General features: G+C 33.2%; 2 protein-coding genes across 9 annotated transcripts; one reads left to right on the top strand and one right to left on the bottom strand.

Annotated features, from left to right (window-relative positions):
* Positions 1 to 61,024: 61,024 nt before the first annotated feature.
* LOC118205209 (B-cell lymphoma 3 protein homolog) lies at positions 61,025 to 134,001 on the bottom strand. 3 transcript variants are annotated; one of them, XM_085811613.1, is made up of 7 exons: positions 133,853 to 134,001; positions 133,611 to 133,694; positions 132,818 to 132,979; positions 98,237 to 98,431; positions 83,331 to 83,569; positions 74,318 to 77,702; positions 61,025 to 62,854 (listed from the first exon to the last, which is right to left on the bottom strand). In XM_085811613.1, the coding sequence occupies exons 4-6, from the start codon at positions 98,382 to 98,384 to the stop codon at positions 77,592 to 77,594; spliced, it is 498 nt and encodes a 165-aa protein (XP_085667739.1). In that variant the 5' UTR covers positions 98,385 to 98,431; positions 132,818 to 132,979; positions 133,611 to 133,694; positions 133,853 to 134,001; the 3' UTR covers positions 61,025 to 62,854; positions 74,318 to 77,591. The 3 variants fall into 3 exon arrangements, with proteins under 3 accessions (XP_085667739.1, XP_085667740.1, XP_085667738.1); XM_085811614.1 differs by lacking the exon at positions 132,818 to 132,979; XM_085811612.1 differs by lacking the exons at positions 132,818 to 132,979; positions 133,611 to 133,694; positions 133,853 to 134,001 and adding an exon at positions 121,216 to 121,352.
* On the top strand, positions 120,323 to 127,641 carry LOC146998787 (uncharacterized). Of its 6 annotated transcripts, none has more exons than XR_015039706.1 (2): positions 120,323 to 120,410; positions 124,367 to 124,692. XR_015039706.1 is itself a non-coding variant. In XM_085811611.1 (2 exons), exons 1-2 carry the CDS (start codon positions 123,092 to 123,094, stop codon positions 124,371 to 124,373), a joined length of 762 nt encoding a protein of 253 aa, XP_085667737.1. In that variant the 3' UTR covers positions 124,374 to 124,692. The 6 variants fall into 6 exon arrangements, 1 of the variants encoding a protein (XP_085667737.1); XR_015039709.1 differs by lacking the exon at positions 120,323 to 120,410 and adding an exon at positions 120,464 to 120,794; XR_015039705.1 differs by lacking the exon at positions 120,323 to 120,410 and adding an exon at positions 121,312 to 121,450.
* Positions 134,002 to 144,179: the final 10,178 nt, after the last annotated feature.

Raw genomic sequence — 144,179 nt, 5'->3', positions numbered from 1 at the left:
AAAAAAAATTCTTACCTCAACACAACGACAATTTAATATTTCCAGAGGCTTTCGAAATACCTCCAGTACTACTCTTAATATCTTAGCTGTAACTATTCCACTCCATGTCGAATCCATTCAGGAAGCAATTTATTCTACAATATATCAACTTCGCCATAATATTACTTATAAGAAAACCATATACATCACAGAGGATTACGAAATGTGCCCTGCATCTTACAATAGACATCTGCTGCTGTATCACACACAAAAATAAAAACAGCAACAAACACTAAAACTAAAAACAATTCAATTGAAGTATTTAATTATACAATCAAATATTAATATTGACGTCAATCTGCCATCTATGCTATCTCTAACCCACAAAATCAGACTTCTATTGCTTATGACATCAATAACCTCTGTAAAAAAAACAGATAATTTAAAAATTCATATATCATGGATAAGAGGCCATAGTAGAAATGCCGGTAACTTAACATTCGACAAACTTGCAAAGAAGCTGTTCCTAATCAAGAAAGCAATTTTCTATATACGAAATTTCCCAAATCTTATCTTTGACTGCCCATAAAAGAACAAATTACCCAAATATGCCAAGAACAGTGGAATAACGCATCTACAGGTCGACGAAATTACTAGTTCTACCCCTATTGCAATACTGACACCAAGAGTACATAATCCTTTTTAACATGTAATATTACTGGCCATGGGCCACATTGTGTTTATTTTCATCAAACAAACTTAATAGACACTGACTTCTGTATATGCTGCTAGAAAGGAGACAGTGATCACTGTCTTTTCTCATCTCCTCTCAAGAAAACTTTTCATATTCGCGCCCCCAGAAATATTGATATATCATTCAAAAGAACGATCAGCAAACTTCAACATCTTCATTCTAATATGAAACAAATTCACCAAAACTTAACACAATTGGATTAAATCTATGCAGAGTAGTAGAATTTGTAGAATTTTAACATAATTATCGATCTTTGTCACAAATACTTATTTGTACTGATCGTAATAAAAAAAGCCTTGCAAAATCCATAATAAACAGAATGAAATATAAAAATTGAGAAGTCAGAGTACACTAGAACTGAAAAGGTGAGTCATGATATTGATTTGCTGTGTCATGACAAAAATGAGCTATGGATATTGTATGAGTCATGTAAAATATATGAACTTAAACGAGAAACTTTTTATGATCTCTGTAATCATGAACACTATAGTGACTTATGAACTCTGCCTAATGAATACTGAAAACTATTTTTGATCATGAACTCTAAAATACAATTTTATTCTCTTCTACATGTTATACTTCTATTTTATTAATTTTATTATATGATATATCATATATTATCCTATACTTTAGCACTTTATTCAAAATTATAATTTTATTATATGATATATTATGTACTATTCTATACTTTATGTATTAAGCTATATTTTATTTCCCATATTTTAAATATTATTCAGTATTTGTCATGATATATTATGTTTTAGCATTTTATTCCAAATTTGGAAAATTCAAAATTTTGTTATAATGGCACATTATGCGTTAATGTATACTTGATGTATTATTCTACATATATTTTTCTTCTATTTTAAGAATTATTCCAAATTTGCCATATGATATCTCTACATATAATATAAGAGAGAGTCTGTCTGTGTGTTGTGTGTGTTTCTTTCGTTCGCGCTGCGCGTAAGCTAATGGACACAGGGCTACAAAATTTGCTACATAGGTGTATCTAGACAAAAAAATCGCTTCGAGGTGCCAGTGCACCTCGAAGCGATTTTTTCGAAATTCGAATTCGAATTTTTTTTATTTTATGTTTTGTAACGAAATCGCGTCATTTTGAGACATAATGGGCTATAGGAAATCGAGATTTTACTCTACACACTCCATTTTCAAATCGTCATGAAACGTAAGCACTTAGATATTCTTAAGTAAGCCTTCCCCATAGTGAAAGATCGAGCAAGGCTAGAAGCCGAACTGTATAGTTTTTATCAACGGAATATAAAAGAGTTGACGGACTTTATTCTGCGAAAAATTAAGCTGACGGATATGCTGTATGGGAAGAAACCCGACGCGGAGATTATTGAAATAATCTTACCAAGATTGTTACCTGCTGTTCAAGACTACTTCGAAATTAGAAACCCAAGCACATTGCAGGAGCTCTTCGAATTAGCGGTCAAGTTCTAAAATCGCAGAATAGCGGAAAATGCTAGAGGGGCATCGTATTCTCAAAGTATCCGAAAGCAATGTTCAAATGAGCAGACCAGAAATGCAAACCGCTCTTATGAGGGAAAGAGCCATCAAGCTAGCTCATCGAAGCTCGGAGGTCAAGGCCCAAAAAGGAAATTTGAAAACAACCGTCCGCGTATCCAGAAGGCAGAAGTTGAAAGAAAAGCTTTAAACAAACAGAGGGGTTTGTGAAAGCGAGGGTCCAGACCCCGGAAGTTTTGAAAAAACCCTTAAGACACTTAAATACGGTCATCGTAAAGAACTCACAGTTACCAATTATACAAGTCCTTGTTGGCGATGTACCAGTAGAAGCCCTCATCGATACAGGAGCAGAAGGTAATTTTATGAGTGATATTTTTTTAAGAATAACTTTAATAGGTTTTGAATATTTAAAAATAAAAACACAGAAACACAGCGCAAGGACAAACTTGTCTTTGTATTGGAAAGCTATCTTTAAAAATTCAAGTTCAAAACGAAAGCCTTGAAGTATTAATTTTTGTAGTAAAAAATTAATAATTAATTCACTTATTTTAGGTATGGAGTTTTTAAAAGCCGCGAAGGACAAACTGAATTTTCTGGAAAGTTCTATCGTGCTGGAGATGGATCGGAGGGTGGTGGAACCAGTGGAACAACCGCAAGTTGACTTTAGCCATTTGAATGACCATGAAAGTCAAGCCATCCAGCAAGTGGTGAGTACTTTTTCAAACTTGTTTTCAGGACGGCCTGGTAGCTGTCAAATAGTTACGCATGAGATACAGTTAACTGCCGACAAACCCTGTAGGACTAAACCTTACCACTATGATAAACAAAAAGACCAAATCATAGAAGAACATATTCAGGAAATGTTAAAGAACAAAATAATAACGCCCATAAATAGTGAGTACGCGAGTCCAGTCGTACTGTGTAAGAAAACGAACGAGTTTCCTCCTTCGGATAAAAGGGCTTGGAGGTTTGCTATCGATTACAGAAAACTTAATAGTATTACTAAATTCCCAGTTTACCCTTTGCCGGTTATAGAGGAAATTATTAGAAAGATTAAATCTACAAGATACATGACTACTTTGGACTTAACGTCTGGCTACTATCAAATAGCTATGAGACCCGAAGACATACATAAAACCGCGTTTATAACAAAATCGGGCACTTATGCATTTTTACGCATGTCCTTTGGGTGGTGTGGGGCCCCATCAACATTCCAGAGAGCTATGGACATTGTTCTAAAGCCTGTCCTAGGAAAATCGACTTTAATCTATCTAGATGATATAATTATAAAGAGTAGTACGTTGGAACAACATATTAAAGATCTAGAAGAAGTTTTTAAATTATTAAATAAGGCCGGTCTTACAAGTAACACCTCAAAATGCAAGTTCGCAACTAAAGAACTTAAATATCTGGGTTATAAAATTTCGCAAAAGGGTATAGAAACTCAAGATTCAAAAATAAAAGCAATCAAGAATTTCCCACCTCCCAACACCACCAAGAAACTTTCTTCTTTCTTTGGGTTATGTTCTTATTATCGGCCATTCATAAAAGATTTTGCTAATATTGTTGAACCCTTGTTAGTAATTAAAAGAAAGAAAAGTAAATTCATGTGGACAGCAGAAGCAAATACCGCATTCGAAAGGTTAAAAGAAGCGCTTATCAATGCCCCCGTTTTGAAATTCCCGGAGGGGGACGAAAACCTGGAAATTGCAGTAGATGCGTCGGACTATGCTGTGGGTGCGGTTCTTATGCAAAATGGCCATCCTTTGGCATTTTTTAGTAAAACGTTGAATCATACACAAAGGACTTATACAGCTACAGATAGAGAAACATTAGCGGTATTAATGGCTGTACACAAATTTCGAGTTTATTTCGGCAAAGCGCCAGTAACAGTCTTTTTGAATCATGCGGCTGTTGGTAGACTTTACTCGGGGAAAAACCTAACGCCAAGGTTAATAAGATGGGCTTTAAAACTCCAAGAATAAAATCTCATAATCAAATATAACCCGGGTAAGGAAAACAATGTAGCTGACGCACTTTCTCGTATAAAACTGGACGATGAAGGCAATGAACTTAAATGCGCTGTGTTGACTTCAAAAATTTTAGATTCTAGAGATACAATTATTGCTGAATTGAAAGCTGATCCTGAATTTGGAAGTATCTATGCGTATGTTCAAGACCCCGAAAGCTTTGAACACACAGATATCGATGCGATAAGAAATAGAGCAGAAAACTATGAAATAATAGATAATTTATTATTTTATACGAAAACAACAAACGAAAATCTCGAATACAAACCAGTCATCCCAGCCTCGCTTCGATTAAGCATTTTGAAGGAATTACACGACTCGAAAACAACGGGTCATTTAGCGGTCAGAAAGACTTTAAAAAGGTTACGCGAGGCGGTATATTTCCCGCAATTATACAAAATAGTAACTGCGTATGTCAGGTCCTGCAATAAATGTCAGTTAATAAATGATATTAATTACAGCCCGGCCGGTACATTCGCGCTACATTTCCGAATGAAATTTTAGGCATAGATCTTCTTGGTCCTTTCCCCCAGAGTGAGGTAAATAAAAATCGTTTTCTTTCAGTAATTGTAGATCATTTTTCAAAATGGGCAGAAATTCTTCCACTTAAACGCGCGTCAGCCAAAACAGTCGCAGATGCATTCTTACACAGATACATTTTAAAATACGGTGCACCGATAAAAGTACATAGCGATAACGGTAAACAATTCGTTAGCCAAATATTTGAAAACATATGCACTGGACTTGGCATACGCCATATCAAAATGGTTCCGTATAGACCACAGGCAAACATAGGAAAAGGAGTTAATAAAAACATTGTAAAAATAATTCTAAGTTATGTTAGCACACATCACAAGCGCTGGGATGGCTACATAAATGTGTTAGCTTATGCTTTAAGAACGGCAAATCACGATACTACGGGAAAACCCCAGCAGACTTATTTTTAGGACGAAAGTTAATTACGCCATTAGATAAATTATTCTTTGTGCAACAAAGAGAGCAAGAATTTAAACAGAAAGATGTGCAAACACTTATTGACCAGGCGGTTAAAGATCGGATACGGCAAGAAATAGGCAAAAGTTATACTATGATAGAAAACGCCGTGAAGCAGATTTTAAAGTTGGAGATAAAGTGTTGAAGCGGAAATTTGCTGTATCAAGTGCCCCAGACAATTTTACTGCAAATTTAGCTCCAACATTTGAAGGCCGCTATGTAATTCAGGAAATCAAGGCAGTCGTATTGTAACTTAAGAACGAGAGAGGGGAAATCTGTAAAGCAAGTCCCGACCAGGTGAAAAATATTATAATCAAAATGATTTTGAAATCCTTAAAAGTTTCTTGCAGGACTCAAGCGTAAAAGAAGTAGAAGGTCCAGAAGTAACGTCACCCGTTCCACAACTCAAGAAGCAGAGAACTGAAGAGAAACCTAGCCCTTCAATAAGTCATGCGACGGTACCGAAAAGAAGATATGAAAACGTCAGACTCCAGCATTTAAGAAATACAAGAAAGCAAAGCCGCCGCGTAAAGACTCTTTGGTAAAGAGGAAAACACTACTTACAACTTATCGCAGTAGAAATTCTACATCGAGGAGAACGCTTCCAGGGCCAGAGAGTCAGGTGCAAACAAGGCCACCGTTCCCGAGAACGAAAAGACAGCAGGAGGAACGAAAAGACCACCACCAACAGAAGACATCCAAGCACGATTCCAGACCGGAGAACGCCAAGACCAGCCGTCCAGGGGCAAAACGGAAAAGACAGCAACCCGACGACTACCACTCCAAGAGGCCAGCATGCAGAGGGCGAAAAAGAAGAAGCAACGTGGACGACACTCGAAGGACCCTAAGGAGACGACTGACGTCGATGAAATCTATAACTTGGGAGCAGTTCTTCCAGAAAAGGATGTCGGAGTTACAATCATCGAAAACTCAAAGATAAGTTAAAATCTTCTATAATTTTTTTTTCTTTTGTTCCGAAATGTTATGCGTAAATACAAAGTTCTATGTTTTGACGGAAGTCAATGTGTCTCGGTTGAGATTTAGTTTTCTTTTACTTTATTTAGCTAAGGCAAAAGTATTATTTTCTTTCAGAATAAAATCTAGGAACAAGCAGGTTCTGTTGGTCGAAAGACTAATTCTGTTATGTTAAAGCCAAAATTTGGCCGAAGATAAAAATAACTTCGTATACTTGTATTAATAACAACTTTAGTTTCAGTGTCTCCAGCTTGGCGAAGAATGAGTAAAGTAAAAATTTATTTCTCTCTTATTCATTTTATGGTAAATTGTAAAAATCATATCTATTAGGATTTTGTAAATATACGTAAATGCTTGAAAGTTATGTAAAAGTAGAATTTAGTCTAGAAGTATAAAATTTTAGATGCTAAAAGTAAATGCGCAAAAGCAATGAATTCAAATTTAAGTATTAAACTGTAGATAAAATAATGCTTTAGAGCGAAAGCCTGCATGTCTAAAGATAAATGAGGGGAAGTTAGAATGAATGTGTTTTGTAGGGTTCTCCACCTACACTTGAATTTTAAGAATGTTAAAGTAGCTCATCGAGTTGTAGAATGTCGAGTAAGGTGTGCCTATTTGTCGTTGAATTCTAACAAATCATTGTGGTTAACAGAAGTGTTGCAATACTAAAACACGAATATTCCCGTTTGACACCACACATGGTGGAGAGCCAGGGTAAAGTTAAATTCATGTTTGAATACTTGAATGAATGTGAATTAAGCAGTAACTAAGGAAAATAAATCGTTCAAAAACAAAAACTTATTCAGTGTCAAGAAAGTGTAAATTATAATGTATTTAGAAAGATACTGATACTTATTCCTTCCAGATACTGGAAGGAAGAGAACAGATGGATTGCTGAAGTCCAGGAAAGGTTGCTGTAAGAAGAGAGAATTAAATATCTACAGAAATTTGTTCTACATTTTGTGAGATAACAGATTTTTTTTTATGTCAACGAGGCTCTTAAAATTTAGATCAGAATTGTGGAAACTTTCCAATAGGTCGTTTCTAGGACCTGCTTCCACGTTTTCCAAATTCTGGCAGCGGCAAATGTAGGGTTTATATTTATTTTAACTAACATTTATTTTAAGTCTAAACTATCTTTCCTGTGAAGCCTTACTTTCCCCTGGAATTGCCAATGCCAGAGTATGTAAATTTTAGTAGAACGCGCAAAGGATTCAAATTGTCAGCGGAAGTAATCTGAGTCAAATAGAAGGGAAACGAGTTCGAAAGTGTGTTTCTTGCTGCACAATCGTGGAGGTGGCTAGTTAGAAATTGAAGAACCACGCGTTTAGGCCTGTGTGCTTCCCTCGGCAGATTGTTAATTTTTCAACGTAATATTAAGAAGTTTGCTGAATTATCAGCGGTATCTTAGAACGCGGTGATGTTAGTTACGTTTAGAGAGCCTCGTAGTTAGTCACTTGTTATTATATTTTTTTTTAGTTTCTTATTTTTATTTTACCGCCGGGTCGGCGTACATTGCGAGCGTCAAGAGCACGCATTTGTAATTTCTAAAGTTGAATAAAAAGGGATTTAAACCCTTCTCAAGAATTTGTCTACTTTCTAGTTCTTAGCAGTCACCACTATTGTTGCGTGCAGGTTTGAAGCGCGCAACATTACAAGGGATATCATTAATTATACTTTGCATTATCATTAATTATACTTTGCTTTCCAGAATTTTTTTGTTTTTTGTATTCTTTTGTGTTCTTTGTTGCTCATTTCACTGATTTTAAGATACTGAAAAGTTTTGAGTGATTTTTTTAGGAAACAAAGTTCTTAACCTGCTTTATACCATTTGAGTTCTTAAGATTTTGCAAAGGGAAGTTGGTTAATTTATTTATTAGGATCATTAATATTTGTATTAAAGGATATTGCTTATTTCATGGTTAATTTGTTATACGTAATAACTTTTTTTTTATGAAGTTGTTCTGCAGAGTAAAATTCTACGCTGTTTTTAAGTTTAAAGTTTGGTGTTTCTTTCAGCCATTTTTCCGGTACATTTAAAAGCCAGACGAAAGCTGGCAGCTAAGCTGCTAGTATTCTGTACAAGCTTGATATAAAACTTGTTTTATTAGATTTCCCTCCTTCCCCAACAGCACAAAGTTTCGAGATCTGGACTCATCCTGTGAGCTAATAATTGATTTACCCACTACAATATTATTACTATTTTCTAATGAACCTTTTTCTAGATTTCTTCATTTCTTCTATTAACCGTTCTCCCTTTTTGTCCTCCTCACTTAATAACTAACTTCTAAATCACTCTTTAAAGAACTACCAGTAGGATTCTTCATCTTCTGGCCTTCCCTCCGTGCTGTATTCGGTTAGTAATTGGGATGTAAACCTGTGCAATCTTTAATGAAGCTCCAGAACTTTTACCTGTAGATGTCTGTACCTAAATGAAACTGGCTCGTTTTGATGTTATACTAGCGAAACACCAAAAAAAATCTTGATTTAAATGATGATGATTTAAATAATTTAGCTGGAATTTTAAGGATGAGGATTTATACTAACTGCTGATGATTTTTTATTTACGTTATCGTGATTATATGTTATAGTGATGAAGAATGTGATTAAATGAGTATGATGGTAACAAAACTTTAGGTGATATTTCTTTGTATTCAGGTGATTTTATTATTTGACGACTTCAATGATGATGGAGTATATGATATATAGTTTCGATTGATTAGTATGGAATGATGATGTGATTTGTGTGATGGTGGTTTATTTTATTCTGATGATGGTGATAGTGATACGATGGTTTAAAATGAAGATGTGTTTTGTGTGGTGAGGAATATTTAGATGATTTTGATGATGATATAGATTTGGCTAATGACGATTTTATAGCTGATATGATAGTGATTTATAGAATAGTTTAGAGGGTTTCGGCAGTGAAGACGATGGTTATTAATATTTAGGTGCAGCGTCTACCAGTTTCTCCCACCTCAGACAAGATCTCAGTCTGCGTGCTTGTTTCCCTCGTTTTGGAAGCATCTTTGATAAGCTGGGTTGGCGCTTTTTACTTTTTGTACATTTAGAAAACATTATCATATTTATTTTTATAACCATGGGTCCAAAGAAGATGATGTCTATTGAATTAAAGCGTGAAATCATAGAAAACCATGAGCAAGGTGTGCGAGTAATTGACTTGGCGAGGATGTACGGGCGTAGCACATCAATGATATGTACTGAGCTTAAACAAAACGAATGGATAAAGTGTATAACGCCATCTAAGGCCGATAAAATAATGTCTAATCTCTGGACCTCTCTCCGTGAATAGATGGAGAAACTACCAATGGGGTGGGTGAGAGAGAAGCAGCTTCAAGGAGGAACCTTAACATAAAGCACCATATGTGAGAAGGCACGAGCAATTTACGGTTATTTGCTAAAGAAGATCCCACACACTTCTAAAAACGAGGAATCGGAAGACTTGTTTAAAGCCAGTCGGGCTGGCTTGACATCTTTAGGAAAAGGACCGGCATTCACTCCGTCGTCAAACATGGTGAGGCAGCAAGTTCCGATGTGAAGGCAGCTGAGGTTTACATCAAAATGTTTTCCGAACTGATACTAGCCAAAAGATACATCCGCCCAGCAAGTCTTTAACTGTGACGAGACAGTGCTTTTCTGGAAAAGGATGGCGAATAGAACTTACATAACGGCAGAGGAGAAGACGATGCCAGGTCACAAACCAATGAAGGATAGATTAACTCTAGCAATTTGCGCCAATGAGATTGGCGACTGTAAAATCAAGCCTTTGCTAGTATACCATTCAGAAAATCCCAGAGTCTTTAAGTCATATAATATTTCAAAAGAAAATCTGCATGTTATGTGGAGGACAAATCCGAAGGCGTGGGTCACCAGGAAATTCTTTGTGGAGTGGATAAACCTGGTGTTTGGCCCTTCTGTTAAAAAATACCCACAGAAAAACAACCTACCCATGCAAGCCCTTCTCTTTCTCGACAATGCTCCTACTCACCCGCCAAATCTCGAAGATGATTTACTCCAAGAGTTCAAGTTTATAAAAGTTCCCTACCTACCACCCAACACCACTCCTATCCTGCAGACAGTGGATCAGCAGGTGATTTCTAATTTTAAGAAATTGTACACCAAGCACATTTTTTGGGGCTGCTTTGAGGTGACGGAGAACACAAACCTTACCCTTCGAGAGTTCTGGAAAGGCCACTTTAAGATTGTCATATGCCTAGGAATTATTGATCAGGCCTGGCTGGGTGTTACAACGAGGACATTAACCTCTGCATGGAAGAAGCTGTGGCCTGAGGCTGTAGCTGAAAGGGCCTTCGAAGGATTGGAACACAAAGTGGCATAGGTAGAGGAGCTTATTTCTCTGGGAAAATCCATGAGTCTGGAGGTGGATGGGAGAGATGTGAACGAACTCGTCGAACAACAGTCTCAGGAGCTGATAACCGAGGCGTTACACGATCTGTATTTGCAGCAGCATACGGTGGGTTAACGAAAAATTAGTTTTGAAGAGGAGCCAGAAGTGGAGGAGGTTATCCCTACAAGAGATATAAAACAGGTCTTGGGAATGTGGGAGAAAGTTGTGGAGTTCGTGGATAAAAATCACCGTGAAAACGTTGCAACTAGTCGTGCATCCTTGACACGGAGGAAGAAACAAACCTCCTTGGAAAGTCTTTTTAAACGATCTGCGGGTGGAAATAAGCTGATCATGACGAAAAAAGCGAAGACCAGTGACAAAAATTAAGCTCTTCCGTAGGCACTTCACTTTTTCTTTTAATTATGTTTCTATAGAATATGTATTTGTTATTTATAAATAAATGTTTCTTCTTGTTTTTGATTCTTATTTAAAAACACTTAACGAACAACTGAGGTCGTGTTTTGGGATCTGGAACTGATTAATAGCATTTCGATTAATTTCAATGTGGAAAATTGCTTTGAGACACGAGCAATTTGACATACGAGCAAGGTTACGAAACGAATTATACACGTATGTCGAGGTACCACTGTACGTAATTATATAATCGTTAGCAAGCAGATAGTAATAAATAATTTTAAAAGTCTGATGCTATCAATATATAAATTATGTTGACTAGTATAATTAATTTAGACTTATACGCCTACATATAATAAGATGATGTATGTTTCTACAGATACGTATTAATATATACATATATAAGTCTGTGCATATATCTTCGTTTTTCGAGGACTATGGAGAAAATATTTCAGTATAGGCAGCTGTCAATATTCAAACATTACATTTTAAAAGCCATTAAAGTGTAGCCGAAACGCTCAGAAATTCTTAATTCGCTTAGGATTTAGGAAATACATTTTGTAAGACTTCGCAAATTACCTTCAATAAATTTAATGAAACAGGCAAAAGAAATTACAGGGAACAATAAATATAGGAGAAAACAGTTATATCTTTTCGTAATTTGTTTTGCTTTGTTTGATTTCTTTCACTCTTCCTGTATAAATAATTAAAACTTTAAGAATGCAACTGAAGAATGAGAATAAAATTTTCAATTGAAAACGAATGGTGGCAAAAATCCTAGTGCTGCTCTGCTGTACCACGAAATAGACCAGCAATATATTCCGAATTTGGAATAACGAGAAAAAATTTGAAACCTTTGCAGCCAGCGATGCAAAGAGATTGATCTGAGAGGAAGATGACTTAAATGAGGAAACTCGGAGATAATTTAATGAGGTGTCAGGTTACCTCTACTGGGATAATAATAAGAAAAGGTTAAAATACAAAATACTTAAGTAAATTATACAAAAATTGAAGAAATTTAATATATCTGGCATGCGTAAGAAATAGTAATTGATTCAAATATGTAAATGAATCCAAAGCTCTCAAACTTACACTCGTTCAAATACAGATTTTGCTGATTCAGAAAGTACGTTACTTGTATATCTTCTAAAATGCTTTTTCCATCCTTTGTTTGTAGTTATTTGATTTTTCATTTCAGTTTCATTTTTTTCTCCTATTTTGCAATTTTCGCCATTCTTTCGCTCTGTTTTTAAGCCACCTGTTTATTAGTACTATTATTTATATTACAACTTATGTAAAAATTAAGTAAGGAAAAGTAAAAAACTAAAACTTTGCAACTTATTACGCTCTACGTGAGATTCATGGTGGTCGCTTATTGCATACAAATCATGCCAAATGCTTTAACTTTTTCGCATCGAGGGACGACCAAATCTGTTTTCAATAAACATCGAAAACGCCCGTGTTTACGAATTTGTCTTGGAATAGTTTTCCTTTCCCCCTCCGGTTTCATCCATTGTGTGCAGTGTCACCTTAGGGCCGGTTTGCACCTGCGAACGTCAATAGCTTTCCGTTTTTCTCCTTTATATGCTTCAAAAGAATGATTGACATGTCTTCTAACAACTCGCGAAACCAATGAGCCATACACACTAACGTGGAGGGGAAAGAACTAGGTAGAAAATAAACGAGGCATTGCGGCGGTTTGCTGTTGCCTGAATGAACGGGCGTTACGGGCGAAAGAGTTAATTTCTCTGCTTTGCTTTAGGTCTTAACAACGAAAACTACAATTTCGCCCTTTGTAGAAAAACATTCTGTCAGGCAATGAATCTACGGTTAGATTTTTCCCTATGAAACTGAGCCAAAAGTGTTATATAGTATCTAAATATGGAAGTGTTGTACATGTTAAACGTGATCTTCGTTGCATTACTTTCACTCTTTTACACTTGAAATAAAGATATACTGATTATTTTCTAGATTGGAAAACCCTCCTTGTGATCATGAAAAGGAGCAAAAACTGGAAAACGAGAAAGAACTAGAAAAGAAGCGAGAACCGGAAAAGATGCAAGAGCTGAAAAAGAATCAAGAGCTGAATAAAAAGGAAGAACAGGAAAAGAAGGAGAAACTGGAAAAGAAGCAAGAACTGAAAAACAAGAAAAAACTGGAATTGACACAAAAACGAGAAAAGAAGCAAGAACTGAAAAAGAAGCAAAAGCTGGAAAAGATACAAAAACGAGAAAAGAAGCAAGAACCGGAAAAGATACAAGAATTGGAAAACATACAAGAATTGGAAAATAAGCAAGAACTGAAAAAGAAGCAAGAGCAGGAAAAGAAGCAAAAACTTGAAAAGAAGCAAGAACTGAAAATGAAACAAGAGCAGAAAAAGAAGCAAAAACTGGAAAAGAAGGAAGAACTGAAAAACAAACAAAAACTGGAAAAGCAACAGAAACTAGAAAAGAAGCAAGAACTGAAAAAGAAGCACACTCTGGAATGGATTCAAAAACTAGAAAAGAAAGAAGAACTAAAAATTCAGAAACAACTGGAAGAGATACAAAAACAAGTAAACAAAGAAGAACTGAAAAGGCAGAAGAAACTGGAAAAAATGAAAAAACTAAAAAACAAAGAAGAACTGAAAAAGAAGAAGAAACTGGAAAAAATGCAAAAAATAAATGACAAAGAAGAACTGAAAAAGAAGAAGAAACTGGAAAAAATGCAAATACAGGAAACGAAGCAAGAGCCGGAAAAGATGCCAGAACTGGAAAATATAGACGAGTCAGAAATGACGCAGGAAAAGAATACAAATCTGAAAAACAAGCTGGAACCGGAAAAGAACTGTCAAACCCGAAAAGGAAACCGGATGAACTGCGAAAAGAGCCAGAACTGGATAACGACTGTAGAACGATTGATTTAATGACCAAACGAAGCAAGATCCGGAAAAGAAAAATAGAACAAATAAATCATATACCACTGCAAATAATACCACTGCAAACATTAAATATCAACGTCAAAAAAGTAAACACCCTTCTTCAAGGGGGCCTTGCAATACACTGTCATAATCAGGAAGATATAGAAAAAAATCAGTTATAACCTCATTACCAAAACAGTTGCAAAAGATATAGTTAATATAAAATTTCCTGAAGCCAGAATACCAAAATGCACAATTCATAATATTCCAAAAAAATTCAACTCTGATGAACTGATTCAAATTATCGCCCAAGAAACATAATATTTCCGAGCTAAGACCTTTATTTAAACTGAATGATCAAAATAATACTCATAAATGGGTCATAAAATGTCACGGTAAAACTTTCCAAAATTTTATGAGTAAAAAACAAATATATATTGGATGGCGCACCAATAAAATAACCGAGTTTATCGGTGTACGCAGATGGCAAATCTGCCAGGATTTTTCCCATAAGACAAACAAACCAAAATGCTCATTCTTCATCGGAAATTATCATGTTTCTTGCGTTCTTCCCAAACTCCGTACTGCATAAACTGCTGGATTAACAATGAAAAGTATGAAGCAAACTTTGAGTGTAAACATCCAGCTTTAGCTATTTCCTGGTCCACATATCAAACAGAAGTTAGACGAGTAAAATCCAATACATATTATCAACAATAATACAAAATCCTTCAGACTATCTATAGACCATTTCCATCAATAAAAAGAATAATAATGTCATCCGCTTTCTCAAAATATATCTTCAAAGAGAGAAGACCGCCACCGACCAACTAAGTCAGTATCAAGTAGATTCTCTGGCAGATTTTATTATAACACAAGAATCTTATTGCATCACTCTCAAAGTAGGAAGAATTCCAAATAACTGGACAATTATTCAACGTCATGCTTCAAACGGTGTTTTATCTCCTCGTACAACCATATTCATTCCAAACAATAAATGGAATTCTTCAATAATGATTAATACTCGAGATATAATCACAAGTTCAATCAATACTAATGCATCTCAGCTTCTTATTACTAGTATCTATATATCTCCGTCAAATATCCAAATCAAACCTTATCCATACTAAATGAAATCTTACAACAATAATAATAGTCCGCATGTTATTAGTAGAGACTTTAACTCCCATAGTACTTAATGGGGATACTTACAAACCGATCACAGAGGAGAAATACTTGGAGAATTTTTAAATGCAAACAATCTCATTCTACATAATCATTTTACTGACCGACCTACCTTTGATAATACCTACAATAAAGATTGGACTGATCTTCTTATTTCTACAACACATCTTGATAATAAAATTAACAACAGATCAATGCTAGATGAACACTGAATCTGATAACAAATATATCTCTTTTGATATAACTGAATATACGTCTTTTACTGCACTTACAAGATATAAAATCAATAATAACAAAGAAAAGAAATTTCAACAAAATTTCAATTCAATTTCAAATGACTTTCTAAATTCTATTATTCTGTTTAACAAAATATTAACAAAAACAGAACTTATTAATATTATAAAGGAACTTATCAGAAAGTTTCAAGATACCTAAGAACGTACCTTCTTCAAAAGATCATCAATTCCCATTATAAAAATCAACTGGTGACGAAAGAACTCCGCAAAGAAACACACAAAACACGAGCATTACGAAGAAAATTCAAATCATCGCAAACTGATGAAAAACGACTCAACCTACTTCAAAAATACAAAAAACGAAAAGCCTTATATAAAAAGCAAATAATATCTGCAAATCGTTAAGCATGGTGCAACTATTGTTCAAACAACCAGGATACGTATGGCTCATTGTACAAAATTGAAACCAACAAAATCTTCCACCCAACGCAACTTACAGTCACTAATACGGGAAATAATGATAAAAATGTTACGAAGATCACTTTAGAAAACATCCTAGATGTTATTCTACCAAGTATATATGATGATTCAACTGAACAAAGATTAATTCGTTTTAATCTACTTCCACGAAAATGATATCCCATTTACATCCATCGAACTCAATCGAATTATTAAAAAACTCAATAACAAAAATGCTCCTGGACCAGATAGAATCTGCATTCAAATTATACATAAAACTAATCGTAAGCTAATTCTAATCTGCAATAAATGTCTTCAACTTTGTATTTTACAAGACTGCTTAAAAACAGGACAAATCACACTCTTCCTCTAAAAGAAAAAAGCTCCTGATAATCCTAATTCCTATCGGCCAAATAACCTTCTTCAAGCTCTTGGAGAAATTCTTGAACGTTGTATTATAGGAAGACTTGAATACCAATTTCACCATCAAAAATTCATCAAGGAAAATCAGTATGGATTTAGGCAGCAAAAATCTACCATTCATGCAACCAGTGCAGTCCTAAATCAAATCGATGTTAATAAAATCAATAACCTACACTCCGCAATAATCAGCTTAGATCTTAAATCAGCCTTTGATTCATTATGACGGCCTTCAATTAAAGAAGCTCTTAGAAATATTGAATGTAATTATAATATCTATCAAATAATCAATAATTTCCTTGATAATCGCCATAATCTCATTTTATATAATAATACTTTAATCAGAAGAAAACAAGTTCATGCATGTTCACAAGGCGCATGTATGAGCGCTGAATTATGGAATATTACATTTAATAAAATTATAAAAAGTGCCTGGCTTCCTTTTGCTAAAATTACTGCTTTCGCCGATGATGTCGCATTTGTTATCAGTGGAAGGTCCTACTTAATCCTTCGAAGAAATTGTCAAGAAATAATAGCCATATTCCAGCAAGAATGCAAGAAAATTAAACTTGAAATTTAATCCTCCAAATCTAGAATCATGACAAATGATAAACCTGGATAAAATCTTACTAAGCAACTTTCTGTTAAAATAAATGACGAAAAAAATCAAGCATACTAAATCAATCAAATACCTAGGAAATTATAATACATGAAAACAACATCTTATCGAATATCTCAAAGAACTTAAAATTCGTACACATTCTATAAGTCAAAATCTTCGACATGTGCATGGCACAAACTGGGGTTTAAATCGCCAAATTACTATATCGTACAGTAATAACCAAAATGATTACCTACGGCTCTGCCATCTGGGCATTCCCTATAACCACAAGAAAAAAAATTCTTACCTCAACACAACGACAATTTAATATTTCCAGAGGCTTTCGAAATACCTCCAGTACTACTCTTAATATCTTAGCTGTAACTATTCCACTCCATGTCGAATCCATTCAGGAAGCAATTTATTCTACAATATATCAACTTCGCCATAATATTACTTATAAGAAAACCATATACATCACAGAGGATTACGAAATGTGCCCTGCATCTTACAATAGACATCTGCTGCTGTATCACACACAAAAATAAAAACAGCAATAAACACTAAAACTAAAAACAATTCAATTGAAGTATTTAATTATACAATCAAATATTAATATTGACGTCAATCTGCCATCTATGCTATCTCTAACCCACAAAATCAGACTTCTATTGCTTATGACATCAATAACCTCTGTAAAAAAAACAGATAATTTAAAAATTCATATATCATGGATAAGAGGCCATAGTAGAAATGCCGGTAACTTAACATTCGACAAACTTGCAAAGAAGCTGTTCCTAATCAAGAAAGCAATTTTCTATATACGAAATTTCCCAAATCTTATCTTTGACTGCCCATAAAAGAACAAATTACCCAAATATGCCAAGAACAGTGGAATAACGCATCTACAGGTCGACGAAATTACTAGTTCTACCCCTATTGCAATACTGACACCAAGAGTACATAATCCTTTTTAACATGTAATATTACTGGCCATGGGCCACATTGTGTTTATTTTCATCAAACAAACTTAATAGACACTGACTTCTGTATATGCTGCTAGAAAGGAGACAGTGATCACTGTCTTTTCTCATCTCCTCTCAAGAAAACTTTTCATATTCGCGCCCCCAGAAATATTGATATATCATTCAAAAGAACGATCAGCAAACTTCAACATCTTCATTCTAATATGAAACAAATTTACCAAAACTTAACACAATTGGATTAAATCTATGCAGAGTAACTCCATCTACAACAGACGAAATATAACAAAATATTTAATTTTCACCATTGTAGAATTTTAAGATAATTCTCGATCTTTGTCACAAATACTTATTTGTACTGATCGTAATAAAAAAAGCCTTGCAAAATCCATAATAAACAGAATGAAATATAAAAATTGAGTCGTCAGAGTAAACTAGAACTGAAAAGGTGAGCCATGATATTGATTTGCTGTGTCATGACAAAAATGAGCTATGAATATTGTATGAGTCATGTAAAATATATGAACTTAAACGAGAAACTTTTTATGATCTCTGTAATCATGAACACTTTAGTGACTTATGAACTCTGCCTAATGAATACTGAAAACTATTTGTGATCATGAACTCTTAAATACAATTTTATTCTCTTCTACATATTATACTTCTATTTTATTAATTTTATTATATGATGTATCATATATTATTCTATATTTTAGCACGTTATTCAAAATTATAATTTTATTATATGATATATTATGTACTATTCTATACTTTATTCATTAAGCTATATTTTATTTCCCATATTTTAAGTATTATTCAGTATTTGTCATGATATATTCTGTTTAAGCATTTTATTCCAAATTTGGAAAATTCAAAATTTTGTTATAATGGCACATTATGTGTTATTGTATACTTGATGTATTATTCTACATATATTTTTCTTCTATTTTAAGAATTATTCCAAATTTGCCATATGATATCTCTACATATAATAAAAGAAAGCGTTTGTCTGTGTGTTGTGTGTGTTTCTTTCGTTCGCGCTGCGCGTAAGCTAATAGACACACGGCTACAAAATTTGCTACATAGGTGTATCTAGACAAGGGCCAGTGCACCTTGAAGCGATTTTTTCCAAATTCGAATTTGAATTTTTTTTATTTTATGTTTTGTGATGAAATCGCGTCATTTTGAGACATAATGGGCTATAGGAAAGCGAGATTTTACTCTACACACTCCATTTTCAAATCGTCATGAAACGTAAACACTTAGATATTTTACGAAAATTCTGCGCGGAATTTTATGTTTTTTGAGTTGTTTTCATGTTAATTTTTGCTTATTTCACTGTTTGTAAGATACTGAAAAGTTTTGCAAATTTCAACGCAAAATTGGTTAATTTTTTATTAGGATAATAATTATTTGCATTAAGGGGTGTAGGGTTTATATTTATTTTAACTAACATTTATTTTAAGTTTAAAATATCTTTCCTTTCATGCCTTACTTTCCTCTGGAATTGCCAATGCCAGAGTATGTAAATTTTAGTAGAACACGCAAAGGATTTAAATTGTCCGCGGAAGTACTCTGAGTTAAATAGAAGGGAAACGAGTTCGAAGTTTTGCTTTCTTGCTTCACGAGCGTAGAGGTGGCTAGTTAGAAATTGAAGAATCACGCGTTTCGGCCTGTGTGCTTGCCTCGGTAGATTGTTAATTTTTCAACGTAATATTCAGAAGTTTGCTGAATTATCAGCGGTATCTTAGAACGCGGTGAGGTTAGTTACGTTTAGAGAGCCTCGTAGTTAGTCACTTGTTATTATTCTTTTTTCAGTTTCTTATTTTTATTTTACCGCCGGGTCGGCGTAGTTTGTGAGCGTCAAGAGCACGCATTTCTAAAGTTGAATAAAAAGGGATTTAAACCTTTGTCTACTTTCCAGTTCTTAGCAGTCACCACTATTGTTGCGTGCAGGTTGGAAACGCGCAACATAACATTAGCGCCCCAACACTTGTCGAACTGAAATGGCCTAAAATTGGATGGAAGTTGGAACAACAAGAAATGGCAAGCCAATTGGAAGGATTTGGATACCTGGTCCAGACGATAACAGCGTCAATCAAGCCAAACGTCAATTTCGACGGAAAAACTTCGGTGGCGATATTTCTAGAATGCCTCGACAATCACTTCCAGCTCTACCCTGTGCCTGAAAGACAAAACGTTGGCATCGCCACATCTGCACTAAGAGGACAGGCCGCGCTATGGTGGAAGAATATAGGCAAATTTTTATTAGGGGAATTCGGAGGACAGACATATACATTTGAAAATTTCAAAAAATCGTTATTAAAGGCCTTCCCCATAGTGAAAGATCGAGCAAGGCTAGAAGCCGAACTGTATAGTTTTTACCAACGGAATATAGAAGAGTTGATGGACTTTATTCTGCGAAAAATTAAGCTGACGGATATGATGTATGGGAAGAAACCCGACGCGGAGATTATTGAAATAATCTTACCAAGATTGTTACCTGCTGTTCAAGACTACTTCGGAATTAGAAACCCAAGCACATTGCAGGAGCTCTTCGAATTAGCGGTCAAGTTCCAAAATCACAGAATAGCGGAAAAAGCTAGAGGGGCATCGTATTCTCAAAGTATCCGAAGGCAATCTTCAAATGAGCAGACCAGAAATGCAAACCGCTCTTATGGGGGAAAGAGCTATCAAGCTAACTCATCGAAGCTCGAAGGTCAAGGCCCAAAAAGGAAATTTGAAAACAACCGTCCGCGTACCCAGAAGGCAGAAGTTGAAATAAAAGCTTTAAGCGAGTAGAGGGGGGCCTGTGAAAGCGAGGGTCCAGACCCCGGAAGTTTTGAAAAAACCCTCAAGAAGACACTTAAATACGGTCATCGTAAAGAACTCACAATTACCAATTATACAAGTCCTGGTTGGCCATGTACCAGTAGAAGCCCTCATCGATACAGGAGCAGAAGGTAATTTTATGAGTGATATTTTTTTAAGAACTTTAATAGGTTTCGATTATTTAAAAATAAAAACACAGAAATCATAGCAGCGCAAGGACAAACTTGTCATTGTATTGGAAAACTATCTTTAAAAATTCAAGTTCAAAACGAAAGCCTTAAAGTATTAATTTTTGTAGTAAAAAATTTGCAAAGTCCACTTATTTTAGGTATGGAGTTTTTAAAAGCCGCGAAGGCCAAACTGAATTTGCAGGAAAGTTCTATCGTGTTGGAGATGGATCGGAGGGTGGTGGAACCAGTGGAACAACCGCAAGTTGACCTTAGCCATTTGAGTGACCATGAAAGTCAAGCCATCCAGCAAGTGGTGAGTACTTTTTCAAAACTTGTTTTCAGAACGGCCTGGTAGCTGTCAAATATTTACGCATGAGATACAGTTAACTGCCGACAAACCCTGTAGGACTAAACCTTACCGCTATGATAAACAAAAAGACCGAATCATAGAACATATTCAGGAAATGTTAAAGAACAAAATAATAACGCCCATAAATAGTGAGTACGCGAGTCCAGTCGTACTATGTAGGAAAAAGAACGAGTTTCCTCCTTCGGATAAAAGGGCTTGGAGGTTTGCTATCGATTACAGAAAACTTAATAGTATTACTAAATTCCCAGTTTACCCTTTGCCGGTTATAGAGGAAATTATTAGAGAGATTAAATCTACAAGATACATGACTACTTTGGACTTAACGTCTGGCTACTATCAAATAGCTATGAGACCCGAAGACATACATAAAACCACGTTTATAACAAAATCGAGCACTTATGAATTTTTACGCATGCCCTTTGGGTTGTGTGGGGCCCCATCAACATTCCAGAGAGCTATGGACATTGTTCTAAAGCCTGTCCTAGGAAAATCGACTTTAACCCCCCGAGCGTTACGGGTTTTTTCAGAAAACGACGTAAAAATAATCGTGTTTTCTTACCAGGACTGTCGCAAAAGCGGCAAGCATTTTTACTCAAACTGCTTCAAAAGCGGGCCCCCCTTACCATGTGGATATAATTAAGCTAATTCTCCCCTCCGTTGAATTTAGCGAGTGAAATTAGTTTTTCTCCCTATGGTATCTTCGTCACGAGACTTGTTGCTAAAATAGTATTTTATCTCCTGTTTGGCTACTTTATAATTTGCACACTAACACATATGCTATATATTACTCGTACCTTAAATCAAGATGTGTGCCGAATACAGAAAGTTAGTCAATATACATCTGTAAGAGAAACTACGTAAAATGCTTTAAATTTTCAGTTTCTTTAAGGAATTGCTTCGATAATGGTGAAAAATTAATCTTGCATTTTTTTTATCCTTATTTTCTGAGGAAATACTTTTTAATATACAAAGGGAATTTGTGAGAATTTTTTTCTCTCGTGTTCCAATTTTTCGAATACAAATTATTCGCAACTTATTTTAGTATTATGTTTATATTTAATTTTCAAATATTATAAGTTTATTTCAGTTTAAAGTGTTAGATTTAAATGATTCTTTAGATTGCATCATAAATTTATTAGTAGTTAGTTATTTATGACACCGTTTTGACTTGTGAGAAATAAATAAAGTATTGTAATCGCGAAACATTTCGATTTTCATATTTCATAGGAAATTTCCATTTTGAATAGTTCCATCATGACGTTTACACGTACGTATGACGCATAACTTAACATAAAATGTTGAAATTTTAGGTTTGGGACTTATGACTAGTTTTAGCGCGACGTATGTCTGTACGTATGTATGCATGTATATCGCATAACTCAAAAACGGTTAACCGTAGAATGTTGAAAGTTTCTGTATGGGGCATCTGTATAACATCTAATTGTGCACCTCCCTTTTTTATTGCTTTCGGCAGTGCCAAAGGGGCATTTTGAAATGGAAGATCATATCTCATTTTCAAACGAAATAGGTTTAAATGAAGTTTAGCAAAAATTGCGTTTCATTTATTTGTCGTACAAGGAAGTCATGTGGTGTCCGCATCAGATTTTTTGCATTATTAATTATCTCATTGCTGTTACAGGAGGATGTTGTGTGTAAAACGTCCTTTAAAAGGTAGCAAAAACACATAAGTGTTTTAAGTTTAGTTTTATTTATTTGATTGCGGCAAAACAAGTATTCGTAAATAATATCTGCCTAATGAAGGCATGCTTTCGTGGAGAACTGCTTAAGGAAAACTGGTTGGCACTGACGTTAACACATAAGGAAAACCATGAAAGCCTCCATGGAGTCAGCCTGTTCGCCAGAACTAGACACTGGCTCGAAGTACTAGTGTTCAGAGATATTACAGCTGTACTATGTTGGAATTTTAAATCTATATCATCTTTAAGTTATTTAGCAGATACTAATTAACAACAAATTACTAAATTCTCAATGACTTGATTCAAGTAATTTTCTATAAAACTGGGCCTTCTGGTGGCCGATTGGATAAGCCCAAAGAATTTGAGTTTTCGACCTGGGCCAGAATCATGGCAAATGCCTGGCTGCATTTGTGGATTTCTCCATAGGGAGTACAAATGTGAGGTAGGTTTCCTTACAGAATCCTACACGAAAGCATTACGCTCTTTAGGCAGATAACTTTAGTATTTTTGATCGCTTACAGTTAAATCAAATGAGCTTCCGATAAAGTGCGATGTAAAAGTGTAAAGTGTCGACGAAGTACGACAGTCCTCTATATACATATATCGTTCTGAGGAAGTACGATATACATACACAGAGAAAGTATGACATAAAAAAAGGCAGTAAATACATTTGAAGTGTTGAAACTTTTTTCGAAGGAGAATAAAATGGAAACAATATTTTGCTTCTAGACACATTTTCCAAACTGGGATAAATCAGAGTGCAGAATGCACTTAAAACAAATTAGCTTGAATAATTTTATCAAAAAACTTATTCATGAATGAGAAATCATAAACGCAGTTTTTGTTATTTTTTACGTTCTAGAGACATTAGGTATTTTGGAAGCAGAAAAAATTAAAAATAAGCAATGCCGGGAAGCGAACCATGGACCTTTCAATTATGCGCTGAGCGTGCAGACTACCACACCACGAAGGCATACCAAGAAGGTGGGATTTGGCAACTGGGTTTTTAGGTCGCCAAATCCAGGGGGAAGAGAATCATCATCCAACACCCTTTTAGTTCGGGCGCCACTGTAGAGAAATTAGGTAATTTTTGGAAAGCAGGAGTGATGAAAAATATGCAACGCCTTTGCCTTGAATCGAACCCCGGACCTCTCAATTACGCGCTGAGCGTGCAGACGACCACACCACGAAGGCGGGAGAAATACCTTCTAATGTAATGAAATTTATAAGTATTAAAAATTTTAATACAGCTAAATTAAAATTGTATATTAAATTAACTGCGATAATTCGATTCTTCGGTTATCGCCGTTTCAATTATGCAATTTTAATGTAATAACATAATTACAAAATATTTTTGCCGGTTTTTCAGCCACCTTCTAAAAAAGGAGCATATGATATGACGTGATTTTCTTCACTGCTTAGTTGTTTGATATATTGCTCATTAGCTGTTTATTTATCTGATGTCTCACTATATATGTTATTAAATTAAGCAAAACTTTATGTATAATGCAACTTAATATTTGCCTAAGCAGTTCTGTTACAGATCGGACATACGTACATATTATTTGTCTCATCGGTATATCATATACCTGGGAGTCTAAATTCCCTTTTCTCATTATTTAAAATCTGATAAAATTATTACCTTTAAGTTGAGGTAATCTGGAATACCTTGTCACGCAAGGAAATTTCCCTTAAATTGTGCATTTTACATCCATTCGGTCTTTTTTTTTTTTTTTTTTTTTAACTCCAAAAGTACAGGTTGGCTCTGAAGGACTATTAGTTTCGTTTTGGCATTTTGCTAAGAGGCTGAATCACTTTTGAAATCGTTGCCACCATGTATTATCGCCCTGTCTTATATTTAAAGAAATTAAATAATGAAGAATCTCAATAAATGTACGTATGTTTCTCGCATTGTGATAAAACAACGGTACCTAGAGCCACCCAAATTTGAATAACATAATTTTCCATAGAATATGGGCACGTGGAAGCCCTAATTTGAATTTGAAATTTATTTTATTATAGATTTCAGATTTTGTAACCCTTCAACGAATTTTTGATTAAAAAAACGAAACGATTTTAAAGCGAGCAATAGCAACACTGTACAGGGAAAAAAAATTATCTCCAGCGCGAGGCTCTGTATCGGAAATTCTAAAGATATGTAATTTGAGATATTGCTGTTGAACTGAATTTTATAGTTTAAGTTACAATGCAATTTCCTTGTAATTAACTATATAAGAGTTACAATGCAAGTATTTATATACTACGTGCATTACCGAAATGTTAATAGAAACCAAAAAAAAAAAAAATTCTTTGTAGCAAAATTGTTAACGATATTATTTCTCCAAGACATTTACGCAGGTGTGTATTCTTTTCATAAATGATGAAAAATAAGTTAACAGTTTTCCGAGCAGATGTTCCAAATTATACAGCTTTGAAGATTAAGTAATGAAAACATAAACTCTTATTTCTGGTTATGTGCTGAAAAAGATATTACCCTTTTCAAAGAAAACACCTAATAGCGGAATCTTCAAGTTGACTTCAACGTAAATATACCTCCAGGGGGTACTGAACTAAAAGCTTACCTTTGTACATTTTCTACTTTGTATGGGAGACCATTACCTTTGTGCAAGGACAATCTATAATTCTGATCTTTCTCAGTTTGTTCCTTTTGTTAACTATGACGAGAAATGGAGCTGCCGTAAATTCTAAATTTATTGCTTCTTCCAAAGACTCTGATTTCAAGTTGTGTATTTGCCGTCTGTTAGTAATTTAAGCTACCCTGGCTTTAAATTGAGAAACATCCTTTCATCAGTAATTACAGTACATATAAACACAATATCATTATTTAAATTCAGACTTTAAAATCTTCATCTATGTTAAACTATAGAAAGCACACGCAGTTTATTTTGTGAAAATTTATCACATTTTTCGTAGGAATTATTAAAACGGTTTTGTATGTAAACTATATATATATATGTAAACACACAGAACAAAACACTGTGTATACATATGGTGATGTATGTTTGTGAGCATGAGTGCGCGTGTATGTTATATTTCCCTATTATATATCAGTATTTTATTGAAAGTAGTTGTAGACGACATTTAATAAATAAAAACTGAAAAGTATAGTAAATCTCAAAATGCCATTATGAAACTGAATATTACATGAAATCGAAAATTTATGTGAACCAACTATGGAATGAAAATAAATTCTAGTTAGGTTTCACAGCATACAAAATAACACTTTAATCTAACCACTTGAGTAAAACGAATGCCAAGAAAATATCCTGAAAATGTATATCGGTGAAAAAAATCTCCGGAAAATGCCTCACGGAAAATATGCATCTGGTTAAAAATATCGCTAGAATAATAAACAATGTAAATCTTTTTATCAGGTACATATACACATGCACCTTGAAAAATATTTGTAATTTTTATACTTTGTAGAGATATATAGAGGATTCTTTAATATTAAATATATTTTTCATTTATTTATTACAAAATATTCTTTCTTACTAAAAATATGTTTAATGATTACATCGTTTATATATCCTAATTAATTATAAATATTTTTTTAGTTTCTTGTTATTTGTGTTTCGTTTCTGAGAATTGTTAAAATTCAGGCAATATGAATTTTACACAAAAATAAATTCTTTCCTTAGTAACAAGTATAACTTTTGCATTAGAAATTATTCACTATAAATGCAATCTTGCTTTTTCGCCAACAGAATGTTTTGGCTTATTTGACTACATCAAAGCATGCTAGAGCTGTCTGTCTAAGAGGAGGGTCTCTTCGTGGAGGACTTTTTAAATGTTAGGTTATTTAATTACGGCAAAGCCTCGAGGGCTACCTGCCTAAGGGAAAGGATGGCTTCGTGGAGGACTTTCTAAGGGAAACTGGCTCGTATACACGTTACACATGGAGAAAACCACGAAAACAGCCATGCAGCCAGCCCGTTCGCGGGATTCGAACCTCGGACCGAACTACCAGTGTTGTTCAGCGACTTTATCGCTCGGCCGCTGGTGGGCCCCAGGACTTTTTAAAAAAACTGCTTGTATATATGTTATATATGCGGAAAACTATGAAAACGCCCATGCAGCCAGCCCGTTCTCCTAGAATCGAACTTAAGTCAGAACTCGGTATTGTACGACTATTCAGCGACTTTACCGCTCGGCTGACAGTGACACAATGTCTGCTACCTATACATTAATCTACTACAGAGGTATATTTGTTTCCGAGAAAGAGATGCGAAACAGAAAAGAGATGCGAATTTGCCAATTGGTAGTGCTCTATTTAAATGGTCAACGTGTAAGTTAAGTGGGTGGCCAAATCAAGTAAATGTTTTAATGATATATCTAGCATCTAGATATGATTCGAAATTTTTTGAATTGGAAAGGCAACGATAAGTTTACAAACAAACTTAAAAATAATTGAACATAATATTCATTTTCAAATACTATTCTATCTAATTTTCGAAGTTAAAATGCCCAACAATTCATATAATTAATGCTGTCGTGCTAGTACATTTATAAAGACTTACTGGTTTACCTTGCGTCCTGTGGTGGTGCAAGTAGTAGCAGATCCAGCTAGTAAAATTGGAAGATCTGTGGTTCGAATCCCGGTCCTTAAGGGAGGAGAATATAAGGAATGATCTTTTTTTGGGGGGTGTGTGCCCTTGTAAGGTAACTTGACAGGTCGTCTAGATGAATAATTTTGAAGATTCATGATTGTGATCCAAGCCTCATCAGTGGTTAAGATACACCTCTGAATATTGGCAGTTCGACCTGTTTTGGGTTCGATCACAAGCGAACTGACCGGCTTGGTTCTTGTGGTTTTCCCCCTGTATAATATGCTAGTTTCTCTCAGAATGTCCTCCACGAAGGCATCCTTCCTCATAGGCAGGTAGCCCTCGCAGCTTTGCGTTATTTAAATAACTGAATCGATCATGATTTTGATCCTTCCAAGGACGTTTTGAGTTTACCTGTTTCATGGCTTTATTATTATTAATGAATTCCACTCAGGATGTTATCCAAAAATATATTAACAACTCAGATTTTTTGAGAACTTTTTTTTCTATCCAAATACCCAGTAAACACCTTTGTTATGCGTGAAAACTCTTATTCATCAGTTTCGACTGAGGGATGGTAATTGAAAGAAATATGATTATTTTCTATGTGAGCTTTAGTATGGAAGAAGAAAGATACTAGGATGCTGAAACAATGAAATTTTTATTAATTACATAAGAATAAACTGGCGGTTCTAGCTTCATTAATCGTTCATATTATGCTATTTGTAATTATTCAACTTAGAGTGGATTACTTAGTTTTAAAAAACAAGTGATTTATGCATTTACAATTACCAGACAAGGCAAGCATAAAGATAATTAAATGTATTTTAAAAATTGAGTTTGTAATGAAGCTTCGCTATCTAGGAATAAGATATAGCGCTGCAGTTAAGTTATATTCTTTCCTAAAAATATATTTCGTTTGTTTACCTATTAAAAATAACAATCGGCAGCGTGTGTTTTTGAAAATATCCCTAAATGCAACATAAATACAAGGCATATTTCTTTAGGGAATCCTTTACGAAGACATTTTAGCACTTAGGTGGAAAACGTTTTGGTAAATTAAACTCTAAATTTACAAAGGCGATTTTATGAGAAAACAGAAGGAGGACTCTACATTGGACTAATAATTAGCAAGTTGCTCATCTGGAAAAAATAATGGCAATCTTGGATAAAATGAAAATCAGAACTTGGATAAAATGAAAATCAGAATCAAATTCTTCAATAAAGCATCTAACATACTACAAATTAAAAATTTAAAAAAAGCGTTCTTTATTTTGTGAGTTTATTTGTGAAACTATGTGATAAATAATCTTAAACAGCAAAGGGATTAGAATTTTTGTTACTTTGCAAAAAGTACTTAGTAAAAGGATGGATTTCGAATTTGAAATGTTTTTGCTATTTGGTTAGTAAATTAATTAATATAATGTAGTATACTACTTAGTTAACTATGTTTTTATTGGGGGAACCATTTAAGGACATATTATAACGGTGGAAATTACTTTTTTTTCTTTTTGAAGTTCCTCTATACATTATAAAATTAACCAATTGATCAAAATTTGCATTATACAATAAAATAAATACTGTAACACAACAACAACGATAAATAGCCTTCTTATATAACAGCCCCAATTAAAATTGCTAACTAACTAAAAACAACGAACGTGGAGACATTTCTATTATGTAGTAAAGTAAGCTTTAAAATATTTTGGAAGAACTGGTCATAAATTATGTGAAAGAAAGTGAATCCAATTTTCATTTAAAAAAATTTTCTTATAATGTGTCAGCTTATTTTAAGCCATTTTATCTAGTAATAACAACATGATATTGTTTCAGATTAAAAATAATGAATGCAATATCATCCATATTTCGAAATGGGCTTATTTAGTTATGCTGTTATAACTACTAATAACTGTTGATGAAACATTTCCACAGCAACATAATTTTGATCTGCTATGCAAGTTTATTTATGTGTTTATTTTAATAAATATTGAGTCGCCGAATATAAAAGAAAACATTAATAAAATCTTTAAATGTCTTTAAAATCTGTCTTTGAGTCTGAGTTCGAACACAGCATATTTAAAACAAGAGACTATTACAAGACTTTGCTAGGATCCTGCTAGCCGCGCAAGACGCTTTGTTAGAAGGAAACAACTGATTGAAACCATGTGTTCAAATATCACATCTGTCATTTATCTGTCGAAGAAAAGGTAGGACTTTTGTATGAGTATGTTTCAAAGCTTGTTTTTCCGTTCCCTAAGTATGCCAATCCCCAGGGCTGTAATTAGCCTTTTACGACAAATCTGAACTACTGCAGTTCTCCCGAAACGTGAAGAGAATATACTTACGATGACATTACTGAATGATCTGAAAGCCATCTGCTATTCTGAACTATTTTGTACTTTCTTTAAAAATGCAGAAGGTTATAAGTACAGGTTTTTTGCGCATCTACAGTTATTGTTTTCTAATTACTGTCATGTAACATGTCATTACATTACTGTCATGTAATGTAAATAAATATAAATGCAAAAGCATTTAATATTTATTTAGTCTTTCACATAATATGTCAAAACAAATTTCTCTTAAGTCATCTGTTTATGGCTGAAGTTGCTATGTGTATTTCTTTAATTTATGCTATGGAAGTTAAAAATACAGCAATCAATAAAAAATATAAAAATTCTGCACATGTGAAAATAAAATTATGGTAAAATGCTTGAACACCATCTCCAAAACAAGAGACTAAATTAAAAAAAAAAAAAAAATCATGTTTAAGCTAAAATATTAATGTCTTGCAAAATCTTTTCTAACATACGTGACAATTTTCTATAGAGGGACAAGCTTTTTTTTACTGCTTAGACCTAGAGTACTTTTTTTTTACTTCTTACTAAACAATCATAGATCCTTTCCCAAATTTTACTAATCAAGTCTTGCTGGCCTAAGATGTAATACTTTGATAAAGAAATTCTAAAAAGGTTAGTTTTTTTTATTTCAGTAATTCTAAATACTTTTAAAAATTCGTACTACTACAAATTTTATTAAAACTCATACTATGATTCAAAAAGGTGCTTCAGACCGAAGTTTTTAAATTAAAAAGAAACTGTATTTGATATGGTATTGAAGTTAAAATATCATTGCACCTGCTTAGACAATATTCAATCTAAGAATGCTACTATTTTAGAGAATTCTATGCATTTCAAATAAAAAATAGCACAAATAATTATTATATATTCAGATTATACACTACTACTGCGTCATTCGCCAACAACATATATTCAAAAAAAAAAAAAAAAAAACAATAAAAATTAAAAAATTTAAAAAAAAAAAATACGTCCAAAAGGACATTTCTTTAACGTTTTGTGTGCTACCTTTATTTATTAAATACAATGTTCTTTGCACTTACACCATAAAATTCAATTCAATAGCAATGTCGATAATTTTAAAATGAGCATATATTTAGAATTTCCGGTACACAATTCCGCGCGCTAGAGATAAAAAGATTTCCACCCCTGTAGAGTGTTGCTATTGCTTGGTTTGAAATCTTTGAGATTGTTACTCAAAAATTCGTTAAAGTTTCACGAAATATGAAATAGATAATAAAACAAATTCCAAATTTCAAATTTGGTCTTCCACATGCCCATATTCGTAGGAGGATTACGTCATTCAAACTTGGATGGCCTTTTTTCAAACCTTTTTTTTATCACAATGCGAGAAATATACATACATTTACGCAGATTTTCATTATTGAATTACTTCAAATGTAATGCGGGACTAATAACATTTGGTGGCAACAGTCTGAAAAGTGATTCGCCGTTTTTAGTGATTCAACGTAAAATCGCAAAAACGAAAACTGTATTAGTATTTAAAACAATAGTCTCTCACGGACTATTGTTTTAAATACTAATACGTCCCTTTGGACTAATAAATAAAAATATGAAAGCTTTCAGATTTTAAACTACGTCCAAAGGAGTGTTTTTAACGTTTTGTGTGTTACCTCATTAAATATCATGTTCTACGTACTCAAACCATAAAGTTCAGTTCAACAGCAATATCTCAAAATTATTTTAAAATGACCGTATCTTGAGTCTCTCGCGCTGGAGATAAAAATAGGATTTTTTTCGCACGGTGTTGACATTAGTCGCTTTGAAATCGTATAGTATTTTAATCAAAAATTCGTTGAAGAGTTATAAAATATGAAATCGATAATAAAGCAAATTTCAAATTCAAATTAGGGCTTCCACATGCCCATATTGTATGGAAGATTACGTTATTTAAATTTGGATAGCTCTAGGTACCGTTGTTTTATCACAATGCGAGAAACATGCGTACATTCATGCAAATTCTTCAATATTTAATTTCTTTAAGTATAATACAGAGCGATAATATTTAGTGGCAACAATTTGAAAAGTGATCCGCCGTTTATAGTTTTCAATGAAAAATGCCAAAGCGAAATTAAAAGTCCTTCAGGGCAAATTGCCCCTTTGAACTAAAAATAAAGTAAATATAAAAAAAATAAATTTTCGTGCTTCTTTTCTTAATAGTATTTCGTTTTATTTATTTACTGCGGTTTTTTTAACTGAAATTTGTTACTTTTAGAAAAGTTGCGTGTTATATTTCGGACATTCAGTTGTTAGGCTGTAGGTTGGTTATTTTAATAATTTATATAGCAAAATACAGAAATTTTAACACACCTTTGCCTTTCTGCTTGTAGTTATTTTGCGTTGAACAATGTAATTACAATTATGTAAGAAAATCAAACTCATTGAATTTTTTTCTAATAAAAATCGCATTGAAATCAATGTACATAAAAATATTTGGAATATTTGAAATGAATTTGAACAGAACTTCATCAAACCAGTATAAGCCACGAATATTGTTCCAAAATGAATAAATAATTCGCCATTATTATTTTTACTATCAAATTAGATTATGCTTCATAAACCCGTTCAAAATACGCTTATTATAAATTACTGTTGATGGCTAATTTTTATTTGAATTATTGCTTAATTATGTTATTCTTTACATGTAATTATATATAATTCATATTAAATGCAGTAATTAAATGCGCTTCGTTTCGCTCGAATAATTAAAATTTATAACTTATCGGTTTTAATTACGTATCTATATATCCATAAGTAAATTTGTTTAAATATTTCCTAATGCTATTTTTTAATTGAATTCACGAGTATTTTGCATGTTTCTGAACATTCAATTTAAAAAATAAAGGATATTTTATGAAAATGTTATCTGTTTAAAGAGAGTATTGAAAAAACATGCTTACATGCTACTTTTTTATTTCGCAAAGAATGTCCACCTTTGTTTGTTTTTATAAACCACTACATGCTCAAGCGTTTTCTTGGCGATTAAACATATCTGTCTAAAACGAAAAAGAGCAACCCTCTTTGCCTCCTACTGAAAACTGTCATTTAGAGATCTCCAGGGTTCCAGAAATAAGGGGGGCAGGAGACATCTGCACGGCCGCTTTAAGGCGGTCATAACGCTTTCGAGGTCTTCACCACTGACCGCCTAGAACCGTCATTAACGCTTTCGAACACTTTTCCAGTGACCGCCTAGAAGCGTCCGTAACGCTTTCGAGGTAGGCCGTCTTGACCTAAACCCGGTCATAACGCTCAGAGGGTTAAATGGGTAGTTAAACAGTAAAATAGATTCAAAATAGATTTTTTTTCCTGACATCTGTATGGTACGTACATACGTATGTATGTATCTCGCATAACTCAAAAACGATTAGTCCTATAACAATGAAATTTTGTATGTTGGGCAGCTATAACATCTAGTTGTGCACTTCTCTTTTTTATTGCAATCGGCAGTACCAAATATATATATATATATATATATATATATATACTGCCCCTTACCAGCTTAAATGTTTTTACACGGCTTTTATTTTATTTTCTCAATCTTTGGTGGTAGTCATGTATATCCAATTATGAAAGTATTATAAATGATGAAAATATGCATGTTTTGACAATGTCAAATTAAAAGAAAAAAAAATTATTTGGATAAATATTGAAATCTATCTTTCAATGTGTTCTTCAGGTTCCCATGCCTATTTAGGCTAGTTCTGTACTCGTTATGAAAAGAAAAAAAAAAAAAAAGTTACAAGAAGCTTGACATCTGCACAACAAAAATTTCCCGGGATATTCAGTGCTATTTTTCGTCTCATTTTCAACTTGCATGAGGGATCGGTTAATTAGAATAATTCGAGAAAATAAGTTTAAATGAAACGCAGAAAAAATATGTATGATGTAAATAAGTCGTCTTGTGGTGTTCACATCAGTTTTGTTTTATTCTTCTTTTTGTTCATTCCCCAAAGTATTTCGGTTTGGTTTAGATGTATACGGCAAAGCATTCGAGGGCTATCTGCATAAGAGGAGGGATGCCTTCGTAGAGGCCTTTGTAAGGGAAACTGGCTCGTATACATGTTACAAATCGGAAAACAACGAAAGCGCCCATGCAGCCAGCCTCTCCGCAGGGATTCGAACCCCAGACCAAACTACCAGTTTTCAGCGAGTTTACCGCTCAGTTGCTGGTGGGCTCACAAAAATAAACGAGATGTTTTCATTTTTTGGTCAAAAGTTTAACTTATTTTTGGAAAGAATAAATCTTAATTTATTCTTCTTTGGTTATTATTTCAGAAAAAAAAAAATAGTTGTAAAATTTGTAGGGAGGGAACTAAAATGACTACTTCTTGTATCCATAATAATAAAAAAAAATTTTTTTAATCCTTCTGGAGCGTCTAAGTCTTCTTTATTAGGACTACAGCAAAGAGTGGTTAATATCTCTTGAGAAGAGAAATAAGAGGGCAGAGGATTAATATAAAAGTGATAAATAAGTACATAAGTACAATTAAATAATTAAAAATAGAATAAATAAATATAAACAAAAAGATGTCTAACAGCAAATAAACTCATATTAAAATTAATAATCCCAGAATAAGAATAAAATCGAAAGATTAGAATCTTTTTGCTTGTGGAAAAGCAAAAAGTAAAAAGAAAAATTCTTGCATCTGCAAAAAACAGGCTCTGGTCGCTTTTCAAATCAGGCTGCACAAGCTATCGTTTTAGTTTGATTTCCTAGATATCCTTTAGTTTGATTTAGATCCTTTTAGTTTGATATTTCCTTTTAGTTTGATTTAGATCGTTTAGTTTGACTTCTAATCACTTGATGTTATCCACAATCTGGGATTATCATTTTGCATGTTATTTTATTTGCTCTTTTTTTAATATATATTAGACTTTTTTTTAATCTAAATTTATTAGCCCAAAAGAGCTATTAGTCTCGTTTCGGAATTTTTGCTTTGAATCACTTCATTGCGTCGAATCACTTTAGATGACCGTTTCACTTTTCAGATTGTTGCCGCAAAATATGCTATTTCTTTGCATCATTTTTAATATTTAGTTTTCTTAGTAAGATGGCTTGCAAAACATTTTTTTTCTTTTTATTACTAAATTTTCGTATGTTAATTTTTTTTTAATAATTTTTTCGAATTGTGTTGCCACTGTTTTCAAATCGTTGAGTTTGCTAGTCGGAAATGAATTAGAGTTTTACGAAATATGAAAAAAGATAATAATAAAATAAAAAAACAAATTCGAAATTCAAAATTCGTGCTTTCGGGTGCACATGTTCGCGTGAAGGATTACTTTATTCAAAATTTCATAGCTCTGTGTAGCATCGTTTTTTTTCACGATCTATGCAGATTTTTCATTATTTAATTTCTTTAAATATAATGCAGGGAGATAGCATATTTTGTGGCAACAATTTGAAAAGTGATACAGACAGAAAAATGACACAACGCAAATTTTCAATGGCGATGGTAAAACTGAGACTAATAGTCCTTTTGGGCTAAAAAAAAAAAAATCTGAAAGTTTTAAGATTTTAACGGTCAACTAACGGATTTGATAGCGTATCTTAACACTCTCACTGAGTCCTTAGTCTCTATTGCACTCATTCCTGCTAACCCATTTTTGTTTGTATTCTTAGCTTTAATATTAAGTATCGCTTTCATCGCGCATACAGTTCAACAGCAAAATCACAACTTTTTTAAAAGCAGCCTATTTTTTGAATTCCCGATGCAGTTTTAAATGCTGCAATATATTTTTCTATTTTATTCAGTCTTTTCTCATTTCATAATACCAATCCTCAGTTTTCTTAATAAGATGGCTTAGAGAACTTTTCTTTTTTGTTTCTTTTTATTACTAAGTTTTCGTATGTGAATTTTATTTATTAAATATAAACTTTCGCTACATAAAATTCTATTCAGCAGCAAAATGACAAAATATTTGATAATGAAAGAGAAATATCTTATTTTTTTTTCCGAATGGCAACAGTCTCGCGAGTCGGAGATAAAAAATGTTTTATTTGGAATAGTGTTGCCACTGCTCGCTTTTCGATCTTTGAGACTGTTAACTAATAATTAATTAAAGTATTACAAAATATGAAAAAATAATAAAACAAATTCGAAATTAAAATTTGTGCTTTCAGGTGCACATGTTCGCATGAAAATTACATTATTCAAAATTTGACGGTTGTATCTACCATCATTTTTTCACAATACATGCAGATTCTTCATTATTTAATTTCTTTAAAAATAATGCAAGGCGATAACATACTTGGTGGGAACAATTTAAAAATGATTTAGACATTTAAAGTGACAGGACGAAAAATCCTGATATGAGATTAATAGCGCTTTTGGGCTAATAATTAAATGTATGAAAATATATGAGAAGTAATTCGAGCGTGTTTTATTACAGTGCATTAAGAAAAATAGTAGCAAAACATTATTTATAGCTATTTCAAATAAGCAAATATACTGATTTTTGCTTTAATTAACAAAGCTTTTATTTCACAATCAAAAATGGCATTTGCATTTGAATAACTTTCAATCGATTTTACTCTTCTTACTAATTATCAGATGCAAATCGAAAAGTCCTAAAATGCATAGCATTAGATGAGACGGATGCGAGTTTTTAACACGTTTTATCATCAGATCATTACCCCGAATACACACACACACACACACATATATATATATATATATATATATATTATATATTAAGATATTTTATTTATTTTTATGTAAGATTTTTAATTTAGGAATATTTCGTACGAATATAGTTTTATTATTTATAAAATGATGTATGATATATTACACTTTAAAATTATTCCTATATTTAAAATAATTATAAAAACAGATTTCCAGGGACGACATAGCTTGGTCTTAAATGGTAGTGTGGTCAAAGCTGATAATATCTCCTCTACGAGGTACCAGCTTTTGTGTTCGATGGTCGCCTTTATGGGGTTGTCACTGACGTCCTTGAGTGTGACAAGTACGGGGTTCAGGTTCATTTCAATAGAATTTCTCAATAGACCTCACAGGTAGTGGAAGGGGGAAGGAAATATTTCTCTCGTTAACTGAGCTAAATTTCAGACACAAAATGTTTACCTTTGGAAGAGAAAAATGGTACAAAATATAGAAGTTTTGCTCGCCGGTGAAGTGGTTAATTGACAGATGGCTCTTTCGAGCTAAAAAGGGGTAAAGTTGGGCTCTAGCACCTTTCGCTTTGTTGAGAACATTTTCAATGTGAAGGCGCCAGAGTAATTTTGAATCAAGTACAACTCCTAGGTACTTGTAAGAGAGTGACCAGGGAACATAGTCATCAAAGAATTTAATGTTAATGGAAGGGTACGGGAGGGGGCTACGTTTAAGGATCATAGCAGCACATTTAGCAACATTAATTTTTATTTTCCAAGTGATGAGCCAGTGCTCAAGGCTAGAGAGGTATCTCTGAATTGTTTGGACCAAGTTTTCAAGGCGTTTGTGTTGGGCTAGGATGGCCGTATCATCTGCATAAAGTGCAAGAGTGATACTAGGTGATTTTGGTATGTCATTTATGAAAATGTTGAACAAAATTGGGCCTAAAAGTGACCCTTGGGGGACGCCGCTTAGTATAGGACGGGGTGTCGAAATGGAAGAATTAACTCGTACAGAAAAAGATCTATTAGTAAGGTACGAATTAATTATATGAATTAAATGGGCCGAAACGTCAAGTCGTATGAGCTTGATAATAATTCCTATATGCCAAGTCCTATCAAATGCTTTGGCTATGTCAAGAAATAAAGCGCCAGTAAGCATTTTGTTACGAAACCCTTCGTGAATGAACTCCACTGTCCTCAGCAGCTGGTGCGTAGTGCAGTGTTTTGCTCGAAATCCAGATTGTTCATCAATCAGAACGTTGTGATTTCGGAGAAAATCATTCAGGCGTTTAAGTAACACAAATTCGTATATCTTGGATAACGATGATAGGAGGCTGATAGGTCTATAATTTTGAGGATTTGAAAGGCTTTGGCCTGGTTTTGGAATAGGCACAATGAGTGCTTGTTTCCAGCTTTGAGGAAAATAGCAATGCTGTATCATAAAATTTATAAGCATTACTAGGAAAAATAGATAATTGGTGGGTAAATTTTTAATCATACGATTAGAAATAGAGTCCATACCAGGGGTTTTTTGGGTTTGAGCTTGGTAATGTAATCACTTACCTCGCTCATGGATGTATATTGTATTTCTCTCGCGAAAGGCGAGGAGAGGAAGCGTTCAACATCTTGTGGGAAAGAATTTGCGCTGTTCGCAAAAATTCCTTCATTATGTGGTGTAAATTGAGTTTGAAGAGAATCCGCAAGTAATTCGGATTTCTCAGCGTCTGTGTGAGCCACCACTGCGTCCGTAGCTAAGGACGGAATGTTAGATTTGTGTTTGCGTAGGCGGGCTGATGCGCGCCAAAGACTGTTATCATTGGTCGTTAGGGACTGAATGTAATTCGTGTATTGTGATTGGAAGAACTGGTCACATGATGCCTTGATCTCATTTTGGAGAGTACGGAGTTGAATTTTTAGTCCAGGATTCCTATTTCTTTCTCCGTACTTTATTCTTTTTTTAAAATTTGAGTTTAATTTCTTGTGGTAATTTACGAAAATTGGGTCTAAGGGTGGGTTTGGATACTTCCTTATAAGTATCTGTTAGAATGGTCGTTAAGTGATCAACTGCCGAGTCAATATCATGGCTGGATTTAATTTCGAGGGAGGGCAAATTTTTACTTTTAAGTTTAAAACAAAAATTGTCCCAGTTTGTAGAGACGAGTGGCGGAGAATTTTGATTAAAGATAGTACAGTTAAGGTCTATGATCACGGGGTTGTGATCTGAAGATAAACAGTTTTCAACAGTCACGTGATATCCAAAAGGGATGTTTCGAAAGAGTGCTAAATCAATGAATGAAGGGGCACCCCGTGAACCATATCTGGTGGGGGAATCCGGCGCAATAATTTTAATTTGGGCGCACTGAGCCCATTTTAGAAGGCCACGACCAGCAGGGTTTGATCTATAACAACGCCACTGCTGATGGTGACAATTTAAATCACCAGCTATGATAAGATTATTTGAAAAATTGAGCAAATTATTAAAATCTACCACAGGAAAATTACCACCTGGTGGGAGATAGGCAGAGATCATAACTAGGGATGGCGAATTTTGAATAAAAATTTCGATAATCGTTGCTTCAAGTTTGCTCATATTTGGTGTGTCGATTCTGCGATGTGGGATTGAATTTTTTATGTAAATACAAGTGCCACCATGATAAACATCACGTGTATTTGAAGCTTGTCTGTCATTTTTATATAGTGCATAATTTGCAAGCTTGGGAGCTCTCCCTGGCTGGAGTTTGGTCTCTTGGACAAAAATAATATCAAAATCTTTCTCTTCTACATAGTCTCTAAACTCATGGAATTTGGATAGGATGCCATTAGCATTCCAGGTGCATAGTTTTAGGCTTTTCAATCCCTTCAAAGTATTAAATTTTACTGACTGGGGATATCAGAGAATTGGAGAGTAATATAACTCTCAAAGATGTAGTATGCCGCGTCGGCACCAGATGGAGCCACTCTGAGCTGCGGTAAGGCGTTTTTGAATGCCAGAAGTAATTTGCTCTGGTCAATGCCAGGCTGATTTGAAATTTGGATTATAGCCAAAAGGATTTCGGTACAATTTAGAGTCGAATTAGCTCCTAAGGGGACCGATAAATTTGGAAGAATTTGTGGTGCAGCCTGTTGCATACCCGTAAGGGCAGCAGAGTATGAGACTCCAGGGCGAATATTATTTGCACTGGGAGTGTGTGTAGCCGGCAGAATTGGAAATGTATTATGTTGTAAGTTAAATTTGTTAGTGTTGTCAACGGTCTGACTGGGTCTGGTACTTGGCTTTGGAGGTTGTCTGTTTTTGGAGCCGGGAAATTCGGGCAGGAACGCCAGTTTGCAGCATGGTTTCCTGAACAATTTGCACATTTGTTCGGCTCTTCGTAGGGTTTGGTGCAGTCCTTGGCTTGATGCGGCCCAGCACATCTGACGCATCGTCTTGGTAGGGTGCATACTTCAGACGAGTGAAAAAATCCCTGGCAACGCCAGCATTGGGAGGGACCCTTCTGTCCTTTGAAGTGTTCCATGGAGACTTCAGTTCCAAGGAGTTCAGTTATGGAATAGATTTCTTCGGCTTTAAGGCTATTGTAGATTTGCAAATAAAAGAGGGGCATTGGCATCTTAGTTTTCCACTTCTTTAGTTGAGAAATTTTGTGAATTTTGAAACCAAGCACTTCAACCGCAATCTGTACAACGTTGAGAGGTGTATTTGAGGGTAATTCCCTAATGACAACTTTAAGTGGTCTATCTGCTTTGAGTGTATGGGACTTGAATTCAATATTATTGTCTGTGAGGAATCTAACAACTGTTCTATAATCATTTTCATTAGTGGTAGTGAGTTTAAGAAAGTCTATGTTTTGTTTGGAAAGAACAGTTGGTGCGTGTCGGCGTAACTGATTGAGGAGAAAGAACCAATCAGCACGCGGTTTTATGAAAATTGGAGGTGGTGCTTGAATTTTTGGTGCTTGAGTGACAGCCGGTACCTGAGTCGAGTGTTCAGTGTTATCAGAGTTTTGTATGTTTGTGAAAGAATTAGATGTTGTAATGTTTTCATTATTATTAGTGTTGGGTAATGGTTTTTTGGCTATTAGATGTTTAGGAGGAACTGCAAATCCTTCATTGTCTGTGGGTCTAGTGCGTTTTTTAGTTTCAATTTTGGAATATTCTTTTGAAGGATTTTGATTGGCTGAGGATGAGGGTGGATTTGAATTTTGAGTTTTAGTATCAGAATTTTGAATTTTGGGATCAGAATCGGGGGTTTTAGAAGATTTTTTACATTCTTTGAAGAATTCCTCTTCAGTGGCAGGGAGGGTAAATAAATTTATGCCTAATTTAGTGCAGAGGGTATGCAAGGAAAATAAAACTTTCTCACCCTCATCCTGCAACTGCTTGATCATCAGCTCCTTGTTCGGTGTCTCTGTTCTTTGAAGGCGCTGAATATCGAAAAGGAGGTCTGTATGCCGATTTTTTAGAGAGTAGATTTGAATAGCACTCTTTGACAGCTCTAGTGCAGAAGGAGAGGCAGGTGGAGTAGACGCTGTGACTTCCATTTCAGTTTGGATCTGTAGAGGCGGAGGAGAAGTAGAAGGATTGCCTGCTGGCGGCGCCGTATTTTGGATTCCTTTCGTATTGACATTACGGAGCTCAGAGCTCGCACGTCCATCGCTGTTAGCAGCCATCGCTGTCAGAGAGATGATGAATATACTGCCATGTTTTTCTGTCTCCCCCTTTTCGAGTAATCGTTTTTCTTTAGATTTTCCAGGTGGTCCAAATTCCTGTTCGGAGCAGCCCTTGGCTATGCATTGTTTCCCGTTTCTTAGTTGGTTAGCTACGTTTTGGCGAAGACCGTAGGTTTCGTCTCATGCCAGTGTACTTGAAAATAAAACAGATGCTATCTCTCTTTCAAACATTAGATCTTTTTCTCGTGATTTCAGTGTAACTTTTTTTCTCGCTGTCTTATTCAGTTCTTATAATGGCACCTCGTGTCAAAGGTCCCAGTCAAGACGAAATTAATAAGTTTCTAAAGAGATTTAGAAGAGGAAACTTTTGCTGATACAGATTCGGACTTTTCAGATACAGAAGAAATATATTTTAATTAAGCTTTTAATAAAGATAAAGTTACCGATGACTTCAAAAGCAAGGCTAATAATTTTTTTGAATGGAGACAGTGAAATGAGCATGACAAAGCTAACATATTGACATTTAGTGGTAATCCTGGTATAAAGACTGAATTTTCGGAAACTCATCTTGCTACTGATTTTTTAAATTATACTTTTCAGATGAATTGTTTAAAATTTTAATCAGAGAAACGAATCGATATGCTTCTCAAATCTTAGAGTTGCCACCAAATATAAGCGGAAAAAGGAAGCATGAAAGCGACTGAACGCCAGTTACATCAGATAAGATTCAGAAATTTTTTGGATTAGTCTTACTCACAGGGCGTATTGAAAAAGACAGCATTCGAGATTATTGGATGATTTAATGGACATCATCCAATAAAGAGGATACTTTATGAAAAATTTGTCATAATTTTTTTCTTTAATTTTGCTTTGAAAATATTCCTGGCTACTCTTTTTGATCACGGAAAGAAATATAAAATACATATTTCCTACACTGTAAATGTCAACACCTTGTATGGCCTTATTCCTTTGAAAGTATGAAAGATTAATTTATTTAAAATAAATTAGAAAATTTATTATGTAGAATATTATGTATATTCATTTAAAATCAAGGAAAAATTTTTGAATATAACGATGGTTTTGAATGAAATCCGCCTGTGAAAGAAAACTGACGTGGATTCTTTATAAACATTTAAAACTCTTCTGAAAAATATTTTTGATAAATTTATATTTTCTGAAATTTTAAATCATACATCAAAATTCTCTTTAGAAAATATTAAAAAGAAGCCTAAAAGTTTTCTATCTCTACGGACACTACGAAAATGCAAAGATTTAAGAAATTATCTCATCAGACTTCACACTGCAGGTATAAAATGGATTGATTATATAGGTATTCGGAAAATTTTCCCTGCTAACGTAAATAAAATCCAATTTTATAAAACAATTCTCTCAACAGATATACCTCCTTTGCCCGACAGTCCAAAGTAATATTTAATAAATTATAAATAATCAAACACAACTAATAGATCTCTGATTTTCTTTTTTATGTAACAATAACAAAGATATCGAAAAAAAAAAGATTTAAAGCTTTATTATCACCTCAAAAATCAAATAGTAATGAATCAAATTCTAATCATGTAATAGTAATGAGTATTATTATGAATTCATTATTATTATTATTTCATTAACTTATTCATTAGTATTATTTTATTAATGAAAATAGATTATCAAATACTGCATTCGGACTCTCAGGAATATAAAGCTAGTTCATATTTGTCAAGTTCTGTTCTCGTTTGCTAATTTCTAGAAGAAACAAAGACACAAATGATCACCCATATTGATCAGAAATAGTAAATTTATATAAACATCCTATATATTTTGTTCTTTATAAATAAATACACTTTAGCCTAAATTAAATCAAAATAAACCTCGAAAAAGTCGCAAATATAGTAACCTATTCTAGATTATTGTCCAGCGTCTGACAAACATGTAAATTTTACTGCATAGGGACAAATACCCAGCCTAACCATGGAGGTAAGAAAGTACTTCCTACGGCTTTTCTCATTAGGGGACAGTAAAGGAGGGGAAAAAGTGTTTTGGATAGCGCCGTCCTAAAGGTTATATTGTGAGAATTTAAGCCAGGTTTTAGAAGCTTAATAATCTATAAATTAAATTTAGAATGAAAATATTTTTCTGTACTGTTATCTATTTTTAAGCAAATGGAAGAAATATTATTTTCATCTAGCGATAAATCTTGTCCGTTATTAAAAAATCGTTGCTCAGTACAGCAAAATTCAAAAAGCCATTTTATCTGGAGTTCATTGCAACATTTTTCACTAAGCGTTTCTTCGTACCATGAGTGCCATAAATAAAATAGGCTTCTAACATCTTATGATAACGTTCAGTTGCAAAATTCCTGCCTTTAATGTTTATGTACGTTATTATCTTACAGCTCCCAAAAAACATACATATTACTTCATAATAAATATTATAATGTATACTGAAAAACCATCATACCTATTCCTTTTTTTTTTTACATTTCAATGGTAAATTGTAATATACTTTTTTAATAGTTTGATATTTTTTGGCTTATAACATTTTTTCCATAAATAAGTACAAAAACAATCCATGGATCTCATAAAATTCAAATTTTGATTGATTTTGAGTTTCAGTTTTATATATTAGTATTTTATTTGGTCTTAGGAGTAAATAAAAAGTATTTAATTTTATAAATTGGTAAGAGCAGATTGCATTATTGTTTAAAAGAAAAAGGGAGTAAAAGCTTAAATTTTATTGATATTTATTTTAAAAAGTGTTTCAGTTGTTAACTTTTATTTGAAGCATCGGGCGGCAATCTGATGTTTTCGAACTATAAATGCTATATTTCTTTTATTTTCTTGTTCTTTAAAAATCTTGTTATAGATCCAAAGTGTGTAGGATTAACTTCCTTGGCCATACTTTTCGCAAATGTTTAATTTTTAATAATTATTCCCTTCGTCCCTGGTGCAGATGCATAATAAGAACTGCGAAAAATCTCGTTCGCTCTTTTTTTCCCTTCTCGTCTATTTCTTTTCGTAATTAGTTTGAAATATAGTAAATTATTTCCTTCATCAACATCAGATTATAAGTATGCGTTATATTTAATGCAATCATAGTCTGCTCTAAATTTATACCCAACAAATCGCAAATATTATAAAGGACAGTTTGAATATGATAGAACTAAATTTCGTAGTTCTAGACAAATATTTTTACCGTCATTCTACTTAAAATGCTGCATTAGGGAAATTTACAAATTATGGATTTTCGAGAGCGCAAATACCTTTTTCGTACACTAATAAAGCAGTTTCTCTTTCAGATTCCTGAACAGAGAAGAGAGATCTGGAGCACACTCATGAACTGGCAATAAAACATACAAAAGAGTATACTAATTTTTTCTCAGCTATTTGATAAGACAAATGTAATTTTCAAATATCTTTCTGTTATTTTATAAAGTATTTCTCCCGCTTTCCTAGCGTGCCTTCGTGGTGTAGAGTATATAAGGTATTTCCCCCTTCTTAGGGTGCCTTCGTGGTGTAGTCGTTCTGCACGCTGGGCCGGTATTCCAGAGGTCCGTGGTTGGATTCCCGGAGAAGGCATTGCTCATTTTTCCTCTCTACGGGTTTCCCAATTAACCTAATGTCTTTACAGTGGCGCCCGAACTAAAAGGGTGTTGAATGATGATTCTCCTCACCCAGAATTTGGCGATTAGGTCCCCTAAAAAACCCAGCCCCCCTTTAAAGGGGGAGTCTATAAGATATTTCTCCCGCCTTCCTAGCCTGCCTTCGTGGTGCAGTGGTTCTGCACGCTGGCCCGGTATTCCAGAGGGCCGTGGTTCGATTCCCGGTGAAGGCGTTTGCTAATTTTTCATCTTTCCTGATTTCAAAAAAATACCTAATGTCTCTACAATGTAATGTAAAGGATATACATATAATTTAATGTAAGCAGAAGCGCATCAATTTGAAACTTATACAAAATTCATCTTCAGATTGGTAATAATATGAAAGATCTTTCAATTATATTGGACATGAGTTTTTCTCCATGAAACAAGAGTACTTTGCAAGAAAATATTCTTCCTTTTTGAAAAGAAGCTTTTACTGAATCCTGTTGAAAGGTCCATAGCAAATCTTTCAAAATAATGCTGTTCTGAGTTATATTGACTAATTGCCGAAACTGTAATACTTCGCTTGCATAGATACGTATACATATACCATTCTTTTACTCAAATATATTGAATATTGAATTTAACAAATTTTGTGACCTCTAATATAAATGACACATAGATAAGAGTACAGTATAGATAACGTATCACATTATTTTTTAAAAAATCAGTTACAGCTTTCTATTTCATTGTGCTGCCTCACTTCCTTGCCCCGTAAAACATCATAATGATTGGTGATCGTCAAGAATATTTTTTTAATGTTATTTTTATTTTCTAGATCTTCTAATAAATACTTCAAAGGCATGCGTCGGAAATTTAGTTTTAGGTTTAAATTATTGCTAAAACCGAAGTCTACATACCTCTTGACTGAGGTTATCGAGCCACTACTGTAATTAGAGAACCTGGCATGTTGTTCTCTTCCCCAAGGAGTGAAAACATCTTGTTGATGTAGATCTACTTTGCCGTTCGCGAGTTTTACCCAGATTTGAATTTCAAATTTCATGATTCGCTTTTAAATATAGTAATTTTAATTGCTTAAAACACGTTTAATGCAGTGTATTGCATGGAATTTTAAGAACACATCGGTAGTCGGCTTATAATAATCAAAATATGTATAGACAAATACTGTTAAACGAAAACTTCCGCTTTTATATATATTTTGAAAACAACATTATATCTCATATTTTAATGTTACTTCTTGTAAAATAATTATAATGATTCGTCATTCTGTTTTTGAAATACCAAAATTTCTGCTTTGGACGTCTTTGTCAATAAACTACCATATGTCAAACAAAATCTTGCTTTTATGCCATAATCTCAGTGATGCTATTTATGGTGCTAAGTAAATAATGAATGATTTTTAACTGTTTTACGCAAAAAAAGCTAAAGGGCATAGAAGTGTTCTTAGGGAAGCTTTCTCTAAATGTCATTTAGATTATCACTTATCTAATTCTTCTGCGATACATCGTTAAGAACACCATTTCGTCTTAGATGTTACTTGCAAACTGTCACAGTTTACAAATGAATGCTTAAAAGTTACAGTATCCTCATAAAATTGCTAAAATCATTGGTGCAATAGGTAGTATTAGCAATTGTTAATGGAGATATATAATTCATTAGCAATTACATGGCACTTTGGAACGCAAAATACATGTTGTTTTTTTATATCTGTTTTCTTCCTTCTGACGACTTTCTGCTTGCATTATGATGAAATAAATTTTGATTATCATATCCTCTAATCGTCATAAATACAATCTTGGGGCAAAAAGAGATTCCATCGCGGATTAAAAAAGGACAATGGAAAGTGTAAACCAATGACAGTAAATTTAAAAAATTTTGCTTCGTTCTATTAAGAGTTAATTCTTCGGTTATTACAATATTTTCTATAGCTAATTTCCGATTGTTCCCTTCAAAAAGGAGAAAAATAGAAAGCGATTCACGATACTGACCTCACACTACTATATAATTTTATTTAATTTAATTGAAAATATACACTAATATTTACTAATACGTTGGCTATTAGCTATATAAAAATGTACAAAAAGAGTCTGTTTTCTATTTCGATTGCGTATACAGCTCCTTAGAGAATAAATGGTATTTATACGATATATTTCAAAATGTTTTCGAATTAGAAGTACGATTCTGTATGATGCGGGGAGAAAATTAATCAGCGTAAGTAAGGTTTTGTATATATGCCCACGATTTTCTTCATTAAAAGTATAGCTGAAATTTATATTTGAAAATCCAGTTAATGAAATTATACTCGTATATCACTTCATGGTTTATTCTATTAATTCTCAATATCTCTTAAAAATAATACACATTCAATGCATCTTTTGTAACACAAATTATTAAGTGTAGAGGTAACATTATTATTCAAGTCAACAAGCCTTGTTAATGCATAAATAACTTTCGTTACAAATATGACTTGAAATTATATAATTTCTCTCAAAGCTTTAAAAAACACGTAAACAACAATGTATTTCTTTTGGCATTTTTCCCAAGAATAATAAAATACAATATTACTATAAGAAACGTGATAAAATTATCTCTTATGAAAATACGCAATGAATGTTTATACGAGTATAATTTCATTAACTGGATTTTCGAATATAAATTTAAGCTATACTTTTAATGAAGAAAATCGTGGGCATATATATAAAACCTTACTTACGCTGATTAATTTTCTCCACGCATCATACAGAATAATAATGCAATGAATGTTTTTGCAAGTGTACTTATTATTCTGAAGCTTAAAATCAATTTACATACTAACTCAGTGATTTTCACATAAAACTCGTATTAGTCTGCTAGCATCTAGTGCTACAGCTTTCACTTTTCAAATGAAACATGAAAGCAAGAGAGTCAGAATCCCTCTACGCTCACTGTTTGAGATTTTGTGAGGATGTTAAAAAATATTGCACTTTTCTCATGATCGAAGCCTCATCAGTAGACGAAAAGTTAAAGACTGTTGAATTGCTGAATACTGGTAGTTCGATTTACTTTCGGTTGAAACCCAGGCGAATGGCATGCCAGCGTGTTTGTTTTTCCCGTATGTAAGGTTAATTTGTTCTTGTTTCCTACAGAAAGTCCTTTTTTTTTTGAAAGAAAACGTAATTGTCAGTATAAAAATACATGAAAATACTTTAATCTCCTTAATTTATAATTCTGAATTTTGCTTAAATTTAACTTCTTTAAATCTCACATCAAATTAAGTTGATAAAATTTAATGTAACTAATAAAGTAATTATTTATGTATAATTATTCATCAAATCATAGGCTATGCATTTTGTAATAATATTTATTAAAATAAGAAAACTGTAGAGGTATTTTAAAAAATAATTGTAAAAATAATTGTTGCTAATACATAAATGGAGAATAAGAAAGATTTTAAAGGTTTTACTGTTTCAATTCACAATGAAAAAGTACTGAAAAACAGAAATATAAATTGCAATAGAAAAATAGAGAAAAAAAATTTATATTTCCGCGCTTCAGTCATGAAAGGAAGAATAGAAATTGAACTAAATAAAAATGATTTAAATTCAGGTTACGCATGATAAAAATCATAAAGACTCAAGCAGTTAACCAGTTTGGTTGCCAGGACTCGAACTTGTCACAAACTACCAACGTTCAGCAGACTTATTCAATCCACTATAGTGAACTTATTTTATTTTTTATATATTAATTATTAACAGTATTATTAATTATTAACAGTATTATTAATTATTAAAATAATAAAAATATTTGTTCTAAATAAAAGTTAATGATTCTTTCTTGTATGGCATTTTCTTTGGTTAGGAGTTTGGTGTAAATACTTAATGCTATATTCAAACAAGACATTTATTTAGAGCTTAATGTTGCAAAAAATGAATACTGGGAAAATTATCACTAGAAAAAAAATATCTCCCTGATAATGAATCCCATAATATATATTTAATTACTCATTTCCTTTATTAAACACATTATCATAATTATTAAATGCAATCTTTATTTATTACAAAACATTCAGCAATACACTTTCTTTACAATAATACTTTACTTTTCTATACAAAAATACCATATTGAACGATTATATTACTTATGTGAGTTAATAAACAACAACATTGTTTAGTTCATGCATAATAACTTAGATAAAGTGTAATAAAACATTGCATAATGATATTAATTATGTTACATAATTCCTTTGCAGCTTTCAGTTTGTAGAGTCATTCGGTTATTTTTGAAGTAAGAAACATGAAAGATGTGCAATGCCCTAGCCAGGACTTGAACCTGGGCCTCTCTAATACGCGCCGAGTGTGCGAACCATTACAGCACGAAGATATAAAGAAAGGAGGGGAAAAATACCGTATGTAGTCTCCCTTTTAAAGAGCGACTGGGGATTAGGGTACCCCATCGCCATATCAGGATGGTGAAGAATCATCATGCATCCCCCTTTTTAGTTCGAGTGCCACTGAAGAGTCATTAGGTTATTTTTGAAATAAGAAACATGAAAAATGTGCAATGCCCTAGCCAGGCTTGAACCTGGACCTCTCGAATACACGCCCAATGTGCTAACGATTACACCACGAAGGCCTAAAGAAAGGAGTGAGAAAATACCTTATAAGTTATAAAAGTAATGTTTTAATCCTATTTCACGTCCAAGTTTAGTGTTTCAGTGGCAGAAAAGTAAGAATTTATAAACTCAGTCAATTAATAATAAATTTCTAAGCTGCATGAATTTCTAAGTTCTGCAAGAATAGCATTAAAAGTGCAATCCTTAAAAAGAAGAGTGTATTATTTTGGAGCAGATATAGTTTGCATTGAGATTCAAACAACTGTCCTTAAATAATCCTAATCTTTGTTTTCGTTAAATAAGTCATATTTAATACCTATCCTCTTTCAAATCAGCAATCCACATATAATTTTAAAAATGCTTTCCTTTACACTGAATTTTAGACATTTAGTCACAAAGTTAGTGAATATTTAAATTTGTTTAAAAATTCTTTTCTATAAATTGTTCAAATATAAACAAACAAATTAAAAATAATTTTCCAGAAAAAACCATTCCTTCGGAAAAAGATTTGAATTTGAGCCTAAGAGAAGCCTAAAGTTTGAAATATACCTTATTTTTCACTATCAGTTTCTTTAAAAAGCAGTTTTAAAAGTCACATCATATTCCGTTGATTAAACTTGCAGAAATCATAAAACACCATTTTTTTATAATAATTATTCGAATATTATGCTAAACATCTTAAAATATAAAAAGGTAAAAAGGAATATATCTATAAGGAATTATAGAACTGTTAAAAGATAATTATTATTTGCATGCAAATAAAAAATATAGAAAAAGATTAATGTTTTAAAGATTTTTAATTTATGCTAAAAAAATCGGAAAATAATGTAACATTCAAGAGAACTAATAAATAATGCTATTTCAATGTTGTAACAGTGTCACAGAAGGAATGAAACATGTACCAGTTAATACAGATTTTATTAATAAATTATAATGCAATTTAATCGATCTGCAATGAAACAATGACTTCGAAATCTGGGTAACTTGGTTATAAAATGCATAAAAGTTAAAAATGAAAACAGGCAAATTTTAAAAGCAATTTATTCGAAAATGAGATGTTTGTATGAAAGAATATCCTTTTAGTTCTGTTACCGTTTACTCATGAAATGTTGATGAGTATTTGGTAGGCAATTACCCTAGAGCACTCCCAGGGTCCGTCAGAGAGAAGCTATTCATTCGCAAAGTTCTTGACAGTTCGCATCTACTAATGTTTACAGTGCAATCAATCTCTTTTAGGCGGAACAATTGATCTAAAATTCTGGAAGGGATGGGAAATAACAAAAGAACTGCTTGACAATTTTCAGAGGTTTAGGATTATTTTCGCGACATTTTACGGGAAGTTCGGTCCAAAACTAGCGACAGTTTTAAAGGGATTCGCAGACAATTACTCGACAGGCTAAGGGTTAATGGTCTTATTAAGTCTATTTAAATGCTTTTTCGTGTTGGAATCCCAGGTTAAATGAAACCTTTTTCTAAGCCTATTCCGTTGTTTAATTTGTTTTTGATGTGAGGCGGCAATTTGTCAGGGAAGTGAAGAAAGAATCTTACGAGCGGCTTTATTATAAGCTGTATGAAATTTAATGGTCAGCTTGCTAATAGCAAAATTAATATCCTGAGTCGTCTTGAGGCTATTAGTGTCTGGTGGATTTTTGCAGAGCAAGCCATTAAAAGGTTTTCAGGCAGTGGTCTTAAGATAGTCTATATTTTTAGTAGTGTCTGAGGTGGCGATTATAGGATAGTGATCTGAATTTAACGCTTGAAATACTTCCAGATAAATTGGGACAGAAGTAGTGGAAATACCTAAGCCTAAGATGTCTCCTCTTGCTGGATTATCTGGGAGGAATGTGTACTCAGTTTGTGCGTAGAAATAAACAAGGTGTATATTAAGAAATTCGAATGACTTTTCACCATTACAATTAGTTTTTCTGCAAAAACCACTGAGTGGTTTTTTTTTTTTTTTTTTTTTTTTTTTTTTTTGAGATCACCTGCAAGTATTACCTGCTTATCTGTATCCAAAATACTTGCAAGAATGCGCTCTTCCAGGGGATTCTGCCCTACGGTAAAATAATATCATAATATGGTAATAGCACAAAAACAATGACCAGTTCTTGTCCGTTATTCCTATTTTCATTAATCATGCAGGATTGCAGCGAATTTTTAACATAGATGGCGACCGCTGCCACCTCTGTGACTCAGTCTATCACAACGATAACACTTGAAAGTTGGAAATATTCACTCCAGTGCTTGGTGTAGAATGCGTAGTAAACATAAGACTGATATATCGATCTTATGTTTAATTAAAAAATTAGTGAGTTCCTTAAGTTTGTATTGGACGCTGCATGCGTTCCACGTCACTAATTTAATAGTGTTCCTGATGGGTCTGATTCTTCCCATAATCAGTGTTTAGGAGATTGTATTTCTATTGATTGGTTTGTGCCATTATCAGGATATTAAAAATACTAGAAGGCCGGGCGGTCATACGAAATAACCGCTGTTCTGGATATTATAAATTGTAATTAAAATGACTTGTGCAAAGGTGTCTGCTAATTTAAACAGAATTACCCAGGGCAGTCGGCGACGACACCCCTTTGCTTACTGCCCCACGGGGTTTCCCCGATCTACTTGCTTAAATGCTTAAAGCAGAGTGCAATGAAGACAACCAGTGGCGGCACTGGCGGTGCATTTCTTAAGAACCACCGCTAGCTCAATAAATAATAGTAATTTAAATAATAAAATGTTAATTCACATGTCAAAGATCTCTTTGTACAGAACATTTCTTGTGTAGATCTTTCCATCATTTTTAAGTTCGCCTTGCAGAGGACCATCCATTATTTTTAATTTTACGTCCGTTCTTTCATGAACTCTTGAACAGGCAACATAAAGTTTACCGTGTCCAAATGCAGGCTCAGGTAAAAAAAATGCCAACAAGCTTAAGCGTTTGACCCTGAGATTTATCTATGGTCATAGCAAAGGTAAGTTTTACAGGAAATTGTCTACGTCTCAATTGAAACGGCAACCCTGTGCCGTGGCAACTTCGCCCCATTGGCTAGTACAGTTACGCAAACAACCAATAAACTATCGGCGACAAACAGACACTTAAGCCGCATATATATATGGGGTGAAGTAACATCATCTTCTCCGAAACGGCTGGCTCCCGGCCTTAGCGAAGCACACCGTTGGATTCCGCAGGTCCGTGGCACGCCATTTTGACCATTCGCGTCTTCTTGAGGGCTTTAATTAGCCGAGATATTAATTAAAAACTAATTTTCCCCTACGTTTTCCGTACATTTTCCACTTTCGTTTTTGGGTTTTCCTTATTAGAGGGATTTGGCTACGTGCCAAATTCTTTTTTCTCGACTATCTACGGAACGGCGCCGAATTGAAATTTCAGACGCGTATCTTTGGATTCCAAAAAATTCTCCGAATCCATCGATACCGTTCTCATCTTCATACGACTTTAATCGGCAGATATATTAATTAAAAACTGCGAAAACGTTAATTTCCGCGCTCATTTTTCCGAGTGGCAACAATAAATTAACGGCCACACACACTTTAGCCGCTTATATATATAAAGATGTGAATTCAATATCCACTTGGAAATATGCCATGTGATCAATGACACATAAATAAAACCTTTTAGTGTGCGAGGAAAATTTTCTGAGTTTCTAGTTTAATTCATAAAATGATTATTGTACGTACTACTTTTAAAAAGGACGTGTTTAAAAATGTGAACTGCGGTCCTTATCTTTAGAGTTTGTCTAGAACTAATATATGTACTGTAGTGAATAGTGTGTGAAAACTAATGTATGTGTAACAAGGAATATGCGACAACAGTTGGTAAATAACAGGAAACAGCTTTTGAATTCCCACCATATTTTTATTGATCTATTTTTCCCTTCATCATTGCTTTCATTTCACCTTTTAGGTACTCAATATGTCAGGCCTATGATTACAAAAAATTATCACATCACACGTTATTCATGGCTACATCAGTTAAACACGTATTAATTTAAATACCCTTTTTTCACATATTTCAGTGGAGTCAGTGTCATGTGTCAACTAACTATGCTGTGCCTGTAGTTCAAATTTTTCAACTTGCTGCCCTATGGGAAAAAAACTGGTTTTGGAGCTGGGTCGGCTATGTCAGTTTTCCCCGTTAGCTCAGATAATACCCCGTGGGAACAGTTCTTAAAAGATTTTTTAAACCATGTACGCTAACTGGTTTGTCCACTAATGCTTAAACCGCAGAGCTGGCTTCCGCCCCCGATATACTATCTGGGTATACTCATACGGAATTGCATGCCATTCAATTATCATACTGCATAAATCAATTAATAGGGGATTACAACTGAATATCGAAATACTTACAATGTTGTTGCATTACATATGGTGAAGAGATACATGTGCGTAGATTTATATCGAGTTACAAAGTTAATAATAGGCATTCATATGATATTGGTACAATTATATGTATAGAAATTCAAACAAAATATAGAGAAATGCTAGTAATTGCCACCTATGAGGTACAGACAGAACAGTGTAGGAGCTTTACGAGTATACATTAGTTGAGAGTTATGTACTGTGTAGGTCATGTGCTAGTGCACACCTCCATATGAAGATGATGCATTATAATGTAATTACAGTTGACAGTCAGAAGTAAGTAGCCGTGCGGTAGCTGATGTCTCTAATTAGTAAAGTTTGATGAGTCAATGTTGGCCATAGTCACTGAGATACGATGTGACTAGTCAGCAAATGTCTGCCAGTAGATGAATGCTGAATAATGCAGGGCCCAGGAACAGGAGTGCAAATTTGCAGTAAAGACCATAGTGGTCAACTTAAAAGCCCTTAGGGTTCAGTGCAGTACACACACTGGCAGACATTTGCTGGCTGGTCACATCGTATCTCAGTGACTATGGCCAACATTGACTCATCAAACCTTACTAATTAGAGACATAGCCTTGATCTTTAGCTGGTCTCGTCTTAGTCTCTTTGTAGCTTGAAACCTTTCTGTAGTTTGTAGTAGTCTCTTTGTAGTTTACCATTGGTGCCAGTAACTGTCATTAGGCTTTTTGAGCCTGTACTGGGCTCTGAGGGTGCATGAAAAGAATAGATGGTCAGGGTCAGCTACTTCACCATATTCGCAGGTGTCATTATCTACGAATCCAAAGCGAAATTTGTACGTGAGGAATGGGCCATGCCGCAGTTGAAAACTGCATCATAAAATATGTGTGGGACTGTGTATCGGTCTTGACTTTTGGGATAAACTGAAAGATCCGACGACTCGTGGTGCCGTGATCTTATCTTTGTTGCCATGAGACAATAATTGTTCTTGCGTCTGTCTTTTGATGAAAGAGATCGGCTTTAACCCTTTTGCCGTCCTCTCCTGTCCGTGAAAATTTGCTCCCAGCGGCCGTCTGTTTTTCGTAGTGTGTAATGTTTATTTCTCTGTACATCATAACTTTCCATACATGACTTTCGTAGTGGATGAACGTCAATGAATATTAAGTAAAATTATAAGGAAATAAAGCATAATGGGAAAATAATATCTCTGCTTATTTCTAACAGTATGATAATTTGATAACATTTGATCCAAGCGGTCCACTCCCCCCACTTTGTTGTTGTAATCTTTTAGAATTATTATTTTTTTTTTTTTACAGTTCTTTTCCCTGTTCCAACATCAATCATCGTTATTATGGACTGTACTCATCAAACGTATATCCTTCTTGTCTTTCCAATTCACAACCTCATTTTTTTCTCTTTTTGTGCTGAGTAGACGTTTAAGCCATCTCATCTCTCGCTGTCTTGTATCTTATGTAAAATGGCGCGAATATTCATAAAACCTGGGGCAAATTCAATTAGAAATAGAATGCTTGATTAGTGCTACCCTCTAGGAGGTACAGAAAACGGCGCAGCTCCCGTCCTCCTAATCGACTTGATTTAATGACTTTTTAGGGGAGCGCCGAACCATAACCATAAACGAGGACATCCAGCAGCCCAGCCATGTTCCATCCTCTAGGAGGTATTAGATCAAACAAAAATAAAAACTCAAGCAAGTAAACATTTAGAAAGCGTTTTAAACGTTTGAAAGTTTTAAAATGTAGAAGAACGCTTGAGCCGCGTTACGGACGACGAAGTTAATGTGCCTTTTTCATTGACGTCAGTGGAGCAGGCTGCCTCCTTTGACGACTGTGGAAAAGTACAAAGTCGAGCAAATGCAATTAACATTTTCTTCTAATATTTGATCTAAAGAAATGTCCCTATGTTGTTCAAATTCACCCACTTTATTCTGCAAGGTAATTCTTATACTGTGTATATTGTGGTACGTGCATTAAGTGTTGATATCACTAAAACGTGTGCTGAACGAATGTTTTGCACACACTTTTTAAATGTACACATAAATACAATTAAATCATTCGCAGTAAATCAATAATAGAAACTTTTATTCTTTGATGAAACAATTTACTTAACTTGTTAGGTTTTATGCATTTTTATCACACATATATATTTTCATGTCATTTTACATATCTCCTAATTAATATTTCTTTCTTTCACTTTCTCATTTCCTGAAAACTAGTGCTGCTGTTTAGTGTTTCTTATTAAGCTTTAATTAATATATGTTCAGATTTTTTTCCTCAGAAATTTACCTCATGTTATGTTACAAATAGGCATTATTTCAATATGTTTGGAAGATTAATATATTGAATTCGGATCTTCACTTTATTGTAATGTATACACATGATGTCATAAACTATGTCTTCAAAGTTATCCCTACTAATATGATGGTGAAAAACTGCAGTTGCTTATCATACTGTCAAGCTCAATTTTCCATCTGTTAAACTATTAACATGATCCAAGCCAGTCTGATATTTATAAAAAAAACATACTGAGGTAACACAGTTTAATGCATATGTAATTATTTTAGATTTGGATGTAATGTTAATGTTTATGTCAGGACAGTACAGCTATTTTGTAATTGTAAGCCTCTTCTTTTTTTAATTGCAATCTATTGGTGTAAGGAAAATATAAAATAAAATTATGTAAAGTGTCATGCACATATTTCACATAAACAGAATTTACTTTTGCTTTGGATATATTGCTATATTTATGTCAGGACAATCCAGCTATTTTAGATTCATAAGTCACATTTTTTTAGTTGCAATCTACTGGTATGTGGGAAAAGTATAAATAAAAATTATGTAATGAATGGGTGGTCAACGCCATAGATGGCACAATGTTTTTAAATTTTGAGTTATCTATTATATATTAAAGGTTATAAATACTGCATTCATACTTTTTAATACAATAAAATTCTACTGTCTCATGAAATCTCTTAGATAACTGTAAATCAACAATATAAATTCTTTCATGCAGATGTATTATTATTTAATAACTATTTAACAGGAATTAAACAATAATTGAAATTATGAATTCCTTATGTCAACTTTGTCTAAAAATATCATAATGATCATTTCCAGGTTTTTGAGTGCTTTATATTTTTCCTATTATTTGCATAACTTAGCATGCAGTCAAATGCCCACATACAAAACAAACATTCATTGGTTTTCGATACTTTACTAGTGACCAAATAATGCTCCACTTTGTCTTCACATACCTTTTCAAAAAAAAGACATCATTAGAAGTTGCTTTATACTTTCAAATAATCAAAAACAATATTCTTTTTCAGAATTTCAGTTATTAATGTAAATGTTAATACTATTGCATTTTATATTTTCAGAAAATATAGACATACCAATGAAATATTAACCCCTTCTTCTGACAAAAATTTTAAAAAATGCAAAAACAATTTTGTTTTATTATAAAGGAAATTAAAAAAAACATCTCTCCATCTCAAGCTCCCGCTCTCCAAAAACTGAATAAAATCTCCCATGTTATTTCACCATTTGTGATATTTTATACGAAACATTCGGCAGTATTCTGAAGTCCAATTATAAATACTTAAGTTCTGGTAATGAAATTTCCTGTATATCATTACATATTTTGTTCAACGAAATTTCTCTTCAGTACTTTACATGTATAATAAACATTCTCTATTCGTAAAAAGCAAATTTAACTTTACTATATTCTTTTAAAATACTTCATGAGTTAATGTCTGAATAGCTCCGTGTTCTATATTCCTTGATAGCTATAACTTTTAATGGTTTATTTTTAATTTGGAATTGAATATGCATACAAAGTTTATTTTGTTTTATCCAGCAACAAATAAATTAACTTCTACAATATGTTCCACAATACGTTTTCATCTCACATGCAATTGTTTTTGTCACGTGACCAAACAAGTTACGCTATTATATATGAGTCATTCAGCATTTTCTCCACAGGGGTACTGCGAGTACATGTTAGGAACATGCATATCGGATTACGTGGAACTATCCTTGCTTATCTATCATCTTTACCAGACTTCAAGAATTGACAAATATTAATTCCATCTCTCCTACCCAATTTGGATTTCAGAAAAAACATTCTCAAATTCTTGGCATTATCAAATTAGCTTAAGTTTTAATAATAAAGAATGTGTCCTCAACATTCAACAGGCTGCTTCCTCAACATTGAAAAAGGCCTCTGAAAAAGTATGGCATCCTGGAATTATCCACAAAATGATAAATTATAATTTTCTTACTTACGTCATGAAAATCATCAATAGTTCCGTCCAAAGTAGAAAATTTTCGAGTAAAATCAGGAACTCTCTCTCCTCTTAAATCAGTTCAAGCTGGTGTTCCACAAGGCTTTGTTCTTTCAACTATTCTCTGTAATATTTTTATTAATGACATGTCTAATCCTCATCGCACTCTTTTTCTCAAATCTGCAGATTACACAACTCTGTTAGCAGGTCATGCAGGCCAGACACTGCTTTTCAAATTCTTGAGAATGCACATAATGAGGTCGATAACTGGTGCATTAAAATCAACCCTTTTGAATCTGTTGCAATTCTTTTCCACATAAAAAAAAAGCTACAATTTAGAAATCAAAATATCAAAGTGCAGTTCAACAAATCAGTAAAATATCTCGGAGTGTATCTGGACAATAAATTAAAATTCGAGGAGCATGTAAATAACATTTGAATCAAAGCACAGAAAGCTTTCATGGCAGTTTATCCCTTATTAAAAATAAACTCTCACCTAAGCATTGAAAATAAAAGAGTTATTTCTCTATGTACGATGGACCCTGTCATTCTATATGCAGCTCCAGAAAGGGTTGGGACTCCAAACTGAAACCGAAAGAAGTTACAATATAGTAAGTTTCTCCACATCATCTCTGATGCCCCATGGTTTTTACGAAACAGTATCATCCATGCTGACCTTAAGATCACCAACACTGAAGAGGAGCTTTCAAAGTCTTGCGAAAAATAATTTCACAACCGTGCCCACGTCTAACTTACCTGAAACTTTGGAGATTTTAAATTCCGACCAAACAGATATGCAGAAGTACAAACGACCTTGCACTGTACATTGTAACTCAACCTGAAGTCTGAACGACTACCCTGAATTTTCAACTTTCCTCCACACTCTCTTAGCACAACGCAAAGTTCTCACCTCCGATCACATCCAGAATTCAAGGTCCTACTTTTTCTCTGGTTTGCATCACATTTTTACTTATGCATATTTAAACAAGCTTCTTCGTACAACTAATTATCCAAGATTCTTTTATTTCTGCGTTATGTTTTTGTAAAAAATGCAAAGTCTTACTATCGGAGATTTTTTATATCATTGTCAACTGCAATTTTAAATTTAAGCAATGACTACAGTTTATCATCTCATAATGATTTTTATGATTAATCTTCGGCTTTTAGGTGACTTCATTCTTTTTACCCAAAGTACCTCCAGCTCAATTTTTCAAGATGATCTTATTAAAGCCACAAGGCTGATACGCGACACACAACTAAGGTAATGGTAATGGTATCGCTGCTTGCACACTGATGCATAGGTTCAGCATGCCCTCTTTTTTTAGCAATTGTGACTCCAGTATTGTGCTTTATTTTAACTTTGGTTGTCTTTTGGTGATGCAATCTCTAATTAACGTGTAAACTGCATGTTTATTTTCCCTTTTCACATTCGTACCTTTTCTTTTAGCATTTTTTGCTTATTTTTTCATTTATTTTCACAAAATAATTTACAATTTGTGCATACATCTTACATTGCTACAATCAGAAGTCTTTAGATCATATTCTGAAAAAATAAAAAACTGGGGAGAGGGGGGGGAGAATATGTGAGTAAATACAGTATATATATCTTGGCAACTGCCTAAGTCATCTGTGCTTCAATCTGGCCCTGCCTTTCTTATAAAATAAAATTCGCATGTGAGAAATGTGTGTTATTATTTGTTTAAAAGGACATATTGTAAGCTGCTATTGGAAAGAAAAAATAAATATAATTTCAAGTCATTAAATATAGAAGAGAGAAATGTTAGTATGATTGAAAAGGCCTCTGTTTAGTTCATATAAACAACTACTTGTATTTAACCAGTGGAGAGCTATGAAGATTTGAGCAAAGGATTCATACACTATCCTATAAAGACAAAATGTTTTTTTTTTCTAATAGTAATATGTTTTACTTTTTACAGCAACAGAAATGACAAGTCAGTATGCAGGAATAGAAAACATTTAAAAATTAAAACAAATCACAAAATATTAGAGATTATAACTGAAGTTTGATAACAATCATCAGCGCCCAGTCTTAAAAAATCCAACTTACAAGTTGATTAATAAAACATATTTATCATTCAATGCAAAATGCTTGCATAGAGCTGGGTGACTTCTCCAAATAGCAAGAGTTATACACTGCAAGCTCTCATGTTACAAAAACAGTCAATTTTTTGTTGTGCTAAATATAGAGTTAATCTAAATTCAAAGGTCATTTAGCAATTGCTTATTTACTCTCATGAAAAAACAAAAGAAAATGTTATATGCAATAAATCATTTCCGACAAGAGTGACTTAGCTAAGGAATGCTGCCTTTGCAAGGGGATCTCTCAAATTTAATCTTCAAATGTTTGATGTTGCATGACTTCTGTTTTTGTGAAACTTCAGCTGATTTTCATAACACTTCTTTATATTAATCACCATAATACCAAGTACCTCTGACTCCAAGATGATCTCGTTAAAATCGCAAGGCTGAAGCTGGACACACAACTAAGATAATGGTAATGGTATCGCTGCTTGCAAGCTGACGCATAGGTCCAGAATACCCCCCCTCCCCTTTTTTTAATAATTTTGGTATGACTCCAGGATTGCGTTTTATGCTAATTTTGGTTGTCTGTTTGCATTCGGTGATCCAATGTTTACCTCACGTGTTAACTGTATGTTTCCATTCCCCTCTTTACATTTGTACATTTTCTTTTAGTGTCTGCTGCTTATTTTTTTAACACAAGTGCATTATGTCACTTATATCAATGGTCTTATCAATTTCAACAACATTTCTTTTATTTACACAAAATAATTTCTATCTTTGGATACATTTTCCATTGTTACTATCAGTCTTTAAATCATATTCTAAAAAAAAAAAAAAAATGGGGAGCAGGGAAGAATATATAAGTAAATACAGTATACCTTTATGTATCCTGGTAACTACCTAGGTCAACTGTGTTTCAATCTGGCCCTGCTCTTCACATAAAATAAAAAATCAAATGTGAGAAATGTGAGTTACTATTTGTTTAACAGGGCATATTTTAAGCTCCTATTAGAAAGAAAAGATACATTTCAAGTTACTTGTGTTAAATATAAAAGAAAGAAATTTAAAGACCTCTGAAATGAAAAGACCTTTGTTTAATTCATGTCAACAATTACTTCTATCCATCCAGTGGAGAGCTATGAAGATTTGATCAGAGGATTCAGGCATTATCCTATAAAGACAAAATGTCTTTTCTAATAATATATTTTACTTTTCACAGCAACAGAAAAATAAACCAATCAGCATGCAAGAATAGAAAACATTTTAAAATTAAAACAAATCACATAATATTAGAGACTATAAGTTATGTTTGATAATAATCATCAATGCCCAGTCTTAAAAATTTCCAACTTACAAGTTAATTAAAAAAACACTTATATTGATCATTCAATGCAAAATGCTTGCATAGAGCTCGATGAATTCTCCATATAGCAAGTGTATAAACTGCATGCCCTCATGTTCCAAAAACACAGTGGTTTTGGCTGTGAATTTGAGATAAATAGGAATAAGTTTATCAAAAAAAATTTACAAAATAATTCTTTTTATGCACATTTCTCTACCAAATCTTCAAATTATAAACAATGTGGTCCGAATTTCGATTTGGGTAGTAAAGTTGTTTTTTGAGGTTTGCATTTTTAAGAGGTAACACTGTGATAAATCTGAACACTACTGGTATACGTAAAATGACAGTTTCATTGGAATGCACTCTATTGCCTATTTGGGAATAAAAGTTTTCTCTGCAATGCATGTTGACTTACATTTCTTCATTTATTTTCTAAAAGATTTTGAGTTAAAGAAAAAAACAACTTTTTTAAAATTAATTATTTATAACTCACTCATATGAAAAATGTATTACATAACTGTATTCTTAAAGAACAATACATATTTTTCCGATTTTAGCTTACGTCTGCTAAAATCAAACAACAGTTATAAAAGGAGGTGGAAACAAAAAGAATATGTTTGCTTTTTCTGTCTGAAAGAAGAATGCTCAACTACACAGTACACTAATTTCAAATTTATATTAATTTATATTTTATTGGAACTTACTTTCCTGAATACAGGACAGAGAGGAAAAAAAATATTTATTTACATTTACATGTAACCATGCGAATCGCATATAAAATGTGAAACTCTTAATTTACTTCAAATATTCTTTCCATTGAAAACATGTCTTATTATTTTTTAAATGGTTTAAATATGGATTTGCGGCTCTCGAACATTCATGAAATCCACCATGAGGCTGTTGTCGTCATAAAGTTTGGCCACCCAAGGTATATATAGTAAGTTATTTGCACATGCAAGTATGTTAAAGGCACATATTGCTTTCCGCACAGGTACAAAACAACATGAGTGTGTTCGTGCCATTTATACTCAAAAGTCATATTAAATCTTTATCACACATGAACAAGTTGTATGTGATGAATTATTTGCATCATTAAAATAAAATTGTTTACACACACTGGGGGCAACTTACATGAATGCAATGTTTGTAAGTGCATTAAAGAGACAAATACTTATCCAGCAACAATGAGAAATGACATGAATGTGATATTTGTAACTAGATATTCACAGTTAAATGTGTGTTAGAAACACACATATTTTTACCCACACTGGTGAGAAACTATAAACATGTGCTAAATATAGCAGTTCATTTAAATTCAAAGGTTATTTAGCAATACATGTGCTTATTTAATCTCATGAAAAAGTTATATGCAATAAATCATTTTCATGCATGAGCAAATTAGCTAAGGAGTTTATTAAAAAAATGCTGCGTTTGCAAGGAGATATCTCATATTTAATCTTCAAATGTTTCATGCTGCATGACTTCAGTTCTTGTGAAACTTTAGCTGAACCACGCTTCACCATAATGCCATTTCTAATCACCATAATGCCATTTCTTGCAAACTGTAAATACAAATAAGAAAATATCTAGAATTACAAAATAAGCTTACTTTTAAGTTCTGAAATATTATTTGAATTTTCAAAACTGAACACAATGTAAAGCCAACAATAAAGTCGAGAAATTATCCAAATTGGTGTACAAATATTTTTAATTCATTTTTTAAATCTGGAACACAACACAATATAAATCTGATTTAAACTTATCAAAAACACAAAACTGTAATTAAACTTTATTAAGGTTCACTAGAAACTATGAAATTATGCATTGTATGGATATTTACCTAAATGATAAGTGGAATTTGGTTGGAAATTAAGAATACAGATTTGTAAATAGATAAAAAATAACTAGAACAAAAAAAAAAAAAAAAAAGAAGAAGTTGAAAAGAAGTATTTAAAAAAGACTGATGAATAACATTTTGAATAACTCTAGAGTTCCATTTAATTAAATGAAATTTAAAAAAAAAATTGTGTACGTATTTTCATTTAAAATGAAATTACATTGAATTACCTAAACTAATATACCTCATCATATTATTTATTTAAATATGATTTATAATGTAAAATGACACTTTCCTTATAATCAAATAATTATAAATACAGTACAAAGTGTTTAATGCGGGAGTCCATAATCCGGAATGATCTATAATCTGGACCTCAAAGCTACAAACTTTCTGCACATGCTTTGCGTTTATGCATGCGCATAATACGTTTACACATGCACGTTTAATGTATAACGGACAGTATAAGCTAGGCTAAAATGATCTAATTATCTATTTCAGTTAATGTTGCAGATTGTGTTGTTTCTTAATCTTCTAAATGGATCTGGCTTATTATTTTTTGCAGACTATTAGAGCAGTTTTATAAAAAGTAAGCTTGAACTTTCGATTATGTCAAAGAGTTTCCGATTTTGAAGCTGCCAAAGGATCTACAAAGCGAAAGCATGTTTCGATGTCCACCAAACAAAAAATGGATAAAGGCATGAAGAAAGTGACAGAGAGGTTAGTGAAAACGAAAAAATTTCGACTGACAAGTTAGTCGGTATTCTCGGCACAGCAATTACAGGACTTGAACAGCGGAACTTTGCAACTGAACAAGAAATTTTGTCTGTTTATAGAATTAAAGAGAAAGTATTAGCACATAAAACGAAGCAACTTAAACAACTTACATTGAAAGAAATGTTTAATAAAGTAAAGAAATAACTATTAAGGTTTTTTTTTTTTTTTTTTTTTTTTTTTTTTTTTTTTTTAATTTTGATACCCTTTCGATCATAATTGCTTTTTATTTCATAAATTACAGTTTCATATTTTGGTACTTTTCAGTTTCGCTTGCACAAAACTCTCCAAGCAGACTTTGTTGCCAACATCATACAGTACACACATAAAAAATGTTAATTCTAAGAATTTTTTATTTTGAAGGCATAAATATTTTAATATGGTTTAACATTTTGTAAAAATACATTAATTTAAGAATTTACTATGCTTTCATGGTTCTACATCCTGATTTGCCGGTTTAAATCGCGTGACCCCAAGTGTGACCATCTCACGTAAACTGCGCTACAAAAATCTAATTCTCTCAGCAGTTATCTACATTAATTTCAACTTAAATCTTAATTTGGAATACAAGTTTAAATGCAAGAATTATTTCAATTTGTACAAATAGCTTACTCAGAAAATATGTAAACCGCAGTGCTTTACTTCGCTAGTGCATTCTCATTAGAATTTATGAATTTAACAATTGATTTTGCCTTTTCTATATTTTTGCCTTTGGGTGTGCAGTGTGATTGCATTCTAATTGACTTAATTACCATGAATGGTCTTAGGGCATAAAATTTAACTATCTTGTAAAAATTCTACATAATTGTATGCCAGTATTGAAAGAAATAATCAATCGGATAAGAAATGGCTGCGACTTGTTTTGAAAATGAGGCGTAAAAGGTTATCAGCGAAGATATTCCGTTTGGCATCAGTTGTACCATTATTGGCGACTTTATCTATTGCGCCAGCAAAACGGAAACGTACCCCTATTTTTAATTGTATAATTTTTGCATGCCATCTTACCAGATTTAAATTGATGATCTATCATCCGGAAAAACCTCTAGTCCAGAATCGCTGAAGTTCCGACGAGTCCGGATTACGGAATTTGTACTGTATAATAGTAAATAACTATCTAAGATTGATGTTTTAATTTAGATGAAAGGTTAATTTCATATAATATTTTTTATTATTATAATTTATATAGAAAAGGCTAAACATGACTGAATGGAAGCGTAAGAGTAAATAACTATTCCAGATGCTTATTATAATTTATATAAAAATTGCTAAACATAACTGAATGGATGCCTGCATCGCTATTTCGCTACCCAGTTATCGCTAAAGCATAATTTCATCTTGTTGGTTGTTCAAACATAATTTTCTATAATGAATAATGCTTTTTCTTTGAAAAAGTTCTCGGTAAAGTACAGAATCGCCAACTTATTTGTTTGCTGCTTTTTACAAGGGTCAAAACAATTGCATTTTTGTCAATTTTCTTTTACTTTTTAAGTGAAGATAGGTCGATGTGTACATAGATAAAGTCAAGTTTGTGTGCACAGTGCCATTTTTCAGCAATTCTGGGATTTTTGTTTTTAAGTGAAAATAGGTCGCCGTGTACATGGATACTGAGTATGTGCAATTCTTAAAAACGTGTCAAGCAGTGGGTGATTCTGCACTTCACCCAAAATTTTATTGCAGACTTTTCATCATGGGCATTTCCCATATTGTTAAATCCATAGGATATCAAAAAAGGATTTAAAAATTAAACTAGTATTTCAATGGCATCTTAAGAAATACAGAACTATATAAGCTTACGCAATCTGAAATCAGTGCGTACGCTAGATTACGCGAGCTGTTAAATGGGCGCATTTGCGCTGAAATTCTTTAACGGAATTATAATTCAAAACGGAACAATACCAAAAATTCTTTTGTACAGATAGCTCTCCATGTAATAAGATTAGAACTATTTTTGCAACTTTCGGTATAGGTGTCTAATGAAGAGAAAGTAAAGAGAACATAAACATGGGTAAAAGTATATTTACGGGTAACCTCTTGACAAAAACTGCAATTTTTGGCGGTACATGGAGACCAAGTTTGTGCGAATCTTTGACTTGTTATTTTGGCTTTGTGTAGCGCCAAAAATTATTTTAGCACCAAAAATCGCTGCTACACAAAGACAAAATAACAAGTCGAAGAATTGCACGAACTCAGTATCCATGTACATATTAACCTATTTTCACTAAAAAAATATCAGAGAATCTCAAACTTGGCATTGTGTACTCTCTTGGCTTGGCAATAAATGAAACAAAAACTTTATGATAATACATGGGGTACCCTTCAGTCTACACTAACCTAAACATGTTAAGAGACCAACTTTCAGAATCAAAAATAAAAAATTCAAATAATTTTGTTTTCAATGTCCTTAAAAAAATTCTCCAAAAATAAGATATTCATCAAAAATTTCTCACAAAATATGACCATTAAATGATAATGCCAACAAGACTTAATCATTTTGTCACATATTTTAGAAATCGTATGCCTTTAAATCCTGAGTATGTGAGTTAATCGAAAAGACACCCCTACAAACTCTGTGCGAGCAAACAGATGCAAAACTTGTGAATTTTGAAAAGAAAAGAAATCAGAAAAGTGTAAAGTGAATTTTACAGAGAAAACTGATACACATTTAAATATACAGAAACAATTACACAATATACAGTTCTCACGAAAAAATATTAAAGAAGAGAAATGAAACTAATCTTAAAATAATTTCAACAATACTTTTACCTTTGCTCAGTACTTCCAAAACCTCCATACTTTCCGAAGCTCCTAGCAAAAAAGCTACTGCCTATGACATTTATTAAATTTTTTATTTTGTTTAACATGTGTGCTTTATAGCATTTATTATTTTATTTTATTTTTCAGAGACAAACTATTCCTAACTTCTTAAAATGGAAAACAATTTCATCTTATAATATGATAGCAGAAAATACAACTGAATTACTTTAGCTTTCTTTATCTATTACATGAAAAATTATAAAAGTTTTCAAAATAAATACTATCATGCTTCGATTTCTTACATGCAGAGATATGACGCTACACAAATTTCTTCTTATACACACTACACACCTGGTGTCACTGATCTTAATATGTCCAAGATTTGACTGAAAATGTCGGAGATTTCATTTCACTTTTCTAACAATGCAATGGAACGCTTCACTTATTTTGTAAATTTTATACACTGACACATTTGATACTCGAGCCCAACAGGCATGGTCTTTAATACTTGTTCAGGATGAGTGGAAATATCTAATATAGTTTTCATGACAGGTACCAAGAATGGTATTACTATCTGTAATGGCATGGTTGTAATACGTAACTGTGTGAAATTCAGAAACAGTTTAAAGCAAAACACAGGGTTGCCACTCAAACAGGAGAATGAAATTCCCTGACTTTTCCAGGTTTTCCAGGTGTGTTTCAAGAAAATTCCGGTCTATCCGCGTAATGTACGTTGGCTGTGCTAAGAGGTAAATTAATTATGGTATTACTTGTATTGTGTAGCAAATTCACTTAATTATTCAATAAATCCCAGAGGACATTTATTCTTAATTATTCTTGGTATACTTTGTTTGATAATTTTGTTTAGTTTTCCACTTAAGAAACTTAATAAAATTTAAGATATATACATTGGATAACAAATGTATGTTTTATTTAATTATTACTCATGATCATCACCAGTTCAACACGAGGCTAATCCGGTCCTTATAAATCACAACGCAATGCTAAATAGTTAGGCTAGATTTTAGGTAAATTTAATTTGCGTGAGGTATGTTCTTAAAAGGCACCTTAACACTTGAAAACACAAATATAATTATAATAGTTGTTGTTTTCTCCACTGAAGATTGAGATTAGAATCTTCCCAATCTGGAATAAAATAAGGCTTTTTTTGCAGACATTCTGCAGCTAAACGAAAGAAAAAAATCTATTTTAATAAATTGAGGTATTTTATATTTATTTCGCAGCATACATAAGGAAAAAATATGTGCATTAAATTTCGTGATGGTATGTCATCATACTGCTATAATTAATTTCAGGATTATGCCAGAGAAAATTTCCTGAAATTTGGAAATATTATTTACTAATAATAAATAAATTTAGAGGGAAGAAGCAACATTAAATTATATGAATAACATAAAAATAAAGATAATTACTTAAAAATTGAATTAGAATGATCAACGATATTTTAGCGAATATAGTTACATGGCTAGCCTAGATGACTGATTACTATTTTTTTTTTTTTTATTTTACTGCAAAATGGCAAGGTATTTATTAAAAAGACAAAAAAAAGGTTTAAAAAGATTTTGCGGTAAAATTCTAGTATACGGTAAGGCTTTGGCACGATTTTAAAAACTGTCGCCAAGACCAAAATGACCCGTTTACTGCGCATCATGATGTCGCCAAATCCCATTATTATTCTAACCAAAGAACGTCTATGTAAAGAAGAAACGGTTTCATACAAGTAAAATGCTATTACGCCGCTAGAATGCGGAGGGAAAATTTGCCAAGGGATTTGTCGACGGAACCTGGCGGCCAGAATTTTCCTCTCCACGACGTGTACAGGAAATTGAGGAACACGTGTTAAGAAGAAACGCTCTTTGACAAAAAAAACTACGAAAATCCGTTTTTAAATTATTGCGAAAAATCCAAGAAGAAACATTTTATCAAAGGACGTTTCTTCTCGGATTTTTCGCAATAATTTTAAAAACGGATTTTCGTAGTTTTTTTTTTCCTTGAAAATAACTAATCCATGAATTAATTTACTTGCGCCAAAAAATATTTTCTTTTCCTTTAGAGTTTAACCACTTGCGCTAAGACTAAACTTCACGGTTGCGGTGCCGTGCGCTAAGCGGTAAAGTGTCTCATTTACGCCGCTCCGCATCTGCGAGTGCAATCCAGAGCTGTAACTCGAGAAATAAACAATGTCGTTGTTAGGCGACGTGTGCACCATGTTATTTTCATTTTTGCGATAAATGCTTATCGCAAAAATGCATGTGACGTGGTGTTCACGTCGCTCGCGGTTTGAGACAAAAGCATCTTGACGTACGTGTGCGTGGCACGTCTTTTTAGCGCAAGTGGTTAAAGAAATTTTAAACGATATTCATTTTATGAACTCTTGATAACGTGACCTTCGAACTTCGACACCGGTTTCGAGCTTTGGCGACAGATATATCAGACATGCACAGCTGTTTCCCTCTATGATGGAATGGAGCCACGTCTGTTGCAGAGAGGTTTTCCTTCTTTACAATACATATTCTTTGATTCTAACCTCCATGATACCGTATACTAGGATTAAACCCATTTTGTTTTATACGAGAACAGGTACTTTCTTTAGTTCATGCACTGCACATGCTATTCTCGAGAATACTGGAAACCAAAACTTGCGGGAAAGTTGCTTTGCCTTTCTAAAAGACAATCAAATTGGAGCTGCGAAAATTGGCTCTATGCCAGCTACCCGAATGACACTCACGTGATACATAATTCGCCAAAAAAGTTATCTCTTCCGACGTCGGCGCAAAAATTGCTTTTTTTGGCGGGATCGTTGTATGAACTTCCCTGACTTTTCCAGATTTTGACAAAAATACTTAAAATTCCCTGACTTTTCCCTGAATATTTTGGTCAATTTTCGAATTCCCTGACTTTTCCCGGTTCTCCAGGTAGCGTGGCAACCCTGAAAACACAAATAATTTACAGCATATATATTGGATGAAACATTTAGCCACCATTTAGAATTTCAGTTTTTGAAGTTCTTATCCAGACTTCATTATGCAGCAGATATAAACATTGAACACTTATCATGTAAAAATATATTGAATATTTCATCTTGTGGAAAAAAATAAATGGTTTATAATTTATTTTCATCAAATGTGAATTTCTGTTTCTTCTACAGGTTCACTAGTATGCTTTACACTATTCAGATTTTCCTATCTGATTTCTAAGAATTTTGCTATATGAATATTCTGTCAACCTGTGAAAAAATTCTAGACATGACCTCAAATGAGATTTTCTAGCTACAGAGACAAGTGCTTACTGCAAAAGCAAGTAAGAGTTGTTTCTAACATATGTTCAAAACACTGGAGGCCACTCTTCTGCGCAGATAACATATACATTTTTGTCATCGCACTAAATGGCTCATTACACACGTTTATCTCTTATGCTTATATCCATATTTAAATCCTCTTCGTGAAAACGAATGAACATTTATGCACTACATAAGACTTCTCGATACAAGTGACAACAGCGGTAACCCCATTTGGTTACATCATTCAGAAAGCATACAGGAGCTTTGCAGGAGGAAGTCACTAGTGCGGAACGTTCACGATCTGGGCACCACTTTTAGTTCTTTGAGGGAGGAACATAACACTTACCCACTCTCATAAATTCATACCATATCCTGGAGAATAAGCCTTTGACATACAATTGGGGGCATTTCTTTCCTTAAAAGTCTTAACCTCTGTGCAAAGCTTAAGTGCAAGGGAAAGACAGGCCTACATTCAGAAGTTAGAATTGATTTTTAAGGCATCTTTTACGATTAACGGTGCACTCTGGTTGAAATTATAACTTATCACGAAAACTGAGAAGTACCAGAGCCGGGCTCTAGTGCAATTTAAGCTCTGGGGCTCCTGGTTAAAAACCTATCCCAGCAGAACAATTTTTTCGATTTTTCAAATGTTGACGAGCATTGTATGGGAAAGAGTAATTGCAAGTCTGATATAAAGGTGATCATGAGTCGATGTTGACGATAAGAGTTCTAAAAATAAGCACCGAGTAGGCAAGCAAATTCACTTTCGAGAGATAGCTGTAACCGAGTGTGTAGCTGGATGGAGAGCTTGGGGAAAAGTAGCAAACCTGGTGCCATTTATTGGCCATTTCAGGAGGTGTTGAAACTGAGGAGTCAGAGCAGTCATGTGCAAAGGAGGAAGAAGGTGGTAGGTGGGCGAGAGATTCTCAGTGTGCAGGGGGGCTCTTTTCATTGCCATGCAATTTTGAAGGGGAAGCCGAAAGCAAGGGGAGGAGTTAGTCTAAGACATGGGAGTTAATAGAAGTTTAATTAAAATGAAGAAGAGTTGCAGTTAGGAGATATCATCTGAATTAGTTAATTGTTGGGATATTAAGTTAATTAGAATTTGAGTTATTAGCCTGTAAGAGGATTAGGAAGATTATGTAGATTTTTTCAATAACAGTTTGAGCGTTTCTTAATTTGTTTAATTTTTGGTTGATGAGCTTTGTTAGCTTAGATAAGAGAATACTGAAAATTGTTTCAAGTTCTTTTATAGCATTAAAAAATTCTATGAAGGCTGATGAGGAGTTTTTGGAGGTTTTCGGTTTTGACTGAGTTCAAGAGTGGGATAAGGTTGATTTGGAGTTTTTTCTATCTGCTGTGGTCCAGAATTTTGATGTTTATTGAGTAGTACCTCATAGTAGGATTTTTTTTTTTTTTTTTTTTTCTGATTTGCACTAATAGTTTTGGGTTTGGGGAATTTTAAGGAAGCACGATAAGAAGCAGAGTGAGAATTACTGCTGTTTACACAGATGGGATTTTCTAAGAAACCTGCTTTTGGGCATAGTGAAGTTTTGTGTTCTCCTGCACACTTGACACAACATGGGGCTAGGAAACAGTTTTTGGAAGTGATGCCATTTTTGGCACCGTGAAATGAGGTTTTTGTTTATGTACCTTTGAATTTCAACTATGAATAGTGAGAAATGTGTAATGTCATATAGAGAGCCAATATTGGGTGTAGGAAGAAGTTGAACTTGACATAAAGGCATGGGTTGTTGTGTACATAAACATATCATTTGTACTACTTGCTAACCTATGACACTCAAAAATCAGGAGATTTTTTTAAGAAATCGGGAGATTTTTCACAATGTTAAAAAGACTTTTTAAATGAGGAAAATATAGTTTTTAATAATGAATTAACTTTAAATAGTAACTAATTCTTAAATGCAAGCAACACAAAAATACCTTACACATAAAAAACATTTTTATTACTTGCATCGTTTAAGAAAACAAAACAAAACAAAACACAAAAAAAAAACCTTTAATCAGTTTTTGTACAAATGGTATAAACAGTGGCAGATTTTGCTTTCTTTAAGAAAGAAACTTCATAATTTTGTTCATAGCAATTGCCACGTAGGCCTGCTTTCACTAATAAAAGTTTTCTAATGTGTCATCACTAATATTAGATCTACATTTAGTCCTCGTTTTCGCAACAACACTGAAAATCCTCTCACACTCTGCATTACTATGGGGAACTGTCAAGATGGCCAACATAATTCTAGACAGTTCTCTATATTTTAAAATTCCATCAGCATCTTTCAGTTTTCCAATTAAACTCCACTGGGTGTCAATCCTAGCTGATTTTATAACTTCATCCAAGTTTTCTAATTGTAAACTGCTATTATGCAGCTGTTGGACTGTTGGACGCTGCATAATAGCAGTTTCAATTTTTCCTCCTTTGTAGAACTCCTTTCAAGATTATAATAAATATCAACAATGTGTTCATCCACATTTATTGGTAAAGAAGCTACTCCTTTTTCAGCTGCTAAATTTAAGAGGTGACAGGTGCACCTCATAATCTGCAAATCTGAATTTTTCTTTCTGAAGATGCCTGCAACACCAGTCTTCAAGCCTACCGATACTGGTGCATTATCGGCACCTAGTGCTAAGCAATTATCCAGAGGGACTGCATTTTCTTTTAAAGTTTTAATAATTAGCTGTGCTATATTAAAGCCGGTCAAATGTCCTTCCAAAGTGGGGACAGAAAGTAAACTGCACTCAATTTCTGAAGACTCTGGATTAAAAAAAGAAACAACAATTGGATACAGTTTTGAATCGGTATTATTGCTTCCTGTTTTAATGCGATCAATAACTGAAGATTTATTTTTCAAATCCATTTCTTTAACAATTGCACCTCTTTTGGTTCTTGCACTTAAGTATTTCTTAGCGATTTCACTACCAGGAAACATTTTTCTAAATAAAGCTGCAGCGTGATCCGATGCATTCAGTGGCAGGTTGTGCTCCAGTAAAAAGGCAGAGAACAGACATTCTGCATTAATAACTTTTTGGTTTTTTATTTCCGAAGAAAATTTCCCCCCCCCTCCAAAAAAGCTCATGTTGCTCTTGTGTTTTTGTGTATGCACATGTCTGAGACCATCCGCCCTTCCACCACGCAAAATCGAAAAATCGCAACGACAGGCGGTACACATCGCAAATTTATTACATTTCCTTGAGGAAATAATGGAAGGAAAGTCAACTGTGTACGATTTTTGAAACGTAAACGAGTATTTCACCTTTCTCGCAGACATAACAAAAGATGATAATTTCTAAAACTATTTCCCAAAGGCACGTGTACTCACACAACTCAGGACAAAATTACTGAAATTAAAGAGCATCCAAATAACAGCTTGTTTTGTCCTCATTGGCTAATATATGCCAGATGACACGCAGTGGAGCACGATGCCCATTGGAGAACTGGAGAAGGACGTTTCTGGATACGTATATGCTATCACTCACAAAGCAGAAGTTATCTAATTCGCAAGGTTTTGTTTTAGGTATAATCTAGAGAAAATTCATTTGCTTCGGACGTCCAAAATCACTTTTTTTGTTCATATAACAAAGTATTAAGCCAAGTTCCATAAAAATCGTGAGAAATTTTAAGAATAAGAAAAAGTCGGGAGAAATATATTGTAAATCGGGTTGGCGGGAGAGCGGTCGAAAATCGGGAGTCTCCCGCCTAAATCGGGAGAGTTGGCAAGTCTGTACGTTATATCCTTGTTCAGTTAGAATGTCACTAATTTTTGTGGTGTCCATGTCAATAGGTAATCCTTGTATTACGACTTTAATTGTTTTTTTTTGTGTAGTGCATTCATGAGGTAGTGTTTTTAAGATATGTAGTGAGAGTTCTATGATCATCGGAAGTGTTTGAAAAGATTTTAAGAAATTCACCGCTACTTTTGCTGTAAAATTTAGAAGAGGATTCAGGGGCAAGTTGCTTCAGATATACATTTTGTTTGATGTTGCTTGGGAGTTTTACCATAATAGGAGGTACAGAGTTTTTTTTAGTGGAAGAGTAGTTTGATCCTCAGGAGCTTTAGGAAGATTATTTTGAGTATTATCGTTATCCTGATGATATTTTGCATTGTCCGCATTTAAGGTATGAAATTTATTGCTAGTAGTCATGGGATTTTTTTACGTGTTCTTTTTTTCCTATTCAGGCTACTCGAGTGGGTTTAATGAATCCATCATTTTGAGTTGAGTTATTATCAGAAAGATCAGAGTTATCTAATATTTTCCTTTTTAGATGTTGCAAGTTAACATTACTAGCCGATTTAGAGGGAAAGGGTTTAGTACACTGAGAAATTAAAATATCTCGCTTACCTATTAGGTAGTCCTTCTGCAGCATGTCTTCTCGTAACATCTTTGCAAGTGACTTGGTGTATTTATCCAGTTCAGTAACAGGTCTAGTAGTGTCAAGTTGTTTTTTCGTACCCTTGATTGTGTTAATTTTCGATTCCAATACCTAGATTTCCAAATTTAGTTTTTCAATCAACAGAAGGTCCATATTCAATAGCGGTCATTGTATCATCACTGAAGTCATCCATAGCCACACTCCAGTTGGAAAAGCTTTTACCCAGAGGAAGAACACCGTGGTTCGACTTAGGATCATGGCTCGCCATGAGAGCGGCGGAAGAGAGCGTAACCTTCACCCATGGAGGCTTAAGGCAAATGTCCAGAAATTCTCATCCGATTCGCAAGGTTTTGCTTTAGATATAATGTAGAGAAAATTCAATTCATGGAGGTAGGAAAGGAAGGAGGGGCCATCCGGCGCTAGAAGTGAAGCACTGCTTTGAAGCTTGGGTCACCAGATGGTGTTCTTTGTTTACATTCAGAAGCTTGCTTGACACGGTTCTGATAGTATTTCGACAGACGACAGTTCCATACAAATCAAAAAACGGGACAATTCCGCATAAAAGAAACATTCCTAGTATGATGGATAATAACAATTTGTATAGTTTAGCGACATTTAAGCAAAAATCACATCTTGGTTATTTTTCGATAACTAACAACAGCGATTTTGATTATGAATTTGTTTTATAAAATTCTAAGCTGTTGAACTACAAAAATACAAATTTTAGCAAAAATGTTATGCATAAAGAATGAAAAATACCTTATGGTACCTTTAAAATTGTATACGTCTTTCGATACCTTTGATAGAGTATTCGCTACTTTTATTTTATGTTCCAAACGCCAAAATGTTTTAAATAAAATAAATTTTTTTCACATCCATATATTATTGTAACATGTACCTTTTAAATTTTTAGAGAGGCTTTACTGCTGCTCATTTTAAACTCATCGTTTTAATTTTATATATCTTATTTGTAATTCGGCACATAGGTCAGATTAAGTTTTTATTAAATAGAGTAACACATGCAAGGGTTATCTGCCTAAAGAGAGAGATGCCATCGCGGAGGAATTTTGAAGAAAAACTGACCTTTGAGTGGGTATTAAAAATAATGCATATAATTTTCATTCAAATTTATTCATATATATTTTTTATGTAAAACTTTCGGGTGTATGCTAAATTAGTGTAAATTTCTTTACATGAAAAATATAGTGAATGCACAGAAAAAGATTTGCACATGCCGGAAATGAAAAATAGGAAATATGTATGGGTATTTATGCATGTGCTTGCAAAAAGCATGTATCTGCCTTTGACAAAATACATAAATATTCATTAAATTATTTATAAATGTATTTGAAATGAAGAATTTATTCACTTATAAACAACTGTAAAAGTACAGTGAAGAAATCTAATTATTTAATGTATCTAATTTATAATGATTATAAATGTTATATATAATATATAATAATCTTAATATTGAATTGTAAACATAAATTGAAATCCTGTTGACAAATATGTTATAAAACGATTTAAGCAAGAATTGTAAAGCAATCTGTTAAAAGGTATTGTAAAGCAAATGCTATGGGATGCGCACTTAAGAACATAATAAAGAGTTTTGGAATATGTATTGTTGAAATGAAGGGTAAATAAAATCTGATAAGTATAATTAAAAAAATTATTCCCCTTACATTTTATATTAACTCAGTTACAAGTTTTAAATAATACTTAAAAAAAAAAAAAAAAATTATTTTATTCCCTTTCAGAAATGTTCAGAGAAAGTTAAGTACTATTTAAAGTATTTCCCTAATTCCTAATAATTCTATAATTTAAAATGAACCGAATAGAGCATTAATTATAAATTGACTTACAGATTTGGATTTAAAAGATGCCTCAAAAGCCAAAAAATCATGTCATATTTCAGAAAGTATTTTAGGAAAAAGCTCTATAAATAGAAAAGAAATAATGCATAATTTTAATATTAATAATACAATAAACTTTGATCTTAATTTTTGTACCTTAACCGAATAAAATCGAATTACCTTAATTTTTTTTCCTAATGTAATTAACGAAAACTTGAAAAAATATTTCATTCAAATTAAACCATTCTGAGAAAAATGTCCTGTGAAAATGCATTTAATTCCGTTCAGAATGAAATGTTGTTTAAAAATATGTTGTTTTTATATACTTAGGACTCTGAAGTGCTGTAGAAAAAGAAAATATATACATTTATATGTATATTTAAGATGTAATTACAAAATATTTACATCCGAACGCATCAAATCCCATTGAACTCAATGGTAAATGACCCAATGTTTTGGTCACCACGTAGGGATCGCCGGTGCTTCAGAGCAGGGTACGGGAGAAACTTGCTTAGGGCTACTCCATCTTACTTCCTACCTCCATGCTACAAGGAGAGGGGAAGAAAATCTAACAAAGGTCATTTTCAGGACAATTTTAGTTCACTCTAAATGAAAAAAAAAACTGTAAACATGATTAATTTTTACTGCAGTTTTTGACACGTAAATAGAATCGAATGCAAGCCGGGCAGTGAGTTAAATAAAAATGGGTGATTAAAAGCTACCATTCTGCCAAAGAAATGCACGAACTTTGATGCTAAGCTTCACCACGCCTGCCGAAATATCACATATATATATTTAAGAATAATATTAAAACCTTAATGTATGATACAATACTTCAAACAAGCGTTTTAAATACATAAACTATAAACGAAGTCCACGGTCTAAAAGGAACTTATTTAGGTTATCTCCTACACTACGCTTTTTCGCTGCGCTGCCCGCAATCTTTTCATCCCTCAAATATTATTTAAACGTTATTTTAATGACTAAGTACGTAGGCAACGGCAAACTGCTGATGCCTTTAATATTTTGAATGTTCTTCCAAATTGCGTTCAAACATAATTTATTTAGTTGAATGCAATTCTTTGATTTTCTGGACATTGTTTTAAAAACTGAAGCATTGTTTACATTGCCATAGATAATGATGCAATCCTCCCAGCTGTGAGCGTGAAGGTTTGCACAATCTATTAGCAACTCTGCCAGATTTAGATTACCATTCCGACAGGCATAAAACAATGCAACAAATCCCCTGTGATCACGGATGTCGATGTAGTTATTTCCAATCAAGAACATTTTGACCAAATTTTCTTGATTCGAAATTAGCGCCATGTGAAGAGGGGATTGTCCATTTGAGTTGGTTACGTTCACATCCGCTCCTCTCTTCCTAAATTGTTCACATATTTAAAAAAAAAAAAAAAAAAAAAAAAGAGGATTGTTTCGTATAGGAAGCACGTTCCACCGCCATCAACAGAGGGGTCGTTCCGCGACTTGAACACTGGTTCACCTAAAAATTAAAACCAGTTTTAGTATTAAATGCTAACTAAAATACTTTAACAAAAACAAAAGCAATAAAAGAGAAAAAACTATGCGATGAATCATAAAGTTTCATATACTTTTCAGCAAGTATGTCCGTTTTGAAGAAATGTTTTAAATCTAAAAAATCTTTACATAAATAAATACAGTACAAAGTCCGTAATCCGGACTTGTCGGGACTTCAGCGATTACGGATTAGGGGGTTTTCCAGATAATAGATCATCAATTTAAATCTGGTAAGATGGCATGGAGAAATTATACAATTAAAAATATGAAATCGTAATTTATGAAATAAAAAACAATTATGATCTAAAGGGTATCAAAATTTACAAAAAAAGCTTAATATTTATTTGTTTACTTTATTAAACATATCTTTCAATGTAAGTTGTTTAAGATTCTTCCACAAAAAATTCAAAAAGTTCCTTTTTCTTGTGTCATATATAGTAGACTTTCCAATGCCATACTTCTCACATAATTTTGAGACGGATAAGTCTTTATCCATTTTTTGCAGCAATTCCACTTTTTGTTTAATGGACATCGAAACATGTTTTCGCTTTGTAGATCCTCTAGCAGCTCCAGAATTGGAAACTCTTTTTGGCATAATCGAAAGTTCAAGCTTAATTTTTATAAAATTGTTCTAACAGTCTGCAAAAAATAATAAGCCGGATCCAATTAGAAGATTAAAGAACAGCGCAATCTGCAACATTAACTGAAATGCCTTATAATTTTAGCCTAGCTTATATCGTGGGTTATACATTAAACGCGCATGCGTATAAAGTTTGTAGCTTTGAGGTCCGGATTATGGACATCCGGATTACAGACTTTGTACTGTATCATCAAGTATCGTTTGAAATAGTATTTCATATAAGTTGTTATAGTTTATTAAATATTTCTATTCCATATGTACACAGGGGGTCTCAGTACCATGTTTCAGAACTTCTAGGAAAGGTAGAGCCAAAGAACGTCTATTCTTTGCCTCAACGACTCTGAATCATATACCAATGCAGGGTCTGAAATGCTTTTTTGACGCTGTAGATGGCATTCCGGGAAAGTTCCGCAGGAGTTCTTGCAGGGAATCGTCACTTCGCACCAGGACAGATAGTTAGTAGAATGAATAATTATACAAATGGGAAGTTAGCCAATATGCATTTGGTATATGTGCTACAAACTGTAGTGGGCCAGCCACACAGCGCTTGTACGCGGAACGACAGGCTATGAGGTGTACACCTAGAAATAATTCGTTTGCAATGCTGCACAGGAGGTTAGCTGAAACAGGTTCCTTTCTAAGAGCTGTCATGAATCGGGCACGATCAGCATAGACTCCAGACATCAAACAGAATGTCCTAAATCAGGTACAGGGAACTCCACGTTTAAGTACGCAAAGTGTAGTGCATGCATGGAGGTAAGAAAGGTTTCTAGAATTGCGTTCACTACACCTTACTTCCTACCATTGCGTTCACTACACCTTACTTCCTACCTCCATAAGTGCACGCGGTCGGAATTTTCCATTCCGGTATCTGGAGGCTTCTCAGCAAAAAAAAAAAAAAAAAAAGCATCCCTATCACGTGCAGCTTATCCAAGCACATCGCCAATCGGGCGATTATGCAGCTCATATTCCTTAAAATATTCATAGGAAAGAAAACTATCATTCTTTTGAAATTATATTTTTAAGGCAGGCAGAAACAGCCTTTTTTGAAACTCAACAGCAAATGGTATTGAAGAGGTAAATGAATGTATATATATATTTTTTTAAATTCCAAGCAGATATAAACATTGTAACGGAAATGAATGAGCTACTTAGAGCAAATAATAAATGATTACATTTTGGTAGAACAACTTATGGAAGTGAAGCTAGTCAAAATGAAATTTAAAAAAAGGTAAAAAAGGTTTGCTGAAAAACGTTGCGTACCTCAAGGAAGATTTGGATAGTTTATTTTAGTGAACACAAAGCAGACTAGAACTATCCGCGAGGGAGGAATTTTTCAGGAAAGCTGTCTCAGATTTCCATTAGGTTTTTGAGGTAGATTTACGGAAGATCCTCTTTTTGCAGGAGAAAATGTGTTCGGAAATTGATACATGTTTCTGTAGAAAATTCGCACTACCTCTGCAGCTTGTTAAAGAGCGACCCTTTCCGATTTCTATGAAATGCATAAAATTTTTAAGTTATATTCTTTATCAGTATAGCATCAAATTTTTCCTGTTTCTAATTATTATGCGTAATTACAAAATGAAGGCTCGATTTCAGAACTAGAAATTTTCTGAAACTGAGTGAATATTAAATATTTATCAAGCATCATCTGTTACAGTTTATATAGTTGGCCACGAGAAGGTGCAGCGTTTTTTACTTTAAACTTGTTATATTTTTCTTACCGCATTGCGAATTTTTGAGATAGATCTAGTGGCAACCCGAAAAACATGTTGAATGTTCTAATGTAAGCATACAATTGTTGTACATAGCTGTAAATAAAGCTTCTGTGTGATAAAAATTAAAAGGAATTCCAAGCGTTCCTGTGGATATTTATCAAGAAAGGTAAGCAAAAATTCACTTATCGATGTTGTTAAATGTAAATAATAAGAATATGAAAAAAGATCAAAAGTTGCAACATCATCCACCTGATTAAATTTCATTTATACTGTTTTCAAACAAATATATTGATATTTTGTACTCATTAATAATTTATTCATCTGAGTCTGTTAAATAGTTCATAAATTACAAGATGAAGTTTCTATGGAGAAATTAATAACTGAAACCTAAGTATGAACTTCTGTTACTATATCAATATATATAAGGTATTTTCTCTCTAATTTCCGTGTGCCTTCTTGGTGTAACAGTAACAAACTTCGCAAGTATTCGAGAAGTCCAGATTTGTGTCCCGGCGAAGGCGTTGCTCATTTTTCATGTCTCCAGCATCGAAGAAAACCTAATGACTCTACAAGTGGCGCCCGAACTAAAACGTGGTAGACAATAATTCGTCACAACCTGAATTTGAAGACTGGGTTCCCTAATCCTCACTCACCCTTTAAAAGGGGAAGTATATAAGGTATTTTCTCCCTTCTTCCAGCATGCCTTCCTGGTGTAACGGTAACATATGTGGCGCGTATTCGAGAGGTCCAGATTCGAGTCTCAACGAGGCCATTGCTCATTTTTTGTCTTCTCCTTCAAAAATTAACTTAATGACTCTACATATTTATTTACTATTAAAATAGCATTCAATATATTCCAGGATTTTCTGCATAACTTTTATAATTTAATTCCACATTTTCATTGTGTTTCATGACAAATGCACACAGACAGTTCAAATTATAAATGATTTAAACTAAAAATTTATTTAAAAACATTTAATTAAAAACCTTAAAACGTAGCTACAGTATCTCAGAAAATCCTTAAAAATAAATACAAAGAAATGTGCACTTCAAAGAACCAAACTTTTATCTTCATTTCGAGTTTTCTCCAAACAAAGCGTTGGTTTAACTAAGTAAAATCACAGAAGATTATTTGCCGGTTTGCGTGGAGATAGTTTTCGCATGCTTTCATGAAAGACTTTCTAAGGGAAATGGATTCCCTTGGTTGCGTGAGCTACATGACAAAAATCAATCAAGTATTTAAATGCTAGGCTATTTTATCGCTATTTGAAGTGGCACCTACGGAAACATCATCATGACAAAAACATCGCAGATGAACACATCTAGAAGGAAAAAACGCAAGGCGAAAACGTCGTCTACGTGAGACAAAAAAACAGCAAGAAGCATCGCAGCTTTAAACAGTTTAAAAACGTATCAATTTTAAACATAATAGTAGAAAATATTGTGGTAAAAAGTCATAGTTAAGGAATCAACATCCAAATTTTCGATTATGGGATAGCACCTACAAATCATCATATAATGATAACATCAGACGCCTAGACGGTATAGTGGCTAGGAAAGCCAACTGAAATAACAAAGGGCCCGGGTTCGAATCGATGGGCGTATGTATATTCGTCCTTTCATAGGAGGCAGAGGTGGCCCACCTCTTAGGTGCCTCCATAATAAAAAGACCACCACTTTTGGCCTTAGTAGTAGGACGGTTTGTGTCATTGGGGAAAAAATAATGAGAACATACCTGACATTAGTTTTTTAGGTCAGACATAAGCTTTAAAAGTTGTAAATGTATATTTGCATAAAAATTTGTGAGCTCAAGAGGGAGTAAGGAATATCTTTACCTCTGCGTTTTCTATTTTTGAATTAATCACCATTTGTTTGCTAAAATGCAATAAGGAAACTTAAGCATTTTGCCAACTGAAAATGGGCAAAAAATTTATGCTACGAAAAGTAGTTAATAGAAGTTTAAACTTATGTAGTTAACTGTTAAAAAAGTCACTATTCAGCTAGTCTCTTCTATCAAGTTGTACTGGAAATTTTTCATTAAAAATATAGTCCTTAAAACGATTAGTAAAGGGAAAACGAGTAACTGCATGAAGTATAAGCATAATAAAATTGTTTACATTAATTATCAAATAGAAAAATTATTTTTTTCACTTTATTAGTTTGATATTCTTTTAGTCTTTAGTATTTAGAAATTAGTCACTTCATTAAAAGTGATTTACAAATCTTCCAGAGACACGTTCTAATCTGCCAAAATAATTTAAAAAAATTTGAGCTTCAGTGTTTATGCAAAAAATTTATAAAAATATGCCTTTTTGAATCAATGTATTTAAAGCAGAAAGCTTTAGTTTATGCAATAAAATACTCATATGAAAATGAAAAAGTAATTTTTTTTCCCTGTGAAGTGGAAACAGAAGAAAATGATTTAGCATGCTGGTGAGGTAAAGAAATCGTGCAAGCAATTAATATATTCGTTGCTCGGAGTGGTGTGGTTGGATAAAACCAATTATATTCGTTGATGAAGTTTTATGCATGATATTTCCTTCTTGTTTCCTTTTCTCCCACAATATTTTATACGACGACGGTTTCGCCTTGCATTGTTTTCTGCGTGACGTTTTCATCCGCAATGTTTTCACCTGTAACTGTTTGAAACCAGGTCAAACTTTTATATTCACTATTCGAATTATCAAGCTATTAGTGGTCGAACTATTAATATTCGGAGTACTAATTACAGTGTTTCCTGTCTGGCCATTAAGGGTATTCCTATCTGGTAACGGATGCCTGAAGAAATAAAATTTCATAAATACTGCGGCAAGACTCAGATAAGGTCACTAAAAATCCAGCAATATAAATGTAAGCAGCATTGTCAAGGTGATAATGAATTAGTTCAGCATGATCCTTGCATTGTAAGTGACAGCATAATGGTCGTATAAGGTTGCTCTCTTAAAGCTAAACCACATTGTACACCTTACATTAAGAAAATCTATATACTGATTACTCAGAATTACTTTAATTAGTTCATATGTTAATTAATTAATTTATTTTACCCAAAACTGCAAACCATAATTTTTTTTGCTGTAAAAGCAGAATCTATATTTCAATAATAAAACTGGGGATGCAGTCAAGCAAACGAAGAAAATAACCAACTTTTGTTCTGAATATGATGTGATTCTTATAATGTAAACTATAATTTGAGAAAATATATTTATAAATATATTTGACTACATTTATTACTTACATCCGCTCCATAATCTAGAAGCATAGATATTATTCTGTGTATATAACTCCTACATTTGTGATTCAATGCAGTTAATAGAAGACAACCTTCATTTTGTATGTCAGCACCATTCTCAAGCAAGTATTGGACAACTTCTGGTGAACTTTGAGATCTTGCTACGCGCAGCAGCGTTCTTCCAAACCCGTCACATTTATTCAGAATGGACCTGCTCCCGTTTTCAAGAAGTAGCTGTATCATTGCTGCAACAAAATGTATATTTGAACTTTAAGCATTCAATAAAATGAAAAAAAAAAAAAAAATACTATCAATGTTATGCATAATGAGAAACTACATGCATTTATATTTAATGACAACATACATAGGTTTAAAAATATTTCTATCCAGAGTATGTCAATAAAGTACTTCCGCATATTATCGTCGCCGTAACGTAAAAAACGCTAATACTACAGCTTGTGAAACAAAAAGAAGTCTAGGACTAATATGATACATGAGGAGAAACTGAAATCTGCATCATTGGGGGAAATAGCAGTTTGGGAATTCTGAGCCGCATTTATGTCTTATTGCAGCAAGGTTAGCATCAGGTCCACGCCAAGCCTAATCGGCGCCGTCGTGCAAATGTCTAGCGAGCGCCTTTATGTAGTGACGATATTAAAGGGACGGTGCTTATGATTAACATTTAAAATGAAGTATTATTCACATAATAATATGAAAAACCAAAATATATATATATATATATATATATATATATATATATTACCATTTGTCTAAATATGCAAATATTTTGTGCTTTGTTAAAAACCGCACTCAAACATATTCATTGAATAATTATACATTCATTTATGTTATAAAAAGCCGCCCAACCGGTAAAGTGGTTAGAGTTGCTGACTGCCGTGCAAAGGCCTCGGGTTCGAATCCCGGAGAAGTTATGGATGTTTGTAAATGTACAGTGCCTGTGCGGCATGGGGGCACTCTAAATAAGTGAGGCGAAAGTCCTCTTGAAAGGTTGGTGGTAGGGGAAGGAGGGTTCGAGATGCTCGGACCCATTCCCCCAGGTGCTCTCCATCAAAATTAGGCGCGAAACTGAGCTAAATTGCACTGTCCCCTGTAAAGTGCTCAAAGCTGTTGCCAAAGGCATGCGTGGCGTATCTTGCGCTCCTTGCCACGAGGAACTTCGTGGGCTTCAGCTGACTATAGGCCAGACAAGTAAGCATTAGTCAACAACAACATGTTATAAAAAAGTAACACTGCAAGCGAAACGAAATAATATACTAAACGCATTGCATACCAAATATTGCTGAACACTATTTATTATCTTAAATTTAAAAACAAATTAATATACATATCTAATAAGTTTGCACTGAATAAATTGTTGTTCGCAGCGTAGTTTACGACAAGGTGCAAACTGCGATTACAACAGGGCACAAAAAATGCTCCAGCACTGATACCTATCCAAAATTCTTTTCTGCACACCGCTATGTTGTTGACAACGATACAGCTTAGAGTTTCGACTGGCGATGCTACATTTCCTCCAAAAGTTTGCAAAAACTGCAGTTCCTGCATAAGATCTATACTATTTATATCACTTTGATTTTTATCAGTTAATGGTTTTTGTACTTTTTGACATAAGTTGAGCTTATCTTGTAAAATATATGTGAAGCAAAATACATGATGCCGAAGCATATGTAAGGAGATGGGGGCGCCGTAGACGCGTTCGACAAATTGCTTAGTCCTTATTTTGTTCTACTGTTGCAATCGTAGTAATTTGGGCAACATTTATCTTTTTTGTGATTTTTTTTGGGGGGGGGAGAGGTGATTGCTTGCTGTTATTGTTATTCTACGTAAAAAAAAGGTACGTGCAGTTACATATTATTTTAAACTTAGGTTAGCTATGTAATTCAGAAAAGCGGCGATTTGAGCATAATTACTCGATTTTTTTTTTCATCAACCATTTGTTGATTAAACTAAAAAATATTATCCTTCGAGAAGAAAGGATTGACATATTTATGGAGTCCCACTGAATTTAAAATATACCTACTTGAGATTTGGAATCAAGTAAAAATATTCAACATATTCTGAAATCAAAAATTAGCCATTTTCCAATTTTTAGCTATACAGAAAACCGAAGGAAAATGTTTCGTTATTTTCATTACACCTTTAAATTTGATTTATTTACTTTAATAAACAAAAGAGTACATCCCCTTCTTGAATTATTTGGTATTGATCTAATAATTCCTATATTTTCCAAGCAATGGTTTAAGATATACTCACTTTTTCAGAAGTAAGGTAAATTATTTCAAACAGTGACTTTCCAAATATTTTCAAGAAGTGTTTTACGCAATAGTTCTTATAATAGTTATTTTCTGCTTTTATTTTTACTTTCACTTTTTCTGTTTTCGTTTTCCCTTACTTGTCAGAAGGAAAACGAAAACTGTTTGAGTACAGAATGTAATAAGGGAAAAAAAAAAAAAAAGTGAGAAGAAGACTTAATAAACCAGAACTATAAAATTATTGAGTTTTTCCAAAATCTGAAGAATACCCAAACTGGCACTACTAGCATTAGTTATCAATCAACGTCTCAGCTACCATTGAAATTACCAAAATAACTTAATAATCAGAAAGAGTTTCGAAAGCGTTTTCACCTGAGAATTACCTTTAACTTCAATGCAGCTGGTCAAAAAAACAGAAGAAATACTATTGAAATCTACAATTTCTGCAATAGATAACGCATTTGCTTGTGCCTGATGATTCCGGATTATGCCCAAGTTCATTACTGCCACCTCAAGTTTAAACCTTAATAGAAAATAATCTTGGATGTTAACAAAACTTGGTTTCGAGTGTCAGTTTCCCAAAGACAAAAATGGACGTAATTTTTTTTAGATGTACTCATGTCGAATCTTGCCAGACAATGAAACAGTTAATCCTATTTCTTAGAACGATTACGAAAGAATAAACCTGTTAATTCGGAATTTCAAATTTTATTAAAAACAGAGACTAAGCATTCGCGTAATGTTATTGAAAGAATTATCTATGCCATTCAGTTTTTAGGCAAACAATATTTAGCCTTCCCGTGGTTCCAGTAGCAAATTATTCGAAAGAAATTATAATTTTTTAAAGTGTATGGAAATGATCACTATTTGACCCTATCATGTCTGCAAATATTGCTAACTAAAAACATATGCTTCATTACCAAATTAAATAATTAGCTTATTAGGGAATAATACAAAGCAAATTATTTTAAATAAGGTCAAACAGGCAAAACATTTTTCTACTTTACTTGATTGTACCCCTGATGCCAACCATCAAGAGCAAATAGTATTAATTTGTATGAAGTATTTTAATTTAGAAAATACAGACATGAGTATTGAAGAAAGGTTTTTAGTTTTTTAATTCTCGTTTGGAGAACTACTTCATGTAACTTCTCATCACCACGCCCATTGCAGAGCTCATGCATAATCACACAAGTATCAAGGTTTAGTATTTTGTGTTACAACAGATACGACCGGTGGAAGACGAACAACTTTATTATTAAATGTCGGCTTATTAAAAGACTTTAGAGGAAAACGGTTTAGATATTAGTAATTTTTGCGGCCAAGAATACGACAATGGTTCAAACTTGAGAGCTAAACAGTTTTCGAGTAATTATGCTCAAATCTTTGCTTCGCATTAAAAAGTTGACCTAAATTTAACATAATATGTAACTACACTTACCTTTTTTTATGTAGAAAAACAATAACAACAAGCAATCACAAAAAAGATCAATATTGCACAAATTACTACGTTTGCAACAGTAGAGACAAAATAAGGATTAAGCAATTTATCGAATGCATCTACCCTTACATACGCATGAAGTATTTGCACGTTCAAATAAGAAAGAAGAGAACAACCAGAGACAAACTCCTGCTCTGGTGCTCTGAACTTTCGGTCGAATAAGACAATGTGCTAGGCGGAAGAAGCACTCAAGGCTGACAAACTCGAGGCTGCTCTAACACAGTTAAACGCCCTAACCCCTAAAGGCGATCCAAGAGGCTGCTAACCTATCGGTCCAGTAGACGAGCTAAGACTAAGCTGAGTCGACAGGACTACTCAGCAACTCACATTCCATGTCCCTGTTCTGGAAGGATGGTAAAAATATCTGCTTTCAACAGGGGCCCGAACCCCGGACAGCAGAATGAAGTCACTTAAACACTGTCAGACAGACCGTGCCACAAATCCGCCACGAAAAATTCTCTTCAGAATTAATTTTAAAGCAGTTTTATAATTTTTTTATAGGAAAAGAGTATTTTATTCTGTTACGTACAGATATCACGCAAAAACATCGTTACATTGCATTCGATAGCGGTGAAAATGGATATTTTCGTTGAAATATGCTGCCTGAAACTTTTCGCGATTACAATACTTCCTTTTTACTTCATACAAAGAAGTAAAAAGATAAGAGAAATAAGAAAACTGCAACTATAGTACTTGCTCGCAGATAAAATCAGGCGTTCAAGAAATTCAGTTCAAGAAAATCAGGTGCAAAAATTATAATTCCAAGTCCATGAGAAATAGCAAAATTTGTCCTGACAATTATTTCCTAGTTCTGCATACACATTTACCTTTAATGAAAATGAATGTCTGACTATATCAAACTGCTATAGCAAATCAGATATTAAAAGATTTGTTATTTCTTCTTTTGAAACAGGTAAAAGCTAAAAACGTTAATTATAAATTAAATTTGATAGCCTTTTAAATATTCCGCTGCATTAAAGAGCATGTTAAATTTGTATTTCTCTATTTATAAATATACATTTCTGTCTAACATATATTTGTAAGCACATGGAATATATTTTTAGCAGCCCGTTTAACTTCAATCGGAACGCCACTTTAAAAGATAATGTTTTTTGTAAGAAATGTACTAGAAGCTGAAGAACAAACTCTGGTGAATTTTTTAGACGATAGCACACTGAAATAGGACCAAAGAATTTAGTTTTAAAAATTGATTTACTTGATGATGTATATAAGCCAAAATATTCAAATCGTTCCCGTGTGATGCTAGCTTAGTGGTAAAGGCCGATCAGTAACAACACTTAACTTTTGGGGTCGTGAGTTCGAATCCCATGCGCTTTTTTCACCCTGTCTGCAACTTTCTTAGCTTCTTGTTCAAATTTGATCTATATTCGTGTTTTATAATTTATTTCTATTATTATATGCATTAGATATAATGTTTTATTTATGATCTCATTTATTTAAATTTTTTCCACAAAAAATTTTGAAAATTATATAATACGAATTTGAAGCATACCCTGTACATATATATATACCCTTGACTTTATCCATGAACACATCGACCTATTTTCACATAAAAAAACATCAAAGAATTGCACAAACTATGCTTTACGCACTCCCTTGAGTTTGTTCATGTAGTTTTGATTGCTAAATAATTCGAGAATTCGTTACTTTTCGTTCTTCGGCTGAGTGGAGTGGATTACCCCTTTTCAGGTAAGTGAAAGTATTTTTATTTTTCAGTATTTTATAACGATTTTTAGTTTTTAAAATTATGTTTTTGTAAGGACTGGATTTTCATATTTTAAAATTTTTTGAAAGTGAAAGTATTAATTTTTCAGGGTTTGTAAGGATTTTATGTTCTTTAAATTTACTATGTTTTTGAAATGATTTAAGTTATTAGGTTTTTTTTTTTTTTTTTTTTTTCTTTTTGAAAGGATTTGCAGTTTTAAAAATTCCCCACTTATTTGTTTGGCGCTTTTTACAAGAGTAAGAAGAATTGGATTCTTGTCAATTTTCTTTTACTTTTTAAGTGAAAATAGGTTGATGTGTACATGGATAAAATCAAGACAGTGCGCAATGCCAGTTTTGGGTAATTCTGGGACGTTTCTTTAAGTGAAAATAGGTCGATGTGTACATGAAAAAAGTCATGACAGTGCGCAATGCCATTTTTGTGCAGTTCTGGGATGTTTTCTTATGTGAAAATAGGTTGATGTGTACATGGATAAAGTCAAGACAGTGCACAATGCCATTTTTGTGCAATTCTGGGATGCATTTTAAGTGAAAATAAGTCGATGTGTACATGGGTAAAGTCAAGACAGTGCGCAATGTCATTTTTGTGCAGTTCTAGGATGTTTTTTTAAGTGAAAATAGATCAATGTGTACATGGATACCGAGTTTGTGCAATTCTTAAAAACGCGTCAAGCAGTGGGTTATTCTGCACTTTTTATAGGTGAATGTATTTTAATTATTCAGTGTTTTGTAACGATTTTAAGTTTTTGAAGCTTACTATGTTTTCTTAACCATGTTTGTTTTTTAAAATTATTAAGCTGTTTTTAAAGGATTTTTCAGTTTTCAAAATTTTGCTTCAACTTTTATTTTAACTGTTCGCCACTGTAAATGTCGCGCCTTGCGTAGTGTCTTCTGAAGGGGTTGCAAATCCAGGAGACAAGACGCAAGAGCGTGCCGATTTTGAAAAACGGCAAAAAAATATCTCCTTACCTTATTTAGAAATTCGTTCGTCTTCAGTCTGTGGCACACAAAATTCCTTAACAGCATCCAAAAACTTCCTAAAATTATCTGAACTACAATCCATATATCGGCATCGCCACAGAAATTCACAAAAATAAGAATAATAAATATACTACGTGGATCCGGAGTATGGCTACTAAGTGACTGGTGTGTAGTGTACTAAGTGACTGGTGTGTAAATGAGTAAACCTTCATTTACACACCAGTCAATGCACTTTTCCCCTTTCATTCCAAATCGTACAGAAACTTCAAATTAATTCTACTACATTCAGTCATTGCACCGTCTAAACAATGAAACAAGCAATATACCTTCTAAACAACACACACCTCAAAAGCCCTTGCAAAACTTCCCATGATTCAAAATTTCCCAGAATAATGCAAATGATTATGTCATAATAGGGTTTCCATAACATTCAACTACTCAGGTTATCATAAATGATACAACAACTTGGCGATAAACAAAACAACAACTTCGCGATAATACAAGGCGGGTACCTTAAAGTCAACTCTAACCCTATTTTTTAATTTGTTTAACTTTTTTATTTTATTTATTTATTTTTTCAGTAACAGTACATTTTAGTTTTAATAATATATATATATATTATTTCATTAATATTTAACGCATACTCTAGAAACGCAAAGAAATTTTTAAAATTTTCTTCAGCTTCTATGCAATTAGTGATGTTCATAATATGCTTTATAACCTTACTTATCTAAAAAGTGCTAGCGTACTTAATTTCGCAGTTCATAAGCAGAAATAAAAATTTCCAATAACATGGAATTTAGTAAACAAAACTTTTCTGTGTTGTATGTCAGGATCCATACTCGTTTAAGCGGGGAAAATTCAGATGTTCAGCGTCGTAACTCGCAAACTGGTTATTTGGCGCCAAAATATTACAGTGACACCTAGCGTCGGAAAATAAAAATAATATACGGAAATAAAAATAGTCTAAGCTACGCGGCAGTGGAAACGCTTGTACAGATGCTGTAGGCGTGTCTTCAATTGACGCAACGCGTTCGTACGCAGTAGTGGAAACGGGCCTTAACACTGCCCATTTCCGCAACAATCTGAAAAACTGGCACACATTTTTTACTTTCATTTACCGTTTACAAAAAATTATATTTATTAAACTTGCATGTAGAAAATATAAAAAATTTTTATGCTTATGAGCAATTTTCGGAACCATTATGCTGTATAGTAAAAACAAACAAAAAAAAAATAATGTAAATTGAATTTTTCAGTTAATTAAGTTTCATTCTGGGAAAAAAATATTTAATAATTTATTAAAATCAGTGAAAAATATAAAAATCATTAAATTATCCTTCCATCATAAGGTATTTTTTTGCTCCTTTCCGCATGGCTTCATGGTGTAACTGTAGCACATTAGACGCGTTTTCGAGAGGTCCAGGTTGGAGTCTCTACGTGGCCTTCGAGAACAAGGCCCTACAGCTCAGTGACGTACAGTGCATGACGTCAGTACAGACAGTGCACCCCCTTCTTTGGTTTAAGGGCAGCGTTGGGTCAAAGGTTATTGTTAGTCGCCATTGCTACGAAAGAAGTGGTTGAACTGCAATTATTGACCTAAAATCTTGGTATACACCGTGCTTTTTTCGTAGTTGGACACTTTGAGTTTTTTTGCAATTTGTGGGTTGTTCTAGAAACAATATAATGTCTTACATGTGTTCAGTGCCACGATGTAATTGAAATTACAATAAATATTTTCGCTTTTCCTGTTGATGCAGATGTGAAAGTGGATACGTGCAATAAAACGGAAGGATTTCATTCCGACTAAAACCAGCAGGGTGAACTTTCATTACTATGACTTTATTGATATTTAAAGAAAACTTAAATGGATTAAATATTCGATACGTTTAATATGTCTGTTTTTTAAGCCAAAATGATTTCTACTGAAAAACTAGTGTAAAATATAAAAAAAAAAAGTAAACAATAACTATTGTAAAATGTAAAAGTAAACAATAAATTAATTAAGTCAAAAATACTACAGGATTATTTAATGTATAGCAAATTTTGTTTCATGTACTGCTGAAACCCTGTGCAATATTAATCATATAGCATTAAATGACTTGTAATATCTAATTTATTTCAGTTTTACTTTTGTCATTATATTTTTAACGATTTAAAAGTAATAATGTTTCTCATTTAAAAATTCAAATTTGTTTGTTTCACATTACCCTTTTTTTAAACTTTTTTAGTCATATTTTCAAAATTATTGTGAAACTTGTAATTAATATTATATTTTTAAAAATATATAATCAAAATTTGAAAACAATATTGTTACACCAGTTGCTTATAAAGCTTAGATTTCCCCCCCCCTAAAATTTTGCTGTTACGTTTTTAAAATTAAACTTCATACATTAGCAAAATGCTAAATTTTTGAAGAGCTATAGAGTATATGATATTTTAAATGGATGCAGTAGAATAAGCAATTAAAAAAGATTATACTGGGAGAATGAAGTGCTTTCGCTAGGAACGTCCGGTATCCTATACCTATCTTTGCAATTTCCTGATATGATATAGGCTCTACCACGTGCACTTCGGTAACGAGATGTGGGAACCTAGGCTAACTACTTCGCATATTTTAAAATTTAAAGTATAATTCTGCAGTGTGTTCCTTTCAAAATGTTATAGCTATTAAATTTTCAGAGAATTATTATTTTTCCCCTTTACCATTCCTTAAGGATACAAATAAGTGCCAAAACATAAGAATCAAAACTCATAGTTACAGGCACAACTTTTGATCTAGAGAGCTACGAAATTAACTATTATATTGTGTTCATAAACTCTAACGTGAACATATCAAGATTTCGCTAAAGAGTAATATAGAATAGTAAGAACTCATATCGCAATTAAAAAATTATTTAATAAAGACAGCCGGCAAAATTAAAGTAAAATGATTTTCTGTGACAGTTTAAAAATAGATCTTTGGTTTTTATTCTGCTCTGGATCACTGCAAGTTTAATAATAACAGAGTTATTTACATAACCCCATTTGACAATTTAAAACAATGTTGACATAAAAAATTATCATTAAAAATAAATTTTAATGTATTTATATTGATAAATAAATGATGAAATATTCCTTTTTAATATTTAGTTTATTATACGAGGGCAATCCCAAAAAAAAGGTCTCCTATATTTTTAGATATACAAAGAACTGTTTATTTTCTATAATTGCTACATCACTTTAAAGATTGAAGAATGCTTTATTTTTCAACATAATCGCCATTTCGGTCAATGCATTTTTGTAGACGCTGTGGCAGTTTTACAATGCCCATGTCATACCAGCTTGCCGCCATGCCCTTCAGGAAGAGTTGAACCTCATCTTTCACCTCATCATCGGAGCAGAACCATAGCGGCGAAGAAATTCGCGGGAAGAATCAACCCGTTGCCGTTTGTGGTCTTCTGTCAGCATACACGGCAGCCATCTTGCACAAACCTTCCAATATTGCAACTTTTCCGTTAAAATCCTGTGGATGGTGCTTCTGGAAACCTCAGGAACCAAAATGCAGAGAGCATCCAGAGTGATCCTCCGACCTTTACGCATGAGTTTCTCAACTTTTGCGATTGTCTCGTCGGCAATTGACGGCCTCCCACTCCTTTCTTCGTCATGAATTTCAGTATGACCGGCTGTAAACTCTATACACAACTTGCGAACGTTTTCGACATCCATGACAACTGTCCACACACTTCCGTCAATAGGCGGTGAATTTCAACCGGTTTAACACCTTTTGCGTTCAAAAATCGAATAACTGCACGCACTTCGCACTTGGCGGTAACGTTTATCGGGAGCTCCATTTTGAATGGCTGCCAAGCCAAGACAGAGCATCCGAGCGAAGCGCCTGCGTGCTTATGTGGTAGCGGAGAAGGCATCACTCACAACAGTGTTGCTAACAAACGTATTAAAACTTTCTCTACGTCCCCAAAAAATAGGAGACCTTTTTTTGGGGATTGCCCTCGTAAAAGATCTTCTACACTAAATTTTAAAAAAATAAAGAAATAACCGAAAATGCTAGTTCTTTTATTTTATCGCCACACTGAAGAAAATTATATATTATTTTATAAAGTCTGTAAATAAAAGTTGTTTCTTGTCTTACTCTTTTTATTCATATTTTTCATGTTCACATATGAATGAAAAATAATATGTAATGTTTTGTTTGCAGTTCCAAAGCTTAACATTTTCACGTGTTTTAAAGTTTATCCAAACTATGGAAAATAAAATGAGACTAATATAAATAATTATTGATCATCCAAGTGAAAATTTTTATCAAGCATTAAGAAAAATAAGCTCTGATATCTGAAGTCTTAAAGCATGATATATAATAAATGTTAAGACAGTATCATTTATTTAATAATCTCCTATTTACTTTGCATTAGAATAACATAAAATTAGCTTTTACTGATAAATTAGCACGCTGTGGTTCACTCGCTTGGAATGCAGAAGAGAGGTTTCTTCACACTCCTCATCGTGACGTCACGAGAGAACTGGACGGTCTTGTTTCTCGAAGGTCATGGTCTTGGTGAGGACATTGCTCATTTTTCACGTTTCTTGCTTCAAAATAACTTAACTAACAATTTAAAAATCATTATTCATTTTTTCATGTGAATCTCAATTTACCTATCGAAATAAGTATTTTCTTTTTACAAAAACAAAATAATAATTGGACATGGATTCGAGTTCTGGAGAAGGTTTGGGTGTTTGTAAGTATATTTTCGACATGGAGGCACTTAAAATACTATTAGCACGAGAAGTCCTCTGAAGAGGTTTGATGGAGAAGATCGATGAGAGACCCTTGGACCCTTCTGAGACGTCTTCATCAAAACCAGCACGAGGCTTTCTCGTTCTCGCGGGTACAATTTGGTCGCACCTTGGTACACCCTCGGCAATGTTCTCAGTGAAAAAACGGCTAAATGGCCAATGAACTTTGGTTACACCTAACGAATGCATAAAAGTTATAAATGTTTGGCCATCTGAAGCAACACAAATGATATATCCAGGAGGCATTCGTAAAGACCAGTATATAAGAGAGCTTTATACACGAAACGAATGAATGTATTTCTCTCAAAAAAGAAAAACAATAATAAAAGTTGAATTTTAGCTCACTGTCTTTTCTCTCTACAGAACATTTCCAGCCACTGGTTAAAATTATATGCTATGGATTTTAAAACAGTGGGCAGATTCAGCCGGTTCCTAAAATACAGGGTGTGTATAAAGTTCTGGACCCATTTTGATGTTTAATAACTTATAAAATAATAAAGATATAAACAAACTTATATCATGTATTGATGGAATAACTTATATATTTTCCTTTTCAGGTTTGAATATCTTTACTTTTGTAAATATCATCTGCGCATGTGGTTAATTTCAGATAATTTCATTTTCCAGTCTATATATCTGTACTTTTCTAAATATCGTCTGCTTATTAATTGCATTTTTCTTTTGTTTCTGGAATTGTTAATTGCCATAATGTGCACATATGGGGATCTGAAAACCCCCATGAATACTGTGAGGCACAAAGGGATTCCCCAAAGGTTAATGTGTGGTGTGGACTAAGGCACGACCGAGTCATTGGGCTTTTCTTTTTTGCAGAAAAGACGGTCTCATCAGTCGTATACTTAGACATGTTGGAAAACTTCGTATTTCCACAACTAGAAGAGCTTCAGCCACATGTCTTTTTGCAACAAGATGGTGCACCAGCTCATTGGGGTACCATCGTTAGTCGTTCTTTGAATGACCATTTTACAGGAAGATGGATTGGGCAAGGAGGTGCAATTCCTTGGCTACCCAGATCACCTGATATATGGACTTCTTCCTTTGGGGATTTGTAAAGGACAACGTTTACAGGAGAAGAGTGTCGAACATTGATGACCTAAAAGCCAGAATTACAACCGCAATAGCCTCTGTGGATGCCGACATGCTTGCCGGTACCTGGCGTGAAATTGAATATCGACTTGATATTCTCCGTGTGACGAAGGGGGCACACATGGAAGTTCATTGACAAGGGTAATGAAACTTTCTTAGTCTATCTAACCATTTATGTTATTAATTTTAATCTATCTTTATTATTTTATGAGTTATTAAACATCAAAATGGGTCCGGGACTTTATAAACACCCTGTATTTTTAGTGTAACGAACCGTATGATAAAAACTAAAATTTTATTTAAGCAGCGAACTGGTTTTTAAAAATTTTGAATTTGCCTTAAAACTACATTTAGAAATAATCCTCGTTATCCGCGTCTCCTTTTTTTAAAACAGGATTTTTCAAGTTAACCAAATTAATTTTTGTCAAAATATTATTGTTAATTTAATATAAGACCAATCAGCAAAACATTTTGGGAAAAATAGTAGCTGCAGCTAATGACCAAAATTTAAATTACAAGTGCTAAAATATGCCAAAATGAGTAGAACCGAACTCCTGAAAAAACAGCAATTCAGTAATAGCAATAGCGCAACTGTTCAAAGACGTTTTTTCAAGCAGATAAATTCTTTTACTGTTTTTCAGTGGCAGCTCGTAATAAGCACTGTGGAACTGCAGCACCTTTATTCCACTTATTATTATATTTAATATTTAATATAGTGAGCCCTTTTAGTCTTTAATTCTTTCTTTTCACTTTTACAATACAGAATCTTTAAGCTTAATGTCAGTAGCAATCCCCAGAATGTGAAAAAGGTACGAAAGTCTTTGTTTGGAACTGCGCGTTTCACAGTTCCAGTGACGTAGTGTTTGGCTGTTCTACGCATGCGCACACAGAAAGCAGGTACGCGAGCCAAGGGAGAGAGAAGAGCACTGTCGCTCTTGCAGTGCCGAAATTCTGGCGTGTTGTTGGAAATCTGATTTCTTTTTACTCCGCGCGTGTAGTTTTCCTTCATCATACGGACCATAAACAGAGTTCATGGAAATTTGCAACCTTAAAAAAATTACCTTGCTGAAATTTAATCAACATCAAATGCATATCTAACTATTGCAAAAGCAACAGGAATTTTAAAATATCTAAATGATGATAATTTGAAGTGATGATCAGAGCTTTTTTATCAGATTATGCCTCATGTTTAAACAATATACAACTAAATGCAATCCAGAGAAATTAGTGTGTTTAAAGTTAATGAATATATAACAAATTTCAAAACTGCTATTTTAGAATTAAGAAACTCAAAGTACTGTGAGAATTTTTCAAAGACACTGATGGCAGAAGCTAAGGAAATACGTGACTTTATACTATGTACTGATATAATGCACTAATATTCTTCCACTAAACACTTAGCACCTGCTAAATTGTTTAACAAGAAATGCTTTGCTAGTTTTAGGAATGTACATCCTGTAGAAGAAATAGTATTGACCACTGAAACATATCCAATGACTGACAAAGAAAAACTTGAAACTGAGCTAAAAGTATTTTATGGTAGACCTGATATCCATGAATACTGCAAATTAATTGAGCTGCTGAAATTTATCTTCGAAAACAATCTAGATGATGTTTTTAGTGAAATTACGAAACTGATAAAAATTTTCTTGAGAGTTTCCATCACTACATCAGAGGCAGAACGCTGCTTTTCAACACTGAAAAAAAAAAAAAAAAAGAAAACTTTTCTAAGAAGCACTAGGAATTCAGGAAGACTAAATGCCCTAGTATTGCTTTCAATAAAGCAAAATTTCCTCAGTTGTGATCGAGAGATCAAGGAGAAAATTATTCTCATCTTTTCGCGCAAATTAAAATAAGAAGAATGGATTACAATTTTATATGACTAGATAAAGTTTGAACTGTAACAATTTAGGTTAACGTAATTAAAAAAGGTTTTATTTTTTCCTTGTATGATTTCATGAAGTTTCAAAATAAATTTTATTTTTATACATGTTAGTTTCCTTTTACACAATTTTAAAACAAATGTTAATTTTTTTTTTTTTTGGAACAGCACCCCCACTCATTTTAGCTATGAGCCGCCACTGCTGCTTTTCTCAAAAACTGCATACACTGCATCGTTTTTCTCTTTCAATTTTTAAGTAGTAATATTGATTGAAAGGGGAGGAATCGAAAGTAAATACTGTGCTTAAGATGCCCAGTAAAATCTCAGTGCATTCAGCTCAGTTTCACTGCACAATGTGAAAGAATACTCAAACATGTTCAGCATTTAAATTTAGATTTGATCTAACAATATTTTATGACAAGAACAGTAGATGTATTTATCCTTTTGACTGCATAGATGGAAGTCAGATCTAATATGAAACAATTCCTGTAAGAAACCAAGTGTAATGTGCAATAATTCCTGTTAGAATTCAAATCTAATGAGAAATAACATTAGATTTGGTTTCTAACTGGAACTTACTAAATTCATAATTCAGCGAAATCAAATATACGAATAGGAATTTTAATATTACCCAAGGACTCCTTTGTGCAAGCTATGTGCAAAGCAGTCTGGCCTTCTGAGTCCATGCTGACAGGATCTAAACCTAGACTTAAACAAAATTGGACATACACACGTTCTGAAGACCTCACTGCGATGTGGACTGCTTTAATTTCTTCCATTTCAGCTATATCAATAACTGTGTCCCTTGTAACATGGGCATCCAATGCTAAAAATAAATTTTAAAATATTTAATGAAAATAATTAAATAAAATTAAAACATTTAAATTAATGTAAAGTTATACAAGTTTCAGTGAAAATTTAAAAAAGCATATTCATTGAAAAATGCATTATATAGCAATATGAATCTCTACATGCTTTCTTCTGCATAAAAAAATGTTTACAAATTTTCATTACTTATTAGAAAACTTAATAAATGTAATAACCAGTATTCACTGTAAAGGTGAATTATTCATGGAAACAAAAGAGGTAAAAAAAATAATAAATTGAGTCAACATTAAAAAATATACCTTTAATTATAGTCAGCAGTCTGGTAACATTACCTATCAGCATTGCTCATGTACACCATCATTAAAATTTGAAAATAGAGAAAAGAGTATTTTTTAATAGCGCGGATTGCATTGTAATTAAATCTCATGTAATCACCTTTTGCTTTCTTAACTTCCCACTGCACCTTGGAAATGTACGATGTTGTGAATAAAAATTGCTTTTTCCTTCGAAAAAGAAAACAGTTTGGAAGGCAGAATTCTTTAAAATGTGCACAGTTTTTCCTGTATGAGATAAGAATAACTGATAAAATGTATTTCAAAGATAGGTAATGCAAAGCATTATTTTTAGTCCAAAGGGGCTTTGTCCCTGAAGGACTATTGTTTTCGTTTTGCGATTTTGCGTTGAATCACTATAAATATCCGTTTCACTTTTCAACTGTTGCCACCAAATGTTAGAGTCCTACATTATATTTAAAGAAATTAAATAATGAAAATCTGCATAAATGTACGTATATTTCTCACATTGTGATAAAACAATGGTACATAGAGCCATCGAATTTTGAATGACGTAATCCTCCTACGAATATGGGCATGAGGAAGACCAAATTTGAAATTTGTTTTATTATCGATTTCATATTTTGTAAAACTTTAACGAATTTTTGATTAACAAACTCGCGAGCAATGGCAACAGTCTACGGGGGGGGGGATCTTTTTATCTTCAGTGCACGGAACTGTGTATCGGAAATTCTAAAGATATGCTAATTTTAAAATTATTTTAAGACATTTTTATTGAACTGAATTTTATGGTTTAAGTGCAAAGAATATGATATTTAATAAATAAAGATAACACACAAAATGTTAAAAAAAATGCCCCTTTGGACGTAATTTAAAATCTGAAACCATTCATCATTCAGATTTTTTTTTTTTTTTTTTCTTATTCTTTTTTGTTTAAGAGGCCAGAAGTTAGAGATTTTGCTTGCTTACCTTTTAGTTATGAGACTGGCTTAATGAATAGAAAAGCTTTTTTGGCTAGTTTATTCGAGACTGGGAAAAGTTTCTTCACAAAGTACTTTAACAAGTAGCTTATACCTGAAGTTATAACATTCTGTTTTCACATGTAACATTATATGTACAGGTGCAGGTAAAAGTAAGCGGAATACCAGGATTTCAAAATGGTAGCACAGGTAGAGTCCCACCACATTAACAGTGCAGTTACGCCTTGCTTTTGATGCAGAACATCCAGGAGGAAAATCTGAGTATGTCTTACCTCTCCTACCTTAACATGGAGGTAGAAAGTAATAGTTTCACTTATGCATCGCTGAAAACTGAATTGTGAATTCATCGCCAAGCCAAACACACATAGATGTTCTTTGGCCAAGCGACGAAGTTTACAATGCTGAAAATATGCCTATTGCGCATGCGTGAAGCATAAACCATGCTAGGGCTGGACGCTACTAGAAGTTAAGTCCCCTATAAGAAACAGCGGACAAGTCCGAACTGGTTTTTCCCATACACTGCTACACTACTTTGAAGCAGTGACTCACCCCTCTTCGTGACCAAAACATTCGGTGACTTGCCATTACGATCAATAAGTTTTGACAAGATTGGAAATAAATATTTCGTAATTACGTCGTAAATATAAGTATAAATGTGTATATTTTCTTTTTATACAATATTTCAGAGTCCTAAGTATGTGAAAGACTACATTTTTAAACGACATTTCATTCTGAAAGGAATTATTTGAAACATTTTGATATTTAGAACATAAAATAAAAATAACAAATACACAATCAAGGGTATTGAAAGATGTATACAAATTTGCACGCTTATACTATTTAATTATAAGGAAATTGAGTTTTAAACTGTTATACTTGAGCGATATTTTGGCATTTAAATGCTTCCTTAAGGTATTTATCATTTTTAACACATTGTAGAGTCATTAGTTTATTTTTGAAGCAGGAAACGTGAAAAATGTCTAATGCCCTCGCCTGGACCTCTCGAATACGCGCCAAGTGTGCTACCGTTACACCGCAAAGGCATGCTAGAAGGAGGAAGAAAATACCTTATATACTCCCCCTTTTAGAGGGCGACCGTGAATTACGGGACCCAATCGTCAAATCCTGGTGGTAATGAATAATCTTCCACCACCCTTTTTGTTCGAGCATCAATACAAAATAATTAAGTTTTTTTTTAAAAAAAAAAAGCAGGAAACATGAAAACGTGCAACAATGCCCTTGCCGGGACTGGGATCTCTCGAATACGCGTCGAGTGTGCTACCGTTACACCACGAAGATATGCTGGATGGATAGCGAAAACACCTTATTACATAACAGAAACATTTTGCTAAAATATATATTTTTGTAGTCCAGTAGCTTAGAATTTTCTAAAACAAATTCATAATCAAAACCGCTATTGCAAGTTATCGAAAGATAATCAGGATGTGATTTGTGTGAAAATGCCACTAAACTAAACAAATTGCTATTACCCATCCAAGCAATGAATGTTTCATTTATGCAGAAATGTCCCTGCTTTTCTGTTTGTGCAGTTTATAAGGTTTTACGTTATTTCTCCTGTGCGCTTTCCTCCTGTGCAGTGGTTAGCACATTCAGCTTGCAAATTAAAACCTGTGGTTCGATTAACGAGTTAAACACAAATAATTTTTAAATATTTCTACTTCAAAAAGCTTAATATATTGTCTTCAAAGTCTTAGAAGTTTCGCAGTTTGTTCAGATAAACTTTTTAAACAATCCATGCATCAAACGTTATCACCTGGTTTGACGAAGATTGATGGTAGCGATAGTAAGCGAGACAAAAATCTGTTATTACCTTACACTAGGATCAATGTACAGTATGCTAGAATTACAAGCTATAAACGAGCTCAATTTATGGTTTTAGTATCACTTGATTTTTCTGCTGGAGGATGTTATTACTTTTGTAAAGATCACAGTAAATTTACGATTAAAATCATCTTTCTGATCGATCTCAACGGTATCCTGGCTACCATAAGCTGAGTCTAAAATCCAGGAAAGCATAGTTGTTTGTGAGTGTCCTTTCCATGGAGGTAAGAAAGGAAGGAGTGGCCAACCGGGCACTAAAAGTAAAGCACTGCTTCAAAGCTTCGGTCACCAGATGGGGTGTTCTTTGATTACATTCAGAAGCTCGCTTAACAGTGTATATATCTGATAGTATTTCGACACACGACAGTTCCATACAAATAGAAAAAGGGACACTTTCACATGAAAGAAACATTCATAGAATGATAGATAATAGCAATTTGTATAGTTTAGTGACATTTACGCAAAAATCACATCTTGGTTATTTTTCGATAACTAACAACAGCGATTTTGATTATGAATTTGTTTTATAAAATTCTAAGCTGTTGAACTACAAAAATACAAATTTTAGCAAAAATGTTATGCATAAAGAATGAAAAATACCTTATGGTACCTTTAAAATTGTATACGTCTTTCGATACCTTTGATAGAGTATTCGCTACTTTTATTTTATGTTCCAAACGCCAAAATGTTTTAAATAAAATAAATTTTTTTCACATCCATATATTACTGTAACATGTACCTTTTAAAACTTTTTAGAGAGGCTTTACGGTTCCTCATTTTAATTTTATATATCTGAAAAATAATCCCTTTGGGCTTACACGTTTTACTTATTTGGGTTAATTAAAAATAAAATATAGTGAATGCACAGAAATTAAATATTTGCACATGCCAGAAATGAGAAATATGAAATATGTATGGGTATTTATGCATGTGCTTGCAAAAAGCATGTATCTGCCTTTAACAAAATACATAAATCATCATTAAATTATTTATAAATGTATTTGAAATGAAGAATTTATTCACTTATAAACAACTGTGAAGAAATCTAATTATTAAATGTATCTAATTTATAATGATTACAAATGTTATCTAAATATATAATAACCTTAATATTGAATTTGTAAACATAAACTGAAATCCTGTTGACAAATACGCTATAAAACTATTTAAGCAAGAATTGTTCGTACAGGAAAGCAATCTGTTAAAAGACATTGTAAAGCAAATGCTATGAGATGCGCACTTAAGAAAGTAATAAAGAGTTTTGGAATATGTATTGTTGAAATTAATGAGAAAAAAAATCTGATAATTAAAAGAATTATTCCCCCTACATTTTATAATAACTCAGTTACAAGTTTTAAATAATTAAAAAAATCCTTATTTTATTCTCTCTCAGAAATGTTCAGAGAAAGTTAAGCACTACAGTCAAAAGTCGTTAATCCGGACTCGTCCGGACTTCGGCGATTCCGGATTATCGATTTTTCCGGATTATAGATCTTCAATTTAAATCCGGCAAGATGGCATGCAGAAATTATAAAATTAAAAATATGAAACCGTAATTTATGAAATAAAGAACAATTATGACCTAAAGGGTATCAAAATTTACAAAAAAAGCTTAATATTCATTTGTTTACTTTATTAAACATTTCTTTCAATACAAGTTCTTTAAGTTGCTTCGTTTTTTATGCGATTATACTTTCTCTTTAATTCTATAATCAGACATAATTTCTTGTTCAGTTACAAAGTTCCGCTGTTCAAGTCCTATAATTGCTGTGTCGAGAATACCGACTAATTTGTCAATCGAAATTTTTTCGTTTTCGAAGAAAGTGACCTCTGTGTCACTTTCTTCGCTATCTGAAAGCGAATTATAATGACGAGGAATTTCAATTAAATCATATCAAAGACGGAGTACATCGAGATGAAATACTACATTTAGTAAGGAATTATAAGCCAAATAAAATAAAAACATCTGTGCTGAAGATAAGGATAGTGCTGACAGATCAATTTCCAATTCATTGCGCGCCCAGGCGTTAAAGATAAACAAAGTTTACGTAAACAAACGTTAAAGTTTAGATAAACAAAGGATATGCCTTTATCCATTTTTTGCAGCAATTCCACTTTTTGTTTAATGGACTTCGAAAAATGCTTTCGCTTTGTAGATCCTTTACATATTAGTAATTGTATATCGGAAATTCTATTTGACATAATCGAAAGTTCAACCTTACTTTTATAAAATTGCTCTAACAGTCTGCAAAAAATAATAAGCCGGATCCAATTCGAAGATTAAGGAACAACGCAATCTGAACATTAACTGAATTATATAATTTTAGCTTAGCTTATACCGTTCGTTATACATTAAACGCCCATTCGTAAACATATTTTGCGCATGCGCATATTCGCAGCCGTAAAGGTCTTACGCGCATGCGCAGAAAGTCTGTAGCTTTGAGGTCCGGATTATAGATCATTCCGGATTATGGGTGCCCGAATTAACGACTTTTGCATGTATTTAACCCGCAGGAAGGCACGTGGGGTGTATCATACCCCAACCCTACATAAAAGTGGAATATTCCTAACTTGTGAAACTGAAATTCTGTGCTGCTTTCAGTAGCTGAGTTTCTAGTTGTGGTTGACTTTCAGGACCGCTTTTTCTTTGCCTGTGTGTTTCAGAAAAAGATTTATCTGTATTTTGTTGGAACTGGGGTATGACACAACCCACACGCCTGTCCGTGTAAGTGTTTTTCTGACTGAATATTTAGTTCAGAAATTTATTTCTAGAGTGTAACAAAAAATATTTCTAGCAAGTGATTGTAAAGTACTTGACATTAAATTCTTAAAAATTTCTAACTGCACTATGGTAAAAAGAATGAGTCCCTATGAACTAGAGATGCAATGCATGCGAGATTTATTAGAAATATTTGAAAGCGATGAAGATTACATTTTGGAAACTGAAGATGAAAGTAGGAATATTTTCTACACTGTTTTTGGTTTCGCAAGAGATAAAACATTAATTCATAATGTTCCTAAAAAAGGAAAGACTGTTCTTATGCTTTCAACATTATATAACAATCGTACTATAGATGATACTATTGGAGGAAAATAAAACATTAGGAATTACATGTTTTAATAATATGACTAAAGGAGCAGTGGATATGGGGGATAAAATGTCAGTCAATTATTCAATTGCCAGAATAACGAGAAGGTGGCCAATGGTAATGTTCTTTTCTGCACTGAATGTTGCTGTAATAAATGCTTGAATTATATTACATTCAACTGCTAATCCACCAACAAGAAACAGAAGTCCGTTTTTGAAGGACTTAGCATTACAATTAATGAAAAAAAGAATGGAACAAAGATCAGAGATTAATACTTTTCCAAGAAATTGACGTACTGCATGTGAAACAAAAGCAGAAGTTTCGATGAAGAATTAAAACGAATACATGAAATTAGAAACAACTAAGTATGAAAAATGTGTTAAATTTTTTGCCCTCGCGGTAAGGACAGAAGAACGTGAATGCAATGTTTAAAATGTGAAAGCATTCTGTGCCAAGAACACATGAATGTATTTCGTTCAAAGTGTGAAGAAATAAAAAAAGCATGGTGTATTAGAGATGCAATGAAACTTAGAGGCATGATGTTTATTACTTTCATTTAATTAATTTTAACTCTAAGATTATTTCGGAAATTAATTTTTTGAAACCCAATTATTATTCACTTATTTATAATATACAAGAACACACACACAAAAAAAAAAAAAAAAAAAAAGTTTTAAAACTAAATAATACTATTTTTATCGTATTTTAAATATTGGGGTATGTGATACCCCATGCACCCGTTCTAGTAACTTTTCTTGGTGCGCCTTCCGCCAGGTTAAAGTATTTCACTAATTTTTAATAATTCTCTAATTTAAAATTAACCGAATAGAGCATTAATTATAAATATTTTTTTATTTAAAAGATGCCTCAGAAGCCAAAAAATCATGTCATATTTAAGAAAGTATTTTAGGAAGAAGCTCTATAAATAGAAAAGAAATAATGCATAATTTTAATATTAATAATACAATAAACTTTGATCTTAATTTTTGTACCTTAACTGAATAAAATCGAATTACCTTAAATTTTTTTCTAATGTAATTAATGAAAACTTGTGAAAATATTTCATTCAAATTAAACCATTCTGAGAAAACTGTTCTGCGAAAAGTATAGCATTTAATTCCGTGCAGAATGAAATGTTGTTTAAAAATATGTTGTTTTCATATACTTAGGACTCTGAAGTGTTGTAGAAAAAGAAAATATATTCATTTATATGTATATTTACGACATAATTACAAAATATTTACATCCGATTGCGTCAAAACCCATTGAACTTAATGGTAAATGACTCAATGTTTCGGTCACCACGTAGGGATCGCCGGTGCTTCACAGCAGGGTACGGGAGAAACCTGTTTAGGGCTACTCCATCTTACTTCCTACCTCCATGATTCAATTGCTTTCAGACGTCAAAAATCACTTTTTTTTTTTTGGTTCATATAACGAAGTATAAAGCCAAGTTCCATAAAAATCGTGAGAAATTTTAAGAATAAGAAAAAGTCAGGAGAAATATATTGTAAATCGTGTTGGCCAGAGAGCGGTCGAAAATCGGGAGTCTCCCACCTAAATTGGGAGAGTTGGCAAATCTGTAAATAGATTAAAAATGAATCGAATAAGAAAAAGAAGATGAAATAGAACATTTAAAAAAGACTAATGAATAAGATTTTGAATAACTCTTGAGTTCCATTTAATTAAATGAAATTTAAAAAAAATTTTAATATTTTCATTTAAGAAATCAAATTACACTGAATTACCTAAACTCATATACAGTCAAGTCTTTAATCCGTACCTCAAAGCTACAAACTTTCTGCGCATGCGTAAACGCATAATGTATCTACGCATTTGCATAATACCTTTACGCATGCGCATAATACATTTACGCATGCGTGTTTAATGTATAATGGACGGTATAAGCTAGGCTAAAATTATCTAATTATCTATTTCAGTTAATGTTGCAGATTGTGTTGTTCCTTAATCTTCTAATTGGATCCGGCTTATTATTTTTTGCAGACTGTTAGAGCAATTTTATAAAAGTAAGCTTGAACTTTCGATTATGTCAAAAAGAATTTCCGATTCTGGAGCTGCCAAAGGATCTACAAAGCGAAAGCATGTTTCGATGTCCATCAAACAAAAAGTGGAATTGCTGCAAAAAATGGATAAAGGCATATCCTTTGTTTCTCTAACCATTCCGAAATCTGTTTATCAATTTCACGCTGCTCTGCGGGGGGGGGGGGGGGACGTCGCGGTATGCAATGTACTGGAAATTGATCTGTCAGCACTATCCTTATCTTCAGGGCAGATGTTTTTATTTTATTCGGCTTATAATTCCTTACTAAATGTAGTATTTCATCTCTATGTACTCTGTCTTTCGTATGATTTAAATCAAATTCCTCGTCATTATAAATATCACAAATACACATCAAATAGTTTTCTGGTTGCAATTTTCTAATTTCGACTATGCGTAAAGTAAGCTTTACGCATGCACACGTTGAAAAAAATTTTTAATAAATATTAAGCTTTTTTTTTTGTAAATTTTGATAACCTTTAGATCATAATTGCTTTTTATTTCATAAATTACGGTTTCATATTTTTAATTTTATAATTTCTGCATGCCATCTTACCAAATTTAAATTGATGATCTACAATCCGGAATCGCCGAAGTCCCGATGAGTTCGGATTAGACTTTTGACTGTACCCCATTCTATTATTCATTTAAATATGATTTATAATGTAAAATGACATTTTCTCATAATTACACATATAAGATAGGATTATTTTTGGTACTTTAGAAAAGAGTTTCTGAAAATCATTATCCTGCAGCTGATAAGAGACTTTTACATTTTCATTTGTAAAAAATTGACAGATTGCCCCAGTGTGGTTCCATTAATAGTTAAGTACCTTATATTTAACCTAATAAAGTAATATCTTAACCTATAGCCATCACTGATATAGGAAGAGTATCTTCGCAGACTTTTCCAGCAAGTTATTAGTACTAAACATAGGAAACACTATTTTTAGCTTCAGAATCGCTTCATGTTTCACTCTACAATTTAAGATGCTAGTGCCCATAGTAACATAGAAAATCTCACTATGACGTATATTTTGCTATATTTGTAAGTGCGACATATAAACAAAACACCCCTAACTTTTAAGTCTCATATTAGTCAAGAATCTCATCTCGCATTAACGACCGTTCTACACTACACTTGAAGGAATAGGACAAAAATATTTTTTCTCGTTTACCTATTAGTCTATTTTTAAAAAAAATGTAACAGGAAAAAATTATATTTATTCACACCGAAATCTTTCAAACATTTGCTTTACAAAGGTATTTGTAAAATCTCTCATTTCATTTTACTATTTCTGCACTGGAGCAATTAAACTCTTTTTAATATATTTCTTACATTTCGGAAAGTTTTACAACAGACAAATGAGCTGATGACCAAAATAGGCGTCTTTCACTGGAAATATATGTCTGATACACGCATCTTTACAAACTTACATCTTTTGGTATGATATAGTGCAAGAAATAGTGCTTTTTTTCTTTTCAATGCAAGTCTACCAGCAGCCAAGCAGAAGGAACATAAGTTGGGTAGTCCAATATAAATTCAGAAATCTTTCATCATGTATCAACTACTATCAACCCTGAAGGAACGTAAAGGTAAAGGCAAAAGAATGGGGGACACCAGCGATGTACCATAGCTCAACTGGTAATGCCTTCCCATACTAACTCTTCGAGGGAAAAAAAAGGGGGGTAATTGAAAGTTTTATAAGAACTTGCATAGACTCAAAAGGTCTAGAGTTTGCCTATTATGGTACATCATGCAATTGCACAGTACACCCCGCATCCAGTATTTATTAAAAATAATGGTGTAGGACATATATAGATTACAAAATAGTCGGAATACAATTTGAGATTCACAAGATAAATTAAACATCTGATTTGGTGCAACAAAAATAGGAGATAAACATAATTAATAAACAAATAAACATAATGAGATAATTGTAATTAGTACTGCCAACACAATGTTAAAATGAATTGTTATAATAATTGCTAAAGAGGTGGGTGTCCATGGGTTATTTCAGATATATTGGTTTATTGCAGTTTATAAAGTTCACGAACGGAGCCATTTTATCCATAATCACAGCATGTAAAAATTCACTAAGTTTAAACTGTATGTGGACTTACACTTGACAGAGATCTAGGCCGTAGGAAGAGAGTCATTGCATAATTTTCTGAAACTTTAGATATTGATATTTATTTTTAAGTAAAAACCTTTGGAATGCCAGGAGGTCAGTTCTTGGGGATTTTATGTGAATATCCTCAGTTAAGGGGCATGAGAAAGTGTAATCAGGAGTTCCCTGTTACCCACATATACAGATATCAGAATTTGCCAAATTTCTTGCGTAGAAATATGTGGGGAAGGGTCCATGTCCTGTTATAAAGTAATTTAGTGAAGGATTCGAGTTCAGAGATGTGAAGCTTACATTGGGGATCAAGTTATATGTGCGTCTTCCCCGTGGAGCATTGTTCCACAAATCTTGCCAAGATTTTGAAGCAAGTTGTTTTTATTGGTACTTGAAATTTGAGCGAGGCCACGGAATGATGATTTCAGTACAGTCTTGATTAATAGCTGCTTCTTTGGCTAGTTCATCTGCCTGATCATTACCAAAATGGCCACTATGTCCTTTGATCCATGAAATTTGAATTTTGTAGTTTGGAATTTTATCAAGAAGAGAATTTATGTCGGATATCAATGGAGAGGAAGGTAAGGGATTTTTAATAGCTAGAATAGTTGCTTGGGAGTCAGATTTTATGCTAAATTCGTTGAGATTTTTGAGAATGGCTATTTCAATCACTGCTTTTATAGCTGAAAATTCCGCTTGGAAAACACTATTATTATTATGAGGATGGCCTTTCCATTTGATGATATTTGAGGGGGTATTTTGAAAAAAGACTGCAGAACCAACTTTTCCTTCAATTTTTGATCCATCAGTATAAGCAATTGGAGATGAATTTTAATTTTCTTCAGACGTGGGGAATATTATTTTGCTGAAGCGAAGCGCTGGATGAATAAGATTGGGGTTAATTTTCTTTTCCTAGTTGGATGGCCAAAAGGTTTGGTTATTGAATTCTGCGGCTTGGTTAAGTTGAAGAACTTTCATAAAGGTGCATTCAATTTCTGCACTGATTTATAACGGAAGAGTACAGCTAAAGTATCAAGTGCTATATTTGAAGTTGTGCGATAATCCGAGTAATGCAGAGAGAAGAAGGCCTTTGAATTGAATTTAAACATTTGATCTTTCTCACTGTCATTGGTTGTGCCCAAATTCCGGCTCCATAATTTACCATTTTTGAGATGACTGTTTTTAGAAGAATACATGTTATATGGGGATTTAGGCCACAGTTATATCCATGCATATGTCGTAGGCAGTTAGCTATTGATGTTGTACGAAGTTTGATATTTTGTAGATGAGGAATCCAGGAGAATTTCTTGTCGATTGTTAAACCGAGGTACTTGATTGTATTCACAGATTTGATCTTTTGATTGTCAATTTTTAGAGCTAAAGCTTTAGTTATATCTTGTCCTGGTTTATGGATCACTAAGACTTGGGACTTACTATGTAAAATTTGTAGTTTTTGAATTTTGCAAAGTTGGTTAAATAACTGGAGTGTTTCATTGCAATTATTCTGTTAAATGTCTCTGGTATGGCCACTTGTAATAAAAGCTACATCATCTGCGAAAGCTACAATTTTTGAGTGATCTGGCCATGGATAGGCAATGATGTTGTTGAAGCTGATATTCCAGAGATCTGCACTTATGCAATACCCCTGATGACATACTCGGACTTGATTACGCACAATTTCAGTGTTGTCGTAAAGAATATACTTTTCCTATTTCTGAAGTAATCTTGAATAATTAGAAATAAATTTTGAGGGCACTTAAAGGAACGCAGCGCTTGTAAAACTGCTGGCCACCATAAAGAAATGAAAGCTGATTTTAAGTCGAGACATATTATTGCAGAATGAAGTTGGTTGATTTTATTTCTTCTGACTTGTTCAAGAGCTGAATTAATTACATGACTTGTTGAAAATAGGCTTCGAAATCCAAACTGGTTATTGCTTATTAAGTTTTTGCTGTAAACATGAAATTTTAGACGACCAATAAGACATCTTTCCAAAACTTTTCCCAGGGCTGGGAGAAGATTTATCGGACGATAAGATTTAGGTTCATCGGAGCTTTTATTCTTCTTATTGAAGAGTATTATATTACCAATTTTCAGGCAATCAGGAAAGGTAGAGAGCTCTATACATCGATTGCAAAAACTACAGATTATATCAGGATGGGCTTGATTGATTAATTTTATAATGCGGTTATCGATGCCATCTGGGCCTGGTGCCTTTTTTAAAGCTAGGTTTTTAATTATTTGCTTTATTTCTTGTTTTGAGAACGGAATATCGTTGTCTGTTTGTGGAATGTCATCGCAGTTACGGATTCTGGTTTGAGTAGGCGAATCTTCAGCTGGATCATCTTTTACAGAGTCAAGAATCTCATTTAGGATTGAGAAAGTGGCATCCTGAATTTCAGCAGAACTTGAAAGCAAATTTGTGGGAAGTTGGATTTGCGACGGTTTAAATATTTTACTACTGGCGATCTTGTATAAGTTTCTTTATTGTTTGAACAATATTTGTGCCAACTTTTTAAGTTAGATTCGAGAATCATCTTTTTGTAGTTTGCATTTTCTTTTTTGAATTTGAGCCAGGCTTGGTGTCTTAATTCATCATCAGTAATTGATTTCATTTTCCGTTTCAATGCTCTCACCTTATGCTTCTGAGCGCGTAACTCTTTAGTCTACCAATTTATATGAAAGTAAGGTTTTGCAGATTGTACTGGAAAGGTATTTTCACATATTTCTTGAATTTTTTTTATAAAATCTTCTGTAGCTTTACTTAGATCTTCTGTAGCACTTAGTTGAAAGGAAGAAGTCACTGGAAATGCAGATTGTTGAATTTGCTTAATAAAGTTCTTTTCTTTCATTTTAGTAATTTTAAAACGTTTCATTAAAACGTTCATCCTTTGATTTCAAAAGTACTATATTTATGATCTGATTGGGAGTTGTCTTCTTCAATTTTGCGATTTGAAATCGAATTAATTAGGTGATGGGAAGTAACTACGAGATCTGGCCACCCTCTTCCATACATTGTTTCAAAAGAAGGTAAATACGAAGCATGGTTATGAATGACAAGATTATGTGAATTGAAGAATTACTCAAGGGACCTTCCTCTTGGATTAGTGGAGTTGTAGCCCCAAAGCTGGTTGTGTGAATTGAAGTCTCCACATATTATGTGTGGACCTCGAAAGGAAAACAAGATAGATTCTAAATCTTGAAGCAAAGGAGAAATATCCTCGGAGGGAGATGCATAAATACTTGAAATAAGAAGTTGAGAGTAGGAACTATTAAGACTGATTGTAACTAGGTCTCGTTTAGCTGTAATTAGAATTTGGTGCCAGCTATGATTAAAACTGATGATAGCTGCTCTGGGATGTTGATTAGGGGACTGAGGAGAATATTGAAAGAGATTCGAAGACGTTGGAATGCTACTTACTTTCGCTTCGATACAATAGGGTTCTTGGATTAAAACAAAGTTCTTTATGGTTATGAGTTGAGAATTCTGCTAGACGATCAAAAGCCACTTTTGCTCTTTGTAAGTTGATTTGAAGAAAACGAATTGAAGAAAATGGCATAGAGTTTTTTTAGCAAGGTCGGGGGTAGATTATTTTGTACATTACTGTTCACGTTATAATCTTCAGTTGAAGTGTTGTTCTTTAAATTGCGCTCTTGTATGTTAATTGCAACTAAAGAATTGTTAGTCACAGATGATGGCAACATGTGAGGTTGTGGCTTTGTCCAGGTACAATAATTTGTTGATCTGACTCCTGTAAGTCTGGCATGTTCTTTCATGAGCACCGTGATCAGTTAGCAACGAAGAACCAGTTTCTTGGTTACTTCACACACAATTTACACAGAGTTTTACGTCTGAGGTACACTCTCTATGCGTTGTTTTGCGCAGATAGAACAGCAGGGAGGATTTTGACAGCTTCGACTATTATGTCCAAGACCCTGGCAATGAAGGCAACGGGGAAGTGAAATGTAGGGATGGAAGGAATACAAGTTGAATCCAATGAAGACGCTTGACGAAGTAAAACAGTCACTAGAATCAGAAGAAATTTCTACAATCCAATTATTTGTATTTTCAGATCGGTGAACTGAAGAACACGAAATATCAAGATTATTATTTGATGTAATTTTCAGAGAAGCCAATTTGATATCTTCAGCAGCTGCTGAAGAGGGTACATTAAACACTATGAGTTTGATACTTTTGGGTTTTGAAGTACGAACAGTTACGGAGGCTTGTAGTTGTGAATTTTCAATGATTGAGCGGTGTAAGTGTTCTAAGTCTGCTTTCTTTTCGACACTGATTAAAAGCTCATTAGACTTAGTAGTACAAATATTATTGATTTGAATAACCAATTTTTTTGGATTAAGTGTCGAACTTAGTTGGTGTCTGATATCTTCAGGTGTTCTCTCTGAATCTTTAGGTTTCAGGAGTAGAATATGATCTCTGATTTGACTTTTTGGAGTCTGTTTCAAAGAAATGTTTTTGGCGGCAGCAACAGCGTAAGAATTTGGGGTTTGTTCTAGAAACTTTGTTTCGAATAATTTTTTAACTTCATGTTGTTGTTGCTGCAAATGTTCCTTCACTTCAGAAATAACTATAGCATTTGAACGCTGAAGAGACAGTTGTTCTCTCAGTTCCGAAATTGTACCTTCGTGCTTCGCTAGAGTAAGTTCTTGGTCTCCACTATTTGACGAAGAGCTGTTAAATGGCCAGAAATATCTTTATGTTCTTGAGTATTAAGTTTTCTAATTTTGCCGATGTTTAGAAGATCTTTAATTTTATCAGCAATTCGTAGAATATCATTCAATCTGGAGGAGTCAGCATTTTCAGGATTGCTAGTTAATGAATGGGAGACGTTTAATAATGATGGTGAGGAAGACCTATCGTTAGAAGCCGTCGATAAGAGTTTACAATTTCATAGCACACATAAAACAAAAATGACAATAAATCAGAAGCTATTCATAATCAGAGCAGAAAATTTCTAGAACATGAAGTTAACAAAAATAAATAAATAAGTAAATAATAGTGAATAATTGCTTATTAGAATAAATGTTATTACTCACATAAAGTCTGACAAAAATAATTCTAAATTCAGGTGTTATACAGTTCCAATGTTTCTTAGGAAAAAGAATATATATGTAAAGAAAGAAGCACAAAATAAATAAAAATAAAGAATTATCTGCTGACAATACTATATTATGTCAAGTCTTAACCAAAGGTTAAACTGTGAGTTGTCAGACGTACATTGTATTAAGTCGTTAAGAGGAATTCTAAACCTTACTCAGACAGGTATTTCTGCAAGTGAGTGTTTAAGTAATCAGTATTATACTTAGAAAATAGATACACCAGTATGTAGAAACTTTTCAGAATTATGCAAAACACACAAAACACAATGTGATAGGTTAGGAGAGTATAAATAAGTATGAAAAGACACACTAGTTACATTAACACATGTACATACAATTCTAAATACCAGATAATAATAATAACAATAATTGTAGTGAAAATAAAATAATATTAAAAAAGAATTTAAAAAAAAAAAGTATATTCTTTCCTAAAGTCCAAGACTGCAGGAGTTAATAAATATACCGTGAAAACTGGTAAACTGTGCAGAGTTCTGCTTGCAAGTGAATAAAAATAGTGATTCAAGAATTAATTAATTGAAAGATAAGTGCATGGTATCAAACTAATAATATGATGATCTGTGAAGATGCAGTATTTGAGCCCGATTCATTCAGTGCTTTTATCCTTTTAGAACTTTGGTTAAAGATTTAAAACACAATTGTTGAAATTGGGCAAAAATTCTCCGCCGATGAAACTGAGAAAGCCGTGTGCAATGAAAGGACGCTGTTCTTCTTAGAGCTGTAACAATAGAGCACGGTCGTGGGCACACAGATACAGTTCAAGGTCGCCTCCCAACTGGTTTCGGGGGCAAGTATGTGGGGAAAAAAAATCTCTCTGTAGAAGATGATGAAGAGACGTTAAATGCTCTTGAGTATGATTTCAGCGTTGATAGTCTTGTAAATAAGTTATAATCCAGGAAAAACTTGCATTAATTGAGCTGAATATGACACAATTTTAATGAGCTGTACTTCCTTAATTGCTTGAAATAATAACATCAAATGGCATCCATAGATATCCTGGGAATGTGAATTAATTAAACAGTTCAATTAATTTTATAGACGGCAGCACTATTACACAGGAAGAGTTTTATAAATAACTTGTGATCCTTGTCACTTCGCTTAACCACTTTCACAAACAAAGGAATATCGGCCGCATTTCACGAGAATAATAAAAACTAAGTATTTGCTGAAATAATGGTCATAGGAACTAAATCTTTGCAGCACTGTGTTCGCGGTATGTTGCTGAAACTTGTGCTATACAATTGAAATCGACTTTTGTTATTTAAACAACACTTACAACAAAACAAGCAGGAGCATGTGAAACTGCAGCCTACACAGCTGCTGGTACAGCTGATACTAACCCTGAAGGAACAGGAATTTGTTACTAACAAGATGTCTTTAATGCAGAAGCAATTCTGTGTACATGCAAGTTTCTAAATATCTTCTATATGTTAAGGCCTTATGTTGGTTGAAGAGAAAATGTTCCGTATATAGTTGACAGGAAATAAAATTTCCTATAAAAAAACACTGCTTGACTAAAAATGTTTGTAGAGCTTTATTTTTTTCAATTGAAATAAACTCCCGATAACGATTTGCGAAAACATGAACTAATTAGGATTTGCGATTTTCCATCTTTCATTTTGTCTTACCGTGAACGTTCCGTAAACAGAATAGAGCTTTATTTTTAGCATTATCGGGAATAGAGCGTTATCGGGTGTTAATAACGATTTGCGAAAATATGAACTAATTATGATTAACACCCGATAACTATTTACGAAAATATGAACTAATTATGATTTGCGATTTTCCAACTTCTATTTTGTCTTGCTGTAACGTTTCCTAAATCTATGTAAACAGAAAAAATCCCTTTTCGTCCTTCAGGAAAATTCCCTGAGTTGGTTGCAGGTTTGTACCGCTTGTCAGGGTTACCATAATCTGGCGCACACGCACTCTTCCGAGATGTCAACAAATCGCCAAGGGCCGGTTATCTGAAAACTGCCCATATATGAAATTACCTAATAACGAAAAAGTATATACCCTTTCCAAATATGAACATTTCCACGTATAAAATAAATAAAATATCCAAAAACTTTTACCTCTAAATTATCTATTATATTATAAACGTCACCAACGAATTCATACTGCAAACATTACAAATACTTAGTATCAAATATTTAAATTATTTCCATGCACGTTTACTTCAACTTAAACGTATACCAAATTCCTACAAACATAAAATTCACAAAATAACTATCATTTAATTAAAATAAAATTAAATTCAAAAACACTACATAAAATATAAATAAGCACATACATTAAATTAATAAAAATTAGCTTACAATCCTAATTACTTTAAACTAAATCATTGCTAATAACAATTTTCCCAATAATACCAAATTACTTTACTTCCACCTTACATTTACATGCATAAAAATAATATCCTCAAATAATTAAAAATACTAACTTACCTAATCTTCTTCAGAATCTTGCTTACATGGTGGATACACTTTTATTATGTATTCAATACAATTATTGAACGATTTTTTCTGCGAATTTTTCCTCCACACTTCCTCCGCTAAATATAAAGCAAAATTCTCTTTATCACAATGCCTCGGAATGGCGCTTTTTATAGCACTCCACGTGCCCTCTATTGTATTGGTATGTGCACCTGTTTCCGAATCTTTAAAATAATATTTGTGGTTCACAGCAAGATGTTTAAAACCTTCATCTTCCAAACATTCATACGATTTTTCACTTTAGACAGCGCCATACAATCCCAAAATTATTCAACCCTACTTCACACAACACACAATGAAGCTTAATACAAAATAATATACAGCCACAGATATTTTTCCAAATTCCCCCCTTTTCCGATTAAAGAACCGTAATTCGTCCATTAATATCACATGACATATCCCATGATCTCTCATTTCCCTCACACAAAATAATGCGTAATCGGAACTGAGTACTGCTCACATTATTACCCGAAGTCCCAGGTAGTAACCTTTATCGCCTCCAAAATGTCGCCAAACTACCAGTTACCATATTCTATAAATCAGCCGAACTTTGTTACTGAACAAGAAATTATGCCTGTTTATAGAACTAAAGAGAAAGTATTAACACATGAAACGAAGCAACTTAAACAACTTACATTGAAAGAAATGTTTAAAAAGTAAACAAATAAATATTAAGCTTTTGTAAATTTTGATACCCTTTAGATCAGGGATGTCAAACTCATAGGTACACTTGGGCCAAACAAACAAGGTTTAACTTTAGGTGGGCCGCAAAAAAAAAAAAAAAAAAAAAAAAAAAAAAAAATCAATATTCATAGAAACATAGATTTATTTCGAATAATACAATAATAAACATATATATATATATTTATATAGAAAAGAACAAGAAAAATTTAATGTTTATGTCCTGATACTTGACATCTCTTCTCTGCTGTTATCTTTCCTATTTCGGGAGAAATTTTGTTTACAGTGATAACTTTCAACGCTGACCCAAGGTGAGCATCATTAATACGGTTTCTAATAGGAGACTTATTACCTTTCATGACTGAAAATAACTACTCGCACCGATAAGTGCTACCAAACATGGAAATAATTTCATATGCAAATTTCCGAGTAATTCAAACCTGGCTGGTAAATATTTGTAAAATTCAGGCACGACCACTTCAATGAATTTTGCTTTCAAATTTGAGTTGCATTGAATCTCGATCACCTCCATTTGCATATGGCTGGGTACTGAGTCAATACTTATTGAGAAAATCGAAGAAAACAAAAAACAAAAAAAAATTTGTCTTCGAGGGAACTAAAATCATTAAACCTCGTTTCAAATTCAGTTGTTAAATTTGCAATTTTTTCTGCATATTTTTGATACGAACAAGTATCATCTAAACTTGATTTGTTCATGCTGCACGTCGGGAAGTGCGTCAAATCTTCATTTTTAAGTTGTTTTTCCCAAAGAACTAGTTGACATTTGAATGCTTTAATTATGTCAAACATGTTTGTAATGATATGATCTTTTCGTTGTAACAATAAATTTATATCGATTAAGTGTTTGGTTATATCAACCAAGAAAGATAAATCTTCTATCCATATTGGATCGTAAAACAAACTTACGTCTTGATTTTTCGTTTTTAAAAACTGACATATTTCTTCTTTCAAATCGCAGAATTGTTTGAGAATCTTGGAGCAAGATATCCAACGTACCTCGGTATAGTAGGACAAACCCGAATATTCACTATCTAACTCACTTCAGAAAGCAGTGAATTGACGCTGATTTAAACCTCGAGATCTTAAAAAATTTATAACTTTTTTTATATATGACAAAACATTCTCCATATTTATTACTTTCGTGCATAGAACTTCTTGATGTATAATACAATGCATATGATGAATGTTTGAACCGTGAATTTCACTAAGTTTTTTCTTAGTAATGCTACGAAGCCCTTGTTTTTCCTGGTCATTGATGGACTGCCATTTGTAGCTACAGAATTTAATTTTGCCAAAGGTAGATTGTATTTCTGCAGAAGTCCAAAAACACAAGTAAATATATCTTCTCCTGTGGTAGTACCAGGCATCGGTACGGCAACATGAAGCAAATCAAATCTAATTACAATTCTAAATAAAAAAAAGTGGTTGATCTTTACAATATGGTAACTGGTAGTTTCGCGACATTTTGGAGGCGATAAAGGTACTTTGTGACCTGGCACTTTGTGAGCAGTACTCAGTTCCGATTACGCATTATTTTGTGTGAGGGAAATTAGAGATATGAGAAATGAGAAATGGGATATGTCATGTGATATTAATGGACGAATTACGGTTCTTTAATCGGAAAAGGGGGGAAATCGGGAAAAAATCTGGAAATTTTGTATTTGGCTTTATTCTGTGTTGTGTGAAACAGATTTCGTGAATTTTTGGATCCCATGGCCGTAACTAAAGTGAATTCGAAATGGGTATTTATGTATGTATTAATTTAATGTATGTGCTCATTTATATTTTAAGTAGTGTTTTTGAATTTAATTATATTTTAATTAAATGATAGTTATTTTGTGAATTTTATGTTTGTAGGAATTTGGTATACGTTTTAGTTGAAGTAAACGTGCATGGAAATAATTTAAATATCTGACAATAAGTATTTGTAATGGTTGCGGTATGAATTCGTTGGTGACATGTATAATGTAATAGATGATTTAGAGGTAAAAGTTTTTGGATATTTTATTTATTTTATATGTGGAAATGTTCATTACTTTTTCGCGATCAGGTAATTTCATATATGTTCTTTTTACCGGGTTTAAAGATTGAGAAAATTGTCATGTATTTTCGTGAAATTTTTCGAATTTATGAGAAAAAAGCAGTGTACATGGATATAGTGAAGGGTGTGCGCAATGCCATTTTTGTGCAATTCTGGGATGTTTTTTTAAGTAAAAATAAGTCAGCGTGTACATGGTTTAGTGATATTTTAATTAAATGATAGTTATTTTGTGAATTTTATGTTTGTAGGAATTTGGTATACGTTTAAGTTGAAGCAAACGTGCATGAAAATAATTTAAATATTTGATACTAAATATTTCTAATGCTTGCGGTATGAATTTGTTGGTGACGTGTATAATGTAATAGATGATTTAGTGGTAAAAGTTTTTGGATATTTTATTTATTTTATATGTGGAAATGTTCATATTTGGAAAGGGTAAATACTTTTTCGCGATCAGGTAATTTCATATATGTTCTTTTTACCGGGTTTAAAGATTGAGAAAATTGTCCTGTATTTTCGTGAAATTTTTCTAATTTATGAGAAAAAAGCAGTGTACATGGATATAGTGAAGAGTGTGCGCAATGCCATTTTTGTGCAATTCTGGGATGTTTTTTTAAGTAAAAATAAGTCGGCGTGTACATGGTTTATGTGTATGTGTTATTTTGAAAAACGCATAAGGAGTATGGTATTGTGCACTTTTTCCCAATTTTGCAGTGAATATTTGTCATGATTAAGCAGTTTTGTTAGATAAAATTTCTAGCATAAGTGTAATTCGGCTAGTAGATTGTTGGAAGAAGTGTTCAGTAGATAAAAAGAAAAGAAACATGTCTTTACTTCGTGAAGACAAAATGGCGGCGAGAAAAAAAATAGAGGGTTGCTGTAGGAGAGTTGGTCGCCAAATTTTTGCCAAAAAAACGCCAAGTTACCATAATGTAAAGATCAACCAAAAAAGTAAATAAATAAATAACTATGAAATCCATAACAATATGAATTAAGTAATAATTAATAATAAATCAAAGTGCATGCACATGCATGCACCAATATATCGTACAAAACTATGATTGGAAAACTGAGACCATGAGTTCGGCCACATTCGGCTATCGGGGGATGCGTACAAGTTCTGAGTGCACGTGTCCCCCAAAAGCCGAAGGTAGCTGAACACAAGCTACTCACACGCATTTGTAATTTAAATAGTGTGTGTGTGTCAGCTCGCTGTGAGTAATCTAACAACACTGAATAAATTATCGTTAATTACTTAGCAGTAAACATTTAATTTTTTTCTTCGTCGATATGTTATTTTATTATTATTTGCCGATATATTGGCCCGGCCGCAAAAATATTTGTTGCGGGCCGAGAGTTTGACATCCTTGTTTTAGATCATAATTGCTCTTTATTTCATAAATTACTGTTTTATATTTTTAATTTTATCATTCTGCATGCCATCTTACCAGATTTAAATTGATGATCTATAATCCGGAAAAAACCCTAATCCATAATCGCTAAGTCTTTAAAGACCAGATTAAAGACTTTGTGCTGTATAATGTAAATAAACCAGAAGAAAATAAATTATATTTTCACATTACCATCCAAGGACAATGGTGATACTTTTTAATATTATTATTGAATTTTTTCTGTTTTGCATTATAATCAAAGGTACTATTCGGTTTCGAGGGCCGTAAAAAATTGCCAAACTATTGTTGATGATAATGCTGCCAAAAATAATTGCAGCAACCCTAATAACTGTGGCAAGAAAGGAAGTATAATAGTAAATAACTATCTAACATTGATGTTTTAATTTAGATGAAAGGCTAATTTCATATAATACTTTTTAATTATTATAATTTATATGAAAAAGGCTAAACATGACTGAATGGAAGCATAAGAGTAATCGTGTTAAACTAAGAATTTACTTTATTCTCGTTAGCATCCTCTGACAATATATGAAATTAAAGTTAATTTAGATCATAATATATATTAAATAATAATATTAAATTGTATTAATAACAAATTAGCACTTACTTTGTACACGAGACATTTCCGTGCGCGATCAATTTAGACAGACAGACATAGTAAGTAAGTAGGCGCTCAATCACGGAACGAATGCTATTGTTTGCTGGAAGAGTCCAAGATTTGTAGGTGTGGTACGTGAAAGTAGGGATGAGCTAAGAGGAGAAAGGAAAAGGGATTTTGAGTATAGGGAATTTCAGTCGTTTCGGAATTGAGCGCCTACTATGAGCCGGCTACTGCTTTGTGAGTAAGTGTAGTATTTATTATTCTTATTGATTGTCTGCCCTTTTTTTTTTAATTATGATTACCCAATTTTGAAAATTCTGTGTTAAATTTAAATAAAATCTAAAAAGAAATAACACTTGTTATTTTCTATAAAAATATGGAAATACATATATAAAACATAATAATAATATATAAACTATATAAATATACTTCTCTATAAAAAATGGAATTAAAAGTTTCATGTGCTTCTACATCTCAGATATCTTGCCCTCATTGTGAAGTAACATTCAGTATTAAATGTAATATGTACCAACATATCAGAAAGTATCATCCAGAAAAAGAAGTTCACAAGGTTTGTAATAAAATTTGTGGTCTCTGCAGTCTTAAATTCCAAACAATGAAGGAATTATTACATCATATAGAAACAGATCATACTGATATAAATTTGGAGTATGAAAATCAAGTATTTACTTCTAAAACTGAATTTGAACACTGGAAGGAAATGATGGAACGAAATACACAATCTTCTTTCATTATTTCATCCAGTAAAAAGGCAGTAAAAGAAGGAACTGCATCGTATTATCAGTGCCATAGAAGTGGGCAAAGTAAAATTAAAGAGTCAAGGAAACGTAATATTAAAGTAGCTGGCTCTATTAAATGTGGTATTACGTGTCCAGCATACATAAAAGTTTTAGAAAAAGAAAATGAAATAAAAGTGGAATGTCAGTCTGTGCATGTCGGTCACAAAACAGAAGTGGGAAAATTGCCTCTCTCAAAGACAGAAAAAACTAATCTAGCTAATTTAATGAAACATGGAGTTCCACCAGCAAAAGTATTGTCAAAAATTCAAAAGTGCTACACACCTTCAAAACGGTTGTGTATAACAAATTCACAAGATTTACGAAATATTCGTAGAGACTTTGGGATTGACAAAGACATTATGCTGGATAAAAATGATTTCGTGTCTGTAGATATAACAGTTAGAAAACTGCAGGCAGAACCTGGCAATCCAGTTTTAATATATAAACAAACTAATGAAGAACTGCCTCAGTACCCAGGTCTATGCAAATCGGACATTTTATTGGGTATTATGAATAGTGCACAATTAAAAATGCTTGAACGACATAGTAATTGTATCATGATAGATTCTACCCATGGCACAAATCAGTATGGTTTAAATTTGACATCTGTTTTAATTAATGATAACAATTTTGAAGGATTCCCAGTGGCAATCTTGTATTCTTCAAAATTAACCACTGAAACGTTTGCTGCATTTTTCAGTTCCATTAAAGAAAGACTTCCAAATTTGAAGACAACAGTTTTCATATCTGATGATGCTCTGGCATATTACAACGCATGGTGCTGTGTGTTTGGAGAGGCAGATCATCATTTACTTTGCAGCTGGCATGTGCAATGTGCATGGTTCAAAAATTTGAATTCTAAAGTCCGAGATCCAGAAATAAGAGTAAAGATTAAGTCAGAGTTACTGAAAATTCTAAAAGAAATCGATATTGTAACTTTTGAAAGACTTTCCGATGCTTGCATCAGTGATTATGTGTTGCATGATGAAATTCGAGCTTTTGGAGAGTATTTAACCACATACATGCAACGTAAGAAACAGTGGGCATATTGTTACCGAACTTATTTGGGTGTTGATACAAACATGAAAGTAGAGCGGTGGCATCGGCAACTTAAATACGAAGAAGCTGGTGGAACAGTTATTAAAAGATTAGATAAGTCATTGCATTTTGTTTTAACTGCAATAGCCAAGAAATTAATGGGTCAAATCATTTCGGTGGAACAGCCAAAATTAACTTCTAGAATGAAGGAAATTAGAAACAAACATGAAAGGAGCAAATTCATGGCTGATTACGAATTATACGAAATAAAGCCAAAACAGGCATGGATTGTATCTAGAAGTCAAGGACTGATTCATACAAATAATGTGTATTTTGAAAAAGTGTGTAATTGTAACATTCGATGTCATGAGTGCGACATCTGCATTCATCAGTTTGTTTGTTCATGCATTGATTATAGTTTGAGATTTCTGATATGTAAGCACATTCATTATGTATGCTCAGTTTGTGATATAGATTGTGGTACAAATGTTTGCTCAGAGAAAGATGATTTGATAATTGACGTATCTGAAAATGATGAGCAAATTGAAGAACATTATGCCATCACACGAGAAATCAGAAGAAAGGAACATTCAGATTTTGAAAAAGAAAAGGAAGAGTGGCATGCAGAGTTTCACTTTTTAACATCACAGGCTGACACAGAGGATAAAAAACAAAAGGTGAGAGAATTCCTAAAAACTTTAAGAGCATCTTTTGCTACTTGTGAAAAACTGCCAACTATACCTTCAAGTTCAGAATGTGTTAATGAGCCAGTGAATAAATTTATAAAGCATCAAAGGAGGTAATATGATGATTTTAAAAAATTCTGTGTGCATTTAATTTAAAAAGAAATTCATAATTTTTGTTAAAGTTATTTATAAAGGATGTTGTTAGCAGAATTTGCTTTTTGCTTAATGAAACTTCATGTAGTAATTGCCAGTCTCAATTTAACTTAATGCCTTTCAAATGAATAGAAATGCAAAAGTTTTGCTTCAGTATTTCCGATTGTTAAATATGGTAACAATTAACATTTATTTCATACGTACATAAATTTAACAAACTGATACTTCTTAGGAAACTGAATCAGATGTCATGCAAGTTTTTATAAAGCCAGCAATAGAATTAACCTGGTTTAAGTAGAAATATCAAATTAAGTAATTTGATAGCAATTTTTTTTATATTTTTTACTAACTACTATTCTTAAAAAAAATTGATTAATCCGACTGAGTGTAAATTGGATATTGAATTGTTGTTACAATATGTTAAAAAGCAAAATAATAGATGAATATCTAATAAAGTACCTTATGTTTTTATTTTAACAGGAACTAACTCCTAGCCCGGGTCTACGGACTGAAAATAGGGGATGGGCAGGGTCGTAGGAGGCAGTTCCCTACATGTGGTCAACCATGAAATTGTAATGTATTTCTTCGGTAGAATTACAGTGTCCGCAAAAGAAATTTAAGAAACAGCTCAATGATTATAAATAGTACCATTAACTGCTATTATTAAAACCAAAAGCAATATTAATGTATCTTTAATTAATCTTTTGAAATTATATCTCTGTATATTAAATAAATGATCTGATTTTTGGGGATGGTCTGCCCTCCTAGAAAGTTTATGGTTGAAATAAATAATTTTTTACAAAAGACGTTACCCATTAATTCTTGATGTATATAATTATTTACTTACTCAATGTTGCCAACAAAGGGATGTTTCATCCTGCTGATATTAACTTTGTTTTTTAGCAGTAAAAGTGATTACACCTTCAATAAATGCAGCCTAACAAAAAAAAAAAAAAAACCTTTGGTAAAAGTTTACAATTGGGTGCCCCTTGTTTATTGGAGATTTTTTTTTTTTTTTTTTTTTTTTTTTTTTTGATGTACAGTAAGCACAATTTCAAGATGGATGCTACACAAAACCAAAATAAGAAGTCAAAGAATTGCACAAACTCTGTGTCCATGTACACATCAATCTGTTAACACTTAACATCCCAGAATTGCACAAACTAGGCATTGCACACTGCCTTAAATTTGTTCATGTACACATCCATCTATTTTCATTTTAAAAAAGTCAAGAAGCTAAAACAAACTTAAAACTATCATGGTAACCAGAAATGAGGTTTCATTGCCAAAATTTAAAAAAAAAAAAAAAAAAAAAAAATTGTCACTAATCGAATGGGCACCCAGTTCTACACTAGAGCCAAAACTTTTCCTGCAATGCATACACACATAAGGTGTAACTGGACACAGAACTGATAGTTACAAATTTAAAAGGTTCTAGAACATAGCAGCAGTTTTCATATTGCTATATTGTAGAAGATGAACTCAAAAACATGATAAAACAAACGTCGTAGTGATCGCAGACACTTAAAGGAAACAATGTTTGATATTTGGAAGAACCGTTTAAATTAACAGTCAGCAAATGCATTGTATTAATTCTCATGAAAACCATTTAATGCTACAGAAGTATGTGATAAAAGTAACAAGTATGCTTATCATTTTATTGTCATTGTGATGCATTAAATATATAGTTGCTGATTAACATTAAATATTATGTATATGCATAAAAAAAGTTACAGCTCTTCGCAAAAGTATAGCATTTCTAGGAAACATTCTCTAAGCTTAAATAACTACAATGAAAAGCAATTACAGTAGTGCCCGTGTATTTGTGGGTAATTAATTCCAGAACATACGAATAAACACTATGTAGAACAAAATATCCATGTAATATATATAAGGTGATTAAGGCTGATCTTTGGAATATGGTAACAGGTAGTTTGGTGACATTTTGGTAAGGCGATAAAGGTTACTAGCTAGGACTTTAGTGTACAGGGATAAAGTCAAGAGTGTATGGAATGCCATTTTTGTGCAATTCTGGGATGAAAATTTATGTATCTTTAAGTGAAAATAGGTCAACGTGTACATGGATACCGTGTATGTGCAATTCTTAAAAACGCAGCAAGCAGTTTGCGATTCTGCACTTTCTCCCAATTTCGCACCTAATCTACGTCATGATTAAGAATTTTTGTTCCATAAAAGTTCTAGTATAAGCGTAATTCGGCTAGCAGATTGTTGGAAAAAATGTTGAGTAAAAAAAAAAACATGGCTTTACTTCGTGAAAACAAAATGGTGTCCAAAACAAAACTAGCAGGTTGCTGTAGCAGGGTTGGTCGCCAAAAAATTGCCAAGTTACCATAATTCGAAGATTAACCGGTGATTAAATAAGATATCAATATTAATACTGAATGATAAAATACATCGTATACTATATCACTTTATAGACTTCATTTTTAATACAATAATGAAAAATTTACTCTCCTCAAGTTTTTTCCTCGATAATGGATAAAACATCACAGCTACTCTCAAGTTCAGAAGCATTGGTAGCTTCAAAACTCCAACAATTAGAAAGCACTAAAATGTAAAAAAAAAAAAGTTTCTGAGTGCAAGAGATGCAATTGAATGTAACTAAAGAAAAGCAAATAGTTAAAAGTGGAGCTGAGAGAATTTTAATACAAAAAATCTGTGTATGCAAGAAAGTTTGATGCTTGACCATTGATAGCATCGTCCTCTGCTGACACTTACAAGCATCATGAGGAAGAGATCGATTAAGAAGTGTTCAATTCTGAGCAGCAATATGTAACCTGAAAATACATACATTCCAATGTAACATTTCCATTTACCCATTTAGTTACATTCATTACTTACTTACTTACCCCCAGCTCAGCTGCTCTACTGCCTGTTAGATTACTACTATCAGCATTTATACTCAATTGGCAGAGCATTTTATTGTCGCTAGGCCTAGCCAGAAATCTCTACAGAATATTAAAATTTGTTGCAGAATTTATAAAGTTACTTGGGAAGATGGGTAAAACACATGCATGTGAATATAATTGGGGTTACAGTGGGAATTTCAGTGCTTAGCTTGTTTCTATGGTTGTGTTTCATATTTAGCCATACACTATTTATCACTAGGCGTAGAACTTAAAACTTCAAGATTACTTTTTCCACCATTGTTATATGTAGATACCAGGATACAATTGTACTATTGCTTTCTACGTGGAAGTTTTCCTAGCATTTGCAGTGTTCCAGAAGTACTAAATGTGAGATTGTATTGTCCTATGTACAGGTATTAAAGATGGACATAATTGTTTAAAAACATTTAGACACAAAAATAAATATAATTGACAGGTGTAAATTGAAACAATTAAAAGAAACATACAGCTGCTATTAAAATAAATTTTAAACTTTTAACAGACATGATTTAACAACTAAAAATTTTTATTTTTTACTCTTAACAGTTGATTTTAATGCCACCACTCACTAATCACTACGATGTACTCTGGCATATGGTTGAAGCCGCATGGAATGAAATACCATATCTAATCATCCAAGTTGTGTTTATCTCGATGCTGAGCTGGATTATAACCATTATTTTTGCCAGAAAGGACAGCTCTGTGCACTGAATTATGTACGCTGTGTACCTCTAATCACCAGAAAATTTAATCATGTTTTCTTCCCACTATTCTGTATATATGTGTAATAAATAAGATTCTGCTATTTGCTTTCCTTCCTGGTGTAGCACATTTAATGTATAGCAGTGTATATGATATGCTTATGGAGGAGTAATCTGCAAATCCCAAATGTTATGTAATTAATACAATCATATGTTCAAAAATAAAGTATCAATTTGCAGACATTGTCACGTCTAAATTTAACAAAAGCCAACAATATTCCTATTAAAATTCCTTCTAAACAATACATGAAAATATATTTTCACCATCTATAAAACCTACACTAACATGAAATTTTGAAAAACTCCAGTATTTGTTTATTATCCCAACCCCCACCAAAAAAGAAAGATGCATATTGAATGTCTGCAATGCTAAACACCACATAAATTTATGTTTTATGGACATCTCAATGACTAGATATTTATTAAGCATTGGTTGGAATCCATCAGTCATTTAGCTATCTCATCACTGACAATCCAGTGGGTAGATGACTACAAAATGTTAATATCTTCTTCAGGATTCAAATACAGGCCACATGATTATGGAAATCACTAGAAAGCCCAGCAGTCATACGAAATGACCGCTGTTCTAGATATTACAAATTGTAATTAAAATTATTTGTGCAAAGGCATCTGCTAATTTAAACTGAATTACCCAGGGCAGGCAGCGAGGACGCCCCTTTGCTTACTGCCCCACGAGGTTGTCCCCTTCTACTTGCTTAAAGTAGAGTGCAATGAAGGAAACCATTGGCGGTACATTTCTTAAGAGTCACTGCTAGCTCAATAAATAAAGGTGATTTAAATAATAAAATGTTAATTCACATGTCAAAGATCTCTTTGTACATAACATTTCTTGTGTAGATCTTTCCATCATTTTTAATTTTATGTCCATTCTTTCACGAACTCTTGAACAGGCAGCATGAAGTTGACCATGTCCAAATGCAGGCTCAGGTAAAAAAATGCCAGCACACTTAAGCGTTTGGCCCTGAGATTTATCTATGGTCATAGCAAAGGTAAGTTGTACAGGAAATTGTCTACGTCTCAATTGAAATGGCAACTTCACCCCATTGGGTAGTACAGTTACGCAAGCAACTAATAAACTATCGGGGACAAACAGACACTTAAGCCGCATATATATATATGGGGTGGAGTAACACCATCTCCTCCGAAACAGCTGGCTCCCGGGCTTAGTGAAGCACACTGTTGGATTCCGCAGGTCCATGGCACGCCATTTTGACCATTCGTGTCTTCTTGGGACTTAGACTAGCCAAGATATTAATTAAAAACTAATTTTCCCATATGTTTTCCCTAAATTTTCCACTTTTTTCCATGGGTTTTCCCTTGTAGAGGGATTTGGCTACATGCCAATTTCTTTTTTTCTCGAATATCTACGGAACGGCGCCGAGTTGAAATTCAAAACGCATGTCCTCGGATTCCAAAAAATTCTCTGAATTTATCGATACTGTTCTCATCTTCGTACGACTTTAATCGGCCGAGATATTAATTAAAAACTGTGGAAACATTAATTTCCGCACTCATTTTTCTAAGTGGCAACAATAAACTATCGGCGACACACACTTTAGCCGCTTATATATATAAAGGTATCGCAATCACCAGGCAACACAAATCTGGGCTGCCACCACATAAAACTGTGAGTAACTACAACATGCGTAAACATACGTACTATATCTGTTAAAAATAAAAAATAGTTTTTTATTTATTCTGTATAATCAATGAAGCATTTCCATAAATTATTAATTATTGAATGAATAATTATTAATTATTGAACTGAAATCTGTCTATTAAATTATAATCAAAACATACACATAGCTATTCCTCCTTTGAAATTTCAACCAGAAAATTACAATAATATTCAGAAGTGTGTAATTTAGTTTTATGCCATTTATAAAATTTAGTATACATTTATATATTAGATGCAATATTTTACATGGGCCCACCAGCGGCCGAGCGGTAAAGTCGCTGAACACTGGTAGTTCGGTCCGAGGTTCGAATCCCGTGAAAGGGCTGGCTGCATGGGCGTTTTCGTGGTTTTCCCCATGTGTAACGTGTATACGAGCCAGTTTTCCTTAGAAAGTCCTCCACAAAGGCATCCCTCCCATTAAGCAGATAGCCCTCGAGGCTTTGCCATAATCACACACGCGCGCAATATTTTACATTACAAAGAATTTTATTTCAAAAAGTCTTGTAAGAAGCATATTCATTTTCTTATTCCTTGCAAATTTAATTGCAAAAAATGTTTCATACTTTTATTTAGCATTTTAACTGTATAGTGTTTTTGCCTTTTCTTTGTTCTCTCTCTCTCTCTCTTTTTTTTTTTTTGGTTAAATTACTTTTCAGACATTTCCAATATTCTTTAGTTTATCAGCGCTTAATTTTTTTTCGAACATATCACTTGCTTTAGATAAATTAACAGATTTTGCTTGCCTTTCAAACTGCATAATTTTGATTACTCAATTTAATATCAGTATGTCAGATGCAAAAAAAGAAAATAACTCCCTTCAAGATTGTACCAAAGCACAACATTGCCAAAGATTTATTTGATTAGCACGAGTTTTAAGTAGTCATTTGGAAGAAAAAAGCATGGGTATTTTTGTAAATTTATACATTTGTAATACAGAATATGAGGCAGATTTCCCCAGAAAGTTCTCCATGCAAAAGGACATCCTAAACAGATAGCCACAGTGCAAGTTGCCAAACCAAAAAATTTGTAACATATCTAAATCAACAACTGAAAGCAGTGCACAGGATTGATGTTAAATAATTTTGGTTAATTAAGAATAACAAAGTACTGTTTACTTTTTAACTGGACTTTATTCCATGAAACAAATTTATTCTGTGTAAACTGAATTTGTTCTTTCACAAGTGAATACAATACTCTTTTCATATAAAGAAAGGTCTTTTAAAGCTCCATCAAAATATATGATACTAAAACACATTATTTATTTTGTGTACCAGATAAAAGAAAAGTTAAATAATTATGTTTTGTTGTTATTATATTAGAGGTAAATGTTATAAATATCAAAAATTTACAGTTACAATTTTCTACAATACTTTAAGTAAACAAAAACTTTACAGTTACGTACTGTAACTTCATGTAATACTCTTACTTTACCGTAATAAGAGTTCTAATAAATATTAAACTTCGTTGGAATAAACAAAATTATGTAATTTCGCCAAAACGTTATGCCTTTAAGCAAATTTTAAATAAGCATACAATTTTACATTGCAAAGACGTATTTATGTACGAATTTTTTTTTTCATAAATTGGTAAAAATTAATCCGTACTTAAACATAATGTTCAATAAAACAGTGCATAAACATAGCGGTAAAACTCCTTCCAAGGTTCCGAAATAAGTCAGCGAGAATATCCCTTTTTTCCCCAGTAGCCACTGAAAGCTATCCCACGATCTAATTATTTCCGTTAGAAAGCATTCCGGCACCTTTCCTTTCTATTCCTCTCACCTACGTATATTGAACTCGCCCAGCTAACAATAGCATGCGTTCCGAGCAAGGAGGTTAGAATAGATGGAGTAAGCCTTCCCCGTATGTTCCCATGCAATGAAAATGAAGCCATGATACGTCACGATGCGTGACGTCACGACTGATATGTGTGAGTCGTCAGCCATGTTTTTGCGACCCTTTAGGGTTGCAATTTCGGTTGGGGGCCAATCTTTGGCTCTTTAGCCGTATTAGTTAAAACTTTAATTATTTAACATTTTAGAGGACCTTTTAGAGAATCTTAAGTTCCGATTTTTCGCACTCATATAAAGATGTGTGACTTCTCTCTCGTAGTTTTTTAAAATGACGAATTTCTCATATGATTCATGATGCGTTTTTAAAACATTTTCACATATACTTCAAATTCATATTAAAGTTACAAAAACTTTTTTGTCAACTTACTTCTGAATTTTCAGTTTATACTTTTACATACATGCATAATGTTAGACAACTAAAAATGTACTTTTTGACAAGAGATTTCCCGCAGCTGTATTCTTAATTTCCATGAGTTTTATGTGCATACTGTAAGGAAGGGGAAAGCCTTAATTCAAAACCTGTTTTAAAGCAGTAAGTAAATAAATAAAATACATTGCTTTTATTAGCATCTCAAAAAATAAGTGTTTTGGCTTCTAAAAACAAATCCTAAGCATCACATCATGATAGATAATAATCTTACGTAAGAAGAAATATCTGATTAGGAATACATTCTTTATATTTATTTGATAAGATCAAAACATATATGCAACATCACATTATGAAAAATCCTGCGAATCATTACAACACTGTAAGACATTGATTAGTAAGGTAAATATCAGTTGATCATTCTTTCACAGTAGCAATAAATTTTTCATTCAAATTCTTAAAAATATGCCAAAACAAATTTATGATTGGTGCTTAAGATTTAAGGTCACACAAAAGTATGATTTAGCAGAGCTTGATATCTTCCATAACATAAAAGTAACTGCTACATGATGGAAGTTTTTGTGAACAAAATACAAACATTTTATAAATACTTAACCTTAATGACTAACTTCAAATTAATCCAATAATGATGGAAACAATAATGTAATTGAGTACTGCAAATTTACTTTGTATAATATTTCTATGTAAAATCTGAAATTTATAATAGGTGAAGGACTTTACATTATTTAAACAATGAAGCCCCACTTCTGAAAGCGAGGACTTAGACAAGACATATAGGACATTAGAACATACATTACCATATTATTATATTACTCAAAATTATTACTTTCAATAATACTGTTCTTTTGCTTACTTAATGCATATTCCTATATATATGTAAAATTTAAAATTAAGCAAAAAAGTTATTTTAGTTTAATCCTGATTTTGAACAAACCTCTGTAGACTTTGAAGGCAATCAAATACAGGTTTCTCTTTTTTAGGGGCAAATCTGAAGAAATGAGACCTGTGTCTGATAGGCCTCGAAATCAGTAATTTTAATCAAAAACTATATCAAATTGAGGTTGCTTTTATGCCTCATTTTAAATATGATTATTATAATAAAATACACATTTAATTATATATATATAACAGCAAAATTTAAACAGTATTATGAATTATTATCTATTAAAAATTTCAATTTTTAATCTATTCTTAAGCACTGAAATTAAAGCTTAATCATATAATGCCTGAATTTCAATATTTTGATTTATTTATAAAACAAATTAATCCATTTTTAATATGAAACATTTTTTATGAAAACTATAAAACTTAAAAAAACATACATTTTAAAAACTGGATATCACTGAATGGTAGTTTGGTAAACCCAATGCCTTTTACATGCTGTGGGGTCAACAGTTGTGTTGGATTAGGCACATTAAACAAGGCTTTAGTTTTTTAAACCCATCTTTCCTAGAACATTCAAACTGGTTTTCTTCAAAATGCACCTTCAAATTTAACAAAAGCATGTATGAAGTTTAACATTAAAATCAAAAACACTAGTATTTAATTACAGTTGCATGTACTAAATGAATTTAATCACACTATTAAGAATGAAATTTTGTGAAAAATTTTAACTTTTATATGAAAATAGGACAAAATTAAGAATAAATAATTAAGTTTATGAAGCTTCCTGAAGGACACAGAATATATTTACCTCACTATACAGAATAACCTAAACAATTTATAATTTATGTTATACTTACCAATTTTTAAGACTGGCGCCAACTGATATATTTGGCGACAATACATCAGAATCAAAATACAGCATAGACCTTTAATACACTATTCGTACAGTAAAATTTAAATAAAAAAACGCCTATTACAATCCCAACCGAGACAAAGTTTACATGAAGTATAGAATACAATTTTACAAACAGTATAAACTATTAGCAATAGTAAAAAACAGTATTGGCGATATTTTGCTGCACAAATGCACACACATTCCACAATTGATTTTATATTTGTAAAATCATTTCAGCGTCAATAAGTGACAGCTAAATGAAAGTACACATTTTGAAAAAAAATAATAAGGGAATTTTTCTCATATGCTATGAAAAAATACGAAGCTGCACTTACTTCACAAAAACACGCTCCTGCGACCGAAATCCATTGATCTCGACCAGAAAGAATTACTTCTTCTTCGTCTTTTTTCATTTTTTGCTAAACAAAACATCCTAAAGTTATTTCTAGAATGATTTGACAATTTGGTGCAGCATATCTATCCATATTTCTCAAAATCAGGTCGAAACGATCAACAAAGCAATGCTGAACTAATAGCGAGTAGCAATAAAGTCAGAATAATAGAAATACTAAAATACCTGTTTATGGCATTTACTTATGAAATTAGCTGCGTAGCAGCGGGAATGATTGACATCCTTCACTACATTCACCAATGTTATCTGGCTGAGCAGTTTTAATACAATCATAAACAAAGCTTTCGTCTTATGCGCACGCTACACGGCAGCCATGCTGGCTCATCAGTCGTGACGTCACGCTGTCGATCCTTCCTCGGCTTCAATTTTGTGACGTCATGCTTACTCCATCTATTCTAACCTCCTTGGTTCCGAGATTAACGGTCTAGTGACAAACTAGACTAGTCCGTCACAATTATGTACAGACACACGCCACAGGTGTACGGAAAAGTTTACCGTGACGTCACGGGCTTCTGGATGGGTTACAATATTTGGCTTTTTATCATGTTTCGCGGTGAATTATGGCAAAGATTAACAATTTATCGTGCGATGTAAACAAACATCGAAGATTTCTTGTTAGGGTGCAAACGTTGTTGTAGTCAAAGAATATCTTAGATATTCGTTGTTGTAGTGTTCGCTTATTAATAAATTTCTTCTGGTGATAATTCAGTTAAAATCACTGACAAAAGTTTGATAGGACATGTGAGAACTTCCATTGCAGTGTTCTTTGAATTAACATTTATTTCCTGCTAAACGTGTTATAAATAAAAGAACAAAACAATTTCAATTTTTAATATCTCTGTTAGCACTTCATATAATTTTTTTTAGTGGTATGAATAAATTTTGTGCATATTGATTTAAAACTATTACCATCAGGGATACAAAACTGAGTTTTTTTTCCTCTTACGAAAGCACTGAAACTGTTTAATTATAAAAATACTATTTTAATACTGAATTTTGATCGCATTTTTTCTGTTGATAATTTAGTTAATCGTAAAATGACTGTGCTTTCGCATAATTTAACATCATTTGTGAAGTGAATGACACTAAATTTCAGATGTGATGATTTTTTAAATTGTTTCTGCCTCTGAAATAAAAATTTATTCTAATGTTTTGCGAGTTTTTAAGTGTATCAAAATGTCAATGTTCCATCGGCACTTGTGCAGAAACATGGGAAATTGACTCATCGTTTGTTGTAATTATTATGTCATTTAATGTGAGCAAAATGTTGCAATGTATTTGATTTTTTTCTTGATGAATTTGAAATTATGAAAAAATAACGTATGGTATAGATGATAACAGAAATTTTTAATGAATGAATTTAGAAATTGTAAGATGAAAAGAATTTTACCTTTGATCTGATTCACAACTGCATGTCACAAAACATACTTCATAAAGTATGCCGAAGTTTTATTCCTTGCAAAAAACATGATATCTATTATTCAAGTTTGTGATCAGAGAATTATTATAGAGCAATGAAAGAATATGATCTTCGTGAGGTGAGCTGTATTCTTCATAATGAGGAAAATTTGGAATTTTATTCCTTGCAGAAAACATGATATCTGTTATTCCAGTTTGCGATTAAGGAATTTTTATAGAGCGATGAAAGAATATGATCTTCGTGAGGTGAGCCGTATTCTTCATAATGTGGAAAATTTGGATGAAAGTGCAAATGAATTAATAAGGACTAACCTCCTTGGTGTATTTTCTGCATCTTCTAAATACATATTTTGAAACCATGTTTCAGAAAACACAATAATAAACTGTTTTAAGCAGGATAACTTTTACTGATGGCAAAATCAGTCACTTTCCCAAACAGATTCAAGTACAAAATATGAAAAAAATGTCTTTGAATATGATGATGAGAAAACTTTCTTACTTATTATTTCTCAAAACTGTCTCACCCAGTGTTCATAAACTGTATGAATGAAATTTTTCATGACAACTGCATGCTCTACACTATTATTGAATTTTTAGCTCTTATTTCTTAATAAAAGTCCTGTGGAAACATGCAATTTTATATTTCTATTATACAACCATTTATTTAGTTAAACTGTATTGCAATTTCCTTGGGCATATTTCTCATCATTTAATATTATGATTCAGTTTTTGCTATCAACACAGATATGGACGAATGTAATGATATGCAAAACAGTGTGTGCTTTTTTTGTAGAAAATGCAATCGAACTTTCCAAAGTAATAACCTCTTACTTAAATAGATTTGTATTATGGGAGTGGTTATCTAAGGAAATGTGCTATTAGTGATGTTCTATTATCAGCCATTATTTTATTTTATATCAAGTATGCTAATCATTCGCAAAGGACCTCTTCACATAAATTTTCTCTCCATTATACATGTATAAATCAACTAGTTGAATGCTTTGGCATAATCAATAAAGTATTACTACTTGCACAGTGATGTTTCGGTAAAAGTATATTTACGAGTACCCATTGGTGATTTTTGGCAGCACATGGATACCGAGTTTGTGCACATTGACCTACATAAATGCGACACGAAAAATTACAAATTATGATCAGAACAAGAGAGTTATAATAAAACATTGGTATAACAAATACATTTGTTAATGGAAAAAAACATCACAGAATTGCACAAACTAGGCATTGTGCACTGCCTTGACTTTCTTTATCCATGAACACGTTGACCTATTTTCACTTAAAAAATCACCAGAGAATTGCAGAAACTTGGCATTGTTAATTGTTAACACTCCCTTGACTTTATTTACTGACTGAGTATATTTACGGATGTACAGAACATTCAACTACTCAGCAATCAACATAAATGAAACAACAACTTGGCAATAAATGAAACAACATCTTCGCAATAATACAAGGGGTACCCTTCAGTCTACTCTAACCGATGCTTTATATAATTGCCTGTACTTCTGATGAAATGATATTTAGCTTTTGCTTACAATATTTTATCAATAATTATTTTCTTTTCTATTAAGAGCATGTATAGTCCTCACTGTACCTTTATTTACCTCATCTTTATGATATGCATTGCTATGCTTAATTTGACATCTGCTTTCTATTTTAAATATTTTTCCTCCTCTTTTTTTTTTTTTTTTTTTTTCCCAACTCCTTAAAGGATGGGTCTTTGGGAGGAAAAATTAATGTCTCCTAAAGTGTCATGTGCTGTTCTCAAAGTGGGCCATTCTTTTTTTTCCTGCTTTTTTATTTTCAGCTTTCTTGAAGATAATCTTTTTAGCTCAAAGGGGCAATTTGCCCAGAAAGGCTATTAATTTTGTTTTGGCACTTTGCGTTGATTCATTATAAATGGTGAATCACTTTTTCAATTGTTGCCACCAAATATTAGAGTTTTATATTTAAAGAAGTTAAATAATGAAGAATCTGCATAAATGTATGTATGTTTCTCATGTTGTGATAAAACAACTGTGTTTAGGGCCATCAAATTTTGAATAATGTATGTCTCCATTAGAATATGGGCACCTGGAAGCCCTAATTTGGAATTTGTTTTATTATCTATTTCATATCTTGTAACGCATTTATAAGTCTTTGATTAAGAAACTCAATGATTTCAAAGTGAGCAATAGCAACTCTGTATGGGAGGAGGAACATTTTTATCTCCAATGTGCGAGACTGTGTACTGGGAATTCAAAAGACATGCTCTTTTAAATATTTGTGATATTGCTGTTGAATTGAATTTTATGATTTAAGTGTGAAGAACATGATATTTAATAAATAAAGATAACACAAAATGTTAAAAAAAAAAAAAAAAAAACCTCAGGGCATAATATAAAATCTGAAAGCTTTCAGTTTATTTATTTATTTATTTTCAAAAAGTAGTCAATGGTTAATCATGTTCAGATAAATGACTTGGTGGTTTCACAAAATGAAATTTGCTGTCTGGTTCCGAAACGAAAAGTAAAACAGATCTGATGAATTGGAAACGGATGAGTAATTACACGAGATGTCAAATTCACTCAAAAAGTTGCACTAAATGTATTTAATATGATACATAATTTGCTATTTTTATTTTCTTTTATATGAATTGTTGATAAATTATGATTAGCCATGTATACTTCAGATTGAAACTACTTTGTGAAATCAGGTAAGGTATGAGGATTGAATATTAAAATTATCGTACACAAACTTAAGAGCGTATTTCATTTCTTAAATGAGTTGAATGAAAAATTTAAATGGGTGAATTATCTGTTTTCTTGGTACATTCACTCTGCTAAAACAGATTACAATATTTGGATTTTATTTTTGCCTTGTGATTTGGTGCAGTTTTTTTAATCAAATCAATTAAATTACTACAAAAATTCAAGAGGGAGTCATACAGTGAGCTATAGTACAATGAAATTAATAAATATACAGATATTACATGATTTGTAAGTTTTAAAATGTTTTATTCTGTAACATATTACAGATAAAAAATGATTACTACATGAAATGAAATAAAAGTTCATCAAATTTGACATAATACCATAAAGGTCATTGTGTGTTCCTGTTGGTACAGGACACATATCGACCGGGTATCACAATTCTATTCACAAACATAGTAAAATTTCCCTGCTGATGGTCATCAAAGGAGCTATAATGCAGTCTTGGAGTTTTGATATTATTAGCAATAGGAGCATGTAAATATAGTCTAAAGCACATTCCAAAAGCAAAAGATTACGGAGTGTATGGTCAGTGATCTCATGGTCATCTGAACAACATTGAGTCATCTTCTGATATTGATCAATCCAAAAAAAAGATAGAAATTTATTATTAGGTAATACAACAGTTTTCAGAGAGGAAATGTGTATTTTTCTGAATCATATTTCATTTAGAGAAATAACAACTATAACGTATTAAAATCTGACATACCTTTTACAGTGTTTCTGTAGAAAAAAAGGACCCATGTACCTTTATCAGTGAAATGGCATATAAAATGTTCAAGTAAATATAATTTCTATTCAGTAACAGCATGACAATTTTCCATGTCCAGTACACAAACATACCTATCCAACAAATGCTTCACCACTAGATAGTGGAAGAATTGTCTTCCATGCATACGATTGCAAAATTTATATTGCAGCATCTGTAAATAATATGGTTTTAGTTGTAATCAACATTGCAAAATCTTCCCTATGTTTGGTTATAGAACACATATTTGCTACTAATGTAATTTGTAGACCTATCCTGTTTGTGGATTACATGCAGTGGTGAGCTATGAAAAACTTGACAAAGAGTTTGCATTTTATTCTATATAAACAACTTATGCAATTCTAATGAACTGTTATATTTTTTACAAAAACAGAAAATACTAATAATTGTATATGAATGAGAAAAACGTAATATCTTTTACCAATAAATCACAAAATATCAACTTTTAAATATTCCAATATGTTTACCATTACCAGTCTCAGGTTAATCTCATTGATTGGTGATAAAATGCATATAATGTATCAAGAAATATTTCAAAATGATTTCTTTAATGGTTTTGCTTACTGAATCTTGTGATACTACTGTAAATAAGAAGCTAAGCAGTATACAGTAATAAATTACAATATTAAGAAAAATATCTAAAAGTTTGATTACAGCTACTGTTTTTCCTTCTTAATGTCACACCAGCTGTATGTGAACAAACTGCAATTAAATCTTTCTTCAAATAGTTTTAAAAAAATAGGTATGAATGTTAACCACATACATGCATGTGTAGATTCAGCAGCAGCATTTTCTGAGTCTAAACAAAAAGAATAAGTTGTATCTATTATAGCTTAGATATAAATTTAATAAGGGGCTAATGCAAGTTTCCTATAGCTCAGGTACTAATTTATATGTGAAACTAAATTTTTGCACTATTTCATTGGAAATGACTGGCCATCTGGGGTTCTTGCCTTTATATAAGTAGCCAGTGTTCTTGAACTGTCAATACCATCATAGGATACTCTGCAGGCTTAGAGTCATAGGATGCTTTGTGTACACTGGTGTGCAAAAATTAAGGACGAAGTTGAAAAATTAGCATATCAGCTGAACGAAGAGGCAGAGCGGACAGAAAGACCAATCAGGAGATTAAGTAAGGTGATGTATGGTAGCACATGCGCAGATATGCAGGTAGACGTTATGGGGAAGTGTCTGAGTATTATACAGCATGTTGTCGGTGTAAGATCAGTATTTCTGGCAAAGAGATTGCACGCCGTATAGCAGTTAAAATCACACCGAGTTGCTGCCTCAGCGAGAAATGGCGAATAATCAATCTGTTAGACGACATCTGGATGCTTTTACCCGAGGTCGAATCATTGGGAAGTTGGAGGAAGGCCGCAGTGTGACAAGTGTGGCTGCAGAGTTCGGAATTGCTCACAGCATCGTTTCACGACTTTGGAGACAATTTCAAACTACAAGAACAGCTATCCGGGGGTTTAGTAGTGGTCGTCCACGAGGAGCCACACCCGCAGATGACCGGTATATTGCCTTACAGGCCAGAAGAAACAAGCAGGAGCTTATATAATTAAACAGGAGGCTCTTAGCTGTCCCCTGTAGTGTCAGTCGGTTGGTCACTAGTCCTTGGTATCAGTGGTTTCGGGTGTTTCCGCTTTTTGGAAAGCTTACTGTGGGGCTTCAGATTGCGTATAAAGTCAGTTCACCCTGTCGCAGGAATTTGCATCCCTATGTTGGACTCTGTGGTGGGCTGGGCTGCTGCCGGGGCTGAATCTTTTATTTCACTAAATATGGCTTCTAATACACAAACAAATGAACAAAATGAAAATTGTCCTATTTCTATAAAAGTTAAGACAAATGCAAATTCTGACAAGAATAAAAAATAAACTGCAGTTTCTGATAATTAGTAATCCATCAGGAAATCTTCAGAAAGTGACACTGTTTTTAATGTGTGTGTGTAAGAACGCTAAGTTCTGCAGCCAACAACCTGATAGGCAGATCATCGCCTGCGTACCTGAGACAGACAAGGATAGACACTATGCGAAGGTGGAGGCTATCGACTTCCGATTTTGTTCTGATTCCGTGAGGGCAAGAAGTGACTGTATAAAAAAATGAAAAATTTCCTTGTGTTTATCTAGCGCGAGGAGCCGCTAAACAACTGTTATATCTCTATTTAGTCTGTTAACTTTTATCCGTAATTAAATAAATGCTCTGTGACGTGGAAAACATTCCAATTTTCACTCAAAATTTTTTTAAGGCTAGAAGTTTTCAAGTTAGAATTGGCTCTGTTTTTTTTTTTTTTTTTTTTTTTTTTGTATAACTTTGAACAAGACGAGGTTTGCTCATGGGTGTGTTTTGAGTGTTATCTTAATCACGCTAAAAATAAACCGTATCTTAAAGGAACTTCCTCTTACTGTTTCAGGATAATTGTACATTGACAATCTTCAAGTTACCAAGGGGCAGATATGAGATATGTGGAGAGGCAATTACGGATCACTATTAATAAGATCCAAATATAGTCAAAGAAAAATGGATTTGCGTCTTCAAAACAGAAGGCTGTCACAAGCACTTTTGCAGAAAGGGAAATCTGCATCCTGAGATTTAACTTGAAGGGTCATTAATTCCAACTACGCCCGAAGGGAAATTCCTAGGAGTGATTGTTCAATCGGAAACTTACTTTCCTTCCACGAATGATGTACCTGAGGAAGAAACGTTTCAGAACTTTTACCTTCTCAAAGGTCCTGGCGAACTCCTTTTGGGGTGCAGAGGATGGGATAATTGTGCGCATATATAGGCCATTCATCCGCTCTAGACTGGACTCCCGATAAAACGTGATTAGGTCTTTGTTTGTACCTTACTTCAACCCATATTATTACTCTCAACACATTTTATTATTCTAGTGTTAGCGCATTTATATACTTTGCATATAATTTTCAATCCTCATCGCTAGAATACAGTGTCTTAATCTAGATACTAATCTAAGTCGCGCAAAAGCGTTTATCCTTCTATTTCTAGCCAAAGGCCTCAGAGCACAACGCCAACTAGAGGTCAAAACTCCTAGTGGTTGATGCCTCAAGAGCCACCAGGGATGTCTAGACTGGCTCAGAAGTTAATGATTCGGTAGAGACTTCTGTATTATTGAAACTTGATTCGATTCATCATTGAGCTCTGCGGATTTGCCCTAGAGCCTTTAGAATATCTCCTGTATAAAAACAGTATATTTATTGCTTAGAATCATCGTTTAAATTAAAACGTGAACAATTGACCCTTCATCACTAGTTTCGTATAATGTCGCAACCTAAACATCCTTGTCTGAGTACTCTTGATGACTGCTATAGCTTATTATTTGCAGCACGGCCTCTCTGCATTCCTACGTTCCCTGCAAGAGCTGAGCCTTTGATAGAAAAATATTCAGTGCTTGATGTGAATAACCGTGCCCCGAGCAGAATGACGTGATATCCTACCGTGAGATGGTCCAGAAATTCGGCTCATAGAAACTTTTACGATTATGATAACAGAAACACGAACGAGTTAGCTTACAAATAGCTTTTCTATGAACAAGGAACGAACACTGCAATTACATTCCAATATACATTAATGGCAACAAAACAGCAGGTCATGTGGAAGCATCATTTGCGTTTCGACGTCACGTAGAGAAAAGAAGGCTGCAATGTGCTTGCTGACTATTTAAAGCTGAAGTAACTTGAATGTATCGGTATTACAATACATTCAAGTTACTTCGTATATTTACTTTGATACTTACGTATCGGTATTACGAACTTAAATAATTCGGTGTATGACGCTGTTAAATATTCATCTAAGCCAAAAAAAGTTTATAAAGTTATTTCTCCGGCCTTTCTATCATTCCTTGGTTTGAGTCCCGGCTAGAGCATTGCTCATTTTTCTTGTCTCTTGCTTCGAAATAACCTAATGTCTGTACAACTTACACCGATTTGTTAAGTGCACAAAAAGATTTTCAAAGTTTCTCTAGACCCAGAAACCGATGGTGACAGAAGTGTTATTGACTACCTGAAAACTTAATAAGCCGTGAGTATGAGATCCTTTACTGCTGGGTTCTTGGACACATACAGATAACGGGTAACGAACTGGCAGATATCACAGCAAAATCTGCCGTGGGACTGTTTAAATCAGCTTGTTACTTTGAGAAATATTAAAGTGATTATCAAGGGTAAAATCCTGAGTCTATGGCAAGGACCTGCAAGTGAATAATAAAATTAGAAGCATAATGCCTAGAATTAAATATTGGGAATCAGAGTAGGAGGAAGTCATTTGAACCTGTCTGACAAACGGTCACTTCCAAATTACGCACAATTATCTCTTAAAAGCGGATAGTGAACCAGTATATTCCAGTTGTAATATTAATCTGTCCTATATGACTGGCGGGTGGCGATTGGCCTCCCGAGGACAAATGTCCAAAACCGGCTGGAAACCACTGTAGGCGGTGTGAACCGTGCGCTTGAGATCGTCGTAGGCAGTGGCGGAAGGCAGGAGACCTGGCGTTTGATCGATGGGCGGGGACTGTGGGAATGGCTTTAGGCTTGCCTGCTTGCGTCTCCCACAGCTTAGCGTCAGCCTCCTCGTGGTCCCGCTGGAAACTATGCTGTGCCTTGGTCCAAGCCTTTGCTCGTATAGGCTAATGACGCTAAGCAACCAATCCCAGGGGATCGACTGGTGGGAATTTCCGGAACCGACCATTTATGGGAGGAGACCCGGGGTTCTCCCAGACCACTGGCTGGACTTGTGTCTTGCCAGCTTCGATTTGTTGGGTAAATAATCAGACTTCACAGGACTAGAACCACAGGTCCCTCCTATGGTAGGCGCGGACTTGGCAGGGACCGTACTGGTACTGTCGTATCCGTTGCCTTTGCTGTGGGGGCGCTCTCATGTAGATTTTGAGTGCTGTGCCGAGGGGGGGGACGGCTCCCCGCGTAGCCCTCAGTGTGATGGATTATGGCGATGAACATAAGAAGTCCCTGCGGGCTGTTCGGTGGGTTGGCGCCCCGCCATCGCAGCCAACTGAGGAAGGCCTCTGTATCATGTTAAGGCGCTCTAGAAGCAGCCAGGTAATGTTGCCCGAATCGGAGTTAATGTTCTGTATGACAGATTTTGTTAGAAATGCTCACGTTTTGATAGACTTCAGGAAATACTATTCACTTTTTCAGGTACTTCTCTCGACTTTTAATTGGAAAACCAATCGGGTCTCACGAAAATTTCCTGCCACCGCAAATATCGTTTGAGCAAATAGTTCGCGTTGACGTGTTGAATCATATTTTGTCAAACAATTTTTGGCGTTTGAAAGGAAGAGACTTGCTTTAGAACACTATATTGTGAAATTTGTAAAAAAAAATATCATTATTATTATGTACAAGATGTCTGAAATGGAATTATCACGCTACGAGATTTAAACTATCATTTACTTCCAGTTTTTATTACAAAAAGTCAGCTACAGAATGTCACCAAATCGTGTGTATAGCTTTAGGTGTGTGTGTGACTATGGCAAAGCCTCGAGGGCTATCTGCCT

The sequence above is a fragment of the Stegodyphus dumicola genome, chromosome 2 (assembly GCF_044657685.1).
Source record: "Stegodyphus dumicola isolate Sdum_Otavi_A_Nest chromosome 2, ASM4465768v1".
Classification (NCBI taxonomy): domain Eukaryota; kingdom Metazoa; phylum Arthropoda; class Arachnida; order Araneae; family Eresidae; genus Stegodyphus; species Stegodyphus dumicola.
Note: the sequence above shows the minus strand (reverse complement) of the source record. Positions and strands in the feature narration are given on the sequence as shown.

Excerpts from the sequence above, each read along its gene's own strand:
- LOC118205209 (XM_085811612.1), bottom strand. Across the intron at positions 83,570-98,236 it reads TTGCACAAAGGAGTCCTTGG|CAATGATACAGCTACTTCTT; the intron begins GTAATATTAAAA and ends ATTTTGTTGCAG. Across the intron at positions 77,703-83,330 it reads TTCTAGATTATGGAGCGGAT|GTGAACCAGTGTTCAAGTCG; the intron begins GTAAGTAATAAA and ends TTTAATTTTTAG.
- LOC146998787 (XM_085811611.1), top strand. The coding sequence starts at position 123,092 with ATGAAAGTAGAGCGGTGGCATCGGCAACTTAAATACGAAGAAGCTGGT.